This window comes from Grampus griseus (assembly GCF_964374135.1).
Source record: "Grampus griseus genome assembly, chromosome: 4".
NCBI classification, from domain to species: Eukaryota; Metazoa; Chordata; class Mammalia; order Artiodactyla; family Delphinidae; genus Grampus; species Grampus griseus.
Genome location: NC_138997.1, coordinates 27826003 through 27970181, shown reverse-complemented (window position 1 = coordinate 27970181; position 144179 = coordinate 27826003).

Genomic DNA, 144179 nt, shown 5'->3' with positions numbered 1-144179 from the left:
AAATATGAGGACTAGTCACAAAGAAATGACCATTTAAAGGTATGCTCCTTCATGCCTTCTAAAGATGAATCAACATTCTAATTACTTTAAAAACTCTTATTCATATAAAACTCGCATAACATAAATTCACCAATTTAACCTTTTTAAAATATACAATTCAGTGATTCTTAGTGTATTCACAATGTTGTATAACCATCACCACTATCCGATTCCAGAAGACTTTCATCACCCTGAAAAAACCACATATATTCCACTCGCCCACACCTACTATCCCTTGGCAGTCTCTAATCTAACTTGTGTCTCTGTGGATTTGCCTAGTCTGGACAGTTCCTATAAATGGGATCATACCATATGTGCCCCTTTGTGACTGGCTTCTTTCACTTGGCATAATGTTTTCAAGATTCATCTATATTGGGACATGTATCAGTGCTTCATTCCTTCTGTGGGTGAACCATATTCCATCTTACGGAATGGAACAAAACACATTTTGTTTACCCATTTATCATCTGATGGACATTTGGATTGTTTCCACATTTTGTTTACAATAAGTAATACTGCTGTGAATATTTGTGTACAAGTTTTTATGTGTACATGTGTTTTCAGTTCTCTTGGGTATAGATCTGGGAGTGGAATTACTGGGTCATATGGTAAACTTACACTTAACTCTTTGAGGAACTGTCAAATTGTTTTCCACACTAGTAGCACCATTTTATATTCCTACCAGCAATGTATGAGGTTTCCAATTGCTCCACATCCTCACCAACACTTGCTATTTTCCCTTAAAAAAATATGTAGATATCCTAGCATGTGTTAAGTGGTATCTCATTATGGCTTTGATTTGCATTTCCCTAATGACCAATAATGTTGAGCATATTTTCATGTACTTATTGGCCATTTGTATATCTTTTTTAGAGAAATGTCTATTCAAATACTTGGCCCATTTTAGAGTTGGGTTGTTTTCAATTGAGTTATAAGAATTCTTTATATATTCCAAATTCTAATTTCTTATCAGATGAATTATTTGCAAAGATTTTCTCCCTTTTCATGGGTTGTCTTTTCACCTTCTTGATAGTGTCCTTTGATGCACAAAGTTTTTAATTTTTATGAAGTTCAGTTAATCTATATTTACTTTTGATGCTTGTGCTTTGGTATCATGTTTAAGAAATTATTGCCTAACTCAAAGTCATGAAGATTTACACCTATGTTTCTTTCTGAAAGTTTTGTACTTTTAGCTCTTGCATTTAGGTTTATTCTAATCCATTCTGAGTTACTAATTCCTTTCTAGATAATGCTACTTACTTTTGCTAGTATTATTTTTGTTTTCTATTCTTATTCTCTCTATTAGTGCAGATAATTGAGAATTAATTCTATTTTGAAGTCCTGCTGATTAAGGAAGCTTTCAAGAATGCAGGACCGATGCCAAGAAAAGGAAATTCTAGCACAATAACTTTAAGAACATAAAGTGTTGTTTGAGTCAACTTGGGAAATAATATTGTAACATCCGGGGTCTGAGTTACATTGTTGCCCACTATAAATTTTTGACCCAATTAAAAAACACATTATAAACATTTTCTATATATGCTTACACCTTCCTACTACTTGTGTCCTCTACTTTAACCTTCTTCCTTATCTCCTTACCAAAATATCTTGTTGGAATGCTTTTGTTGTAGTTGCTTTAAAAATTATCTGAATTAAGGTCACATTAGAGCTGCTTAGAAGTATAACACTTAATCACAATAGTCCTGTAGTCAATATTGAAATGTGCTATCACTTGTGGACAGAAGGTATGAAAACATAAGATTATATACAATTGCAGAGCTTCCTGAGAAATGACATCATGAGAACTCCATGAATATTCTAGGCCAGGGATTATAACAGATTTTTCAGGGTCCATGTTCAGGGTGGCTGAAACTCTCTTCACCTGATTTTAGTCTCTGGAAAGCCCTAGGGGACTTGTCAAGTTCCCTTTACAAGGGAATTTTGTTTTAACAAATGATATTATGAAAGTCAGTTCTGTATGAGTTAGCTTTCTAATCTCAAATTCTAGTAGGGATTAATGCTGTTTTGTTGCATAACTAAAAACACTTCTATTTTTCTTTTTGAATGAATAGCCTTTGTTAAAGCAATTTTCAAAAATCCCCTATTTGTTGGTTTAACAATGAGATTCTTTCTAAAAAATGTGTCTACATATTAGGAAACATAGATATTTCTCAGGCCTTTAAAATCCTTGCCCACTTTTGTCAGACATAAAAATCCAAAGTCTTCATTTAATGTCATTTGAAATCGCAAAATAAATATTTGTTTTTCATTGATAATATATAATCATAATATTTGAAGCATTTTTTCAAACTAGAGCTACAGCCCAGAGTGTTTCCCTCCTTATTCCTATCCCAGCTACAAGATTCTAATATATAGTACCTAGAAATGATATGTTTCCCAGGGTACTGGGTTGAAAATTCATTGCTCCATACTAGATAAAATATCTTTTTTTTTTTTTTATAATTAGGAGTAGAATGGCTGAGTCATATAACTGAATGTTTAACTTTATTTATTTAGTTGTGCCGGGTCTTAATTGCGGCAGGAGGGCTTCTTTGTTGCAGCTTGCGGGCTCCTTAGTTACGGCATGCAAACTCTCATTTGCCGCATGCTGTGGGATCTAGTTCCCTGACCAGGGATCAAACCCAGACCCCCTGCACTGGGATCGTGGAGTCTTATCCACTGCACCACCAGGGAAGTCCATACATAAAATATCTTTCTTCCCATTTTTGTGAGTCCAGGAATTTCCATCTTGAGTCAGACCTAAGATTTATCCAGTCAGTGTTCTGGGAATAGAGATTTTAAGATTGTTCCACTGGAGGGCAATGACACAGTTTATTTCAATATCAGCTTAGGTATACCCAAATTTCTTATTTTTTTTAACATCTTTATTGGAGTTTAATTGCGTTATAATGGTGTGTTAGTTTCTGCTTTAAAACAAAGTGAATCAGTTATACATATACATATATCCCCATATCTCTCCCCTCTTGTGTCTCCCTCCCTCCCACCCTTCCTATCCCACCCTTCTAGGTGGTCAAAAAGCACAGAGCTGATCTCCCTGTGCTATGCGGCTGCTTCCCACTAGCTATCTATTTTACATTTGGTAGTGTATATATGTCCATGCCACTCTCCCACTTTGTCCCAGCTTACCTTCCCCCTCCCCATATATTCAAGTCCATTCTCTAGTACATCTGCGTCTTTATTGCCGTCTGGCCCCTAGGTTCTTCATAACCATTTTTTTTGTTGTTTTTAGATTCCATATATATGTGTTAGCATACGGTATTTGTTTTTCTCTTTCTGATTTACTTCATGCTGTATGACAGACTCTAGGTCCATCCACCTCACTACAAATAAATCAATTTCGTTTCTTTTTATGGCAGAGTAATATTTCATTGTATATATGTGCCACATCTTCTTTATCCATTCATCTGTTGATGGACACTTAGGTTGCTTCCATGTCCTGGCTATTGGAAATAGAGCTGCAATGAACATTTTGGTACATGACTCTTTTTGAATTATGGTTTTCTCAGGGCATATGCCCAGTAGTGGTATTACTGGGTCGTATAGTAGTTCTATTTTTGGTTTTTTAAGTAACATCCATACTGCTCTCCATAGTGGCTGTTTCAATTTACATTCCCACCAACAGTGCAAGAGGGTTCCCTTTTCACCACACCCACTCCAGCATTTATTGTTTGTAGATTTTTTGATGATGGCCATTCTGACTGGTGTGAAGTGATATCTCATTGTACTTTTGATTTGCATTTTTCTGATGATTAAAGATGTTGAGCATTCTTTCATGTGTTTGTTGGCAATCTGTATATCTTCTTTGGAGAAATGTCTATTTAGGTCTTCTGCCCATTTTTGGATTGGGTTGTTTGTTTTTTTGATATTGAGCTGCATGAGATGCTTGTAAATTTTTGAGATTTATCCTTTTGTCAGTTGCTTCATTTGCAAATATTTTCTGCCATTCTAAGGGTTGTCTTTTCGTCTTCTTTATGATATCCTTTGCTCTGAAAAAGGTTTAAGTTTCATTAGGTCCCGTTTGTTTATTTTTGTTTTTATTTACATTTCTCTAGGAGGTGGGTCAAAAGGATCTTGCTGTGATTTATGTCATAGCGTGTTCTGCCTAGGTTTTCCTCTAGGAGTTTGATAGGGTCTGGCCTTACATTTAGGTCTTTAATCTATTTTGAATTTATTTTTCTGTATGGTATTAGGAAGTGTTCTAATTTCATTCTGTTACATGTAGCTGTCCAGTTTTCCCAGCACCATTTATTGAAAAGGGTGTTTTTTCTCCACTCTATATTCTTGCCTCCTTTATCAAAGATAAGGTGACCATATGAGTGTGGGGTTATCTCTGGGTTTTCTATCCTGTTCCATTGACCTATATTTCTGTTTTTGGGCCAGTACCATACTGTCTTGATCACTGTAGCTTTGTAGTATAGTCTGAAGTCAGGGAGCCTGATTCCTCCAGCTCTGTTTTTCTCTCTCAAGATTTTCTTCGCTATTCGGGAACTTTTGTGTTTCCATACAAATTGTGACATTTTTTGTTCTAGTACTGTGAAAAATGTCAGTGGTAGTTTGATAGGGATTGCACTGAATCTGTAGATTGCTTTGGGTAGTATAGTCATTTTCACAATGTTGATTCTTCCAACCCAATAACATGGTGTATCTCTCCATCTGTTAGTGTCATCTTTAATTTCTTTCATCAGTGTCCTATAATTTTCTGCATACAGGTCTTTTGTCTCCTTAGGTAGGTTTATTTGTAGATATTTTATTCTTTTTGTTGCAGTGGTAAAGGAGTGTTTTCTTAATTTCACTTCCAGATTTTTCATCATTAGTGTATAGGAATGAAAGAGATTTCTGTGCATTAATTTTGTATCCTGCTACTTTACCAAATTCATTGATTAGCTCTAGTAGTTTCCTGGTAGCATCTTTAGGATTCTCTATGTATAGTGTCATGTCATCTGCAAACAGTGACAGCTTTACTTCTTCTTTTCCGATTTGGAATCTTTTATTTCTTTTTCTTCTCTGATTGCTGTGGCCAAAACTTCCAAAACTATGTTGAATAATAGTGGTGAGAGTGGGCAACCTTGTCTTGTTCCTGATCTTAGTGGAAATGGTTTCGGTTTTTCACTATTGAGGATGATGTTGGCTGTGGGTTTGTCATATATGGACTTTATTATGTTGAGAAAAGTTTCCTCTATGCCTACTTTCTGGAGGGTTTTTATCATAAATGTGTGTTGAATTTTGTCAAAAGCTTTCTCTGCATCTATTGAGATGATCTTACAGTTTTTCTCCTTCAATTTGTTAATATGGTGTATCACATTGAATGATTTGCATATATTGAAGAATCCTTTCATTCCTGGAATAAACCCCACTTGATCATGGTGTATGATCCCTTTAATGTGCTGTTGGATTCTGTTTGCTAGTATTTTGTTGAGGATTTTTGCATCTATGTTCATCAGTGATATTGGCCTGTAGTTTTCTTTCTTTGTGACACCTTTGGTTTTGGTATCAAGGTGATGGTGCCCTCGTAGAATGAGTTTGGGAGTGTTCTTCCCTCTGCTATATTTTGGAAGAGTTTAAGAAGGATAGGTGTTAGCTCTTCTGTAAATGTTTCATAGAATTTGCCTGTGAAGCCATCTGGTCCTGGGCTTTAGTTTGTTGGAAGATTTTTAATCACAGTTTCAATTTCAGTGCTTATGATTGGTCTGTTCATATTTTCTATTTCTTCCTGGTTCATTTTTGGAAGGTTGTGCATTTCTAAGAATTTGTCTGTTTCTTCCAGGTTGTCCATTTTATTGGCATAGAGTTGCTTGTAGTAATCTCTCATGATCCTTTGTATTTCTGCAGTGTCAGTTGTTACTTCTTTTTCATTTCTAAGTCTATTGATTTGAATCTTCTCCCTCTTTTTCTTGATGAGTCTGGTTAATGGTTTATCAATTTTGTTAATCTTCTCAAAGAACCAGCTTTAATTTTATTGATCTTTGCTATCATTCCTTCATTTTTTTCATTTATTTCTGATCTGATCTTTATGATTTCTATCCTTCTGCTACCTTTGGGGTTTTTTTTGTTCTTCTTTATCTAATTGCTTTAGGTGTAGGTTAGGTTGTTTATTTGAGTTGTTTCTTGTTTCTTAAAGTAGGATTGTATTGCTATAAACTTCCTTCTTAGAACTGCTTTTGCTGCATCCCATAGGTTTTGGTCCATCGGGTTTTCACTGTCATTTATTTCTAAGTATTTTTTGATTTCCTCTGTGATTTCTTCAGTGATCTCTTGGTTATTACATAGTGTATTGTTTAGCCTCCATGTGTTTTTATTTTTTACAGATTTTTTCCTGTAATTGATATCTAGTCTCACACCATTGTGGTTGGAAAAGATATTTGATTTGATTTCAATTTTCTTAAACTTATGAAGGCTTGATTTGTGACCCAAGATATGATCTAACTGGAGAACATTCCATGAGCACTTGAAATGAAAGTGTATTCTGTTGTTTTCGGATTGAATGTCCTATAAATATCAATTAAGTCCATCTTGTTTAATGTATCATTTAAAGCTTGTGTTTCCTTACTATTTTCATTTTGGATGATCTGTCCATTGGTGATAGTGGGGTGTTAAAGTCCCTTACTATTATTGTGTTACTATTTCCTCTATTATACCTGTTAGCAGTTGCCTTATGTATTGAGGTGCTCCTATGTTGGGTGCATAAATATTTACAATTGTTATATCTTCTTCTTGGATTGATCCCTTGATCACTATGTAGTGTCCTCCTTTTTCTCTTGTAATAGTCTTGTTTTAAAGTCTATTTTGTCTGATATGAGAATTGTTACTCCTGCTTTCTTTTGATTTCCATTTGCATGGAATATCTTTTCTCATCCCCTCACTTTCAGTCTGTATATGCCCTAGGTCTGAAGTGCGTCTCTTGTAGACAACATATATATGGGTGTTTTTTTAAATATCCATTCAGCCAGTCTATGTCTTTTGGTTGGAGCATTTAATCCATTTACATTTAAGGTAATTACCAATATGTATGTTCCTATTTCCATTTTCTTAATTGTTTTGGGTTTCTTACTGTAGGTCTTTTCCTTCTCTTGTGCTTCCTGCCTAGAGAAGTTCCTTTAGCATTTGTTGTCAAGCTGGTTTGGTGGTGCTGAATTCTCTTAGCTTTTGCTTGTCTGTATAGGTTTTAATTTCTCCACCAAATCTGAATGAGATCCTTGCTGGGTAGAGTAATCTTTGTTGTAGGTTTTTCCCCTTCATCATTTTAAATATGTCCTGCCACTCCCTTCTGGCTTGCAGAGTTTCTGCTGAAAGATCAGCTGTTAACCTTATGGGGGTTTCCTTGTGTGTTATTTGTTGTTTTTCCCTTGCTGCTTTTAATATTTCTTCTTTGTATTTATTTTTGATAGTTTGATTAATATGTGTCTTGGCGTGTTTCTCCTTGGATTTATCCTTTATGGGACTCTCTGTGCTTCCTGGACTTGATTAACTATTTATTGTCCCATATTAGGGAAGTTTTAAACTATACTCCCTTCAAATATTTTCTTGATCCCTTTCTTTTTCTCTTCTTCTTCTGGGACTGCTACCCTTTGAATACTGGTGCATTTAATGTTGTCCCAGAGGTCCTTGAGACTGTCGTCAATTCTTTTCATTCTTTTTTCTTTATTCTGCTCTGCAGTAGTTATTTCCACTATTTTATCTTCCAGTTCACTTATCTGTTCTTCTGCCTCTGTTATTCTGCTATTGATCCCTTCTAGAGAATTTTAAATTTCATTTATTGTGTTGTTCATCACTGTTTATTTGCTCTTTAGTTCTTCTACATCCTTGTTAAACGTTTCTTGTATTTTCTCCATTATATTTCCAAGATTTTGGTTCATCTTTACTATCATCATTCTGAATTCTTTTTCAGGTAGACTGCCTATTTCCTCTTCATTTGTTAGGTCTGGTGGGCTTTTACCTTGCTCCTTCATCTGCTGTGTGTTCCTCTGTCTTCTCATTTTGCTTAATGTACTGTGTTTCGGGTCTCCTTTTCGCATGCTACACGTTTTTAGTTCCCATTGTTTTTGGTGTCTGCCCCCACTGCTAAGGTTGGTTCAGTGTGTTGTGTAGGCTTCCTGGTGAGGGGACTAGTGCCTGCATTCTGGTGGATGAGGCTGTATCTTGTCTTTCTGGTGGGAAGGTCCATGTCTTGTGGTGTGTTTTGGGGTGTCTGTGCCCTTATTATGATTTTAGGCAGCCTCTCTGCTAATGGGTGTGGTTGTGTTCCTGTCTTGTTAGTTGTTTGGCATAGGGTGTCCAGCACTGTATCTTGCTGGTCATTGAGTGGAGCTGGGTCTTGGCATAGAGATGGAGATCTCTGGGAGATTTTCACCGTCTCACATTATGTGGAGCTGGGAGGTCTCTTGTGGGCCAGTGTCCTGAACTTGGCTCTCCCACCTCTGAGGCAGAGCCCTGACACCTCGCTGGAGCACCAAGAAACTGTCATCCACACGGCTCAGAATGAAAGGGAGAAAGAAAAAGTAAAGAAGGTAAAATTAAATTAAATTAAATTTAACAGTTATTAAAATAAAAAATAAAAAGTATTTTTATAAAGTTTAAAAATGTAATAAAGAAAAGAAAGAAAGATAGAAAGAAAGAAAGAAGAGAGCAACCAAACCAAAAACAAAATCCATCAATGATAACAAGCGCTAAAAACTATACTAAAAACAAAAAAACGAAATGGACAGACAGAACCCTAGGACAAAAGGTAAAGCAAAGCTGTACAGACAAAATCACACACAGAGGCATACACATACACACTCACAAAAAGAGAGAAAAGGAAAAAAAATATATATCGATGCTCCCAAAGTCCACCTCCTCAATTTGGGATGATTTGTTCATTGTCTGTTCAGGTATTCCACAGATGCAGGTACATGAAGTTGATTGTGGAGATTTAATCCGCTGCTCCTGAGGCTGCTGGGAGAAATTTCCTTTTCTTTTCTTTGTTCACACAGCTCCTGAGGTTCAGCTATGGATTTGGACCCGCCTCTGCGTGTAGGCCACCTGAGGGCATCTGTGCTTTGCTCAGACAGGACGGGGTTAAAGGAGCAGCTGATTCGGGGGCTCTGGCTCACTCAGGCCGGGGGGAAGGAGGGGTACGGATGCGGGGGGAGCCTGCGGTGGCAGAGGCCAGCGTGACGTTGCACCAGCCTGAGGTGCGCCGTGCGTTCTCCCGGGTAAGTTGTCCCTGGATCCCGGGACCCTGGCAGTGGCGGGCTGCATAGGCTCCCGAGAAGGGAGGTGTGGAGAGTAACCTGTGCTCACACACAGGCTTCTTGGTGGCAACAGCAACAGCCTTAGCGTCTCATGCCCTCTCTGGGGTCCACGCTGACAGCCGCAGCTCGCGCCCGTCTCTGGGGCTCCTTTAAGCAGTGCTCTTCATCCCCTCTCCTTACGCACCAGAAAACAAAGAGGCAAGAAAAAGTCTCTTGCGTCTTCGGCAGCTCCAGACTCTTTCTGGGACTCCCTTCTGGCTAGCTGTGGCGCACTAACCCCTTCAGGATGTGTTCACGCCGTCAGTCCTCTCCCTGCGCTCTGACCGAAGCCCAAGCATCAGCTCCCAGCCCCCACCCGCCCCAGCGGGTGAGCAGACAAGCCTCTCGGGCTGGTGAGTGCTGGTGGGCACTGATCCTCTGTGCGGGAATCTCTCCGCTTTGCCCTCTGCACCCCTGTGGCTGCACTCTCCTCCGTTACTCTGAAGCTTTTCCCCTCCGCCACCCGCAGTCTCCACCCACGAAGGGGCTCCTAGTGTGGGGAAACCTTTCCTACTTCACAGCTCCCTCCCACTGGTGTGGGTCCTGTCCCTATCCTTTTGTCTCTGTTTATTCTTTTTCTTTGCCCTACCCAGGTACGTGGGGACTTTCTTGCCTTTTGGGAGGTCTGAGGTCTTCTGCCAGCGTTCAGTAGGTGTTCTGTAGGAGTTGTTCCACATGTAGATGTATCTCTGATGTATTTGTGGGGAGGAAGGTGATCTCCATGTCTTAGTCTTCTGCCATCGTGAAGCTCCCCAAATTCTTTTTTTTTTTTTACATCTTTATTGGAGTATAATTGCTTTACAATGGTCTGTTAGTTTCTGCTTTATAACAAAGTGAATCACTTATACATATACATACGTTCCCATATCTCTTCCCTCTTGTGTCTCCCTCCCTCCCACCCTCCCTATCCCAACCCTCCAGGTGGTCACAAAGCACTGAGCTGATCTCCCTGTGCTATGCAGCTGCTTCCCACTAGCTATCTATTTTTACTTTTGGTAGTGTATATATATTCATGCCACTCTCTCACTTTGTCCCAGCTTACCCTTCCCCCTCCCCATATCCTCAAGTCCATTCTCTAGTAGGTCTGTGTCTTTATTCCCGTCTTACCCCTAGGTTCTTCATGACATTTTTTTTTTCTTAGATTCCATATATATGTGTTAGCATATGGTATTTGTCTTTCTCTTTCTGACTTACTTCACTCTGTATGACAGACTCTAGGTCTATCCACCTCATTACAAATAGCTCAATTTCATTTCTTTTTATGGCTGAGTAATATTCCATTGTATATATGTGCCACATCTTCTTTATCCATTCATCTGATGATGGACACTTAGGTTGTTTCCATCTCCGGGCTATTGTAAATAGAGCTGCAATGAACATTTTGGTACATGACTCTTTTTGAATTATGGTTTTCTCAGGGTATATGCCCAGTAGTGGGATTGCTGGGTCATATGGTAGTTCTATTTGTAGTTTTTTAAGGAACCTCCATACTGTTCTCCATAGTGGCTGTGCCAATTCACATTCCCACCAGCAGGGCAAGAGTGTTCCCTTTTCTCCACACCCTCTCCAGCATTTATTGTTTCTAGATTTTTTGATGATGGCCATTCTGACTGGTGTGAGATGATATTTCATTTTAGTTTTGATTTGCATTTCTCTAATGATTAATGATGTTGAGCATTCTTTCATCTGTTTGTTGGCAGTCTGTATATCTTCCTTCGAGAAATGTCTATTTAGATCTTTTGCCCATTTTTGGATTGGATTGTTTGTTTTTCTGTTATTGAGCTGCATGAGCTGCTTGTAAATTTTGGAGGTTAATCCTTTGTCATTTGCTTCATTTGCAAATATTTTGTCCCATTCTGAGGGTTGTCTTTTGGTCTTGTTTATGGATTCCTTTGCTGTGCAAAAGCTTTGAAGTTTCATTAGGTCCCATTTGTTTATTTTTGTTTTTATTTCCATTTCTCTAGGAGGTGGGTTAAAAATGATCTTGCTGTGATTTATGTCATAGAGTGTTCTGCCTATGTTTTCCTCTAAGAGATTGATAGTTTCTGGCCTTACATTTAGGTCTTTAATCCATTTTGAGCTTATTTTTTGTATGGTGTTAGGGAGTGATAGAATCTCATACTTTTACATGTAGCTGTCCAGTTTTCCCAGCACCACTTATTGAAGAGCCTGTCCTTTCTCCACTGTATATTCCTGCCTCCTTTATCAAAGATAAGGTGACCATATGTGTGTTGGTTTGTCTCTGGGCATTCTATCCTGTTCCATTGATCTATCTTTCTGTTTTTGTGCCAGTATCATACTGCCTTGATTACTGTAGCTTTGTAGTATAGTCTGAAGTCAGGGAGCCTGATTCCTCCAGGTCTGTTTTTCCTTCTCAAGATTGCTTTGGCTATTCGGGGTCTTTTGTGTTTCCATACAAGTTGTGAAATATTTTGTTCTAGTTCTGTGAAAAACGTCAGTGGTAGTTTTATAGGGATTGCATTGAATCTGTAGATTGCTTTGGGTAGTAGAGTCATTTTCACAATGTTGATTCTTCCAATCCACGATCATGGTATATCTCTCCATCTATTTATATCATCTTTAATTTCTTTCATCAGTGTCTTATAATTTTCTGCATACAGGTCTTTTGTCTCCTTAGGTAGGTTTATTCCTAGATATTTTATTCTTTTCATTGCAATGGTAAATGGGAGTGTTTTCTTGATTTCACTTCCAGATTTTTCATCATTAGTGCATAGGAATGCCAGAGATTTCTGTGCATTAATTTTGTATCCTGCTACTTTACCAAATTCATTGATTTGCTCTAGTAGTTTTCTTTAGCATCTTTAGGATTCTCTATGTATAGTATCCCCAAATTCTTCAAAGTAGATATTTTTAGCCTTTTCAGTTGTAAATTCTTCCCAATTTTTTCAAAATTGTTTACCTATGTTACTTTTTTAAGTACTGAGTACACAAAGACCTTTTTTTTTTTTTTTTAAAACTTATTCTGAATACTCTCCCTCTTTGTAGGTTCATGTTTGGAGGAAAGGATTCATCTAACTTTACACATGTTGACTTGGAAATACCTATGTAATATTGATGGGGGTTATTTCAAACCATCTATGGAGATAAATATCATCCCAAAGGAATAATATCTGAAATGAGGAGAGAAAAATACCAAGGAAAAGTCTTGGTCAGGGATGTTATGTACGTAACAGTGGGAGGGAGAGAAGCAAACAACAAGGCAAAGAATGAGACACTGAAATAAAGGAAGGAAACCAGGGATGTGAAATATCCCAGAATCCTGAGAAAAAAGAAGTATAAAACAAGCTCAGATTTTCAGAAAATCAAAACAAAGTGGTGGTCAATTAAACATGGATAATTTCCTCTAGACTTTGGGAAATGAGATTATTATTGGTCGTTACCCAAATTGCTTATGGTGAAATTGTAGAGGTAAATCCTCAACATGAGTGCAAAATAAGAAAGTGGAGACAGCACACATAGACTCTTCATCCTAGGAGCTTACTGAGAGAGGATGCGAGTGCTAGAATAATAACAAAAAGGAGAGGTAAGTTTGAGGGGGGCTATTTTTTAAGGTATAAGAGATTTGACCATATTTATAGAATGCAAGGGATAATTAGAAATGGGTAAGAGAAAGGGATTATTTAGAAAAACGTATTTTTGAAGGAGGAAGGCCAAGATGGGTTCACAACTAAGTGGTACTTACAGGCCTTGAAAGAAACAAGACATCCTTTTCCTCCAAGCCTTGAGGAAAAATTGTGACAGTGGTTGAATTTTCATAAAATGTGTGTTGATGATTATGGCAGGTGGGGAGTGGAGGGGGTTCCCCTGTGATAGTCTCTAAGAGGAAAGCTTATCTCTGAGAAACTTAGGAGTTATTTAGAAGTCTGGGGGAGTATTGAAGGTAAGAAATGGCAGGTGAATGAAATATATACAAGTGATTACCAGGGACAAGCTGAGAAGCTAGGTGATCTTTTTTGGGCATATCAATCAGAAGTTTATTTATCTCTTATAAAAGTAAAATACAGTGTGTGTGTGTGAAAAAAAAAAGTTTACTGATATTTTTCCCCCAGCAACTTTAAGACAACTAAAGTAATGGCAGTTGGATTTGAGGGAAAGGGACAGACTTTAGATCTCTGGTTTGAAGATGTTCAGTTCCAAATGGTCACCAGTGCCTTCGATTGATTTTTCCAATTTATTTGTATCTTAGTAAAATTAACTTTATTGTACTAAGCCTGAGAATGCTGAGTAAATTCTGGATTACTAGACCTTGGAAACTGAAAGAGCCTCAATACTTGATTTACTTCTGTCCCCACAATTTAACGACATTAAACTCTTTACAGATGGTATAATCAAGCCTCAAAGATTTGCTCAAAGCCAATAGGTAGTTAATGGCTGAATGGGAAGTTCAGGGTGTCAGGAAGGAAAATGCCACCTGGAAAACACGATGAACACATTTCCAAGAATGATGAATGGCTTGGGATTCATTTTGCAAAATGTGGTTTGGAAAGTTGGAGCTGAGCCATGGCTTATTGTGTCTAATATAATGCAAGGTGATTGGACACTGATCATCTAACACTCGTTTGCTCTTTAAAGATGTTAAATGCCTTTTTATTCCCATACTTTTGTTGTAATAATATGTTGGACTTTTTCAAATCTAAGCATTTACCTCCTCATTTGAAAAGGTGTTGTCTACCATAGGATGCACAATGAATCTAGCTATCTGAGCTAAACACCTCTGGTAATCAGCCAAAGTGAAACCGGAAGCAAAAACAAAATAAGCCCTTCATGATGATTATGGCGCCACAATAGAGCAGCTACTTGAGCTTCCATGGTTCTGTTATACAAGGTCTTTATTAGGTCATAACTAAATATATATTAAAGATTTTCAAGAAAGAGCAAAATGGAATAAACTCAATGGGCTAATTCTACACAGTGGAAGAATCCAGCTTTCAAAATTCATAAAATATTAAAATAATCTAGAAATCTCCTTGTAACAAGATGGCAATTTCAGGGTAGCTACTTCCAGGACTACATTAAATTTCATCCACTCTGCACTGTGTGTATACTGGGGTTGTATTCTGCTAAGGGGATTGGCTTTGGTTTTAAGACACATTGGTTTCTTAAAGCAACATGTGTATAAGTAAACTCCTGCTGTTTTCAAGGCTTTTGCCTTTTTTCCCCGTTGGAGATCTTTGAAGAAAGCCTAAATAATGAACACATAGAATATGCATATACCTGAATACATAGCATAGAGAAATATTATTCATTGGTTCAACATTATTAAACTTCTCCCATATGCAAAGCACATATTTGACATTTTAGGGTTATAGATTCATTCAGTTAAACAAATAACTATTCAACTCTAAAATGTTGCAGACATGGGTATAGACATGATTAATCATGGCCTTTGATCATAGGAATCTGATTGTTTCTTTTGCATGTACTAACTGAAAAGGAAGAAAGTAACACAATAATAATTGTAGATATGCATACGATAATCTCCCCAGGGTTGTTTGTTTGCATAGCATTTGCGAATGACTAATTCTCTGAGGAAGATTGTAAGCACCTCTCTGCTGGTGGTGCAAAGAGTAGTTTGGCTGCGATTATATTGGTCCAGGCAGGATATTACAAATGCCTGAACCAAAGCAATAGAAATGGAAATAGAGACATGAGGGCACATTCAGTTTATACTTACGGGTTATTACCAATAGGGATTGATATTGGATTAGATGGGGACAGTGAAGAGAAACAGTTCCTGTTTTGAATTTCACTAGCATTTGTGGGCTTTTTGATCAAAGTGGTCAAATAGTGGTCATTTGGAGGCTCATGGACTACTTTAAAATATGGTAACAACTATATATAGTCTCCCAGAAAATGTATGTGGACACAGAGAAATTTTGCATGTAACATGATGGTCTTCTTGAAATCCGTCTATGACCAGAACAGACGTGATGCCTTTGTCATAAAGACTGCAGGATGATTACTAATGTAAATTGTGCTCTGAAGAGAAACAGGGTGCTATGAAGATATTGTCAGCCTAAAGATGGAGATGGAGGTAGGAAGGTAACAATGTCAGGGAAGGCTACTCTGGGGAAGCGAATATAATATACATGAATGAAAAAACAGTAAGTGATAAATGGATAAATTGGATTTTAAGCCCCTAAGGTTTCTTTAAAAATACATATATATAAAACAAAGCTTTATTTATATATAATTTACATACCATACAATTCACCCATTTAAAGCGTGTGAGTTAATGGCTTTTAGTATATTCATAGAGTTCAACAACCATCACCACAATCAATTTTGGAACATTTTTGATATGCCCCAAAGAAGTGCATCCCTATTAGCAGTCACTCCACATTTCCCTGGAGCTTGTTTCTCCCACCCCTACAAGCCACACACAAGCACTAACTGCTTTCTGAATCTATAGGTTTACCCATTCTGGACACTTCATATAATTGGAACCATAAAATATTGATCTTTTGTGACTGACTTCTTTCTTGATATAATGTTTTCAAGATTCATCCATGCTGGGACAGGTATCAACACTTCATTCCTTTTTATAGCTGAATAGTATCCAGTTGTATGGATATATCACATTCTATGTATCCATCAATTGAAGAACATTTGAGTTATTTCCACTTTTTTGGCTATTTGAATAATGCTGCAATGAACATTTGTGTGCAAATTTTTGTGTGGATATATGTTTGTTTGTTTTCTTCTCTCTTAAGTGTATAGCTAGAAGTAGAATTGTCATATGGTAACTCTATTTTTAACTTTTTGATGAACTGCCAAATAGTTTTCCTTACTTTTTATTTTAAATTTTATTACATTTGTCTTATTACTCCATCTCTTGCTTTGTGTAATAGATGTTTCCTGGAAAAATCCCATTTAGGTTGAATTATTTGTTAATGAAATCAGGTTTTATGTGTTCAAAGGGAGCTTGATATTTAATGGCATCTGGATTTTTTTTTTTTTTTGTGGCACGCGGGCCTCTCACTGTTGTGGTCTCTCCCGTTGAAGAGCACAGGTTCCGGACGCGCAGGCTCAGCGGCCATGGCTCACAGGCTCAGCCGCTCCGCGGCATGTGGGATCTTCCCGGACTGGGGCACGAACCCGTGTCCCCTGCATCGGCAGGCGGACTCTCAACCACTGCGCCACCAGGAAAGCCCTGGCATCTGGATTTTTAACACTTATGTCAAAGCTCTGAATTAGGAAACAGAAAACCTGGATTCCAAAGCTGAGCTTTAATATTAACTCACTATGTGACCTGGACATGACTATTAACCCATGAGAAAAAAGGAACTTTCTCTAAAGAAAAATTATCTAGCAAAATATGTAATGGCTAGTGAAATATATCAGAAAGCTAAACTACATCAGGTTTAGATAAGGATGACCAGAAAAACAAACAAAATAATAAAGTTTAGATAAATTCAGATTACTTAAGGGAAAGATCTGATTCAGATATCTGTCATTTTAATTTAACTTATAATTGAAAGACACAAATAATTGCAAGTGAGAATCTCATTTTTCAACCCCTTCTTCCCTATATTATTTTTGGCTAGAGCTTTAGTTTCAGCTTTTCTGTTGCCATTTTTTAACTAAGACTTAAGCAGAATATGGAGGGAAGTAGGAACCTGAATGATCAGTTAAGTAATCGCCTCTTAACGCTGATGTTCAGAATTTTAGTGTGGAATCAAACATTCAACAGCTCTGAGATTCCTGTGAAGTTGGATTATGCTGAATTCCTGGAGCTTAAAATGTATAACAGCTAGTTTATAGCTGCCATTATCAGGAGATTTTTCTTTTCTCAGTTTTTTTCTTTTTTTTTTTTAGTTTTAGATAGGCTGAATCTCCAGACTTTTATTTTATAAAGGAGACAGACTGGCTAGAAATGGAAAAAGATACGCTGCCAAACTGTGTAATTTTTGAGCTATCCCTTCCTTAGAAAAGAGAGAAATACTATTCAGTTATTATTCACCATGCATATATTGACAGCCTATTGCATGCAAAACATTCGTATGGTTAAGATGGAAGATATAAAGATAAATAGCACCTACAACTTCCCAAAAGTTTACTGTCTAAAGTACATAGATAGCTGTTAAATATGTTGAAAATATTTAAAGATCTTTAGATCTCCAAATAAGGATGCTGAGGAAATTCAGAGGAGGGAGAAATGACTCCTATGGGAAGAATTCGAGAAAGCTTTGGAGAGAGGATTTGGTTCCATTTGCACTGAGCCTTGGAGGATGGGGGACTGTATTCCATATGGCAGAGGACGCAAACACATTCTAGACAGAGGGTCCATTAGGAACAAAGGCACGAAGTAAGAAAGTAAGCCAAGCCTGTTTGGGGAAGAATAGTTTTATCCAAAAACATTCAAGAAAAGCCTTAGATAGGATCTTCCACAAATTCCCTAGATATTTCAAATAAAATCTGAGTTGGACAGCCTTCTATGACTCTTGATACTCTTTCTCTGCATGATTATTTTGGGCTCTCTTCCTCCACACTTATCCCACTGGAGGAAAACAGAACCCCCAAAGCTCCAAAGTGTCATGTTTAGACTTGCCGTATGACTTTATGTAGAGAGAAGAATGCTTCTGTCCAAGGACAATGTCCATATAATTATCTGTGAATAAATGAATGAATAAGTGAATGGAGAGGAGACCAGCAGACCCTTGTTTATGGTGTAGGGGAAGTTTAGGGGAACATTTTTAGAAATGGGTTGTAAAATGTTCTGGACTCTGATACTGTGAAATCTCTTCAAGAACTCTACTCAATACTCTGTAATAACCCACATGGGAAAAGAATCTGAAAAAGAATCTGAAAAAGAATAGATATATGTTTATGTATAACTAAATCACTTTGATGCACACCTGAAACTAACACAACATTGTAAATCAACTATACTCCAATATAAAATAAAAATTTAAAAAAAAAGAATGCTTTTGGGTACTCATTGCTCTGTTATACAACTTCTCGCAGAGACCATGGATTCACTGGAAGCTTGAAGCATGTGGAGTCCAGGATAGAGAACAAAAATATATCCCCAATTGCTAAATAGTTGCCAATGAAATAATTTATCTCTAAAGGTGTAAGGGTCAACATGTGAGATTAAGGGTTGATAGTTTGTCTGCTTACCATTTGTTTGGCATTGCTATTTATCTATTCAGAAAATCAATGGAAGTTTGTTGAACTTTTGAAATTTTAATTTATAGTCCAAGAGACAACAAATAAATTTTTTTCAATGAATAAAATCTAGAATATAATATGTGTCAGGATGCTTTCAATAGTCTGCAAAGTACTTTGTCTATGAAAGAAGCTAAATAATATAGAGAATTAGAATTATTTGATAAATTTAATCAATAAAGTGTTTTCATCTAAATAATTTGGGCTCTCTCTAAAATCAGGATGGGCTTGAATAACTTAAATTAGACAAATATACCACTAAATATTAAACCTTTGACTAACTGTATTGTATAATCTGAAACTGTCAATTATAGTTTTCAATCTGAAAGATATGATATAAAGAGCAACAACTATAAAAAGTGATTCTCCTGACCATTTCTGATTAAACTGAGACATAGACATAGTTTATAAGAAAGAATTCACTTAAAAAAAAAACTAACCTTAAAGGACAAGGCAAGAAGGAAAACAATTTTATATTTTTCTCTATGTGAATCAAAGCCATTTATAATTTTTAATTGCATGGTATGTGCTCTAACAAGTTGTGAAAAATATTTATTATATCATACCCTGCAACTGTTTAACTGTGACTGAACACAGTTAAACACAGTTTTTCTGTTTTTTTGTTTTGTTTTGGTTTTTGGGTTTTTTTGTTTGTTTTTTTAGAGCTCAACATTTTGGCATATTTGTATCAGATCTTTTCTGAGGGTGATATTCCAGATACAGGTGATACCACTCTGTAATCCTTCACAGTTTACTCCTATCCTTCCTCTACCCAGTGGTACCCAGTAACCTGAGTTTAGTGTTTCTTATTTTCATCACTTGTTATTCATTTAATAAATATTTATCAAGTGCCCCTTATTGGCCTGGGACTCCTCTATGTGTGGGGAATACACACAGCAGTGAACAAAACAACAATTCCCATGCTCATGGACCTTTTATTCAAGTGTGGGAGGGAATGGGCAACATGCAAATAAACAAGCGAATTATGTGGACAGAACTGATCATTTTTTCTGAAAGAAGTTTAGCTCTAAACTTTATCCTGACAGGAAGTGCATGGGTCCATTATATTTGTTAGTACTCATAGGATTGTCTGTGAATACACCTAAGCACCTCTTTTCCTTTGTAGTAAAATTTGAATCCCTCTGACAATTCCTCAGCTTTCATAAGTAGTTTAATCTTGGGTATATACACCAATTATGCAGTCACATGAGGCACCAAACTCATGGTACAGTGTCCAAATGTCAGTGAATTCACTTGGCTTGTTGTCAGCAGTCGACATCGGATATCAAGCTCCTGGCAGGAGCTTGAATGAAGTCATCTCTTCCACCTTCACTTGACCTCAGCCCAGGGACTGTAGAGCTCAGCTGTAATGTTTCATAATACATCGACACATCAATTCCACACCAGTCCTGCCCTCCAGCCTTGCTGAGCTTAACTAATAAGTAAAGAAAGTTCAGTTATGAGAAACAATGTTTTCACAATGATGTTTCATCATTCAGATATTTATTAGATTTCCTATTGAATACGATTTTTATTTGAGGAAGCAACAGATAGGATCTGATCTAAAAATCTAACTCTACTTTCAGCTTCTAAAAAAGTTGTTTTATCTAAGTCAAAGGTTTTTATCTATTTTTACATACTGATCATTATCAGAAGCAATGTCAAACCTATAATGCATAAAACAAATATAAGAGATGTTTTTGTCCTATTTATGGCCTGTTAAGAAATAGAATATACTTAAAGTTTGTATATAAGAAATTTGTATATTTCAGACAGGCTTAGAAAAAAATGTACCACATCTAACAGACACATATGAAGTTTCATTCATTGAAAACTGTTATTCAATGTCATTCTAAACAAACGAGTACAATAGGACTAGATTTAGGGCTATGAATCTTAAAATCAATCTTAATCAAAGGAAATTGAGATGACTTTTAAAATAAATGAATAAAAAGCAAAACCCCAAACAAAAAAACCTAACCCTAACAATTTGAACTGGTTTTATGATGTGTCTTTTCTCTTGGAGATAATCAGGCATGAACCAATTTTATTAAGAATTTACTTTGCATGTGCAAGTCATTTTGCTAGATGGTGAGGGTCAGCTATTGTTCATACTTTAAATTCCGTCTTTGGCTGGAGGATCAAGAAGGCTGAACCAAAGATTCTGGAATCTCGGAAGCTTTTGTCTTTAAAGAGACCACTTCTGGTTCATAACGTTCTTTGGCTATTCACTGAAACAACAGGACCACGCCACAGGCTCTGGGAGGGCTGAGTTTTGGAGAACACAAGCAAGGACTTTCTTCTTTCATTTGATCTGTCTCAGCATTCTGAAGGTTGTCCAACTCTGGGACTTATCAAGTTTCATTTCTTCCATTAGGCCTGGAATAAAGAACAAACCTGCAAATTCTGTCAAAATGGGTGATGTATGGCTGCTGAGAAATTCAAATTGCTTCAAGTGTGGGAGCCAACAAAATAATGTCCCACTACAGGATGAGATCACAGCATCATGCGCTCATTCTCTGTGTGAGCTGCATTCTATATGCATGGGGGAGAGCCAAAGCATGAGTTCATTGAAGGAATGATAAAGTGCTTCTCCTTAACCCTCTGTCTTCCAAGAGTTCAACCAGATCCAACATGGCCGTGGATTCCACCTCAGATACTCCTGGGTATTGCACTGCACTCCGCACAGTAATGATAGACAGTAAAACAGACACATGGAGAACATAGTACAAATCAAACTTAGGTTACTCATTGGATTGAAATTCCTGAGTGCACTATTGGCTGAAAGAAAAATGCACATGTAAAAGTTGTGAGTTAAGTTTTATTTGGGGAACTTACCCAGGACTATAGCCTGGGAAACAGATAGCTCCGAGAAACTGCTTTGAAGAGGTAAGGAAGGAACAAGGATATATATATATATTTTTTTTGGCTAGGGAAAAACATGTAGTTGAACATCCAAAGATTGTTGCTAATTGTAAAGAATAGATATCTCAAGTTAATGAATTTAGTGCTTTTCTTTGTATAGGAAGATGCAAATCCTGCAGTCATTGAAATTTTTCCTTAGATATGCATCTTAACTACCTAGGGGCAAGTGTATCCAAAACACAGAATGCTTCCTATTTTTCTCCATCCTAAATTCCCCTCAGGGTGCACTGCAGTAGCTCATGGCTTGATTCTTGTAGAACTGGAATGGCAGGCGACTTTTTTTTTTTTCTTTACAGCACCATCATCTTATCAGCCATGATGGCTGAAGCTCTCCAGGTTGATAAACTTTGGCTGCCCTCCATGAGTTTAAGAATGTCATAGAATCACAAGATTCTGCCTTGTACATAGCATCTGCCTTGAGTGAGTTATCCCAAATATGTTTGCTATACGTGATGGTGACAAACAAGTTTTAGGTGAAAAGTTGAACTGAGGTGTTGGTTTAGGAGGAAAGTTAAAATTCCCTCGAGATTTTTTATAAAAGGATTCGGCAGATGTAAGAGCATGGATCTCAAGCTTTGGAGGCTTCCTTTCTCATTGGCCCCAATTATTTCTAGGTTTTCAGGAGACAAACTGTATATTTCCAAGAGTCAAATACAGAATTCAGACTGTGTGTGGTCTCAGGAGGAGGTTCTAACAAGGCAGAAGCTCACAAAGAAGTAGTTTGGAAAACAAATTAGTAAAATATATTTGTAGCTCTTATCTCAAAGCAGGCTTTCAAATTTCTAAGAGAGTAGAAGACAACTCATGAGGAACATTCAGCATGGGCCTCAGGTAGAGGTGGAGAGAAAGGACCCCTGAGAACTGGGATTAATGAGAGGCTGCTCTGGTATGACCTGGGCTATCCTGCATCCCCTCGTCCCTTCTTTTTCACATGCTTATCTTCTTCCATGTTTTCTTCCCAGATCTAAAGTTGCCTGATCAAATGCAGAATGGATGATTAAATTTGTATTTCGGATACACAACAAATAATTGTATTCGTTGTTTATTTACTTTTTAAAAAAATCCATTGAAAAATATATACATTGTTTATCTGTAATTCAAATTTAACTGAGAAACCCTGTGCTTTTATTTGCTAAGCCTGGCAACCCTATCTGTATGCCACCCAGTCCATCCCACTGGAGCCTAACAGCAGACAGAGAAAAGGATTGTAATTGACAGCAGCGGCTAAGGAAAACATGGCCAAATGAAATGGGTTGGCCTTGATATTTCCGGCTATTTATAGGCTCCATTTCAGGGATGAAACAGTTGTTTGCCACGGGCCATTCTACTCAGTCCTCACATCCCTAGCCAGGCCTTCTGCTCCAACACTGACTGCTTTTCCTTTAAGTTAACCATTTGAGTAAAGAACTGGATAAAGTGGGAAAACTGTTACTGGAGAACTGTCCCAGGTGAGGTTCCTTCACCATCTGTGGGAGCACTTCTCCTTGGTGGGAGAGGTTGCTAGGTTCAGTCTACAGGTTTCTGTTCTCCAGCAGAATCTTTGGTAAACACCCCTATTAAATTACCCACTTGCTTTGGCTCACAGATTTTTGCATATGAATGCTTGAGATATTAAGTAGAATCTTGAAATAAAAAGGAAAACATTACTGTGTTGCTGCTCTCACGCATTCACTGTGGAAAAAAATGTTTGCCTCAAATATGTATTGCCTTAGACTGGTTTAATGAGAGAACTATAAGAGAAAAAAAGATATTAAGCCTTATGTATTTCTGCGTAATCACTGAGAAACTGTAAAACTGAAAACTCTTGCACCAGAGAATCCTCAATTGATTGGTGAAGTCATGGAAATCTGTCAAATTTAACAGCTTTCAAGCACTATCTTACACATTGCACATATTTTCTCTCTTATGTAAAGATTTCAGTTGGCAATGTATTATATCTGTTTTAGTCTCAGTGAATTACATAAATAGCTTGCATGATATACAAAATTTCTTGCTTACCCGTCAAGTGTTACATTTTCATCTTGACTCCAAAGATCATATATGGAACATAGAACACACCTAGAATGCAAACTATAAAACAAATACTGAAACTTAGCACATCCTAGAAAAATAGGAAACATTCATTTATGTTGGAAGCAACATCTTCCAAGTGGTGAGACAAATATATTCACAAGTCTGCTAATAAATATGCCAATAAACTTTCTTTCTAAATATATTAAAAGAGAGACTAGTTACCTTATAGGGAGAAATGCATGTATATTTGGCTGTTTATAAGGACTTGGAATATAGCCTCTATGGACGTCTTTAATGTTCAAATACAATTCTACCTAATTTTAAGTAATTTTTAAATTTGCTGTGAATTTATTCTTTTCTTAATTGTCAGGCTGTCCCAAGTGTGTCAGTAACTATTTTTTTTTTTTCTGGATCTTTAACTAAAGACCAGTGTTCCTCATTAGGGTTCATCCTTACAAATTAAATGAAAACCTCTTTTACTTGTCTTGCTAACAGAAAAGAACCAAATTATTTATTTTGAAACTTCTCATTTCTAAGTATTTTACTTAGAAAAATATGTATGGTACATTGAACACACCCTATTTATTGCCTGTGTTAAACTTCTTTTCATCTTGGTTTTTATATTTTAAATTTAAAACTTAAGGCTCTGTTTAAATGTACTTTAAAATTGTAAAATACTTTAGGAAAAATGATAAATATGAAAATTTCAGAAAGCTATTTCACACCTGGAATTAGTTATGTGTCAGATATGGCTACAAAGCTGAGGTAGGAAAGAGACAATGATTTTGTCTAATTAGGAAGAGTTTTATGGTCTTGAGACAGGCTGGGACCTGGGACACTTTGCTGGGACCTGGGGCCCTTTGCTGCAGTGCTGCAGTGCTTGCACCTGGACATACCTCTCCTCAAGCAATAAAACACAAAGAAACTGTATGGGAGTAAAAATAACTACGTGCATGCGCAGCTGGGACAAATTCTGGACAAAAGATACACAGAGACCGGAAACCCAACTGCCGCTTTTGAAGAGCCTGGAGCAAAAGCAAGGGGTCAGGAGCAAAAGCAGGGTACTGTGCATGATCCCTGCACCCAACACCACCTAATGGGTGGGCAAAACACCTAAGCCATCCCTTCAGCCCAACCCCTGGACACACCCCTACCCTCACCCCATATAAGGAACAAGCTTGCCCTCCCTCAGGGAGCGAGCAAACAAGGGAACCTGTTATTTGTCCTTGCTCCCCTCTACCTGAATTTCTTGTCTGGCCTCTAGTCAATTTCTATTGATTGGGGCAGGCCAAGAACCATGATCTGTAACAGTCTCATGGTTACAAAAATGTAGCACATGTATTGAGTTTTAAATTTTAGTTTTTGTAATTCTTCTTCACCCCAGGTCTAAAGAAAAGCAAGAAACTCTAAGATCAGAAGCAAGCCCAAGACAGAACCCTTAGAGCAAAGAGAATACTAATAATTAAAAAAAAAAAATGCTTCTTCTAAAGTGGGTTTAGGTGGGTAGTTAGGAAGACCTTATTGATAGGGGTTAATGAGAAAAAAAGAACTTTAAAAACTCACTCTTCCAGAGCCAGGACACTCTGGACTCTGAGGCTAACCTCACCCCTAATTTTTCCCCTGAGGAAAAGGCCTTTGACACCTAAAAATGATTGTATTTGAGGCATTTTGTGTGGAAAAGCTAAAGTTAGATATATAATAGGTGATGACAGTTAAGGATTAATGAAAACAGCTCTATTGTACTTGGATGATTTTATTTCTTTAAATCTTTCTCTGCTTGCATACAATCTTGTATAATACAGTTGATATGATATGTTTACCTAAGCTCATCAAAGCATCCAAGAGAAATATGCAGAACTTACATCCTGAGTTCGCAAACCCAAATTTCTGTTTAAAATCCACCCGCAGAAATAACTGTTCAGATGACTGGTTAAGTCCATTACGCCTCCACCCCGCCCATACCTCCCCTTCCCTCTCCCAGAGTCCAGTTCTATTCTTCCATATACCCTTCAGACATCTCTGCCTAATTCTAAAATGTCTCAAATTGAACTCACATCTTTGGTCTGTCACCTGATTTTCCTGCAATGCTTTCTCCCTCACCCCTGATACCTCTATGCTGTGTGTTGCCTCACTGTGATGGTTCTACAGCAACCTCCCTCTTACCTTACCCTCCTTACTTTCTCATTCCCATCACCACCCCACCCACCCCCCGCGATTTCTGGTCCTTATGAGATGTCTCTTGAACTATCCCAGTGCCTTCTACTCTATCTTCCTGAGTCCGGTCAGGGATGTGAACGTTCTGGTTTGTTTGATTAAAGAATCAGGCTCATTACTATATAATTAAACTGTATGTGCCTTTTATAATCACTATCTTTTAAGCAGATATCAGCATAGATTTTTTAAAAATTAGTTTTAATTGGAGTATAGTTGCTCAGCATAGAGTCTATTTACAATTATTTCTGAACAAATAACTACTGTGCGTTAGGAATTTTCAAGGTGTTATTTGTGTGGGTTCTTAATGAGTTTTTCCACTTGGTAAATTTGTCACATCCTATTTCAGTTCACCCAATTTTATTTAAAACAAACCTAAACCAAACAAAAAAAAAATCTTTCTAATATAAGATTTTAATGAACATCATCTCTAATAAGAATAAATAATATTATTTGTAAAAAGACCCCATATTTATAAGTCTGACATGATAGGAAGGGAGAAGAGATAATATATATTTTTTTAAATATTGGTTAGTCCTATTGAAGGATGAACAGATTTAAATAATAAGCAAGAGTCTGAAAGACTTTGACATAGAAAATACAAAGATCAATAAAACAGGAGAAATTGTTATGTTGTGACTGATGAAGGGTTTCTAAGGTACAGAGAGTTGAAGAAAAGAAACATTAGTGTTAAAATGCACTAAAATACAGAGTAGATTGCCAACTTGGGATGAATATTGATTAGAGAGAAATATGTGGCTGTTGGAATCTGTGCAGTTTCTGTTCCAAGATCTGAATGAACATTGAGGAATGACTAGTTGTATTTTAAACTTTAAACTTCAAAGACTCTTCATAAAATGGAAGATGTAGACAGGTCAATAATTTACAGGACATATGTAACTAATAAGAACCTGCTATATAAATAAATAAATAAAATAAAATTCAAAAAAAATGGAGAAATGTTCTATGAAAGGAATGCCAGTGAATATTAATTAAATTTAAAATTAGAAGGAACCCAAACAACTATAGAAATTATGACTAAAATCCATAATATAATTGATTAAAAAGTCACATAACATAAAGATAATAATTCATGGATGATACAGTAATCCCAGAAAGTAGAAAAAAAAGCAGGAAGGGAGTGAAAAAAAAAGAAAAGTTTTCTGGTCTCATTTTAAAAAGTTCCAATAATCTGTCCTTCTGCATATAGGAATTTCTTATTCTCATTCATAATGGATATAAAGCCTGTTAACATTCAACTGGCACACAATTGCAAAGTACTTTGCAAATATAAAATATTATGTAAGTGCCATAGAATCCATTACTTCATACTCAACCTTCAAGCAACAATTACTGAACAATGCAGTATTGTAGAATAGCCTTACTGATGGAAATTTAACTTCCTTATAGCTTTAAAAGATTTCAGAACATTATATAATTGTTTAAAGTCAAATTGAATTTTAATCCATACATTATTTATGCTATTTGGTCACCTGGCTTTAAATAGATACATATATAATATCTTATACATAAAATTATATAAGAATTCATACAGAAAATCTTCCATTTCTTGCATGAGGTAATAATTTTTATTTTAGGATTCATATATTTATTGACTCACGACAAAGCACTTTTTCAAGCACACTCACTCTGCTGGGCATTATGTGTAATTTGCAATAGACTCAGCCTTTTAGAATCTGGTGATGTTAAATGACCCTTTATTTGAAGAATCCTAATTTTTTTAAGTCAGATTTTTGGGAAAAGAGTCAAGGAAAGCAAGCTGGTTGCATTCTATTTATAGAAAGAGTCTTGGGAAGTTTTCAAAGCTGAAGTTGGTGTGACCTGAGGCTCCAACACACAAACCAGGCAGGGGTTACTGTTACATCACATGCAGGCTGATTGTATCATTCACTGTTTTCACGTTGAATGGACAGAGGAGATTAGTCTCAACAGCTACACCTATTTTCAGTGTCTGGTGCTTTCAAGATCCTCCCTTTTTTAAGAAATAAATGAGAGAAAGTAGGCATAAAGAGATTTTATTGTTTCTCAGAACTGCCAAGTTTCATGCAGGTGGATGAAGTAAAGGTGAATTTCAACAACGAATATCTTGATGTATGCTGCCCTTGGAGTAGACTGAAAAGATTTCAAAAGGTGTGGGTCTCATCATTTCCAACAAAAAGTCATTCTCGTAAGGTCTAAGAAAAAAAGAATTTGATTATCTACTACTGATTTTGGTATTTTTTGTTGTCAAGTAGATCTTTAGATACCTCTAAAGATAGGAATTTGGTTGGAATTTAGTTGGCTTTGCTGGTAAATTGAACCTCAGTTTAGGAAAACTTTAATAGTCTCTTCAAGCTACCATTCCAGAACTCTCTAGAAGAAAGGAAGAAATAAAAGTATTTTGTTCAACAGAGCCCTGAATATTTCCGCAGCATGTGACCCAAGTGCTTGTTGTATAATTTACTCATTCATTCTGCCATTTATTCATTCAAAAGTCATTTATGAATTGCTACTATGTGCCAGCTCTTATGTAAGAAAGTGACTACGATGGTGATGTGTTAGAGAGTTCACAGTGGAGATCAGAAAATAAACAATTATCATACAATTGGATAGCTGGTGGGATAGATTTATGTACAATGAGGGGTCTCTAAGAGTCTGAAAGTTCAGGTGGGTCAAGACAAGTTACTCTGAATAAGTGAATTTATTTCCCTGAATAAGGAAGGAAAGGATATTCCTGGTAGAAGGGAGAGAAATGCCAAATTTCAGGCTGGAGACAAGATCATAGTGCATGCAAAACTTGTGATTAGAATATAGAAGATGTATGAATGAGTACCAGAAAATATAGCTACAGAGAGAGGAAGAGATAAGATCAGGAAGACACTTACTTGTAGGCAATACTAATGAGCTTGAACTTTATCAGGAAGGCATTGAAGAGACACAAAAGAATAGGTGCTGAATGGATGAGTGAATAAATATGCAAATAAGAGGAGAATACTTTTAATGCCTTCCCAAATTGGAATTGAAATCTTTAGCAGTCTATGATATATGTATATATCTGGCCATGTATATATAATACATACATAGATATATATCTTTGTCATAAGATGGATACATTGAGGACACGGGGAAGGGAAAGGGTAAGCTGGGATGAAGTGAGAGAATGGCACTGACATATACACACTAACAAATGTAAAATAGATAGCTAGTGGGAAGCAGCAGCATAGCACAGGGAGATCAGCTTGGTGCTTTGTGACCACTTAGAGGGGTGGGGTAAGGAGCGTGGGAGGGAGACGCAAGAGGGAGGGGATATGGGGATGTATGTATACATATAGCTGACTCACTTTGTTATACAGCAGAAACTAACACAACATTGTAAAACAATTATACTCCAATAAATATATTTAAAAAAAAAAAAGAAAAGGATTAAGCACAGTACCTGCAGTAGGTGGAAGAGGACTCCATGTAGTAGATGGAAGAAACCCTATATTCAATATCCTGTGATAAACCATAATGGAAAAGAATCCAGAAAATAATGTGTATATATATGTATAACTGAATCACTTTGCTATACGGAAGAAATTAACACAACATTGTAAATCAGCTATATTTCAAAAAAAAAGAAGAAGAAGAAGAAGAAGAAACACTCAAAGTGGCGGGAGGAGACCAGGAAAGTGTAGGCCCATTGGAGGTAAAGGAGAAAATAGGTGAATTTTGCTATCCATGAGAAGTGTTAAAAAATCTGTAAAATACAGAATAAAGACATGAAGAAGAATAAAGCAAAGAATTAAATATTAATTGGTACCTTCCTTTCTTTGATGATTTAAAGAGTCCTAGATTAGATAAGGCATCTAAACAGATCTTGACTTGGAAAAGTAACCCAACATGGATATTTTCTTATCTTTAATTCAAGAGTTCTTTTTAGTTCCAGGTCCCTCTAATATATGCACAAAGAGCATGATGATAAAATCTGTGAATTGTGCATAACAAGGAGACAACAACATCCCTATCCTAGGGGCTATAAGATCCAATTCTCCTCCCTAGACCACACCCCCTTCCTACCTGCACACACTTCCCTCTCAAGACAGGTTTTTTCCCTTGCTTTAAAGTCATTTATCAAGTAATAATGCCCTTATTCCTTGAGTTCTTGTCATGTTACAGGCTCTGAAAACTTTATACAAATCATGTCATTATGTCTCTTAGTCCTGAAAATATTTTTTCCCCAAATAACTACTTTATTCCCCATTTTATATGAAAGGAAGCCAAGGCACCAGTTACTTAATTGGCAAGTGAAGAATTTGGGATGTGAATGCAAGCAGTTCAACTTTAAAGGCCATACCCTTCACCATCACACTATAATTTCTCAATTTCTACAAAGTAATGATTAAACACCCTTCCAATCAGAACTAGTTATTGAAATTTGTAAAAGGTGCATCTATTTAGTACAATAGTGATCTATGTATAATTATACTCTTTCATGGACTGGAAGATTTACTTGGGAAGTGCCTTAGCTAGAGCTGTATTTGTTTTCTGCAGCCAGAAGAATAAACAGAAGGTTTGAACTGCCCACTAAAGGGTAGTATGGAACTCGTCATGCTTTCTTATTTAGTGTCCATTTACATTAATTAAATTATGGTTTGCTAAGCATGCTTTTATGTCAAATCTGGCAAAAATGATAGATTTGTATAATAAATTATATTCTCTAATTATTATTATTGCCTAACGTTATTTATAATTGAAAGCTACTGTCTGATTTGTTTTTCAAGATTGGTACAGTTCTGACAGACAGGAAGATAAAAATCATAAGCAGAAACTAAATGAATTCATTAGTACCCATATTACACTGGAAATCTTTATCAGTATAGAGTTAGAGATGTTAGAAGCTGTTGGAAATTGGTTCTAGAACTAAGGAGAAGAATATTAAAGGGACCTAACTCCTTCTTTATCCATTCATCTGTTGATGGACACTTAGGTTTCTTCCAAGTCCTGGCTATTGTAAATAGAGCTGCAATGAACATTTTGGTACATGACTCATTTTGATTTATGGTTTTTCTCAGGGTATATGCCCAGTAGTGGGATTACTGGGTCGTATGGTAGTTCTATTTTTAGTTTTTTAAGGAACCTCCATACTGTTCTCCATAGTGGCTGTATCAATTTACATTCCCACCAACAGTGCAAGAGGGTTCCCTTTTCTCCACACCCTCTCCAGCATTTATTGTTTGTAGATTTTTTGATGATGGCCATTCTGACCAGTGTGAGATGATATCTCATTGTAGTTTTGATTTGCATTTCTCTAATGATTAATGATGTTGAGCGTTCCTTCATGTGTTTGTTGGCAATCTGTATATCTTCTTTCGAGAAGTGTCCATCAACAGATGAATGGATAAAGAAGATGTGGCACATATATACAATGGAATATTACTCAACCATAAAAAGAAACGAAACTGAGTTATTTGTAATGAGGTGGATGGACCTAGAGTCTGACACATATATATGGAATCTAATAAAAGAAAAAAATGGTCATGAGGAACCTAGGGGCAGGATGGGCATAAAGATGCCAACCTACTAGAGGGTGGACTTGAGGATATGGGGTGGGGGAGGGGTAAGCTGGGGCAAAGTGAGGGGGTGGCATGGATGTATATACACTACCAAGCGTGGAATGGATAGCTGGTGGGAAGCAGCAGCAGATCAGCTCAGGGCTTTGTGACTGCCTGGAGGGGTGGGATGGGAGGGTGGGAGGAAGGGGGACACAGGAGGGAGGAGATATGGGGACGTATGTGTATGTATGGCTGATTCACTTTGTTATAGAGCAGAGGCTAACACGCCATTGTGAAGCAATTGTACTCCAATAAAGATGTTAAAAAAAAAAGTTTAAAAAAAGGGACCTAACTCCAAAAGAAGTTAAAACATCTGGAGAATAATTTCTTAGCATAACTTTAAGTAAGACGATAGGTAATACACGAAGACACAAAATGTTTAGGATTGTCCCATCTCATAGACAAATTAAGACATCTTCAATAGATCTAAACACAGATGAGAAAGAATAGGAGAGTGATTCAAGAGGAAGAACTGCCAGTATGAATTGGTAACTATTTAAACATGAATAATACGTACATCACAGGTGATGAATAATGAACTGGTGACTCTCGACATGAATAGAAATAGGAGAGGAATTTGTTCATCCCAAGGAATGAGGTGACATTCACCATCTTATAACTCCAGGTGGTACCACTTGCTTTTACATCCTGCTAATGGGGATGTGAAGCCACACATAGCTCCTTCTGTTTTCAGTGAGGTAAGAATCCTGAAGATAAAGCCGTGTGGATCCTGCTGCTGTGATTTCATCTGAGTTAGATGTTGTAACTCTGAATAGTAAAAGGCAAGCGTCCTCATGATCTGCATCTTCAAGGAGGGTGTTTCAAATCGTCAGCATATTTAAATGGAAAAGCCCACATAGTGTCACCCTCTTAACCTCTCTGCAATCACTACATGACTCACTCTCTGATTTAACTCATGACTTCTTGGAATAGATAGCCATCTGATTCTGGCTTATGACTCTTTTCTTTAGACACAGTCTTCTTTTCTCTTCTTTTCCTTTCTATTTATTTTTTAGAGAGTAGGTATCTCTTTCTTTGCCAATGCCCTTCTGCCTTGTCTCTGCCCTCTGCTCACACCTCTATGGTCGGTCAGAACTTTCAGCTTCTCTAGAGGTAGAGACAGCAGGTGATAGTGATGGAGAAGCTCTGTTCTTATTCAGAATGGGATGAATTTTGGAGCCCTTTTTTCTCTGTCTGAATATTTTGGAACTGTTTCCCATAGTTAGGAAGGAATTTTGCTTCCTGGCCTCCACTCCCTGACATTTCCCCTACCCTCCATCTGTGAGCACTGCTTTGTTTCTGTGATCACTGAACTGAAACCAGTTGAGTGTCAGCACTTAACCCATGTATTCATTAGCAGTGAATCTGTAATTAATTTCTTACGGTTTGAAGTTAATGAGACTGTTCCCTGTGTGTGTGTGTGTGCATGAGCACTGTGTTTATGGGTTTTTAAATGATTGTTTAATCATTTTTCTTAGTTTTGCCTGCATTCATAATGAAGGGACCTTGTTTTGTTTGGCTATTTACCAACATAATTTTTGCATAAATCTACTATGTACATATTACATGTGAAAAATAGTCTCACTTTTGAACTGCCTTGTTGATTTTTGAGGCAAGAATATTTTACTGGCACAACAGTAAAACTTATTAAGCTATTTCTCAGGTAGGTTTAGACCTAGTTTCACATGTTCCTCACCAGAAAACTGCAGCAAAATTAGACTACGAAAAGTTTACAGATTAGCCATACCATATTCAACATTGTTTAGAAAGTTCTTTTAGTTGGATAGTAGCTGATATGTAATCAAATGAAAAATTAAAAAATTAAAAACAGTGCACCAGCATAAGCCCGTTTTATATGTATATACATGTATATTCTATATGAAACATACCAGTATTTTCTATCTTTTCTATAATTGTTACCAAGGCTGCTGCCCCAGAATCATACTCCTGTCCCTCCCTCAAATGAAAACCAATTTCTCTTACGTAAGTTTCAGAAGGAAGCTACAAAGAGAAAAATAAGAACTAGTTAGAACCAGCTAGGCCCAAGATGGCAGAGGATTTGACTTCCAGTGGATCTTGAGCCTCATTTTACACTCAGTGTAATATATTAGCTAAATAACCCACCCACCAGTTCCATAAGAGTTGTCAATTGCCGTGACAAGAACAGGAAAAGCCCATATAAGGACTGAAAAGGAGAGTTGCATAGGGTTCTGGGTCTAAGTCACACCCCTGTTCTCAGATAAGTCATGAATATTCCTCCCACTCTTTCCAATTCCCTCCCTTTTACCTCAACCTGCCAATTATTTGGTGTCTCTGCCCAAATTGGGTTGAGAAGTTGATTTGTAAACTAGGTTCCCACTTCTCCATTCTTTGGCCATTGAATTAAGCTTGTGCTGTTCCAGTCCCATAATCAGTTTCCTTATTGGATGCTCGAATCTGATTGGAAAAAGAACCTCCTTGGTCTAGACAAGGGGTTCTGGTAGACCAATTTGGTAACATAATGATCATGCATTGTATATGTAACCAGAAAATAAAAACAAAAAAAAATGCTCTCAATACAAGTAAAACACACATCATGTTATAATTTCAAAAGATATTAATACTTGGTGTTCTTCCATATATTTTCAACCACATAGGTACTATGGAAATATGAATTCACTTATTTAACAAATATTTGTTGAAAGCATACTATTTGTAAAACAATATGAGAGATTCAAATACAAATAAACTTGGTCTCAGAGAGCTGACAACTGGGCAGTGGCTGTCTGGGGAAGGGGATGCTATTGGAGGAGATGTGCATATCCTCATGATCTCACAGCACTTATAATTTTTGAGAACATTTATGTTTAACATCTATATGGTGAAAAAAGATTAATACATATTCTATTTGCTTGTCATAAAAAGAAAAACTATAGACTCTATAATTCTAGATATTAGGGAAATTAGTAAGTGAGCATGGAATTTTTAACCTGAATATTTGTACTTTGATGAATCAAAATAAGCAGAGGATCAGTATTAATCTTTTCTTGTGATGAAGAGCATGGGATAAGGAGTTAGAAATCCATGAGTTTGAATTGGCTCACTGTTTATTAGCTGCATGACCAGAAAGAGGATGTACTCTTTCTATTGCTCAGTTTCAACAACACTTAATGGTTCCAGCTTCATACATTTGTGGTGAGGGTTAAAAAAATATTTTAAAGAATTTATCACAATGACTGGACAAAAAAAGGAATAATTAATAAAGACTCTCCATATCACCAGTATTCGTATGGCTTAGAGGCAAGTGCCTCATAAGTCAAATAATTATAATTTTCCCTTTATGCTCCTGAAATAAGTTTTCCATTCTCACAGAGAAAAAGGAATGGTGTAGAGAAAATTTAGTGGAGAAGTCAATTTTGCTGACTATATAGAAGAATTAGGGTGATGACTTCCCTCAGTGGTACTCCCTAGACCAGTCTTCTCACTTAAACAGAGAAAAGATTCAGCTACTCATAGCTTATTCCATCCATGCCAAGTGCCTCATCCTGTGGGTTCTGAGTTGTGTGAAATGTATATCATTCTGAGTTCTGGTCCTGGAGAAGTTTCTTTGACCTAGGCGACTCCAGTTTGGGGTAATAAAGCCAAATCTAAGCCAGAATGGCCAGCAAACAATCATCACTGTATCAAGAGCCCAGATCAATTAGGTCTGTGGGTCTGTGGGTGTTTAGAACTATGTCAGATAAATGAAGTTCCTGCTTGCTAGTTGATGCCAAGACCCTGGAGTTCTTGCTTCATTATTCCTAAAGAAGAAGAGAGAATGTCTACCATCTTCTTATGCTTCTAAAAAGCAACAAGTCAGAGTTATCATGGCTCAAGAATTTGGTAGGAACATTTGTTTTCCTTCTCAGACACATAAGAAGACAAAATTTCCTAAAGTCTCTTGTTGGGCTTTTGGTCCATACGACTGAGTTCATGTCCACAAGATATTGGCAGATGCAATATAAGCCATGTTTAGGTCTGGCCCTTAGAAACATCTTACATGACCTTGCAGTCTTTCTTTCTTGTTGTGGCATCCTTGGGGAGTACACATTCTAAGTCATGCAGCTACAGGATGAAGGAGAGACTCCTGATCTATATGACTTTATTTGAGGGAGAAATAAATCTTTATTGTATAAAACCACTGAAATTTCAGACTTTATAACTATTATTTCAACATAACCCAGGCCATCCTGACTTACATAGGGAGAGTGCTAACTCTCTATGAGTCATGAAGAATGGTCACAAACACTCTCTGTGGAATAATATTTTTGAAAGTGTAAATCAGATCATACATTTTCCATACTTATAATTCTCCAGTGGCTTCCTCTTATAATTACAGTAAAATCTAAACTCGTGGCATAGCCTAGAAGACCTTACAAAACCTGACACCTGTACCCCTGAGTGCTTCGTGGCCTACATGTCCCCTTTGTTCACTACATTCCCCATCAACTCACCTATTTGAAACCCCTTGAATATGCCAAGGGAATGTCATAACTCAAGGTTTTTCAATCGGCTATGATTTCACCCTCAAAAGTATTTGCCTGAAAATTCATATAATTGGTTGTTTCCAATCTTTCAAGTCTCTGCTCAAATGTCATCTCCCCAGTGCTACTGCCCCTGGTGAGTTTCTCTCCCTTCATCCTATCTTTAGTTTCTTCCAAATATGAAATGACAGTACTCAATTATTTACTCATTTATTGTCTGTATCTCTCACCCCCACATTAAAATATAAACCCCATGAGGTCAGGCACCTCACGGCTGTATCCTTCTGTCTAAAAAGGTACTAGATATATAGTTCATATTCACTAGTAAATATTTGCTTAATTAATTTTAAAAAAAGGTTTTAACAAATCTTTAGTCCTAGTGGCAATATGACATAAGTTCTATTATTCCATAGGTTTGTGTAATAAAAAAAGCTACCATTTGTTCCAGCAATCCTACCCCTGGGCATATATCTGGAGTAAACTCTAATTCAAAAAGATAATTGCAACCCAATGTTCATTGCAGCACTATTTACAATAGCCAAGACATGGAAGCAACTTAAATGTCAATCAATAGATGAATGGATAAAGAAGATGTGGTATATATATATATACAATGGAATATTACTCATCCATTAAAAAAGAATGAAATAATGCCATTCACAGCAACATGGGTGGACCTAGAGATTATCATACTAAGTGAAGAATGTCAGAGAAAGACAAATATCATATGATATCACTTGTATGTGGAATCTGAAAAAAATGATACAAATGAACATATTTATAAAACAGAAAGAGACTCACAGACATAGAAAACAAACTGATGGTTACCAAAGGGGAAAGGTGGAGGGGGAGGGATAAACTAGGACATTGGGATTAACATATACACACTACTATATGTAAAATAGATAACAAGGACCTACTGCACAGCACAGGAAACTATACTCAATACTCTGCAATAACATTTGTGGGAAAAGGATCTGAAAAAGGATAGATATATGAATTTGTATAACTAAATCACTTTGTTGTACACCTGAAACTAACACAACATTGTAAATCAACTATACTCCAATATAAAAAAATTTTTTAAATAAAAAGCATTAAATATTTCAAAAAATAAAAATAAAAGAAAAGGTTAACCTTCTTGAAATCCTTAAAAAAAAAAAAAAAGGCCAGAAGCACAGTGAGATACATTAGAATATACCTGTGTTGGGTTGAATCCTGTTCTCCAAAATGTTATGTGCATCTGGAATTTGCGAATGTGACCTTATTTGGAAATAAGGTCTTTGAAGATGGAATCAAGTTAACATGAGGTCATTAGAATGGACCCTAAATCCAATAGGACTGACATCCTTATAAAAAGAGGAAAATTGGATACAGACAGACATACACAGGGAAAATACCATGATAGGATGGAAGAGGACATTGGAGTTATGCTTTCAGAAGGGAAAGAATGCCAAGGATTGCCCACAGCCACCTCAAGTTAGGAAGGAGTGAGGAAGGATTGTGTCCTGGGGACTTCAGAGAGAATACAGCCCTACTCTTATTAATTTCAGACTTTTTGCCTCAGAACTGTGTGAGAATACGTTTCCATTGTTTTTAGTCACCATGTTTGTAGTACTTTGTTGCAGCAGCCATAGAGAACGAATACAATATTACAAAAAAAGAAAAAAAAGAAAAAAGTATTATTTAAAGCAGTGTTATACTGTTGTAAAGAAATTAGGATCACAGAAAAGAAAGGAAGAAATTAATTCTGCTCCATAAGAATTTTATAAGACAAAGTAAAATACAGAAAGAGAAAAATAAATATTGTATAATATCACTTATATGTGAAATCTAGAAATATGATACAGATGAACTTATTTGCAGAGCAGAAATAGAGTCACAGACATAGAAGATGTATGGACCCCAGGGGGTAAGGGACAGGTGGGATGAACTGGGACATTGGGATTGACATGTATACACTACTATGTATAAAATAAATAACTAATGAGAACCTACTGTATAGCACATGGAACTCTACTCAAGGCTCTGTGGTGACCTAAATGGGAAGGAAATCCAAAAAAGAGGGGATATATGTATACATATAACTGATTCACTTTGCTGTACAGCAGAAACTAACACAATATTATAAAGCAACTATATTCCAATAAAAATTAATTAAAAAAAGAAACTGATAAAAATGAACTAAAATAAGTAAATAAAGCAGAAGGGGTCTCTATTTAAAAAATTGTGTGGCTAGAGCTGCATAGCAATTTGTAAAAGAATAAATATGGCCCATGTTGCATTGTACTTAATTTATATGTATCCTTCAGGAATTGCCCTCCCCTTTAATTTAAGTAACAATAAACTGAACCTCACCCTGTCTGACTTCAGGAAAACGAATCTCTTGTCCAAGCACTTCTGAATATTTGTAGGGCTCCCTTACACAGATTTTAGGAGTCAAGTATTTTGACTGATCTAGCATTCTTAACCAACTTCACCTCCAAAGCAGAAAACTGGACATTTCTTTATTCCTCAGATTTTAGTTGCCTGGATAATACTTAAGTTAAAATAACAGATTGACACCACTGAATATCTTTTAATATTAAAACTGAGTATAAAATATTCTGGCTCCCAGCCTCCATGGGTCATATGCACCAATTCACAGAGGATTCTTACAGGCTGCCCTTCTCCATAGTGTGAAGTCAGTTGTTATATTTCTGGGACATCTTACCTCCCCCAGATGAGGATTCCATTCCCTAACTCATGACATCTTGTCCGCAAGTTAGGATCCTCCCAATCAATTCCAGCCCGAGCACCAGATGTAAAGATCCCACCTGTGAAAGCCCCAAATCATTTAATATCATGAAACATCTCAGCAACAGAAATATACATCTTCTAGAGCAAGTCCCAGAGAACATGGCTTTCCCCCCTACCCGATCAAAACTAAAATCCTCTAACTGAAACTAGCACAGAATTTTCTTTTAAAAGCTATGGGTGAAAGGGAATTTTTACAATTTGACATAATAAGATAAATCATAGAAGGAAACTGAAAAGCTATTATACGTTAAAAATGCTTATGCAATTAAAAAAATACCATAAAAAGAAAATGGGTGTAGGAAATCTTTGCAGTGAAGTTGATAAGACTTTGCTATCTGTCATATCAAAAGAACTAGTATCAAAATGCCAGTAGTAGAGCTGCAAACAAACTTGTGTAATGGCTCCTCAAATAAGCATGACACAGAAATCTGGGGGTTTATCCATAAGAATGGAGACTAGGGTACAACACCAGAAGTATTGTAGTGAGGGAGGATGAAGATTTGCAAGCAAGAGAATTCCCAAGTGAGGCACAGATGAACTCTTTTCTCTGCACAAAGCCAGAGACAGGAAGAAAGAAGTCCTGAAGGAGAAGGGAAGAGGACAACGTGCAACCCTCTTGTCTCAAAATCAATGGGGGTGGCCAAGTACATGGCCAAGGCTAGGCTACTGAACTCTATGCAGTTCACCAAATAGTATTTTGAGGATGGGAACAACAGGCGTGTGACCATCTGGGACTTACTATAGAGGCGAAAACAGTAAAACTTCCTATTTTCTCAGCCATAGCAAGCAAACTGAAACACCGAAGACATTGTGAATGGACATCACAAGGAACGAAAGGGGAAAATACTTGACTTATTATTTGGCTCACTTTTATAATTTTCCATATTTTTTTTCAGATTTTTATAACATTTTCCTGAATTATAAAATAGTTGATAGTCACTGTAAAAGTTTCAAAGAAAATGCAGGAAATAGAAAAACAAGAATGACCCAAAATCCCATTACTTAGAAATAGTCGCTGGTAACTTTTTGGTGTTTCACGTTTTTTTCTATTAGTTTCTACTTACATATCACTATCAGCAGCTATCTGCATATATCTGAATGATGTATCTGTATAATATTCCATCATAAGGATATAGCATGGTTTGGTTATTCATTTTCCATTCTTTTATTATTATTATTTATATTTTTTAAAATTTTTATTGGAGTATAATTGCTTTACAATGTTGTGCTAGTTTCTGCTGCATAACAAAGTGAATCAGCTATATGTATACATATATCCCCATATACCCTCCCTCTTGCATCTCCCTCCCACCCTCCCTATCCCACCACTCTAGTTGGTTACAAAGCACCAAGCTGATCTCCCTGTGCTATGCAGCTGCTTCTCACTAGCTATCTATTTTACATTTGGTAGTGTATATATGTCAATGCTACTCTCTCACTTCGTCCCAGCTTACTCTTCCCCCTCCCCATGTCCTTACGTCCATTCGCTACACCTGTGTCTTTTTTCCTGTCCTGCCCCTAGGTTCTTCAGACCCATTTTCTTTTTGGATTCCATATATATGTGTTAGCATATGTTATTTGTTTTCCTCTTTCTGACTTACTTCACTCTGTATGACAGACTCTAAGCCCATCCACCTCACTACAAATAACTCAGTTCGTTTCTTTTTGTGGCTGAGTAATATTCCATTGTATATATGTGTCATATCTTCTTTATCTATTCATCTGTCGATGGACACTTAGGTTGCTTCCATGTCCTGGCTATTGTAAATAACGATGCAATGAACATTGTGGTACATGACTCTTTTTGAATTATGGTTCTCTCAGAGTATATGTCCAGTAGTGGGATTGCTGGGTCATATGGTAGCTCTATTTTTAGTTTTTTAAGGAACCTCCAAATTGTTCTCCATAGGGGCTGTATCAATTTACATTCCCACCAACATTGCCAGTGCAAGAGTGTTCCCTTTCCTCCACATCTTCTCCAGCATTTATTGTTTCTGGATTTTTGATGATGACCATTCTGGCTGGTGTGACGTGATACCTCACTGTAGTTTTGATGTGCATTTATCTAAAGATTAGTGATGTTGAGCATCCTTTCATGTGTTTGTTGGCAATCTGTATATATTCTTTGGAGAAATGTCTATTTAGGTCTTCTGCCCATTTTTGGATTGGGTTGTTTGTTTTTCTGATATTGAGCTGCTTGAGCTGCTTGTATATTTTGGAGATTAATCCTTTTGTCAGTTGCTTCATTTTCAAATATTTTCTCCCATTCTGAGGGTTGTCTTTTTGTCTTGTTTATGGTTTCCTTTGCTGTGCAAAAGCTTTTAAGTTTCATTAGGTCCAATTTGTTTATTTTTGTTTTTATTTGCATTTCTCTGGGAGGTGGATCAAAAAGGATCTCCCCGTGATTTATGTCATAGAGTGTTCTGCCTAGGTTTTCCTTTAAGAGTTTGATGGTGTCTGGCCTTACATTTAGGTCTTTAATCCATTTTGAGTTTATTTTTGTGTATGGTGTTAGGGAGTGTTTTAATTTCATTCATTTACCTGTAGCTGTCAAGTTTTCCCAGCACCACTTATTGAAGAGGCTGTCTTTTCTCCACTGTATATTCTAGCCTCCTTTAACAAGGATAAGCTGACCATATGTGCTTGGGTTTATCTCTGGGCATTCTATCATGTTCCATTGATCTATATTTCTGTTTTTGTGCCAGTACCATACTGTCTTGATTACTGTAGCTTTGTAGTATAGTCTGAAATCAGGGAGCCTTATTCCTCCAGCTCCAATTTCCTTCCTCAAGATCGCTTTTGCTATTCGGGGTCTTTTGTGTTTCCATACAAATTGTGACATTTTTTGTTCTAGTTCTGTGAAAAGTGCCAGTGATATTTTGATAGAGATTGCATTGAATTGTAGATTGCTTTGAGTAGTAGAGTCATTTTCATGATGTTGATTCTCCAATCCAAGAACATGGTACATCTCTCCATCTATTTGTATCATCTTTAATTTCTTTCATCAGTGTCATAATTTTCTGCATAAAGGTCTTTTGACTCCTTAGGTAGGTTTATTCCTACATATTTTACTCTTTTGGTTGCAATGATAAATGGAGAGTTTTCCAAATTTCACTTTTGGATTTTTCATCATTAGTGTATAGACAGGCGAGAGATTTCTGTGCATTAATTTTGTATCCTGCTACTTTACCAAATTCATTGATTAGCTCTAGCAGTTTTCTGGTAGCATCTTTAGGATTCTCTAGGTATAATTTCATGTCATCTGCAAACAATGACAGATTTTCTTCTTCTTTTCCGATTTGGATTCCTTTTATTTCCTTTTTTTCTCTGATTTTTGTAGCTAAAATTTCCAAAACTATGTTGAATAATAGTGGTGAGAGTCGGCAACCTTGTCTTGGTCCTGATCTTAGTGGAAATGGTTTCAGTTTTTCACCCTTGAGGATGATGTCGGCTGTGGGTTTGTCATATATGGCCTTTATTATGTTAAGGAAAGTTCCCTCTATGCCTACTTTCTGGAGGGTTTTTATCATAAATGGGTGTTGAATTTTGTCGAAAGCTTTCTCTGCATCTATTGAGATGATCATATGGTTTTCTCCTTCAATTTGTTAATTCGGTGTTTCACGTTGATTGATTTGCATATGCTGAAGAATCTTTGTATTCCTGGGATAAACCCCACTTGATCATAGTGTATGATCCTTTTAATATGTTGTTGGATTCTGTTTGCTAGTATTTTGTTGAGGATTTTTGCATCTCTGTTCATCAGTGATATTGGCCTGTAGTTTTCTTTCTTTGTGACCTCGTAGAATGAGTTTGGGAGTGTTCCTACCTCTGCTATATTTGGAAGAGTTTGAGAAGAATAGGTGTTAGCTCTTCTCTAAATGTTTGATAGAATTCGCCTGTGAAGCCATCTGGTCCTGGGCTTTTGTTTGTTGGAAGATTTTTAATCACAGTTTCAATTTCAGTGCTTGTGATTGGTCTGTTCATATTTTCTATTTCTTCCTGGTTCAGTCTCGGAAGTTTGTGCATTTCTTAGAATTTGTCCATTTCTTCCAGGTTGTCCATTGTTTGGCATATAGTTGCCTGTAGTAATCTCTCATGATCCTTTGTATTTCTGCAGTGTCAGTTGTTACTTCTCCTTTTTGATTTCTAAGTCTATTGATTTGAATTTTCTCCCTTTTTTTCTTGATGAGTCTGGCTAATGGTTTATCAATTTTGTTTATCTTCTCAAAGAATCAGCTTTTAGTTTTATTAACCTTTGTTATTATTTCCTTCATTTCTTTTTCATTTAATTCTGATATGGTCTTTATGATTTCTATCCTTCTGCTAACTCTGGGTTTTTTTGTTCTTCTTTCTCTACTTGCTTTAGGTGTAAGTTAGGTTGTTTTTTTTGAGATGTTTCTTGTTTCTTAAGGTAGGCTTGTGTAGCTATAAACTTCCCTCTTAGATCTACTTTTGCTGCACCCTGTAGGTTTTGGGTCGCTGTGTTTTCATTGTCATTTGTTTCTAGGTATGTTTTGTTTTCCTCTATGATTTCTTCAGTGATCTCTTGGTTATTAAGTAATGTGTTGTTTAGTCTCCATGTGTTAGTATTTCTTACAGATTTTTTCCTGTAATTGATATCTAGTCTCATAGTGTTGTGCTCAGTAAAGATACTTGATAAAATTTCAATTTTCTTAAATTTACCAAGGCTTGATTTGTGACCTTGATATGATCCTTGATATGATCTATCCTGGAGAATGTTCCATGAGCACTTGAGAAGAAGGTGCACTCTGTTGTTTTTGGATGGAATGTCTTATAAATATCAATTAAGTCCATCTTGTTTAATGTATCATTTAAAGTTTGTGTTTCCTTATTTATTTTCATTTTGGATGATCTGTCCATTGGTGAAAGTGGGGTGTTAAACTCCCCTACTATGATTGTGCTACTGTTGATTTCCCGTTTTATGGCTGTTAGTATCTTTCTTATGTATTGAGGTGCTCCTATGTTGGGTGCATAAATATTTACAATTGTAATATCTTCTTCTTGGATTGATCCCTTGATCATTATGTAGTGTCCTTCTTTGTCTCTTGTAATAGTCTTTGTTTTAAAGTCTATTTTGTGTGATATGAGTATTGCTACTCCAGCTTTCTTTTGATTTCCATTTGCATGGAATATCTTTTTCCATCCCCTCACTTTCTGTCTGTATGTTTCCCTAGGTCTGAAGTGGGTGTTTTGTACACAGCATATATAGACGTCTTGTTTTTGTATCATTCAGCCAGTCTCTGTCTTTTTGTTGGAGCATTTAATCCATTTACATTTAAGGTAATTATCAATATGTATGCTCCTATTACCATTTTCTTAATTGTTTGGGGTTTATTATTGTAGGTCTTTTCCTTCTCTTTTGTTTCCTGCCTAAAGAAGTTCCTTTAGCATTTGTTGTAAACCTTGTTTGGTGGTGTTGAAATCTCTTAACTTTTGCTTGTCTGTTAAGGTTTTAATTTCTCCGTCAAATCTGAAGGATATCCCTGCTGGGTAGAGTAATCTTGGTTGTAGGTTTTTCCCCTTCATCACTTTAAATATGTCCTGCTACTCCTTTCTGGCTTGCAGAGTTTCTGTTGAAAGATCAGCTGTTAACCTTATGGGGATTCCCTTTTATGTTGTTGTTTTTCCTTTGCAGGTTTTAATTTTTTTCTTTATATTTAATTTTTGCTAGTGTGATTAATATGTTTCTTTCTGTGTTTCCCCTTGGATTTATCCTGTATGGGGCTCTCCATGCTTTGTGGACTTTATTAACTATTTCCTTTTCCATATTAGGGAAGTTTTCAACTGTAATCTCCAAATATTTTCTCAGTCCCTTTCTTTTTCTCTTCTTCTACTGGGATCCCTGTAATTCAACTATTTGTGTGTTTAATGTTGTCCTAGAGGCCTCTGAGACTGTCGTGAATTCTTTTAATTCTTTTTTCTTCATTCTGCTCTGTAGTAGTTATTCCCACTATTTTATCTTCCAAGTCACTTATCCATTCTTCTGCCTCTGTTATACTGCTATTGATTCTTTCTAGAGAATTTTTAATTTCATTTTTGGTTGTTCATCATTTTTTATTTGCTCTTTAGTTATTCTAGGTCCTTGTTAAATGTTTCTTGTATTTTCTCCATTCTATTTCCAAGATTTTGGATCATCTTTACTATCATCACTCTGAATTCTTTTCAAGTAGACTGCCTATTTCCCCTTCATTTTTTTGGTCTGGTGTGTTTTTACTTTGCTCCTTCATCTGCCGAGTATTTCTTTGTCTTCTCATTTTGCTTAACTTGCTGTGTTTGGGGTCTCCTTTTTGCAGGCTGCAGGTTAGTAATTCCTGTTGTTTTTGATGTCTGCCCCCAGTGGGTACGTTTTGTAAAGTGGGTTGTGTAGGCTTCCTGGTGGCAGGGACTGGTGCCTGTGTTCTGGTGCATGAGGCTGGATCTTGTATTTCTGGTGGTCAGGACTAAGTCAGGTGGTATATTTGGGGGTATCTGTGAACTTATTATGATTTTAGGCAGCCTCTCTGCTAATGGGTGTGGTAGTGCTTCTGTCTTGCTAGTTGTTTGGCATGGGGTGTCCAGCATTGGAGTTTGCTGGTCATTGAGTGGAGCTGGGTCTTAGCGTTGAGACAGAGATATCTGGGAGAGCTCTTGCTAACTGATATTATGTGGCACTGGGAGGTCTCTGGTGGTCCAGTGTCCTGATCTAAGCTCTCCGACCTCAGAGACTCAGACCTGACACCTGGCTGGAGTTCAAGACCCTGTCAGCCACATGGCCAGATACCTGGGGAGTTTCTTGCCTTTTGGGAAGTCTGAGGTCTTCTGCCAGAGTTCAGCAGGTGTTCTGTAAGAGTTGTCCCACATGTAGATGTAATTCTGATGTATTTGGTGGGAGGAAGGTGATCTTCACGTCTTACTCCTCTGCCATCTTGAAGTTCTTCTTTAGTCTTCCTTCTTGCTCAGAAAAAAATGGTGGAAGGAAGAGGCAGAGTTGGGCCTGAGCATTGCTTTGTCAAATCATCAAGCTCACCACCCCATTGTTGAAAAACCTTGATTGTTTCAGCTACTATTATAATTGTAATTATATACCACATATACAGAGTATATAAAAAAGTATAAAATTTCATTATAATTAAATTATATGTAATATAATAGCTCTCCATAATTGAAAAAATAATTTCCTAGAACATTGACAGATAAGTTTATGGCATAAACATTTTGAAGGGTATTGATAAACATTGGGGAATCACTCCACAGAATTTGCACAAATTTAAATAACTACCTTCAGCAAATAAGAGTATCTCTTTTACTACAAACTTTCCAACACCAGATATTAATATTTTGCTTTTAGTCTTTGCCAATTTGATAATTTAAAAGTATGCAATTTTAATTGTCATTTTTTTATTACTAGTGAGGGGGCACATGTTAAATTCTTTTTTCTGTTAATTAAATTCTCATTATAAATCAGTATTAGGAGAAATTATAATATGTAGTACATTAGGAGAAAAAGAAAGAAAACTACTTAATTTGATGTAATGGATATTCCCAAGAGTACCATATAAAAACAAAATGGGAAACTTATAAGAACTACAATCTGAACCTTTGTTTCTGCTATATTCAGCATAAAAGTTACCCACGAAAATATTGAATTCTCTAGTATCAATAATATACAAATTCATATAATAACAAGTTAATATTTATACCAAAAGGTGAATTGGCCATGGTTAAACATCCATTGTTGTGATATTTTTGAGTTTCTGCATTAGGAATTGTGTCTAAAGGGAGGGAATGGTATGAGTGATAAATTAATAGAGTATTGTTGTTGGAGAATGGCTGGTTCCAAGTGCAAATGAATTATTCAGCAGTTACAGATTTTTTCAGCCATTGAAGGGAAAGTGATTATATACTGTCAAGTTAAGACAGAGTCAGGTTTATTCATGTAGTATGCACTTACTTCCAGGATTTAGTAGGGATAAGGTTCAAGAACAAGTGTACTGTGTAGGAAGCTTTAGGTTAGGATATTTCCCCAGGCATGGCAGGGAAAATGGCTAGTTGCCATCACTGATCACAGATAATTTTGTTTTCAATATGATGCCATAGATATCCATGCCTCCATGCCTTTGCTGAAAAGGAGGAAAACTACTTGCAAGTTTGTCTGAAAGGAGGTAGCAATGTGACTGACAGAAAGAAGCCAATGGAAATAGGTAATAGTATATAATTTACTTTATTGTCCATAAGGATACATAAACTTCACTGCATTGAAATTAGCCCTACAATGCAAGGAACACAGCAGCACTCTTGCCCAAGATTCATGATTCCCTGGTATGTAAGTCTTCAGACTCATAGCCCTCTCTAATCAGGAAGGGGATCCCATTCAGTCTTTCAAGATGCTTCTTGCTTTTTTAATTTAAATATACTGCTAGGCCCTTTCACCCACGCTGGAAAATCTGGTTGTGGGCCTTTCTTTCCAGAGGATGTAAGTGACTGACAACAATGGCATGTTACTATCTACTGTGTGATGGGACTCAAAGGCCATTTCCCAAGCACACTATCCCTAGCAGCCCTACTTTTCTGGCTTTCTGGGGGTCTAATCCTCAAGTTATAAAATAACAACTGTATGCTGAAATGGATTAATTTATTCTAGCTGTTTTTTTAAAAATACAATCAGAATTTAAAAACTCACCCTTCTCTTAATATTATTATATATTTCCAGCTGTAGACATTCACTGGACGTGACCTAAAATTTAAATGTAATTGTCTTCTAGCAATGGCTGCAACTTGTATTTCCTTACAATTAGAATCATTGTGATTAAATTCAATGTAATTCATCTGTGGTAACTACATGATAATGATAATGCATACAAGCAATCTTTGCAGAGTTTTTATTAATAGTAGTTAATGGTCATAAATAAGTTTGTGACATAGATTTTTTATTTTGATACTCAAGAAGTCAATAGCGGATTCTTCAGTTCAAGAGAACCACCAATGGATAGCAGTCTGCTGTATTCAGATTTTGAAATCAAAACTTACCACTGATTTCTAGGCTTGAATTAGTCACCTGGTAAAGTAAAATCTTTTAAAAATAAGCTGACACTTCAAACTTGTCACTAATAAAATTTAGAAAATATTTCTTAGCTACTCAAGACATTTGCAATTGTTAAATTATAGACTGACACTTGCAAAAGGCTCCCTGACAAAAGCATTCATATGGTCCATGAGTTTTGATTCTCAGAAGGCAGTTAATTTCCATAACCTATCAGACAATTCAGGCAAGTATCATTAATATATAAAATGTATTTTCATTTGAAATAATAAATCAATATATATTGAAAACATTTTAAATATATGCCTAGGTTTTAAATTATAAAGGTTAATGATACAGTAAAATCTACAAAACAGTATTTATTTTCTAAAAGGAAAACTGGAGAATAGAGAGACTAAAACTATCTACAAAAATTAGTGAAGTAAAATGGAGAGATAATGTTGATTCACTAAAAGAAACCATGCATTATAAGACAGATAAAATTCTCTTGAACAAGGTGCATAAAACCTTTACTTATAGGGAAGAGGAGCAATGAACATATACTTTCCCTAAAATTTAAGACATTTTTAAATATAGTAGAGTACAGAAAAATGGACTCACAGGGTCAGCAATTATGGTGTGATGTAATGAGATATTTGAATGAGAGGAAGAAAGAGCTTGAATAACTAACATGGAAGGTAATTGAGAGTGGTAACTGGTCAGGGCTAATTAACGGACTGCTACAGGGATAAATATTATTTGTTCACTTTATATGTCAATGACTTGAAAGAGGGCATATGCATTAAGAGGATAAAATCTGCTGACACAGGGATAGTTGGGGTGTTGAAGGGGCAATCACAAAAGAGTGCTTAGACTGACTTGGACAGGCTAAAAGCATGGAGTGATAAGTGGCTTACTCAATTTAATTCCGAAGGAAAAATTCCAGGAACTTAAAGCCACAATAAAAAAAGGAATATATACTCCTAAAATCTCCAGAGGATTGAGCTCTGAAAGGAATACATTGAGGTAAATCTTTCGAGGTATGCTTAGAAGTAAAATATAGGGAGGAAATAGAAAAGTAGGCATATGGAAATTATATCTGTATCACAGAAAATTCTACTTCTGCCGTAATATTCATGTGTCCTAATTTTTCATCCCTGACATTTTTTTCTCCTTTGACCCTGTAACATGCAATCAATTCTTAATGTTGAGACTGTCCCTACTCTTTTTTCCTTCAGATATTCTGGAGAGTATTATTCAGGATAGATAGTGAACATCCATCCATCCTGACTGTATATGTGTGCATGGAACTGTTGTTAACCAAAAAAAGGCTCCACCAAGGTGGCCCAAGGGTATTTTGCTCCTATCATTTTTCACAGTTTCTGTGGACATTTTTGTAAATAAGAAATTAAAAAAGTAGAGGAGAGTGCTTAAGTAACAGGACAATATTTCCTAGCCAGCCCTCATTCCACTGAAACTCTCAGAAGACTAGCTGGCCCTACGTCCAGGGGGAAGGGATTAGACCAGATCTTCTTAAACCCTTGATGCTTGGACTGTGAACTTCAGAATGACCTGTGTTCCTCAAGTTTGAACAGCAGCATAGAAATAGAGCACTAAATAATATATATCACTAGCTACTGACGAATTCTTTAGTTAAGTAAAAAACAAAACAAAACAAAACAAAAAACAAAAAACAAATCCAAGTCTCTATTCTGCTCTATACAGAAATCAGAACCAAGATGTAGTATTGACTATGCTTCTCCCTCACCTAGAAATCTGTAGTAGCTTTGCATTGGTTGAAGGACAATATTGATACTCTTAGATAAATACTATATATTGAGCAATATTTATGAATCAAGGCACTGAGGTTAGACCTTATTTAGTCCTCATAATAATTCTTCAGGTTAGTATTAGCCTATTTTTACAGCTGAAGAAATCAAGACCCAGAGATATCAAATGATTTTTCTGAGATCTCAGAGCTACAGAGAGATGGAGCCTGGATCCACACCTGGGTCCATCTCATGCCAAATTCTTTGTTCTTTCCATCACAACCAGATGCGTTTGTCTTTACACACATATCACAATAAATAGATGGTTAATAGGAGGCTGGATGATGGAAGGATAATGCATAGAAGATAAGGTGGTGTCGCGCACACACACACACACATGCACACGCACACACCCCTTCTTTGCCTTATCTTGGCATTCAAGACATTCACCAATAGGGCCAATATCTTGAAATTCTTCATCTGCTTCATGCAACGCATACACAAGTTGAGCCATGCTATTCTTTGTTTCCCTCAAGTTTCCTGGCTTTCTTGATGCAAGTTGTCCCCCAATCTCCACACATCTAGCTCCCCACAGAGGAACAACTCTGTCCTTTTCCCAAATCACATCGCACTGTCTGTACTCGTCTGTTATGAGGCAGCCATTCATTCACCTTTCCCTGCCCTGCAGGTCTGTTAGTGGTTTGATTGCTGTAGCATGTCCGGTCCACATCACTAGCACGTAGATTTGCATATGGTGGCTGTTCGATATCTGTTGAATGAATATACTCGTGTGCTCACATTAAGTGCTAACTGGTACATAGTTCACCTATAGTACTGGACTTGTTGTACTTGATTAACTCTAGTAAAAAACATTTAAACAGAGTTACTATCATCAAATCCTAGACTTTGCTTTTTTGTTTTCAGTATTATACACATTCGCAAAATGTGTGAATATTCTTTTAAAACTTTTCCCCTTATCTTAGTGACTTTTGTAACTTAGTTTGATATCATAATATTCTGGAGGAAGCTGACTCTTGGGTTAAGAGTGCAGTTTCTGTAATTAGATTACTTGGTTCAAATCCTGGCTCTGCCACTTACTAGCATTGTGACTTGAACTTTCCATGCCTCAGTTTCCTCATCTGTCAAATGGGGTAAATAAGAGTACCTACGTATCTAGGAAATTGTCTGGACTATTAATAAGCACCTAGGGCTTCCCTGGTGGCGCAGTGGTTGAGAGTCTGCCTGCTGATGCAGGGGACACGGGTTCGTGCCCTGGTCCGGGAAGATCCCACATGCTGCAGAGCGGCTGGGCCCGTGAGCCATGGCCGCTGAGCCTGCGCATCCAGAGCCTGTGCTCCGCAACGGGAGAGGCCACAACAGTGAGAGGCCTGCGTACTGCAAAAGAAAAAAATAATAAGCACCTAGAAATTATTAGCCCAGACTGAAATAATTATAAACCTGATTATCTTATTTCCTCTCACATTATTCTTCTTTCACTCTATTTATCATCTTTCTCTCCTTCAGGGAGATGGAAAGCTAATTTAAGATTATAATGAACATTAAGATAGACTGGTTTTCCACATGGAGTTAAATTAAGCTCACAAACAATTATTAGTAACATATTTTGGGCCATGTACTGGCCTGATGCCCAGAGACACAAAGCAGACTATACATATGCAGGTTCTGGTGATCCCTACGAGCTCATGGTATAGGGGAAAAGAAACCCCTTTAAAATCACACTATGGTGCTCTAAGTATAGAACTGTTTACAGTATGTTCTCCAGACACCAAAATAGGACTTATTACTCGGACTCAGTTTGTTATTCTTGGACAATAAAGTGCTTTGTGAATCACTTTGATACTTTCCACCCAAATGACAGCAAAGAGCAGAGAAAAACCCTAAGATATTGTTGCCTTGACCTGACAGCCCCCACTAGCCTCCAACTCCAGCACAGCCCACCCCCCCAGAGGAACCAGAAACATTGCTCTGCCGAGGGCAGGCACCAACTTGGCAAAAAGTTTTTCACTCCTCAGAACTCTAGATTTTAGTTTCCCTAAGTTTTGGAGCAGCACTATGATGATTCTTTTGGAAAGATTCTGTATGAAACACATTAAACCTGTTCAAAAATTACTACTTAGTGCATGTTTTAAAAGCATTGTCAAGGATAGTGTATTTAGAGAACAATATATACATTTATTAGTAGAACCAGTTCAAATAATAAGCTGTTTAAATAAAGTATACTGAATGTATATGTATATATAATACACATATGTAATATACATTATGTAATATACCTGTATTAATATGGAACACAATTGTAATTGAATATACCAATAATTTCTTATACATTTTCTCAGATTCAAAACTAAATGTAATGAAATATGTATTGGGTGTGTACATAATCCCCGTCATATATATATATATGTATAGGTGGATTCCCATTTATTTTAAGGAGTAAATTGTTGTGTATTTTATTATGTTATTGAAATAGATATGATGTTTTGAAAATTGTGAAATGCAGGAAGTGAGACAAATTGTACATTAGGAAGTCTCTTGGTGACCTTCCAGCTTGGCTGTCCTCATCTTCCACTGACATTGTAGGGCAACAAAGAGTGACCTTCAGGTTCCAGATCCAAGGCCTCCTCTTAGGAAAAGAGGTAGCAGAAAAATCTTTTAAGGTTCCAGGAGCTTTTTCCAGAAAGGTTTCATCATGTTTAATGCCATTTAGTAAAATTTTATGTCTCTTGTATGATTACATTAAAAAAGCAGCAAATACCGAGTCAAATTGCAAAACTCTTTTATTTTTATTCTAAGCAATAAAAAGTAATCCACATTAATGTTCCCATTAAAAAAAGAGACACACATACATGAGCAAAGCAAATTATTTTAGTTGATCTCAAAACATGATGTCCAGTGACTGCATTGAATTTCTGGAAGTGAATAGCAATGGTCAGATCTATATTAGCCATGTGATCACATTGGTTGATGCTTCAGTATAGTCCAGATATCATCACCAGTGTGCATTGAACATGATTTACTTTAATGAGAATTTATTGAGCAATATATAAGGCCAGGAATATACTAAGTACAGGACAGATTAATTAAGATGAATAATTCACATACTCTGTCTCAAGAAGCTTACATTTTGGTGCTTTGGGGAGAAGGAGGCACAGATCTCAAAGCAGGAAACTGTCACAAGCAATAGTGATATAGGTGCTTTAAAGTAATATGAGCTGAGACTTTCAGATTGAGGAAGGGCAATGATCCCAGATCAATACAAAAATATTCTGGAACAGAAAAAAAGCTAGAAAGGAAAAGAAGTGGAAAATAGAAGACAAAAGGAAGAAGATAAGCTGCTTCATCAGAACGTATCTTGAAAAATAAGACAACTACCTAGAAAATGAACTCTTAATTTGTGTTCCCAATAGGCTGTACCATGAGGGGAGAGAAAATGTTTCTTTTTAGTCCCAGTTTGATCCCCAGCACCTTGGCATGTAGAAGAAATAGATGCTTATGAAACATTTGTTGAAAACTAACACAACATTGTAAATCAACTATGCTTCAATTAAAAATAAATAAGTAAATAAATAAATACAATGTTTGTTGAGTGACTTCTCCCTGTTTCCCCCTCTCTCTCACTCTGGCTCTGTCATGCTTCAGGATCATTACCATTCTAAATTAGGATTATATTAGGTTAAACCAGATGGAATCAAGCCTTTAAGTCAAAATGGTTAAAAAGCAACAATTTCATATTATTGAACCAAACAATGCAACTAGTATACAGGAGTTAATCTATTCACTCCAAGAAGTTAAGACCAAACAACTGATTACATTGAACTAACACAACATATGATAAGTTATCTCAGGAGCAATCTAACAGGAAGCCTTGGAACCGTAATCAAATGGTCCAATGACCAAGTGATGCATAGACTCCAGATATGGGGCTTTGAGTATGTAACTGGGTCCAGCACTAGAAATTGACCTCCAGCTTCTGGATGCTCAGTCTGGTTGCTCTGCTTCCCACTATTTATCTTTCCTCACTAGAAATGGCTTAAAAATGTAAAAGCTTTAGATTTGATTTAGTGGACGAATCCCACTGTGGTTCTCCTCCTTCTATTCCTACATACCACTTTTTTTTTGGTACCAATCTGATAGTCATTCTCAGTTTTACACTCTCTTTCACAAAGAGCCCTAATCTCTGGGAGTTGGATTGGGACAAGGAGTAATGAACTCAGATAATCGAAGTGATTGTGATGCCTGGTATTGGGTTAAGAATTATGGCAAAGCCCAACCTACTCTCATGACAGGGGCTCATGTCATTAACTGGTAGAGTGAACATATAATTTATCATCCAAATATAGACACTTTTTGAGAGTGAAAAGATTAACCATTAATAATTACACTAGGATAACAAACCTAAACAGAAACTATCTCAGGCAGAGACTTATAGTTACACTATAATTTGAGCATTTCCTCAGAACACATCTGTTAGATGCTCTGTGTGTAAAAAGAGTAATAAAGTCAAATAAGGAAGTCACCAGAGAGTGATATCAATATAAAGAATGAAAGGTCATTGTGTGTTATTGTCTATACTCAATCTTCAATCTTCATATTCTAGATCTTTGTTTTCTGTGAGACTTTGCAAGTAGTTTCTACACATTTTGTCTCATGACTTGTGGCAGATAATACTGACTTTTCGGATTTTCCTTGTATTTTCTAAATTCATTTGGAAGGGAAGAAATTTCCTTTCCTGAGATCATATATTATTTTGTTATTCACATAAAACATTGTTCTAGATCATGTTTCTTCAACTAGAATCCTTTCTGCCTTGAATGGAAAGTGAGAAAATTAAAGTAAAATTATGTGAGAACATTTGCTGAATTATCTTTAATTGTGAGGAGCAAGGTATGGAGTGTAAAAAATTCAAGTCAAAAGTCAAAACACTCATATTTTAATTTTATCTTTGTTATTAAATAAGCCCCATATTCTCAAAGAAACAAAGTAGAAGAAAGAGCATTCTAAGTGCCTTCTTTGTGCTGGGATTGTGTGAAGCTGTGTATAAATCTCATTCACTCCCTACAATAGTCCTGTAAAGATCACTCTACATTCTGCATTTGCAAGTTCATAACTGAGGCTCCAGGAAATTGAGTAACTTGCCCCAAACCCTCACCTAGTGGATAGTAAGATAGGATTCAAATCCACGTCCGTCTTCAAAGTCCGTGCTGCCAGCCAATCATTCATTTACTTATCTTGAAAATGGAAATCTTTTCCATGATTCAAAAGATTGTTGGGAAGATTCAAAGAATAATTGAATGCTAAATATTAAAAAATTTTTATACTATCTACATATTTGGGTATTACTGGAATCTTTCCCTTATATTTCTCTAGCCATTTCTTGATACTTTAATTCAGTATTTAAATAGAACTTTTGAAATCCTGAGATCACACTTTACAATAAGGAAATGGATTGCAAATATTTTTCAAAGTAGTGTCTCATTTCCTTAGATTCCAAGTTTGGTGCAAGACCACCATGCTGGGACAGTGTCTGTTGCCAGGGATATTTGCATCTCTTGTTATCACTACCCTCAGTCACCCTAACATTTCAAAACAATTGCTTTGCCTTGTATTTATATTGGGATCATTTTTTAAAGTAAGGTAAAATTTGTTTTTAATTATTATGTCATTCCACCTTCATCTACAAGATGACATTCCAGCTAATCGACAAGAGAAGAGGGTGAAAGGAGAACCAGGCAATTACAAGGTTAGTCTGTACTTTCAAAGCATCACCTGAGGCTTCATTCAGGTAATTTCAATTAACTTCTACGGCGGTTACTCAGCTAAAACTCCAGCAAATGCTACTGGAACTAGATTCAGTGTTCTAGAGCTACACAGCTGCTGAGGACTTCAAACCATAATCTTTTCAAATGTACCAGAAAATATTGCTCCCAAGACTGACCTCTGTGACATGTTCCCCACGGCCTAAAGCAAATTAAGATGACAGTGATATAAAGATCTCTGAAACCAGGGTATAACAGAGACATTAGCAGACCCTTCACTGCAGAAGCCCTGCAGGGCGACATTAGGATATTCTATGGAAGTGCTCTCGTCAGCCCAAAAGCAAATGGCAAAAAGCAGGAATCACAAACAACTGTAAAAAGAAAACAAAGTAAAAACTCAATGAGAGACAATGAAGACATCATTAAAAACATAAAGGTAATGAAAGTGCCTATGGCATATTTTCCATTATCTGCGACCTTGGGTTTCCATTGTGCCTCTGTGTTCATTATCTGTTTAAGAAAAATACTGCCTTATACTCCTAGGCTCACACATTCTTTGCATGATTCCTTAGAAGAGGAGAGGCAGAGCTCTAAGCTAGCTGTCAAAAAACAATTTACTGTAGATTGTAAAACATCCTGGGAGAGTTTTCCCTCTGCACTCTTCATTATTGTCTCTCAGGGAACCCACCCAGGATGACAGAAAGATAAAAATTAGATTGAGACATTTTATGCTGTTTTGACTGTTCATATCTTCTCAGTGTGTTATTCATATTAAAAAATTCTGTTTTCTACCTCAGGAAGGCAGCTGGTTAGCAAAACATCATTCAACAAAAGAGACCTCTTAGCCACAGTTAAACTGTTATCCTAGATTAGAATCAAAGAGAAAAGTAATCTAGCTGTGGAAATATGTTACTCAACATAGATTGTGATCCAAAGTTGTAAGTGATTTCCAACAAACCCTCTCTAAAAATAATAATTAATAGTTTCCTTAACCCCTAATGTATTTAGCTTTTCCTTCTGTAGATATTTTTTCTTTTTCTTTAGCATAAGACCAAAACAAATAATTTTGGTTGAAATGTAAATGAAACAAGTATTATTTACTCTGAATGAAGGAAGAAATAGGGGCTAATTCCTCAACTACTTTCCATCATAAGACATTTCATTCCAGGTATCCCAAGGTTAAATTTGATGTCAGCACAGACTACCAGGAAAATAGCCCCATTCCTTCTATTTGCTTTGCATATGTAAATACAATCTTTACATAATCTTTTTTTTTTTGTAGAACACTAAATTAAATGTGACCACAAAGTCTGTAGTTTTCCAATTTTTAGTTGATATTTGATGAAAAGTTTGGCAACTTAATTCTCATAAAAATGATTAAGTAGAATTATTCTGGTAAGCCTCAACTATCACGTAATATTTGGGAAGATAGTGAGCAGAAAAGTCTCCCTCTCTCTCTCATCAAATAACATTTCTATAAGATATTTCTGTAATAAAATTTAAGTCCTAAATTAAAGAATTAAGCATGAAACATATTGAGATTCTTTTCCTTAGAAATAGTTACTTTCCAGGTAAATTAAATTACACTAATAATTTTTTGTCATTGCCAGTACTTTATTTTTACTCCATTTTCTACAGCTACAACTTTAAGTAAAATATTTACTTTAAAAAAATCATTAGATATGAACCAGAAAATAACAATTATTTGCATGGATTATTGTATTCCTTTTCATTTTAAGAAGCTTTCAGAACTGACCCATAGCATTCTTGAGGCTTATATTTAGTTAACCTTTGAGGATTTCCTTTGTATTTGATGGGGTTCAGGACATGCTAACCCAAAATATGACACTTTAGCATATTGAAAATTTTAAGCTGAAGGAGTTTGACAAAACTGCAGAAGCAGGAAGGGCACTCTGACCTTTACCCCACCCTTCTTCCCTAAATCAGGCATAAAATCCTCACGTGAGAGGTGCCCCCCCTATATCTGAGAAAAAAGAGCATCCTTATCTCCAAAGACAAAGGGATTCCAAGAAGAATGCTTACAAACAGACCTTGCTACATTTCTACCAGTGTACTACACTAACGTAATACTCTCTTGGGAGAAAACTTTAATACTCTAATAAAAGACAAATGGAGAGACATCCCAGAGTCCTGGCTACAAGTTCCTTATATTTTACAGATGATAATACTACATATATTCTTCTACAGATTAATGTAAACTCAAGAATTATTTTGATCATTGAGGAAATCTATAAAGTTATTTAAAAAGTTATTTGGAAAATAGAGGTCCACAAACAACAACAATCTCACAAATGAAGAATAAACATGGGAACTTGCCCTACCAGATTTTTTTTTTTTTTTTTTGCGGTATGCGGGCTTCTCACTGTTGTGGCCTCTCCCGTTGCGGAGAACAGGCTCCGGACGCACAGGCTAAGCGGCCATGGCTCATGGGCCCAGCCACTCCGCGGCATGTGGGATCTTCCCGGACCGGGGCACGAACCCATGTCTCCTGCATCGGCAGGAGGACTCTCAACCACTGCACCACCAGGAAAGCCCTGCCCTACCAGATTTTAAGACATATTCCAAAAGGCAGCCCCTGGATCCTGAGCCAGGTTTATTTTCACATGGAAAAAAGACCAAGCTAAGAATTCCACTAACTTTCTTTCAGGTCCTGAAAGCAGGCAGCCCAAGGAAAGAGAAAAAATGAAATAAAGGCCCCAAACTGTGTCCCCACTTGTGAAGTAATTCCACACTACCAAAAAAGTAAGCTAATGAAGATCATCCTCTTGCCAATAAGATTAGCAACTCCTCCATCCTTGAGGAATAACAGAGATGGGGGCAGAGGTTCCCTTACAAGCCAAAGGGTGGAAATGATGGTCTTCTGTGGGAGTGAGACTGAGAGCATGGAGACTGGGGGAAATGGGTTCCTTTCTACAATAATATTCAGTCATAAGGATATAACATAAATCATTGAGCCATGTTCAGATTCTTGGAAAATCAATGTGTGCCTAATTTTTAGCATAAATAATACTGATACATATTGGTAAATTTAAAGCATTTGATATTTGTCTCTATCTATTGATCTGTCTACCTATCTATCCATCTATTTATAGATCTATGTTTGCAAAAATACAAAAAAAAAACAAAAAACAGAAACAAACCTATATGTCCTTTCACATAAGTACTTGTAAGGTGGATATTTACTTGCACAATGAGGAAGCTCACACTTGCCCTCAAGAAGATTAGTGTGGTTCATTTTGCCAAGTAGCTTTCTTTTCATTTGTTTTTCATTATTATTGACTCTGAAGTCAATAGTTGACAATCAGCAGGCACAATTTTGATTCAAACATTAACCTTTACATAGACCACTGAGATCTGCTTGGAGCCTCAAAATGTTTGCCATGAGAGGACTGGGTTCACAGGTAAGAAACTTCCTTGAGACCAATTTCCAGATAAGGATTTTGCTATTCCCCATACTTGTTCCAGAGTCTGATTTAAAGATGGCAAAACTGATTTTTTAAAAATATTAAGACTATTCTGTCTCCAACTCAGTATGGAATTTGAGCTTAATATATGAGGGCTAGATTGGAGCAATTGTAACTCCCATACTTAGGCAAACTCTCTTCCTCCCTTTTCCCAATACTTCTACCTAACGGCAAGCATTCTTAGCTTGGTTGTCTGGAAAAATAATTTTTAAATATTCTAGAGATTGCCTCTTTGCCTTCTCAAACAGTGTTTGTAGAACTAAAAAAGGTGGTTACTTAAGTTATTAATACCTTTTATTTCATTCCTTCACTCATTCATTCAATGGGTATTTATTGAGGACTTTCACTCTGCCATTAAGAATGCTTGATCCAATAGTGAATAAAATAGGAAGAGTCTGTGTCCTATGCAGCTGATATAAACAAATAAAGTAATTACCAATTGTGATGGGTGAGTTCTATGAAGAAACAAAAAAAGGAGTTAAGATAGAAAATAATGGAAAGGAATGATTTTGGATGGGGCTTTTTCATTGATAAATCTCAGTGGGAAAGACCATGTGACTTTTTTCTGATGTAAATAAATACACTCATGTAAAGTTCAGGAACAAATCATCAAAATACAAATATAGCACATGACTATTATTTAATGAAGTAGTAGAGAGAAGTTTATCACAATTCTATGAAGTCACCTTGGTGCATCAAATAAAAGTTCCAGAGTTCTAGACAAGGACTTGCCTTGAGGGTATTATCAGTAATTGACAATGGCAGATCTGGACTGTCACATTTTAGTCACCTCACCAAGTGAGGCAAATTCCCTTGGAAGCCACGCCAGCTAGCACCAGGTCAAGAAGATTGAACTGCTCTGGGAAGGAATCCCAAGAATGGCACACCCAAGGACCAGGATCCGAGATGTTCAGCAGAGAAGCTCTACTGCAGAACAGCCAAGTCACTAGCCTCTATTTCTTAATCAAGAACACAGAGGGGTGTGTGTGTGTGTGTGTGTGTTTGTGTAGATAAGCCAATGAAACTTACTCTGTAAGTGTAATATGAAGACAGTGGAAAACTTATACAATTTAGAAAAGACAATGTTTCCCAAACTATTTTAACAAAACAGTCATTTATAAATAAATGCATTATATCCTTCATGATTATTTTCTCTATCTAAATACTAAACATGAAGCACAAAAGATACCTTAGTGCTTGTTAAGGACAAAATTTTTGTAAAGCTGTATGATGTCGTTTTTGGAAGACAAACTACATTTGCTCTGGAGGTTTGTACACACGTGCAAAAACACCCCCAGCAATGCCTGCAGCCACTGGAATATATACCACCTTCCATGGCTTCTTCATAGATCAAATGCAGCTCAGGTGATTTAAAGATTATTTGTGAAGAATGCAACTAGGACTTCCCTGGTGGCATAGTGGTTTAGAATCCACCTGCCAATGCAGGGGACACAGGTTCGATCACTGGTCTGGGAAGATCCCACATGCCGTGGAGCAACTAAGCCTGTGCACCACAACTACTAACCCTGCACTCTAGAACCCACGAGCCACAACTACTGAGCCAATGTGCCACAACTACTGAAGCCCACATGCCTAGAGCCTGAGCTCCGCAACAAGAGAAGCCTCTGCATTGAGAAGCCCACGCAGCAAAACAAAGAGTAGCCCCCGCTTGCCACAACTAGAGAAAGCCCGAGCACAGCAACGAAGACCTGATGCAGCCAAAAATAAATTAATTAATTAATAAATTAAAAAAAAAGAATGCACCTAGCCCACATTTTTTAAAATATAAGTTTTAACCAATAGAGGAGCTAAATGACCCTTTATTGCCACACAGCTCTTATAAACTCTCCTAGAAATCAGCTGTGTAAATATTCCACCCTGTGTCAACTAACACAGAAACTGGTGGAGCTAGGTTGTTGGAAACTTGGCAGGATGTATAAATTCACAAGAATCCATCAAGCTCTTCTATTATTTATACTGTAAAATTTGTAGTCTGTAGTGTAACAGGTGTAGTCCCTGTGGGTCAACGATCATGTGAATTATGCATGGGGAAAGGAAAGCAAAACCATATAAACTAGTTTGGGATTGTTCATTTTTGGAAAATAACTTTTCCTATAATGACTGCCTGAAAACTCTTCCTTAGCAGTGGTCTGCATGCTGTATGGTCATGTGTGATGATTAAGGCCACTTCTTTTGTGCTTGACAGACCTTTAATCCTGGCACCACCTTTTACTATTTACTGCTTTTTTATTTTGGCCAAGACATTTTAAATGTAGTTAACCTAAGTCTCAATTTTATTATGTGAAGAATAAGGAAAACAATACCTAGGTAATTCATATTTAGTGAGAAGAGCACTAATAACTGGATTCTATTATTATTAACATGTATGAAAGTCTTCATTATTATTAGATAGAAAGGGCAAGACTAGAGAGGAAGTTATTTTTATTTAACAATTACTGAGGTCAAAACTATGTGACTCTATGATCGGTTGTATAATTGGTCATTGTCAGTATGTTTTAATTTAATGTAGAGTCTGGGTATCATCAACAGTAATAACAGAGAATGTAGTTGTGTGATGATGAAAGAAAAGGAGCAGAAACATGGCACCCAGAAGTTCCTTTTCTAATTCAGACTTCTGACCATAGAACCTCGGTTATGATGTCGTAACTCTGCCTCTCTGCACTGGTGCTGAATCGAATCTCATACACAGAATTTTGGGTGAAGGAGAAAAGAATAGCTTTATTGCTTTGCCAGGCAAAGGGGGACACAGGGGGCTCGTGCCCTCAAAAAACTGTGTCCCAACACAGGGGGATTTAGTGAAGAGTTTTATAGCAATGGTTGAAGGGCAGGGTTGTTGATAAGGATCAGGGCCTGCACTCCTTTAATCTGGCCTCAGGTGGTCTCCTGATGAGCTTCTGCTTTCTCAAGGTTATCAAACTGTGATCTTCTCTCTGGAATGAAAAATGCTTCATCAAGTAGTTAACATCTTCCATTTGTTGAGGGTTTTATTTCTGCAGAAGAGCTCAAAGATATTGTTATGTGTATCCCTTGAGAGGGAACCAGGACCCTGCCCCAAGGCTGCACTGTTGTTTCTTGACTGCTCCTCCCTTGTCTCTACATCCCCTCCCTTCCCTCTTTGAACCTGCCTGTGAAACTCAGGGAAGAGCATGGAGGCTGAATGAAGCCTGTTTCCTACAAATAAGAAATGAGGGACACAGAAAGGTTTCTGTGCCCAGGAGGCCCCCAGGGTCCTGCTCAGTTTCAGTTTATTGAATATTATCATTTGGACAAAAATTGCTGATCTAAAAATAGCTTATTGAGGGTTAAGTATTATAATCCACGATATATAAAAGAAGCCTCATATGTAAAGACATATGTGAAGGATTAGGAAGGCTAGGTCACTTGACCCAGATTTCTAGTTATTTATAGAGGAAACTATATCAATATACTGATATTCAGAAGTCACAATAAATGGAAATGCACAGTGGTCATAGCAATACCATTAATATTTACTGAACATTTACTCAGTGTCAGTTGTGCTATTAAATGTGTTTGTGTGTAATTTCATCATGTAATTCTTACAATAACCCTAAGAGGTAGCCACTAATATTATTTTTCAGATAGGGAAACTGATACATAATGAGGTTAGGTAAATTGTGTAAGGCTGCACGGGGAACAAGGCGTAAAGCCAGATCTCTTTCACTCCAAAGTTCAGAATTATGTAGCTCTTAAAAATTATCTAGTATAAACATAACAGGATTATTTGCTTCTTTGTAAACAACAAGATGAACATTTTTGTTATGGTGCCCAATGCAATCGAGACAATGACATATGAGAGAGATGAATGCCTACCTTTTTCCAATAAAAGTGTTCTTTTAAACATAATGGAATGAAATTTCCATAAATCTTGTCAGCTCTGTTTTGAAATTTTCTTACTATGACTCATAGGCATAAAAACCAAAGCTGCCATGAAAGATGGGAAATCTAAACAAGTTTGGAGGAAAAAATGTGTTTTTTGAGTCTCAACAAAACTGTCAATTCCCTTTATTTTTGTGGTCTTGATTTCCCTAAAACAGAAATATCACATTTATATCTCTGTGGGTGGTACTGCAGAAGGTGAGCCATGTTCTTTATTTAAAAAGTTCATTTTTCCCTCCAGTGACAAATTATCTCATTCTTAGAATTCTGTTGTGGGCCCAGATGATTACTCATAATCTCACTACTCTTTGAGTTTGAATACACTAAAGATTTCTTACACAGCTTATGATGATATTTAGATTTAAAGAGCTGAGTTCCAAAGCACCATTTCTGCCATGACTTTACACTTGTCTGGCCCATGGCCACTAGATGAGTCTTAAAGGTGGGGAGAAGGAAGGTGCAAGGGATTGTTGGTTTGCTTACTTCTTGTGTGTTTGTTTACTGGAGATAAATGCCAAGAAGTCGATTATTTCCCTTCCTAAAAACAGTCTTAGCTAATAAATGATAAACAGCCCCTCTCATTGTGTGGAAAGTTGGTGAAAATCCTGTAGAGATCTATAAGAAACTTGAGTCAAGGAACCCAAATACAAATGCTGGACATGATAAGGAAAGGAGAAGGAGAAGGAGAAAGAAGAAGAAGAAGGAGAAGGAGAAGGAGAAGGAGAAGGAGAAGGAGAAGGAGGAGAAGGAGAAGGAGAAGGAGAAGGAGAAGGAGAAGGAGAAGGAGAAGGAGAAGGAGAAGGAGAAGGAGAAGGAGAAGGAGAAGGAGAAGGAGAAGGAGAAGGAGAAGGAGAAGGAGAAGGAGAAGGAGAAGGAGAAGGAGAAGGAGAAGGAGAAGGAGAAGGAGAAGGAGAAGGAGAAGGAGAAGGAGAAGGAGAAGGAGAAGGAGAAGGAGAAGGAGAAGGAGAAGGAGAAGGAGAAGGAGAAGGAGAAGGAGAAGGAGAAGGAGAAGGAGAAGGAGAAGAAGAAGAAGAAGAAGAAGAAGAAGAAGAAGAAGAAGAAGAAGAAGAAGAAGAAGAAGAAGAAGAAGAAGAAGAAGAAGAAGAAGAAGAAGAAGAAGAAGAAGAAGAAGAAGAAGAAGAAGAAGAAGAAGAAGAAGAAGGAGAAGAAGAAGAAGAAGAAAGAGAAGGATGGGGGGAGGAGGAAACCCTAAGAGAAGTAGAAGTGGCACAAGTAAAATGATGAAGGAAATGAGAATATGAGGTGCTTCAGGAAGGGAAGTGGGTCTCAGTATCCTTAAAAGATTTGCCATTGTGTGGTGCCTGAACACTCGTGCCAAAAACAAAGACAGAAACATAGAGAAAATGGGCACTGCAGGAATCACAAAGATGGCATGGGACCTCTGAAGAGTTCAGGAGAAATTAGCTGAATACTAAATATAGCCAAGGAGGCTATAAACAATCATTCACTCATGAAAGCCTGAGTCAGCAGGCAAAATTTAACTCTGCCTTATAATCATTTATAGATGAAATTAGATAGCTAAGCTCTGGAAAGAAAGCAGTCAGAAACCACATTTGTTTTAACCAAAGGAAACCTGTGATAATAAGAGAAATAATGAATTCATCAATAAGCAAACAAATAAATAGATAACTATAGATAGAAGAGTTCTGACATAATGGGCAAGAATCTCCCATTCAAACCAGAAAATAACGTTTTTCTCTTAATGCCAGGGTAATCTGTAAAATCTCTACCAATAAAACTATAATATAGGGCTTCCCTGGTGGTGCAATGGTTGAGAGTCCGCCTGCCGATGCAGGGGACGTGGGTTCGTGCCCCGGTCCGGGAAGATCCCACATGCCGTGGAGTGGCTGGGCCCGTGAGCCATGGCCTCTGAGCCTGCGCGTCCAGAGCCTGTGCTCCGCAACAGGAGAGGCCACAACAGTGAGAGGCCCGCGTACCGCAAAAAAACCCCACAACTATAATATACATAATAGAGAAGACTTTTTATTTTAATTTTTGTGACTCAGTTTGCAAAAAACATTAAGAGAAGACATTCAAGTTAGGGGAGAGACACATTTCCCAAGGCTCATGTTTTTGCTTATATTACACAAGAATAGAATATTAAAAATACAACTGGAAAAGTCATAATTGAAACCAATCATTACATAATTTCAGGCAAGGAACTGAGCAATTAGCACCTTTGTTACCAGAAAGCTAGTACAAGTGGACTGAGGAGAATAAAAATAGGATCTTTTGAAAGAAAATTTTATTTCAATGTTGAATTAAAACTGATTGACATTGAATTAAAACTGATTGACAAAGCTCTATCACTGTGGCTATAGCTATATTATTCTAGCCCAGGTTTCCAGAACAACCTACCACAGACTGGTTGGCTTACACAACAGAGATTTATTTTATCACAATTCTAGAGGCTAGAAGTTCATGCTCAGGGTGCCAGAATATGGTCAAGTTTTGGTGACGGCTCTCCTCCTGGCTTATAGACAGCTACCTTCTTACTGTGTGCTGACATGGCCTTTCCTTGATGTGTGAGTACAGAGGGGGAAAGACCTTCTCTCTTCCTCTTCCTATAAGAACAGAAATTCCATTATGAAGGCTCTATGCCCATGACCTAATCTAACCCTAATTACTGAAGTCTCCTTCTCCAAACACCATCACATTGTAGGTCATGAGTTTAACATATTAATTTTGGGAGGACACAAGCATTCAGTCCATAACATATATGTATATTTATAGTCACTCAATGAAAGCTAAAAGGCCTTTCAATGGTCTCTATAGTGCCCTACATTTCTACACGATCCACTTCTCACTCCCCATACTTCTTGTCCTCCTCTTCAACACCTTGTCAGCTCTGCCTCAGCCACAGTGATGTCTTTGGGCCTCTGAACACACTAAGAGAGTTCTCATCTCACTGTGTTTACACTTGGCTCTTCCCCTGTCTTGAACAGTCCTCCCAGGTAGCTACCTGATTCACTCTGAAGATCTCTACTCAAATGTTACTGCATCAGAGAGGTTTTTCTGAGCATCCTGTATAGAATTGCAAGTTCTCCTGCCCACCCTCACCCAACTTTGGCATGGTGTCCCCCTTACCTACTTCCCTTTTTTTCTATACTGCTCAAGAATCAGAAAGAGATATATTTGCTGATTATCTTAGTGTCCCATCAGGGACCAATGTGTTTGTCCACTTCAAGATCTCCTATGTCTAGTCCTATATTGACACATAGTGACATTCAATAAATAATTGCTGAAGTACTGTTAAATGAATAAATTATGTGCTATGTATATTTCACTAACTACAGTTGACCCTTGAACAACACAGGAGTTAGGGGCACAGACCACCTGAGCAGTCGAAAACTCCCATATAAATTTACATATGGCCTTCCATATCTGCTTTTCTGCATCTATTCATTCAACCAACTTCAAAACATGTTGTACTTGTTAATTGAAAAAAGTTCATGGGTAAGTGTACGTGCACAGTTCAAACTTGTGTTCTTCAAGGGTCAACTGTATCATTACATAAAGGCTCTGGATTTTACTTATTGCAAACATACAACTCTGCTCTGGGGAAAAAGTTTCAGGCAGTAGTCTTTTTTCCCACATGCTGATCTTTATAATTATAGCATGTTACTCATCTAATCAAAAAGTAGCCCAGGCAAATCAGAATTTTGTAAAGAAATTGTTTATGGGTTGTACCCCTTTTGGGGGCAACAGGTTCTTAACCACTTTTGTTATTTAAAGTTGAACATTCCACATAGTGAACTAAAACTCTACTCATACTTCAAGGGTCTTTTAATTCAAAATTGAATAAGGACTGCCAAGAGAATTATTGAGAACACCTAAACCTACACATACTCTATTAAGGAGGTAATAAATGATAGAAAACAATAAATAATACAAAATGGAGTACTGATAAAAACTTCCAATTCCTCCTTGCAAAGGAACTGCAGAAACTCAGCTAGCTCTGGTTAGGTAAATAATACCTTTCTGGTCCTGTTCTGGTTATCTATCACTTCATGACTCCTTCCCCCACCACCCCGCCACTGCCCCTGACGCCAAAATTTAGTGGCTTAAAACAACCAACATTTATTTAGCATACAATTAGGCAGAACTCAGTGGGAAAGACTTATATCTGTTCCATGTGGCATCAGCTCAACTGGACATCGGAAGTTTCGCTCCCAGAATGACTCACTCACGTGGCTGGAGATTTGATATTTGTCATCAGCTGGAGCTCAGGAAAAGCTGAGGGCCCAGGAATTAAGTTCCTCTCTGTATGGGTCCCCTTTTGTGAACTTTCCAGAGGCTTCTTCTTGTCCTCCTCATGTCAAGGTTTCTGGGTTTACGGAGCAAGTGTGCCAAGAGAACAAGGTAGAAGAACAAGGCATTTTTATAATAGACTTGTAAGTCACCTAGTCTTACTTCTGCTGTATTCTATTGAGCAAGGTAGTCACAACTCTTGCCTGGGTCCAAGGGGAGGATACAGGGATCCTGCCCCTTGATGGAAGAGTTGTTATTGTCATTGTAAATGGAGCATGGGAGATAGACTCTTTCGTGGGGTTCATCTTTGGAAAATACAATCTACCTTAGGACCTGTCCTAATGTTTCTTTTTGCATTATCAAAATTCTCCTAACTCTCCTTGGGAGTTTAGGGTCATTCTTTTCCCACACCTATCTGCCCCGGGTTATTGTTTTCTTGTACCTCAGCCCTTATTATGAGTTACAGACAATCTTTTTCTGTTCACTAAGGCTTTATCAACAGTGTTCCTTAGAGGTTTGTTTTCTATAAATAACTGGCAAGATTTCTCCCATTAATTACTTACTACTCTGAGAATTGCTTCTTTCTTTTTGGTGACCCTAAAGTTGTACTTGAACTTTCCCTTCTTAGGCATTTTGTGTACTTTGGCTACCTGCTTCTGGGTTCTGTATTTTCTTGCCTATTATAGCAATAAAGAAATCCTTTGCCTACTTTGATGGAAAAATAAATAAAGAATATTAGGCTATTTGCTGACTGGAGCTTGAGAAGAAAATGAATGTTTCCCTTAATTGGGCAGAAATGTGGGTGACATGACATTGTCTGTGAAATTCTATTATCTCACCTTCATTCAAATACTTACAAACACCCCCACAGGACAGTTTTCCTTTAGTAGATTGGGTACCACAACTTCTCTAAATTGACCCTTAAGAGGTTGGCCCAGCAGCCATCTATCAGTGCCAAGACCCATCCTTTTCCACTACCTTCATGATCCTTTCCATGTAGCTATGGCAACCACTGGAGTTCTGGTCACATTTTGGAGGCTCATGGAAAAGCGGGATGGAGTAGGGTCACTACCATCTTCTTCCCAGTACACTAGACAATCATTCCTTTAAGGCTTGCTATGATATGTGTGTCTGTTTACAGAAAGCACAAGACCACAACCCAGGTCCACGTATATTTTCAAACTTCAGGAACACATTTATTCTTCCTCATAGTGGAGGAAGAAGACTGAAAAGGATAATGAAAAGGATATATGCTTCAGAAACCCAGACAGTCTTCTAGAATCCACTCTCTCTATGTTCGGCATTAAAGGTGGTGCAGAAGGGGAAGTTTGTACTCTGCCACCCTGCACACATCCTGCTAAGATTCGGGTTTCCAGGCTCCCCTTGCAAGCACTGTCAATCTTTATGTGATCCTCTTGGAGTTCTCCCATTGAGCTTTAGGAAAGGAAAAGCAGTGCTTTCATTTCTTACCCAAACTCTGCTCTCTCCACAAGGCTTACCTCCTCTCTCCCCACTCAACCCTCCTCTTTAATTGGGATAATGATGGGTAGTGGGGGGTGTTGGTGGCTAGACATTTTCTGAACTGGCTCTTTTTACTAATACCTGGTAGGAAGGTGGTGGGCTTTCTGAACACAGAACGTGAGGTATATTTGTTCTTGGCTTTGTATCTTAGCAAAATTTCTGGAACCTGAACATCCTATTTGACATTCCATTAGATGCACTATAAAGTTTAATACATGGATACTATTCATCTATACATTTTCTATTAAGAATTTGGGCTACAAAAAAGATACTAGAAAGTCTCAGACAACGTGGATCTTTAAATACTCAATTGCATCTCTCACAATGGTAATATGGAATTCTCCTACCTAATTCCATAAACAAATGCTTTGTCATGTAAGCTGCTTCCATGGTTTCACGTGTTCCCCCTGAGATGGACACATCCTCGTTCAAAGTGTTTCTACTTCTCATCCATAGAGATGACTCCTGCAAAAAAAAAAAAAAAAAAAATTCACTTCAGAGAGAGGAAGAAATACCTCTTTGAGATTCACCCAGGATCTACCAGCTCTCTTCTTTAAAACTGCCAACTTCATAATGTCTCTTTCTCATATTTTTTCCACACAAAAACTGAAAAATAGAGAATCCCCTTCAGCAGAAGGGTCATAAGAAGTTACAATTTTCCTAACAGACCTAGTGAATTCTTACTACTATATTTCTCTTGTATGGCATAAACATGGACATAGATATAAAGTTATGGATAAAGATATAAATGTAGATATACAAAAAATAAACCATGAAGCCAAATGTTGTATAAGCTCCATATAGTTCGTCACATAATATTGATTTGGCTTTCATTTATCCTATTGTTATTTTGTCTATTGCCACAAAAATCCCTTCAGTCTTTTTCACAGAGAACTAAATGAATGAATTGAATTCATCCAACATTGAGCTCTGAGACCAGGCAGCCTCGGATTGGAATTCTGTTTTGCCTCAGAGCCTTCTCCACCTGATGAAGAAGCAGGTAAAGAAAACAGTTACTTGCATGCAGGTGGTTGTATCAATCTCACTGTGAAGGGCTCTCTGTGAAAGTAGAAAGTGCGCTGGATTAGATGTGATTCATTTACTCAGCAAATAACGATCAAGTGCCTTCTAAATGTCAGGCACACTTCGAGGGTTGAGGCTATAGCAGTGAGCAAAAGACACAAAAACCACTTCTCTCAGGGAGAGCGCATTCTCATAGGGGGAGGCAAATCACAAATGAATGAAAGAGGTAAAATATCCAATGTGTTGCATGAAAAGGAAGCATAAGACCTTCAGCAATCAATAATGTGAAGACCTTGTGGCTATCATGTTTTTGTGTTTCCTCCTCCATGAAAGAGAGTTCCTGTGGATGATCTCTAGGTGGCCTTTGGCTTTGACGCTGACATCTGGGGAGACTCTTCCTGAACTCTTTTCTGGTTTCAGTTTGGTTTTTGGTTTCAAATCAGGATGGTCTCCACAAAGGCAACACTCCAGTTCCACTCACTAAGGGAGGGAGAAATTTAGGTCAGGAGACTGGTGTCTGGGCAACTGTATGTGATTCATAAATTTGCAGGAATTGCTTTTAATCTACTACTTTTTGTTTGGTCCTGAGACTCAGACCTGAATAATCAAGCAACTATATATTAACTTTATCCAGCAGACCTTGGAACACCTGCCTGTTTCCTGCTTTCCTCGCCAAGTATCCCTTCTGGGAAAAGCTGATTGGAAACACAGCAGGATAAAACTCATTTCTCCCCTTCTTTTGTTCCATCTGTCTGTCTTCTCATCTGGAAGAGCACTCGTTCCCTTCCCCATTACTTCTCAATGTTCAAGACTGCATTCTCCACCTGTGCTCTTGACCCCCTGCTTGCCCATCTTCTTCCAGATGTTTCTTGCACAGTAAGTCCTACTCTTTCCTATCTTTCCAGTATTTTAGATTTCTCCTACCACTGACTCTTTTTGCACAAGCAAAAAATATTGCCATGTCTTTTCCATTGAAAAACCTTTCATTCTCTCTGGCTGATGCTCTAACAGTCACTTTCCCTCCACCAGCAAACCTCCTTTGAAAAAGAAAATACCCTTCACCTACCCTCCTACTCCTATGGACTTTTTGAAGCACAGATGCAAGTTTCTAACTATAACTGCATTCGAAACTGGTTTTGTCAAGGTCTTTCATGATATACCAAGTAGTTTTACTACTCTCTGTAGCATTGGACACTATTGACTACCGTGTGTGTTCTCAAGGCTCACTCTTAGGTCATGTCTCAGACATTCCTCTCTCATCTACAACCACTTTGATATTTTCTCAGTATTCTTTTCTGGACCCTTTCTCTCTCCCCTCAGGACTCTTTCTTTCCTAACTTCCTTCTTTTCACTGTAAATCCACTTGCACAATTTCCACTGCTACCTTCATAACTCTCAGCTTTCCAGATGCAAACACCTTTTTTGAAATCTTTGTATCTGATTGCCTCCTAGAGGTTGTATCTATAATTATGGGACATCGTCCTTGTTCTTTATCTTCAATACAACCTACTCCCAACTGAACTCACAATGACTCCCTCTCCCTTGACAAACTTAGTCTGTTTTTATTCTGTTTATGTTGAAGAGCTGCCATCTACTCAAGATTAAGTTTTTAATATTTTCCACATAGATACTTGGAGATATAATTAGTTAATTTTAACTGCAACTTAAAGATTGTCTGAATTCAAATCATATCTCTGTCACTTAATAGCTTTGTAATTTTAAGTTATTTAATTTCTTCACTCCTCAGTATTTTTTTTCATCTGAAAAATTAAACTTTTATAGTGGTATATGAGGTTTCTATTTCATATATCTTTACATAATGTATATATGCAGGTACATACACACGACACATGTATCTACAACGTTGGTTATTACCAGATCTTTTAATTTTTGTCGGTCTTATGGCTATGAAACAGTATGAAATTGCTGTCTCAGTTTAAATGTCCAACCCCCATTAGGTTTTGTGATGGAAAAATGAATATATATTGGCCAAATGCTCAGAAGAGTGACCAGCACATAGTAACACCTCAATAAATGTCACCTATTACTCTTGTTAGTACTATTATATAGTGTTCTATTATAACGCTATAATATAAAAGTGCACCCATTTGTTTATCGATGAATATAATGTTTCTAACATTTTGCTACTAAAAACCTTGCTCCAATGTTTTCCATTCTCTTTTCCAATAATTGGTATGAGAATGGGCACATGACCAATGCTGACCAAAGGAGCATGAACCTCTGGAAGTGGTTTCCTCACTCCTAAAGAGAAGTCATAGAAACATAGTGGTCTTCTTTTTCTACTGGATGTTGTCTGTCTGGATGAGATCCATGGAATAGCTACAATGCTCTTGCTACCAAGAAAGAGGCCAGTCTGTGATATATTAAGAATAGCAGAAGGAGAATTTGAGAGAACTGGGTTCTTGAAGACTGTTGAGCCATTATAAGTCTGGTTTGCATGCAAACCCTGGACTCAGGTGATAGAAAATGCTCATGTTAATTAAGCCAATTTGACATAAGATTTTTGTTGCTTACAGCCTAAAGAATTCTAACTAAAGTCATCCCTCAGTATCCATAGGGGATTTGTTTGAGGAGCCCTGTGAATACCAAACCTGTGGATGCTCAAGTTCCTTACATAAAATGGTGCAGAATTTGTGTATAACCTATATACATCCTCCTGTATACCTAAAATCATCTCTAGATTCCTTATAACACCTAACATGGTGAAATGTTGTATAAATAGCTATAAATACAATGTAAGTGCTATGTAAATAGTTTCCAGTGCATGGCAAATTCAAATTTTGCTTTTTGGAATTTTCTGGAATTTTTTTCCAAATATTTTCAATCTGCATGTGGATGTGGAACTCACATCTATGAATGGTCACTGTATATACTCACCAAGATAGTTTAAAAAAATTTATACTACCACTAGCAGTGTGTGAGAATTTGTATTTTTTCAATGACTTTATCAGCATTTGGCATTATGAGACCTTTTAATTTCTGACAATTTTTTGGGTGTGAAATTGTAGCTGATGGGTGTTGCAGTATAAATCTCTGTGATTTGTATAATTCTCCAAACTTCAACTTATGTATATTTATTTATAATTGATATCTCATTTCTTTTTACTCTCTCATTACATTTGCTAGTATTTCCCAATGGAGTGTTGAGAAGAAGCAGTCATGGTAAAAATGGCTTAAACAAAACAGTTCATTTCTTTCTTAGACCTTAAGTTTACTGGAAGCTGCAGTTTGGAGATGCCCTGGTGCTCCATGTTGTGAAGGACTCAGACTTTCCAGTTTCCCACTTCAACACCCTTGATGCATAGCAGCCTTCATGGCAGTGGTGACAGGAAGGAGGAAGAGTAGAAAGAGAAAGGACAGAAGTCATGGGCCAGATATCTCTTAAGGAAGTCTCTTGGAAGCTACCACATAAAACTGAACTTATATCTCATTAGTCTAAACTTAGAGGTAAAATGTGGAGGGATAACTAAGGTAGGGAATGTTTCTAACATTTCACTGTCATTGAATTTGCCTGCTTTTTCATAGATATGAACCATCAGATTAGGAAACTTACCTCTATTATTACCCTATTCATTGTTTCTTTCATAAGTTGGTTTTGAGTTTTATTAAATGACTGCTGCATTGACTGATATAAATTTTTTCTTTACATTGTCAATGCATTCTATCAATGTATTTTCTAAATTTAAAGTATCTTAATATTCTCAAGATTTAAAACATATTTAGTCATGAGCTTGTTTTACCCATGTACACACATGCACAAACACACACAAGAGTATAAATCAGCTTACTATTTCATAATGGTTATCATAAATGATAACCATTAATAATTTTCCCGGCTTTATTTATTAGCAGAATCATTATCAAGCTCATACTAGTTTCACAAACTTAGTTGAGGAACCTTATATTTTTTCTAAACTCTGGAAGAGTTTTATAAGAAAAGGGTAATCTATTTCTTGATAACTTGGTAAAACACACCAGTGAAAACATCTGGGTTTGTTGCTTTTCTTGTATGTGTATTTTTCTGTAATGATTATATAGGTCTATTTAGATTAATTAATTAATATAGGTCTATTTAGATTTTTAAATTTACAATGAGTACATTTTTTTAACTTACATATTTCTAGATAATTAACATTTTGTGCTTTTAAATTCATTATCAATCATTATTCATTATCATTCATTATGTGCATTAAATTCATTATCAATAGCTTCTCCTATTTTTAACATTTCAAAAATCCTCAATATTATCTACAGTTACGGTCTTCTTTTCAGTATCTATTTATCTATCCATCCTTGTATTGCTTTTCCCTCTCCATTTTTTTCCTTGATCAACATTTTGTCTATGTTAATAGTATTTTTCTACAGCTGAGTGTTTTTATTGCTCTCTCTTTTTTCTAGTTTGTTCCTCTACATTCATTTTTCCTATTTGTTATATTTTTCCTACTTTCTTCAGTTTTACTCGATTATTTTTCTAAGTCCTTGGTTGTAATGCAGATCATTAATGTTTAATCTGTTAATTAATGTTTAATATGTTCAATTCCATATTAGTTAGGATATGCTGTAAGCTAATATAATGAAAGAATCCAAAGTACATTTTCAGAAATATTTTGAATAGGAGTCCAGCTCTCTGGTGATAACTTAAAAGCTTTGGGACCTGAAATCCTTCCATTTTGCTTGTCTCCCAACCTGAGGGAACTGGCCTCATGTGTAAAGTAGATCACTCAATGGCACGGCAGCATTCCGGCCCCAAATCATAACTTCACTTCCATTCACTTATATTTCATTTTCCAAACTGAGATATTTCATTTTCCAAACTGAAGACAAAAGAACAATACTGTCATCTGCTCTGTTGGCTGGCTTGCATAGGCTTCCCTTTGCCCCCCACCACATGCACACAAATGCATCTATGTAATTTACAAAATGAAACAATTTGTCATAGCATATAGATCTTCACCTTCGGCTCTAGATTCAAATCCTGGCTCTAGCACTTCAAGCCATAGCATCCAGCAAGTCATTTAAATTTTCTGAAACTTGGTGCTCTCATTTGGAAAACAAGGGTAATAAAACATACCTTCTGAGATTGCTGAAAAGTTTCAAGTAAGTGAAGCGCACAGTTCAGTGTCTGACACCAAGTAGCAGTCAGTAAAGCACATCTCTGCACACTTACAGGAAATGCCTCAGTAAACTTAGGATCATCAAATGCAGTTCCCAAGAAGTTCAGAAGAAAATGCTTTGTGATTTTCTTGTTATGTTCTTCTCTGGGGACAAAGAACATTGTTTTTTAAAGGTGACAATTCTCTAATCATAGTAAAGAGAGATAAATACTTTGTTTTCCTGCAGGGAGAAAAAGAGATGCAGTAAATGCTTAATGGGATTTTCTTCAATACCACAAAGTTGGTGGCTATAAATCTTGAACACAAGTTGAATTATCATTGACTTTATATTTCCTCAGGGTGCTTTTGACCACATCATTAAACTGTATCACCTCCATTGACCCAATTTTATCATGGAGTCCAAAGGAGTAAAGCAATACTTTACAAAGTAAAATAAGATAAAATAAAATAAAATAAAAGATTTATTCCATGAGGTCAATCAGATATCCTCGCTAATTCCTATAAACTGCTATTAATTCATTTGTGTTGCTTGGAAGAGTACACATAAAGCTAAATAAATTTTGGCTTTCTTTTATGACATATTATTTCCATAAAAGGAGGGAAGCTGTAAAGAGGTGAGCTCAGTTTTTCTTAATATTTTATTTAATATTTATCAAGAGCAATAGCTAAGAATACAATGAGAGATGTTATTCTTCACAAACTCATTTAAATGCATTTTAAACATAAAAGTTCAACAATTCCAGTTATCAGCTTTTGCCTCACGGATTGGTATACTTGAATCTTAGAATTCAAATGTCATCCCCCACCCACTACCTAAAACAAATGATTACAGCACAAAACAGAAATCAGTCAGGGTATGAATTTTTCCCCCTTGACTGAGTATGAAATGAGACTTGAGAAATGTATCTTTATACAGCCCAAAGAGCAAATAATATAATTTGTGTTATACCATAAACCTCAAAAACCTCATCTAGAAAAAAAAGTCAGTTAATTCTAAAGTTAACAATATTACTGTAGGGGAGAGATGAGGAGAGACTGTGGAGGAAAGAGAAACAGAACAGAGAGAGAGAGACAGACAGAAACAGCCATACAGAGAGGGGGTTGCGAAGCAACAGAGAGGCATTGTCCCCCTACATCTAAGTGAAGTCATCTGCTCACTGGGTTTGTGTCTCTAAGATATGAATTCCAGAATGGGAGACAGAGAAAGCATGAACAAATTAACTTCACAAAATATCCGGAAACTCATCTTAGTCAAAATTTAACTCTTCTGTCAAAACTTTTTTCTTCTTCTTAAGACTAGTGATACACAGCATTCGAAAAACCAAGGCATTTAATGTTTGCCTTCTTTTCCTTCCTTGATTTGCTTCTGGGGGAGGTGCTATTGGTCAGAGAAAGGAGCTCAAAGCCCCAAGAGGAACAAGCAGGGTGGACCCTACACAATGCCACACTCTAGATTATTAGCATCTTAAAATGAGGTTGGTTCTTTTTCCCAATCAAATGTATCTGACCTTTAAATTGGAAATACAGATTTATATAAGCAACAAAGATGCTCTATCTTTTTCCCTTACACTACTTTTCTACTCTCAGGCATCATTACTTGATTGCCCAAGCAAGCCAGTTTTTCCCAAACTAAAAGTTAACCTTTGTTGAATGCTCTCTTAACATAACATAAGTAGGGTATTATTGCAAATATAACTGATTGTTCCAGTAGTGATGGAGGTAGCATGAATTCAGAAAATAAAAGTATATTTTGTGGTAATATAGAAGAGGGAACACCCTGAAGGAAGCTGGTAACTTTCTTAATTTGCATTGCTCCTTTGTGCCGCTATTTGCAGCTGAATCAATAGTTTCTCTCTCCTAGCCATGATTTCCTTCTGTTCATCCCTGCAGCGGAGGCAGAGTCCTGTGTGCGACACTGCAATCTGTCACATGGCGGGATTGTAATCCCTCCACATTTGGAATTAGCCACACCAAGTGTACAGAAAGGAGAACAATATCCTCCAAGCTCAGTTAAAATGTCATGGGAAACTGTGAAAAACACACACACATAGTGTTCTGTGGGTCCATTTTTCAGCGTTATGTATTTTTAGTTTTCTGCAGCCTGCAAGTCTTAATTCAAACCAAAGAAAAATATCAATGGGCTGCATATGGTACACTCCTCAGCATCTTTAAACATATTTGAAATAAACAACATCATCCTTACAGAACTTCCGGGATTAAGCTATAGCTGCTCACATTTATAGCGCCTCCAAATCAGGGAATGTTAAGGTATTTGGAAGAACCATGGCAGGGTACTTCTCCTATCCTTCTGCAGGCTCTTTGTCAGTTTTTTGCAGGTCCTTCCTCATCTCCCACACCTCTAATTGATGGAGTGTCCCAAAGTCCTTACCTTGGACATCTTCTCTTTTATGGTCTTTCATATTTACATCCACTCCTTAGACTGGGGTCCCCAACCTCTGGTCCACAGACTGGTACCAGTCTGTGGCCTATAATGAACCAGTCCACACAGCAGGAGGTAAGTGGTTTCATCTGTATTTACAGCTGCTCCCCATCACTCACATTACCACTTGAGCTCCGCCTCCTGTCAGATCAGCGGCATTAGATTCTCATAGGAGCATGAACCCTACTGTGAACTGCATGTAAGGGATCTAGGTTGTGCACTCCTTGTGTGAATCTAATGCCTGATGATCTGAGGTGGAGCTGGGGGGGTGATGCTAGCACTGGGGAGCGGCCGTAAATACAGATTATCATTAGCAGAGAGGTTTGACTGCACAGAGACCATAATAAATCAGTTACTTGCAGACCCATATCAAAACGCTATCAGTGCAGTGAGTGGCAGGTGACAATTAAGGAGCAGTCTGAACATAAGCAACACACTTTGGGTATCACTGTCTCCCATCACCTCCAGATGGGACCATCTAGTTGCAGGAAAACACACCCAGGGCTCCCATTGATTCTGCATTATGGGGAGTTGTATAATTATTTCATTATATATTACAATGTAATAATGATAGAAATAAAGTGCACAATAAGTGTAATGCACTTGAATCATTCCCAAACCATCTCCCACTCCCACCCCTGGTCCCTGGAAAAATTGTCTTCCATGAAACCAGTCCCCAGTGTGAAAAAGTTTGGGGACCACTGCTCTAGACAATCTCATCCAGACCCGTGTCTTTAACTATCTTCTACTAACTGATGACTCCCAAATTCATCTCACTAGTGTGAACCTCTTCCTTGAAATTTAAATTGACGTAACCAGCCACCTACTTGACATCTCCCCTTGGATATGTAAGAAGCAGCTCAAACTTAAAATGTGAACTATGTCCAGCAACCAATTTCTAAACTTGCTTTCCCATCTGAGTTCATGGTAACTTCATTGTTCTAGATGTTCTACACCAAACCTCATTAGTTCCTTTCTTTTTCTTACAACCTATATCAAATCATCAGTGAATCTCATTGGCTTACCTAAAAATATATCAAAAATGTATCCATGTCTACTCACAACTGTGCCATTTGGTTCCACTGATCTCTCTGCTTTGCCCCCAACCTGCCCAAGTCTGTTCCCATCACAGTAATCAGTAATCATTTAAAATGTAAGTTAAAACTTGTCACTCTGATGTCCAAAACCTTCCAGTCACTCCTCTGTCAAAGTAAAAAAGTATAGTCCTAACCCCTCACGTTATTTTCTCTCACCTCATTGCCTTTCTGGCTCTTCCAGACTCACTGGCTCCCTGGTGTTCCTAAGAAATATTCCCCATGTTAAGACCTTTGCTGTTCCTTCTGCCTGGAATGCTCATACCTCAGGCATCTGGAAGCCAGTCCCCTTATTTCCTTCAAGCTTTCTCCCAAATGTCCTGTCAAAAGTCACTTTCCCAGTGAGGTATTTTCTTACCAAGCTATTTCAATTCTGCCTCAATGCCTAGAAATTTTATATTTTCATTTTCTTTGTATTTTTCTCTTCAGTCCATATCACTGTCTAACATACTTTATGTTTAAATTTATTTTAACTTATCTTGTATGCTGACTATGCTTGTCACCAGAATATACGCAACATGAAAGCAAAGATTTCTCTCTCTCTCTCTTTCCCTCTCTTTTTTTTATACCCAGCTCCTAAAATAGAACTAGAATAAAATGAAAGGGGGCAGAAAGAATGAAGAAATACAAAGAAAGGAAGAAACAGAGAGAAACAAACGAAGCATGAATTAAAATTTTTCCTTCAGTACTTGAAAAGTAGCCCACTCTGGAGAAATGACTTTTTTTTTTTAAACATCTTTATTGGAGTATAATTGCTTTAAAATCATGTGTTAGTTTCTGTTTTATGACAAAGTGAATCAGTTATACATATACATATATCCCCATATCTCTTCCCTCTTGTGTGGCCTCCCTCCCAAACTTCCTATCCCACCCCTCTAGGTGGTCACAAAGCACTGAGCTGATCTCCCTGTGCTATGTGGCTGCTTCCCACAAGCTATCTATTTTACATTGTAGTGTATATATGTCCATGCCACTCTCTCACTTTGTCACAGCTTACCCTTCCCCCTCCCCATATCCTCACGTCTATTCTCTAGCAGGTCCGCGTCTTTATTCCCATCTTGCCCCTAGGTTTTACAGGACTTTTTTTTTTTTTTTAGAGTCCATATATATGTGTTAGCATACGGTATTTGTTTTTCTCTTTCTGACTTACTTCACTCTGTATGACAGACTCTAGGTCCAGCCGCCTCACTACAAATAATTCAATTTTGTTTCTCTTAAAGGCTGAGTAATATTCCATTGTATATATGTGCCACATCTTCTTTACCCATTCATTGGTTGATGGAAATTTAGGTTGCTTCCATGTCTTGGCTATTGTAAATAGAGCTGCAATGAACATTCTGGTACATGACTCTTTTTGAATCATGGTTTTCTCAGGGTATATGCCCAGTAGTGGGATTGCTGGGTCGTATGGTAGTTCTATTTTTAGTTATTTAAGGAACCTCCATACTGTTCTCCATAGTGGCTGTATCAATTTACATTACCACCAACAGTGCAAGAGTGTTCCCTTTTCTCCCCACCCTCTCCAGCATTTATTGTTTGTAGATTTTTGATGATGGCCATTCTGACCGGTGTGAGATGATATCACATTGTAGTTATTATTATTATTTTATTTTATTTTTTTGCAGTATTTTTTTGCGGGCCTCTCCCATTGCGGAGCACAGGCTCTGGACATGCAGGCTCAGTGGCCATGGCTCACGGGCGCAGCCGCTCTGCGGCATGTGGGATTCTCCCGGACTGGGGCACGAACCTGCGTCCCCTGCATCGGCAGGTGGACTCCCAACTACTGCGCCACCAGGGAAGTCCCGCATTGCAGTTTTGATGTGCATTTCTCTAATGATTAATAATGTTGAGCATCCTTTCATGTGCTTGTTGGCCATCTGTGTATCTTCTTTGGAGAAATGTCTATTTGGGTCTTCTGCCCATTTTTGGATTGGGTTGTTTGGTTTTTGATATTGAGGTGAATGAGCGGCTTGTAAATTTCAGAGATTAATCCTTTGTCAGTTGCTTCATTTGCAAATATTTTCTCTCAATCTGAGGGTTGTCTTTTTGTCTTATTTATGGTTTCCTTTGCTGTGCAAAAGCTTTAAGTTTCATTAGGTCTGATTTGTTTATTTTTGTTTTTATTTCCATTTCTCTAGGAGGTGGATCAAAAAGGATCTTGCTGTGATTTATGTCATAGAGTATTCTGCCTATGTTTTCCTCTAGGAATTTGATAGTTTCTGGCCTTATATTTAGGTATTTAATCCATTTTGAGTTCATTTTTGTGTATGGTGTTAGGGAATATTCTAATTTCCTTCTTTTACATGTAGCTGTCCAGTTTTCCCAGCACCACTTATTGAAGAGGCTGCCTTTTCTCCACTGTATATTCTTGCTCCCTTTATCAAAGATAAGGTGGCAATATGTGAATGAGTTTATCTCTGGGCTTTCTATTCTGTTCCATTCATCTATATTTCTGTTTTTGTGCTTGTACCATACTCTCTTGATCATTGTAGCTTTGTAGTATAGTTTGAACCCAGGGAGCCTGATTCCCCCAGCTCTGTTTTTCTTTCTCAAGATTGCCTTTGCTATTCGGGGTCTTTTGTGTTTCCATGCAAATTGTGACATTTTTTGTTCTAGTTCTGTGGAAAATGCCAGTGGTAGTTTGGTAGGGATTACATTGAATCTGTAGACTGCTTTGGGTAGTAGAGTCATTTTCACAATGTTGATTCTTCCAATCCAAGAACATGGTTTATCTCTCCATCTGTTTTTTGTGTCATCTTTAATTTCTTTCATCAGTGTCCTATAGTTTTCTGCATATATGTCTTTTGTCTCCTAGGTAGGTTTATCCCTAGAAATATTATTCTTTTCATTGCAATGGTAAATGGGAGTGTTATTTTTAGTTCACTTTCAGATTTTTCATCATTAGTGTATAGGAATGTAAGAGATTTCTGTGTAATAATTTTCTGTCCTGCTACTTTACCAAATTCATTGATTAGCTCTAGTAGTTTTCTGGTAGCATCTTTAGGATTCTCTATGTATAATATCATGTCATCTGCAAACAGTGACAGCTTTATTTCTTCTTTTCTGATTTGGATTCCTTTTATTTCTTTTTCTTCTCTGATTGCTGTGGCTAAAACTTCCAAAACTATGCTGAATAATAGTAGTGAGAGTGGGCAATCTTGTCTTGTTTCTGATCTTAGTGGAAATGGTTTCAGTTTTTCAACATTGAGGACGATATTGGCTATGGGTTTTTCATATATGGCCTTTATTATGTTGAGGTAAGTTCCCTCTATGCCTACTTTCTGGAGGGTTTTTTATCATAAATCGGTGTTGAATTTTGTCGAAAGTTTTCTCTGCATCTATTGAGATGATCATATGATTTTTCTCCTTCAATTTGTTAATGTTGTGTATCATGTTGATTGATTTGTGTTTTTCCTTGGATTTGTGTTGTGTGGGACTCTCTGTGCTTCCTGGACTCGATTATCTACTTCCTTTCCCATATTCGGGAAATTTTCAACTATAATCTCTTCAAATATTTTCTCATTCCTTAGTTTTTTCTATTCTTCTTCTAGGACCCCTATCGTTTGAATGTTGGTGCATTTAATATTGTCCCGGAGGTCTCTGAGACTGTCCTCAATTCTTTTAATTCTTTTTTCTTTATTCTTCCCTGCAGTAGTTATTTCCACTATTTTTTCTTTCAGGTCACTTATCCGTTCCTCTGCCTAGTTATTCTGCCATTGATCCCTTCTAGAGAATTTTTAATTTCATTTATCGTGTTGTTCATCAATGTTTGTTTACTCTTTAGTTCTTCTCAGTCCTTTTTAAACGTTTCTTGTATTTTTTCCATTCTATTTGCAAGATTTTGGATCATCTTTACTATCATCATTCTGAATTCTTTTTCAGGAAGACTGCCTATTTCCTTTTCATTTGTTATGTCTGGTGGGTTTTTACCTTGCTCCTTCATCTGCTGTGTGTTTCTGTGTCTTCTCATTTTGCCTAACTTACTGTGTTTGGGGTCTCCTTTTCACAGACTGCAGGTTCGTAGTTCCCATTGTTTTTGGTGTCTTCCTCCAGTGGCTAAGGTTGGTTCAGTGGGTTGTGTAGGCTTCCTGGTGGAGGAGACTAGTGCCTGTGTTCTGGTGGATGAGGCTGGATCTTGTCTTTGTAGTGGGCAGGTCCACGTCTGGTGGTGTGTTTTGGGGTGTCTGTTGCCATATTATGATTTTAGGCAGCCTCTCTTTTAATGGCTGTGGTTGTGTTCCTGTCTTGCTAGTTGTTTTACATAGGGTGTCCAACACTGTATCTTGCTGGTCATTGAGTGGAGCTGGGTCTTGGCATTGAGAGGGAGATCGCTGGGATATTTTCACTGTTTTATATTACATGGTGCTGGGAAGTCTTTTGTGGACCAGTGTCCTGAACTTGGCTCTCCCACCTCAGAGGCACAGCCCTGACACCTGGCTGGAGTACCAAGAGCCAGTCATCCACCCGGCTCAGACTAAAAGGGAGAAAAAAAAGAAAGAAAGAAGGAAAGAAGAAGATAAAATAAAATAAAATATAATAGTTATTAAAATAAAAAAATAATAATTATTAAGAAAAATTTTAAAGGTATTAAAAAAAAATGGAAAGAAATAAGAGAGCAACCAAAGCAAAAAACAAATCCACCAATAATAACAAGCACTAAAAACGAATTAAAAAAAAAGAAAACCGACAGAGAGAACCCTAGGACAAATGGTAGAAGCAAAGCTACACAGACAAAATCACACTCAGAAGCATGCACATACACATTCACGAAAAGAGAAAAAGGGAAAAAATATATATATATCATCGCTCACAAAGTCCACCTCCTCAATTTGGGACGATCCATTGTGTGTGTTCAGGTATTCCACAGGTGCAGGGTACATCAAGTTGATTGTGGAGATTTAATCTGCTGCTCCTGGGGCTACTGGGAGAGATTTCCCTTTCTCTTCTTTGCACAGCTCTTGGCGTTCAGCTTTGGATTTGGTCCTGCCTCTGCGTGTAGGTTGCTTGAGTGTGTTTCTTCCCCGCCCTGACAGGACGGGGTTAAAGGAGCAGCTGATTCAGGGGCTCTTGCTCACTCAGGCCGGGGGGAGGGAGGGGTACGGAATGGGCTGGGCCCCTGCAGCAGCAGAGGCCGGCATGACATTGCATCAGCCTGAGGTGCGCCATGTATTCTCCAGGGGAAGTTGTCCCTGGATCACGGGACCCTGGCAGTGGCAGGCTGCACAGGCTCCCAGGTGGGGAGGTGTTGATAGTGACCTGTGCTTGCGCACAGGCTTCTTGTTGGCTGCAGCAGCAGCCTTAGTGTCTCGTGCCCATCTCTGGGGTCCACGCTGATAGCTGCGGCTTGCTCCCGTCTCTGGAGCTCCTTTAAGCAGTGCTCTTAATCCCTTCTCCTCGCGCACCAGGAAACAAAGAGGCAAGAAAAAGTCTCTTGCCTCTTCGGCAGTTCCAGACTTTTTCCCGGACTCTCTCCCCACTAGCTGTGGCGCACTAGCCCCTTCAGGCTGTGTTCACACCGCCAACCCCAGTCCTCTCCCTCCGATCCGACTGAAGCCCGAGCTTCAGCTCCAAGCCCCCTCCTACCCCGGCGGGTGAGCAGACAAGCCTCTTGGCCTGGTGAGTGCTGGTCGACACCGATCCTCTGTGCGGGAATCTCTCTGCTTTGCCCTCCACACCCCTGTTGCTGCATTCTCCTCCGCGGCTCTGAAGCTTCCCCCCTCTGCCACCTGCAGTCTCCACCAGAGAAGGGCCTTCCTAGTGTGTGGAAATCTTTCCTCCTTCACACCTCCCTCCCACTGGTGCAGGTCCTGTCCCTATTCTTTGTCTCTGTTTATTCTTTTTTCTTTTGCCTTACCCAGGTAAGTGAGGAGTTTCTTGCCTTTTGGGAGGTCTGAGGTCTTCTGCCAGGGTCCAGTAGGTGTTCTGTAGGAGTTGTTCCACATGTAGATGTATTTCTGATGTATTAGTGGGGAGGAGGGTGATCTCCACGTCTTATGCTTCCACCATCCTGAAGCTCTTCTCCGGGAAATGACATTTTATTTTTAATTTGGGTGTACTTTTCTTCACTTTTGCTCTTTATGAGAATATGCATGCAGTTTTTAAATTACTCTATTAAATTTCGTTTTATTTGTTTCTCTACTTCCCTCCTTTTGTCTTTCTCTCATTTGTTTTTTATCTGCCTCTCACCAGCATCTCTCAAAATATCCAGTGAAAGATTTTGGAGGATGAGGAGGGGAAAGGGAAGTACAACATGGAAAATGGAGCCAGAGGAATGAGATTAGAATGGCGTAGTAAACACACACACACACTGATTGGTTTTTTCCACTAAGGGAAGCCTCACTGGCAGTAAACCATATAATAAGTCCCAAGTGTCATGTTGTTCTATTTCTAAATCTAGTATAAAGTCACGGTTTAAAAAAGTATATTTTTAATAATCCCTAATGTTGAAAGCACTGGAGTCATTTGTTGTGTGTTGAAATGGAAACCACAAACTGATAGAATGAGCAAAGAACCAATTCTTAACACCACTGTGTCCATTCAGGGGGGCTCAAAAAATGACATGATAGATGAATAAAAAAAAGGAGTGTGGAATTTATAATTATTAATGTGAATATTTAAAGTGTAGTCACCATTTGACAACATAGAATATTGATGTAAAAGTGGAGTAATTCAACTTCTAACCCTTAATCCAGAAAATCAAGTTCTTTTTTTTAAAATTTTCTTATATAAATTTTTAAAAATAGAAATATAATTGGCTTACAATAGTAAAGGTGTTTCAGGTGTGCAACATAGTGATTCAATATTTTTATACATTACAAATGATCACCACTATGTCTAGTTACCATCTATCACTATATAGTTATTACAATGTTATGGACTGTTTTCCCCATATTGTACATTACATCCCTATAACTTATTTATTGTATTTTATTTATTTATTTAACATCTTTATTGGAGTATAATTGCTTTTCAATGGTGTGTTAGTTTCTGCTGTATAACAAAGTGAATCAGCTATACATATACATATATCCCCATATCTCTTCCCTCTTGCATCTCCCTCCCTCCCACTCTCCCTAACCCACCCCTCTAGGTGGTCACAAAGCACTGAGCTGATCTCCCTGTGCTATGCGGCTGTTTCCCACTAGCTATCAGTTTTATATTTGGTAGTGTATATATGTCCATGCCACTCTCTCACTTTGTCCCAGTTTACTTTTCCCCCACTCCATGTCCTCAAGTCCATTCTCTAGTAGGTGTGTGTCTTTCTTCCCATCCTGCCCCAAGGTTCTTCATGACCATTTTTTTTTTTTAGATTCCATGTATATATGTGTTAGCATACGGTATTTGTTTTTCTCTTTCTGACTTACTTCACTCTGTATGACAAACTCTAGGTCCATCCACCTCACTACAAATAACTCAATTTCATTTCTTTTTATGGCTGATTAATATTCCATGTCATTTCTTCCTTATCCATTCACCTGCTGATGGAAACTTAGGTTGCTTTCATGTCCTGGCTATTGTAAATAGAGCTGCAATGAACATTGTGGTACATGACTCTTTTTGAATTATGGTTTTCTCAGGGTATATGCCCAGTAGTGGGATTGCTGGGTCATATGGTAGTTCTATTTTTAGTTTCAGAAAACCAAGTTCTTTACTATTATCTCCCTTAATCCTATGTTTTGAAGACTTATCTGGGTAAATTGCTCCAAATAAATACAAGCTCTTTCAAGTTTATAGAATAGCTAGTATAAAGTTAGTGAGTAAAAAATTGTTAGAAAGAATATTCCTTTTTTTCCTTCAAAATGTGCAGTGCATATATTGCGTTAACATTTAATATTTAATTAATTAGTTAACATTAATATTTAATTTAACATTTAATATTTAATGCTTATGGTCACCCTCATTCATTCAAAATATACTTACTGAGCACCTACACCTATTGTTCATCAGTAAATTAGCTTACAAGGAACTATTATTTATCAGTGTGTGGCCATTAAACTCATACTATAGTATATAATTGCATAAAAGTTGTAGTAAATGCTCTAAAGTGTCCCTCTGTCAAGGTAAGTGTTCATCACAAATATGGACAAAATATGTTGGTGACTATTCCAAACTCTAATGGTTGGTTTATCCCAGAAATGTTTGCATTTTGCAGACTGGAAAAGTTAAAAGATACTGATTTCGAATAGTGTTTTTAATACATAAAATAATGCATAGCATTATATAGGAAATACATTATATTGAAATAGTATCAAAATTTTAAGAAAATATTTGTGATAAATAATGTTTCTTTATTTAAACATTAAGTAAAAAACAGGATCTAGCACTTGGTCTTATAAACACCATAATTTCAAAATGGTGATGATTATAAAATTTCTAGATACTTACAATACATGAAAATATGGCCTTATGAAAATACCTGTGATTTCTATTGGGGACAAAGTCATAGATATTGCTTACAATAATGTGGTTGGTTTCCTAAATTCATAAAAGAAGGAAATGCTGAAATTTGAATTACAGTTCAGTAAAAATAAAAATGTATTTTTTTCCCACTAAATTTACAACTCCCCTTGAATTCTAATACCTCTTTAGGGTGAGTGGTCCTGATGTAAGGGTGCCTGGTTTAGCACCACTCCTGTGTGGTTTTAGTGCATCAAAATAGGGTTTTTTGAGCCTGTCAAATCACACTTATATTTTTCTTTTCCTCCTTGAGAATTGATGTTTGGATTAAAAAATATATATCCCTTTTGTAAATATTAACTGTTACCTTTACCTGTGATAGATATTCGCCTATCTCAGGGTAGCACATCCATACATATACTCATGTTTCTTTCCGTATTTCCCCCCAGGTCCTCACTAAAAATGTTAGTCTCCTGTGCATCCTCCAAATTAGTTAGCAGAAAGCATTTGCTTAAATAAAATTCTCATTTGTGATGCTTAATCAAAAGTGGAATGTTTCCCCCCAGCTTTTTCCAACTTGACACAAGAAATAGCTTAAAGTATTTTCAATGAGACTCATTAGGTGGCTGCTGATTAGTTGCGGGCTGCTTGTTTGGGGTGATTGATGTTCGCTTCTGGAGTGCCAGGAGAGGGAGCTTTGCCAAATTTAGAAATCGTCCCACCCTCATAAGGATCTGTAGTTTTGAACAGAAAAAAAAAAAAAATGAGTCTTTGGGTGTTTAAATGGGTTTGCTCTTGGCAAAATATATCTCAAAAGGCTTCCTGGAGATCCTATAATTCTTAAAAATTAAACGTGATGACTTCAATATCTCAAATTGTATTAGAACTTTCAGAGTGTTTTTGCTTTCAATGAAAACTAATCTCTTGGCAAAATATGTATGGGCTTAAAGCAAACCTGGGATGTGTATTTGCTACGTTGAGATCTTCAGGACCCAACCCAGATTCTATGTCATTAATGCAGGGTTTATTTGGATCACAAAGAAATACCCCAGAATTAGAAAGCTAGTGTATCTTCTTAATTTTACCTCTGATAGTCTGCAGGGCTTGTCACTTAATTATAAGGGTTTTATATTTCTTTGATTGTAAAATGCTCCTTAAAAGGTCTGATACTAACTCAATTTTCTTTAGGCAGCTCATTGAGAAATAAAAAGGGAGAGGATTTTCAGCACATACATCAGGGAAAGATGGAAGTTGAAATCGAATGAATACTCTACAACATTTAATTTTAAGTCATTCATGTCCTGAACACCAAGAGTATACAAAGTTCTAATTGGTACTTTGGGATATAACTTAAATATGTCACAGATATCTTTCCAATTTATTTATCTAGGATTGGGTCCATTTAAAATATTTAATGCTTATGGTCACCCTCATTCATTCAAAATATACTTACTGAGCACGTACAATATCATGGCATTATGCCAGGTAAGCCAAACATAAAAATGGCTAAATCATGGGCCTTACTTGCTCTTTCTATTTTAAGGTAGTTCCCTTCCATCTCTAAATGTTATATCCTTGTCCCTTGGAATCAGATAGGAACTACTGAATAAAATTAAAGATACTCTTACTATTTCTACATTGTTTATTTCATAAGCTAATATTAAAGAAGTAAGCTTAAGAAATTATTTCTCATTTTTATAGAATATTATAGAATTTTTATAGAATAGAATCAGTATTGGTGTAAGTCAGAGACTGAAAGAAAAAATTTTTATAGAATCTTAGTATTGGTGTAAGTCAGAGACTGCAAGAAAAAATATTTTACCTACTAGAACACTTTATACTAAAAAGTTCTTTCTCAGTGTGTTAGCATTTTTCCACCGCAGTCACTGGTAACTTCTACATTCTGAAGGAGGAAACTATCAAGCAGGAAAATGAGTCAAAATTTTAATAAATTCAGTTCTTATAAGGAGTTTGCCAATGAGGGCAAAAACCTTGAGAGGAATACTGTACTATTGAGAGTTGGTATACTGCTGCTTTATTTAATCATGCTTCGCTTTGAGTTATTTCTTATCAAGAGAGTTAATTAATAATTACAGTATTTAATTCAGCCTTAAAAAGAGTCATTAGCTCACTCATCCAAGAAAGACCGACACACTGTTCTTTACTGTGTATGAATTCTTGTTTATACCACACAATGATACTCTCCCTTCTCTAACAGGCTAAAACACTGTGAAAGGAATTATGGGTGAAAATGATTTTGGAAATGCTTAGAATGGATCCCAGACATATAGACCAAAAAAGAAAAATAAAAGAGGAAAGGGAGAAGCAGAAGACTAGGTCATGGGAAAGAAATGATGGAAATAAAATAGGAATACATGGAAGGCATGATAATTGGAGAAAAGTATTGCAAAAAACAAAAACCAAAACGAAAAACAACTACTATTAAAATTTTCAAAGTGTCTGGAATTAAGTAGTAAAACAAATGATGGAGCTTGAACAAAATTAATTTGGGCTCTGTTGACTCTTACAGACTTAAAGAAGTCTTATAGGACTGGAAGAAATTAAGGCGATTAAAGTTTAGGAGAAACAACTTTTAGTACCCCTTTTGTGAAAAAGTATTTGAGGAAACCATTTTTTTAAAACTAGATAAAAAAAAAATATAGCAGTCGCAGTGCTTTTAGAATAGAAGACCATTAAGAGGGTGAGAAAGCAGTGGGGGGACAAAAGAGCCTGTGTCTCAGTAGCTTTTGAAAGTTGAATTGTTTCAGGGAAAGAGTCTAAATGAAGTTCACTTCCAACTTCATTATGAAAAAAAGAGAGAGTAGGTATGGGTTTGAGGAGGCTCTGAAAATACTGTGTGCTTTAAAATGAATTCAGTTTCAGTTAACATTGGGCCACTATAAAAAAGTGATTAATTTGTTACTTGTATAGGATCTTAATTTTTAAGTTAAAGGAATGCAAACTCCATTTATCAAATCATCGGCTGTGAAAGTATATATGTGATATGTTTTACATTGATACAACCTACATTTCACAGTTTTACTCCATTGTTTTCCTGCTCCTTGTTTACTTCTATTCCTTCCTATAATTTTTAGAACTAAAAAAAAAGTCTCCTGTAAACACACACGCACACAGGTTCTCTGTCAAAGGGTTTCTCAAGTACAAAGGGAAAGAAAATATGACAGAGAGCATATTAAACTTAACTTAGATCCATTAGAAAATTTCCATTAATTTTTCAGGGTCATTTCATCAGCTTTCCCACAAGCACTTCTGGGTGCTGGCCCTGTAGAGTGGCTATTATTTTGAGTGTATCAGTCTCCTACAATGTTTTGTTCTCCTTTTATGTATTATGTGATGAACATGAAATGGATTAAGTGCACGGAACTTTATCAGCTGGGAGGGGGAATTTTAATTACTTCTCCCAGAAAAGAAATCCAACTGAGTGCATTTTCAGGGACAGTCACTGGTGTCCTAGTCTGGGATTCTATAAAGAAGTGACACAGATGATCCACAAGCCAGCTTTCTCAGAGCTCTGTCTCCCGGGGATCTGCTTGAGCCAGCAACTTGCCTTGCCCTCTTGGACAGTCCCATTTCTAAAGGAATGGCATCTAAACTAAGTCAAGTTGGTGTCCTGTCAATCTCAAGGATTGGGGAGGTTATTAGCATAGTTGTTGCTTTGGGTAAGGTTGCCAAGAATTTCGTGTGCTTACTTTTGATCATATCACATATATTAGGCTTAAATCCATGTTTTCTATGGATTTGAACATTAAGAGCAAAGGCTTATTTAAGGGAGTGGGTTTCTGGCTAGAGAGTAATTTCTAGGCCAATTTACTCATTATCCAAGTACAGGGAGGTTAGAAGTTCATCTTGTTTGATGTGAACATTTTTACATCATCCCTGGAGTGAGTCTTTTCACTTAGGCTCAACATTGAAGCTCAAACAAGGAACAACTGACACAAATTCTAAACCAAGAATGTTCTTATGTGCAGTGGACAAGAAACATGAGAAGTTTACCCCACTCCTTGCTTGCTCAGTCTTCACTGAGGGAAACTTTCCTCTGACACAAAAAGCTGTCTGTTTCTTTTCAAAATCAATTTCCCTCAGTGTCTTTCCCACCCTCATACTTATAATTACATCTGGTTCATTAAGACATGGAAATAAATAGAGGGTGTGCTGTTTTTCTCAGGAGGAAGGCGACACCGTGAGATGTGTAAACACTGTTCTCTCTTTGTTCCCACCCTTGCCTTGCAGTGAGGCTCTGATAGTTAACACCTCTTTTGTAGTACTCAGCTTCTCCACTCATAATTTGGCCTCCATCCCTATAAATCGTAACTCCTAAGATGAAACATAAAATAAGGTCTGTGGAGTTCTGGTCTATGAAGGAAAGCATTCTATAGAGGGATACATTCTATATAGCAGGGATGCAGGGTGAGCCGATATTTGAGAAGATGTCTATGTATTTTGTTAATTTCAAACGTGGTTTTTCAGTGGAATAATGACACCCATAAGCTGTCTTGCAATCCAAGAACTGTTGGACAACAGTCACTCAACAATTCACACAAATATTAGGCCTATTATTTGATGATTGTGGGAGTGAATGGATGAATGGCCTCAGTCAAAATCTGAGCTCAGGAGGAAGTTTGAGGTGGCCTGAGGACTTTCTCTGCCAACCCATCCTGAGATAGATGATCCAGAGAGAAACAGAGACTGAAGGAGACAAAGGCAGAAGAAGATGGAGAGATCCCCTCCCCTCAACTCTGGGCAGCTAGGAATTAGGTGTCACAAAACGCACATCATTCATACAGTCCTGAGCCCTTGTACCTGTGAGGACAGATTTCAGCAATTTTCAGCTCTTAGAAACACACATCCTGGAGGACGGCAGGCCTAAGGTAACATTAGTTTTATTCCCACCTTAGCAATCCTGTGACCCAGGCTGAACACGATCTAAGAAATGCGAGTTCATCACATTTATAACACAGCTGTGCATAAAATGGGGCCAAGGCTTCACACATCCCAGTCCCAGCCTCTCTCTTTGGAGGTCTTTTCTCCTGTTCTCATATCTTCACCTTTGGTCCCACCCGCTACTCCCCTGAGCCATCTCAACAACAGCAGGACCACGTCTTCCCACATGGAAGACCTTTTGTCCAGTGGAAGAATGCTGCATATGCCATGACTTTGCTTTTTTGTTCAGAGATGTGGAGATATAAGGTGACATAGCTTTCTTGAATTGAATTGTACAAGAGGGTGGATAGTTTCAGAGACATGTTACCCAAGACAGACTCTTTTTAATAGACAAGAGAGGAGGAGAGTATTTGGACTATGCTACAAAATGTATAGCATGACCTTGCTTGTGAGTCAAGGGCAGTGGGCTCCGGGGGGGTGGGGGGCGTGTGGGGGGCAGTGGGCAGTGTTGGAAGGAGGTTACGGCTCCCTCAGCCTTTATAATACAGACCAGACTTGAATCCACACAGCATCGTGGCAGCAGTCATTGTGGTTTTGTTTTGCTCTCCAGCCATTTCTGATTTTCACAGGGAAGAAGTGTTTCTTTGATGGGTGGGGCCTTCCTCTTTTCTGAATCTTGGGCCATGTATTGCTCATCAAATAGTTGAAGAGATGGAAATGTTTAGATTTTGCTCAGTTTTCATCAAAGAGTTGAAGCTATCCAAAACCTGAAAAAGCCTCCTTGTTCTTACAAAATGGGTTTGTTTCAGGAAGAGCTGGGAATTTTCAGCAAAGGATGAGTAAAAGGTGACATATTAAGGGGCCTTCTTTTTGAGCTTTCCTCTCCCCAGATCCAAAGTTTCCATCACAAAAACCAGTCTTTTATTAAGTCAGATATTTTCAGAAATATTCTCAGCGTGATCCTAGTGTATGCCTTGGGTAACAGGTAACAAGGTACAAAGTCAAATCTCTTTGTCCTTCTCTTTTGCATCCTGATATTTAAATAGGTAAAGAGGCTATAGGGACTCTTCAGCAAAATTTATGGAGATCCTGTACAAAGATAAGAAAGGTAAAAATAGGATGTCTGGTTTGCACAGTTTCTAAAAACACTTATTTAAAGAATACTATATTCTAAATCAGGGTAATACATTCTGGGTTATTTGAAGATTGAAACACTGATGGAGCCATGATATCACATAAATTTCTATCCTGAGACTCATTCACTTCTTGACCTTTTGAATCATTTTGTCATACAATTCCTGCTACTCTCTCAGGGAATAGGAAGGAGTAGGTACAGAAAGGGAGATGGCGTAGTTGAAAAAAGCAAATTCCACAAAGTCAGCAGAAAGGAAGTGTCTACAGTGGGATTGGGAGAATGGAGAATTCAACAATGATGGATACGGGATTGTGAGCCTCTAATAAAAAAAAAAAACAGTTAAGCTGGAAATAAAATTGCAGTATAAGTGTTTTTCCAGAAATCTTTAATAGAAGACTAGAAAGTAAGAGTCATAGCGGGTAGAGGAGTTTGACAAAAAGAACTGGGAGGGCAAGAGAGCCTTCAAGGCTATCTTTGCTCACTTAGCTCTGCAAGGCCCTGGGAAGTTGGCAAGTACAGACTAATGGCTTGTTTGAACAGAAAAGGTTTTCCTGCTTCAGAGCCCTCTTCTTCCTAGCCCCAACTCAATTTCTGAACAAAAATCAAAATCACACTTAGTAGTTCTTTTAGTTATTACAAAAGCTGTGTTCATTGCACTGATTTAGACCAAAGTTATCAGACCCCGTCCGAAATTTCCTGGTGAAGAAACAAAGTCCTGTGACTTTAGGTATACAATTAAGGGAAAATGAAGATATGGTAATAAAAGTGGTTCAAAATCCAATTCAAGTCCTTTAAAGGCCCTCAAGGTTTAGCAAGATGGTGTAGCCTTACAAAATGCAAAGACTTTTTTTTTTCCTTCACACTTCAGCCAGAACTGTGGCTATTCTAAAAGGGGAAATAATTGTTTGGTAAGAAGTTATTTTCTTTGCCATGAAATCAAGTCAAGTGAAATTACAGTTCTGTATAAGGAATGGAATCCCTCTAACACACGTGATGTTGGTTTTGTATGTTGTATACCCCAAATATTTGAGTAACTTCATTCATGGACTCCTGACTAGGTATGCTGCTATTTGCTAAAGTATGGCAACATTAAGTTGGAATATTTTAACTGGAACTATGAGAACGAGAAAATGTCTGGCAGGTAAACGCACTTCTTTTTCTCTTCATTAAGAAAAGGAAGGGGGGTTTGAGAGGGGAAAGGTAACCCTGATGCTCGCCACACTAAGAAACCTGAGTAGGAGCTCAATGTCTGATTACACCTGCAATCATGATGCCTTTGTCAGTGTACCACTGAAAGGGCCATGTTTGAATGTGATGACTCTGAAGATCAGAGTCAAAAGGTATGGGCATCAGTCTACATTTTTAGCAGATAAAACACTGGAGTTCTGTTTATGTATTACAAGCACTGCCAAATTTCTTACTATCCAACAATTCTCCTCAATAACATGTAGAAGAAGAGGTGTGAAAATTAATGGTACAAAATAGCTCACCCTTGACCTCGGTAAATTAAATGGATGCAGACCTATATTCAGGAGGCCCATAATTCATTCCTGTGGGCAAGCACATTCATACCCATCTATTTTTTCATGCATCTGGTAAAGAGTATTGAATATCTGAAACCTTAGATGAAAAAATTGTGTGGGGGGTGGAGGAGGCTGCAGGATAATAATCCTAAGGGCTAATGAGGCAAATAAGATTAGTTCTTTCCCTGAAGGCTAGTAGTAGAGATTCTGTATTAGTTTCCTAGGGATGCCATAATAAAAGATCACAGGCTAGGTGGCTTAAACAATGGCTATTCATTTTCTCTTGGTTCTGGCGGCTGGAAGTCTGAGATCAAGAGTTGCAGGTTTGGTTTCTCTTGAGGCCTTTTTCCTTGGCTTACAGATGACCATCTTCTCACTGTGTCCTCACATGATCTACATGATCTTTGCTCTGTTTGTGACCACATTTCTGGTGTATCTCTGGGTGTCTAAATTTCCTCTTCTTACGAAGACACCAATAAGATTGGATTAGAGCCCACCCTAATGGTCTCACTTTAACTTAATCACCTCTTTGGGACTTTATCTCCAAATACTTCACATTCTGAAAAACTAAAGTTTAGGACTTCAACATATGAATTTACTGAGGTGACACAATTCAGCCCACTATAGATATTTAGACAGATAAATATAAAAGTGCAACATAATATTAGTGGCAAAATAATATAAAACTGAATGGGCGATTGGAAAAAATGTCAGTTCTATCAAGTGGCCTCAGAAAGGAGGTAAATTTTAGATCAACTCATGAAGACTGTCCAAGCAAGGGATGGATGGTAGGTGGGTGGTATATGGAGTTGAAGAGAAGAAAGGACATTTGGGGAAAACATTGTAAGCACAAGAGGATGTATAAATACAGGCATGGAGTTAGGAAACTGGATTTTACAGAAGAAGGTCAGTCAAAGGGGGCAAGAGACAAGTTTGAATGGTAAGCAAGTGTCAGATCACCCCAAGACTTAGACACTAATGCCTTAGAGTCATGACAGCACATTCTGGAATTAGTCAGACATAAGTCCAAACTGTGGCTCTTCCTCTTCCAAGTATTACCTTGTTCACGTTACTTAATTATTTTTCCTTCCATTTCTTTATCTATAACACACTATCTCTATGGAATAATCAATCAGTCAGTCATCCCAGTATCAGGATCCTTTGTGCTTAGCTCAGTGTTTTGCACATAGTAGCTCTTGAAGACCCATTAACTACCATTATTCTTCTGCATTTAAAGAGTTGGGACTTTATTCTGCAGGATATTTGGAGACAATGAATATTTTTAAGTGGAGAGGTAGTATGATCCGATCTTAAAAATCATTCTGGTAACTGCGGATCATGGATCAAAAAGGTGAAAGGCTGGAAGGGAGTAAAAGTATCAGTTTGGAATTTCTTGCAATATCCATGTAAGTGACCAAAGAACATAATCATAGGAAATTCAAGTGAAGAAGAAAAGGAAATAGACTTGAAAAATATGAGAACAACTTGATAGAATTTGATCGGGGGGTTAAAAACAACAGAAATTTAGGATGATTTCCAGATTCTTGGTTCAGAGAACTAGGTGATCCATCACTTAGGAAAGAATAAAACACAAGAACCAGGTTTGGAGAGCAAGCTTATGAATTCAGTTTTGGGAATGTTTATCCACCGTACCACTCATGATGACTTCCATCCTTCCTTTCCAAGCTTCAGTTCCATATGATCCATTGTAGTCTTTCACTAGAGTCTTTCTTTGAAAATTCCCTCAACAGCTTTGCCATTCTTCTGTCTATCAACTCACATAAGAAAACACCAGCCATAGTTAAAAATGCATCCTCAGAGTAGAAAGTGGCTTTAAAAATGTCCACAACTGTGATGACTGGTCTTGCTTCAAAATTACAACTACAATCTGTAGTATTGCCCAGAAATCCTACTTTATTTTCCTTGTCAATTTGCCTTCCATGACTATTTCAATCATTCCTTTTTGCTCAAACACATCTTCTCCAATCCTCACTTTCAGCTGATAAAACTTGTTTGATGTTTTACCTAGAAGTTGGAAGCAACCAGAAGCCAGTGTCCTCATCTTCCCACCACAAAATCCATTCTATCTGTATCTGTCACCATAGACTCTGCCTTTCCTCCAATCACAACGAACAAGGTGTCTCTGCTCCCTCTGAGACCAAACCCTTCACTTGTGCACTGTATTCCCATCCCCTCTTAAATATACAAAGCCTTTGCTCTTGCATTGAATCCTGCTTTCTTCTTTAATTTCTTCTATTGGATGATTTCCATCAGTGGACAGACAGGATGTAATGCCTCATCTTTAAAAAGCAGCCTCTCTCTTGACACCAGCTTTTCCTTTCAGCTTCCACCTATTTCCCTGATCCACTTTATGGCAAAACTTCTCGGAAGAAATGTGACCTTCTGTCTCCTCCTTTCTCTCCTAACTTACTGGATGCTCCTTTCCTTCAGTCGACTGCTCTTCCCTTCAGTCCACAGACCTCATCTCTTCAATTCTACACCCTCTTCCTTATGTGACTCCACCCAATCTCACTTTTTAAAGCAATATCTTTCTTCTGATAAAGCTCTACTTCCAGTCTCTTTTTTGAGTTTCTGACTTGTATACCCAGTTATTCACTCAACATCTTAAACTCAGCAGATACAAACCAGAATTCTGGACATCCTCCCACCCCACATTCAGCTCCTTCATTCACCCAGACCCTCAGGCAATTTCAGAGTCATTCTTGACTTTTTGCTTTCTCTCATAACCTATGCCCAAATCCACCAACAAGTCCAAATCCACCAACAATTCCTAATCATGTTGTCTTCAGGGTGTATCTCAAAATGCATCACTAGACATGAAGCTGATAATAGAATTATTAATGGTAGCTTACTATTGTCTAATTATTGGTGACCATCTCCTACAACAAAACAAATAAACAAACAAATTTGCATGTGTTCTGCTATACAATTGGAGTAGGTATGTAAAAGAGATAATACCTTTATCCTTATTGTTCTGTCATTATGAAGTTCGGCTTTTGCAATTCAATCTATTCTCCGTACTCAAAAAAGTCACCGCCGCTTAAAATAGATGTATTCTAACAATGGAAATGCTTTTTTAAAAAGGAAAAAAATGAAGGAGATTTAGTATGTTTATCATTATTAGTCAATGAATGCAATAATCCTAAACTTACTGTTTTTGACAATGATATTTCAGGAAAAGGGATATGTAATAATCTTGCACTCATAGAACTGAAGTCCCCCAGTTTTCACTTTTTTCCTAGATAAATGCTGATTTCATTGTGCATGTTAAACCACAGTATAGGGATAAGCAAATTCAGAAGTCCGACTCTTTATTTCTATATGAATGTTCTGTTTGAAATCTCTGAACAACATTTTGGCAAAAGATAACAACATTTTCTTTCTGGCCCTTATAAAGCAAAGGTTAATTATCATTCACATACTATAGAATCAGTGTTTTCCACACAAAATTACTTTAAAAAATATGAACAATTTCCTTTGACAACCACATCTTTTCTTAGGCTAAAGGCATACATTTTACTAACAAAAAAAAACTCCTGACACTTTTCTTTAAAACAGTAATAGCAAACAGAAAGGGTCAATTTAAATCATACTTCAGCCAGCACTGGTGATTATTGTGTTGTTTCCAATGTTGCTACAATAGCAGAAACCATGTCTTACTGGTGTGGTGTTCATATTTTCTCTTTTAGAGGCTGAAGAGTTAGTTGTTTCTCTTATCATTGAAAACTATTATTGACATGACAGCTGAAATAATTAAGAATGATTATTTGTGCATCCAAGGAGAAAAACAAATTATTTTGTCTAAAATTTGTTATATGGAAAATGTTCATATCATACCAAGATACACTGTCAGCCTGGAGATTAGCTGATCAAGATGGTGCCAGATTTAAAATTATTAGTAGTTCAGAGGCAGAACATGTGAGGTGCTTCAGCAATGGAGAAATTACAAGGAGGCACCTGAATATTGAGGTAAGAAATTAAAGAAAAAAAAAACAGTAATGATGATGTACTAGATGTATTTTCCCTGTTCTCTTCATCCTTGAGGGTATTTCAATGATTGGATATGGAAGGAAATCACAAATTGCATTTATAATTGTGAAATTGTAATTCAGTGATGAGCCCATGAATGTATTATGTTCCTTTTTCATACCAAGGCATTTCTTTAGTTTTTGTGTTATTATGGTTTAATTCAAAAGTGTAGTCTTTGTTAATATAACATGCAAACAGTTAGGTAGTAGAAGATGCACAGGGGTGACTTGGAATTTGAAAAAAAAAGAGATAATATATGAATGTTTTGGATCCTGTGGGACAAAAAAGCATTTGGACACATAGTTTCAAAGGGAGCCAGGATATCTGTCTGTTCTGGGCAACCAGGTGCAGAATAATAATCCAGAGCACCATCTAAGCAACAGTGGACATTAGAGCCCCAGGCAACCTATATACCTACTTATATACAGCAACGATGTTTTCAAGTTAGTGGGATGGCCAAAGGAGAGGGAAGAGACCTTTCCCAGCTGAGGGATTCTAGTGGGAAACTGTTTTAAGTAAAAGTGACTGTCAACTGGTGTTACTTTCTGATGAAGCAAAGAATTGGCTTTATAGCAGCACTGGCATCTCTTACAATCTCCCGTGCTTTGATAAATCTACACCACCAGGTGAAATAATCTTGTTGTTCTCTGATGACACGATCTTGTGCTCTCTTTCCCTCTTCCTTTCTCTCTCTTATCTCTTTCCCCTTCCCTTGCTCCCTTCTCTCCCTTCTTTCCTCTCTCCATTTATCTAATCATAATTATTATCTATCTAATTATCTATCTAATCATAATTTAAATTTCAAAGTGTACAGTGGACGTCAAGATAACTAACCCCAAATATTGGGGCAGTGATCTTATCGATGTTCTTCAGAAGATAGCTATCCTAGCTACTCCCAAAAGCCTTCTCTCCAAGAAAGGCCTCAATTACACTTAGCTGCCTGCTGATTTTTACACCTGCTTCTTAAAGGTTTCTGGGTGTTGAAAGGAAGGGGGAAATGGTGAGATTTTTTTTTTAAATCTAATAAATCGATGTTAAAAGAATTTATTTCAACCTGCCAAGTTTCTAAGAAAGATGGGGTAACATTTTATAGTAGGCAACAAATTATATTATTTCCCTGGTGTTGCTTGTGATAGTCACATTACTTCCCAGCAACTCTCCAGGTATTTCTGTAGCTGTGAGGTGGAATTCCATAGCAGCTTAGACACTCCATTATAATTTATAGTAATATGAATTAATATCCATTTACTGTGACATGTTAATGAGAAAATACGTGTGGCAGCTTCCTGTATTCTCTTACTTTAGGGAACAAAGAAAACCTTGCACAAAGTACCATCCACATTCCTTGATTATTCACAATGAAAATTTACTGAACTGTCATTTTACAGGCAAATAATCTGAGGTTACCAAAAGCTAAGGACACAATAACAAATGATGAAATATTGGCAACTTGGTCAAAATCCCTCAATTGATCACATCAATCAAACAGTGGAGAAGGAGCAAAGCAGACTAGATAAAATGTTTCCAGGATATATTTGATCACAATGACTTGGGTACATTTTATGTATCTTTTTCATGGCTCTAGCTTTGCATTCAGTAGCCAAGAGCTTATACATCTCCTACCTATATGCTCCTACCCTATTGACATACATCACACCGGTGACTTGATTTGGCCAATGAAATGAGAGCAGAAGTAACAATGTGGCTTTGTGTTTCCATCTGCCATAGACTGAGCAACCTAGATTGGGGCTGTTCAATCAACCCTGAATAAGTAAGAGATGGAGCAGAGAGGTCTCACATTTGGGCCAACCCACAGTGAATACGTAATAAGAACAAGCGGTAAACACTTGTTGTTTTAAATGACAGATGATTTGGGGTCATTCATTACTGCAGCTCAGCTTGGCATATGGTAACTAACACACATTATTTCAGAGATGAAAATTTTCTCCATCTGAAAAAAAGAGAAATTAGGTTGCAATCATGTTATTCTGCTTACAGTACAAAGACTATGTAAGATCCTAACAAAACTTAGCTGCCTGGGAAACCGTAATATTGACATTTCCAAGATTACAAAAATTTCCTTTTGGTAATCTGTAAATTTTCATCTTTATTTCAACCAAAGTGTAAAAGGAATACAATTAATTGATATTTGTGATGTTCTCTTGGTAGGGTATTGGGTGTAACTAAGAATTCAAAATTAGATTTTTATGTTAACAATGGAATTTGCAAAGAGATTTCATTGACTTGCGTGAACAAAGAGCTGAACACTGGGATGATTTACTTTGCTTTTTAGACAAGAAGGACAGTCATTAAAAACTAAAGGAAGGCAAAATAAAATCATGACTATTCTCAAAAGGGACAAAACTTTTTGTTATTCTGAATGCATAATGTTGGGTGTGTCTTTTCAGAGAGGTTCGTACCTTACAATGTTATAACTCTAAGAAATTCCACGTGCTTCTTCTACCTAATAACAGATTATAGTAATTTTTGAATTAGTTGGAAAAGTTATGAAAAATAGCTATTCCATTGTACTCCAACAGGAATGACTTTTCACACAAGTTACCTAAACTAACTCAATGCGATTGCCTTACTCAATTTGGCATCCTACAAGCAAATTTGCTGAGTAGTTTCTAGAAAATAAATATTTGATGCTATGTCAAGATGTATAAGCCCTGATCCTTAGGCACTTTTGCAGAGTGAAGGGAATTATACTGCTGATGATTGAGGAACCAGCGTGCAGGATACATTCTCACTGCAATCAAATCTGGACTTGCCACTGAGCTATCCTAAGATTTCTCTCTCTGTTTCTTTATTAAGCCCAAACTGTTTATCAAGGAAATCAAACAAATATGGATCGTGTTTCCAGTGAGAATATAAACTATAGAATTGTAGTCTTTCATAGAAGGAAACTTTAAGCATGAGTTATTTCCCACCCTCTTTCCCCAAACCCAACACTGTAATATCTCCCTAGCTTGGACACTCAGTCTCTGCTTATACCTCCCTAGAGATGAGGAACGTAATGTCTCCCATCTCCTCAGAGCTGTAGCTATTAGAAAGTGTTTTGTTCTACTTAGCTGTAATCTGGCTGCCTCTCCTTTCACTCATGACACTAGTTCTATCCCTAGAGTCACACTGAATAAGTGTGGCCCCTCTTCCACATGAACGGGGTAAAGTAGTTAACATCATCCAACATGCCTTGACCTTTCTCAGGGCAGAACTCCCTGCCTTCCCTTTTCTAAACAAATTGTTAACATCTCCCTACAACTTCTTATTTGTCAGAGTTCCTTATCCACTTGACATTTTGACACTCTCCCTGGAGTAGACTAAGATTTGACACTATTTCCCTTAAAATAGTTACCTAATAATGGTCTAATAGGAGGGTACTGGCTCCCAGGACTGAGCCCAATTATCTGAAAAATGTAGAGAAAAACACAAGCATCAGCCTCTCACTCTAGGGATTTCATCAATGATGAGCAATCATACCACATTATTGATCCATTAGTGCTACTTATTAAGGAAATTCTTTAAATCCAGTTTATATGTGTGGTTCCTAAACCTTCTCCATTCTAGGGTAGAGCTACGGGAATATTTGGGACCTCAGTTTCAAATCTTAATTTAATAACCTTGCTAGCATTGTTGAAGCAATCAAAAAAGATTGGATAGATAGTGATAATTCCTACCAAATAAAGGTCATTTGAAGATAAACTTTTAATATTATGTTCTTTAATAGGACAGACCTATCCCAATGGGATGGTGGAAAGCAAAACATTGAGAAGTGTTGCCACAAAAGGGTTTTGCTCCATCCTTTTCCAAACCCCTTGTACCCAGTATAAACAGCACTGTGGACTTTGTCTGTTTCAGTCCCCTTCAGTGAAACAAATATTGTAAATGACTGTTAAGTCATCTTCTAAAGCATTTGGTTAAGACAAGGAAATCCTAGCAACAGCCACAGCACCACCAGCCCCTACTCCACAGAGAGAAAGATGAGATGTTATTCTAAAAATACTCCTTAGCATCTTATTTCTTACAGAATTGTGTAGATACCGACTGTGATGTTGTAAACATGACAGTCTCCTCAATGTGAGCTGAATTAATCAATTTATCAGGAGCCAAATAGCTATGTGGGCTGGACTAAAGTGGCTTATTAAGGATTCAACTGCATTAATTGCTTGCAGAGTGGGCAGAGAACAAAGGAAGGAGGGAAGAAAGAAAGAAAGGTAAGGGTTTACCAGAGGGATTCTCACTAGTCAGCCCATAGGGTAGGAGAATGACCTACAGTTTGGTGGTGTGCATAAAGTCTTCTGCTAGGAAAGGGGAACTTGGAATACCATGTGACCCTGGATGAAATTCTAAAGAAAAATCTTATTGTGTTAGGACTCAAAACTGGCAGAACAGTCACTTGTCCCATCCTGTCTGCACACATGTTTAAGCACACTGAGATGAAATGAGGCTTTTCTTTCTCACTTACAGAAAACTAGCTTCTCTGAGATAAAAGGAATCTTGGCTCCGAGCTGAGGGAAAGCAGGAAGATCACGGGGTGGCTAGGAAATATGTGAAAGCAAGTTCAGACTTTCCCCAGGGCACTGGGGTTATGGAGAGGCCATGACAACAGCAGTTTAGTCATCATTAAAAGCATAGATTTTGGAGCCAAAGAGAGCTGGGTTCAAGTTTCTGTTCTACTCTTTCCTGTGTGTACGTTCTTCAGCAGTTTATTTAATTTTCCTGGGCCTTGGTTTCCATACATGAAGACTATAACTGCCTAGATCACAGAACTTTTCTGAGATGCAGAGGAGAGTGTATATGAAGTGTACTGACTGGCATATAATAAACATTCAATAAATGAAATCTTAAAAGAAATGCCTCCATGATTGTCAGAAGGACAACTCTATATAACCCACTTCAGAATCTCTTCCTGATCCAAAATTCTATCAGTCTCCATCTGTATAGTTAATTAAAATCACAAAATGTTAGAGTTAAAAGGGGCCGTCGAGATGATCTATTTCAACCTCCTTGTATTACAAATGGGAAAATCAAGGTCCAGACCAAAGATTAAGTGTCTTGCTCAAACTCCCTTTAAAGGAATTCTTAGTAGAAGGTGAACCTCAAATTTTAACTAATTAGAATTGTATTAAAAAAAATATTTTGCATGGACCATGGGCTGCAGCTTTCATCCGCAGAGCTCTGCAGGCATCCATCAACTAAAGTGCAAATCACCACTGCACTGTAGATAAGTATTAATTCTCATGACTTATAGTTAATAGGTATTAAGCACCCACAAGGAAAATTCAAAACAAAAAATTACCCTTGCTTCAGTGAAGTTTGCTTGTAGATCTTTCTGGTTGACTTTGCCTCCTTCCCCTACCCACCCTACTAATACTCATCTCTATATAAATGAGCCTTGATATCATCAGGGCTGGTGGCCTTTGTACTGATCATGTACTGTGTGCATTTCACTGCTGGTGCAAGACTACGGATGGGAGGGAAAACCCTCTAGCCTTGCATTTAGCTGTGAGTTTGCACTGCTCACCTGTCATAATTGGGCCTGGATGTGGTTATATAAATGGAGTCAGTAGAGTAACTTTTGCCCATACATCATCCTCTTCAGGACTTCCGTGTCCATTTAGGAAATTGCCCCTATAGCATCAGGTCCATTGTGTTAAAACAGTATTTAAAAATAACTCGAGGGGAGATTACTCAGGGGATGGTGACCAGCTGTTCTTTTTCTCTGTTGAGAGAGGAATCTTTTTTTTTTTTTTTTTTTTTGCGGTACGCGGGCCTCTAGCACAGGCTCCGGATGCACAGGCTCAGCGGCCATGGATCACGGGCCTAGCCGCTCTGCGGCATGTGGGATCTTCCCGGACTGGGGCACGAACCCGTGTCCCCTGCATCAGCAGGTGGACTCTCAACCACTACGCCACCAGGGAAGCCCGTGAGAGGAATCTTTAAAAAGCTGTTTGATGATGGCAAAAAGGATTTCAGACAAAACTAGGTAAATTTCTTGACTGGAAGAGCTGCAGAAGTTGTGGAAACTTCATTCAGAACTATAAAACCAGCTGTTTTTTGTGTCTTCTTGTGCAGTGGTTTGTAAGCAGCCTGTCGAGAGGCAGAGGATGGACCTTGTTTCCCTTGAGGTTTCCTTAAGCACAATGATCACATGACAGGTACAGTATCCCAGGAGATTCTGCATAAATCAAACTACGTCTTGAAAAGAATTTCCTTCCCCCTGCTCACACGGAAGACAAACATGTCAACTACATCCTCCCAGAATACGCTCCTTCCTTTTCTGAAGAAAAAGAACATGAGAAGAAATGATACTTTTCCCCCAAAGAGAAGGGCTTCTTGGTGCACTAAGCAGAGTAGCAAAGAAGGTACTTATTATGTAAGACCTCTCAACCGGAAGAGAGAAAATGAAGACCTGGGCTCTGATGTTTCTACTGCAGGAATCCAACTCAGACCCATGGCTGGTGACCCGGCCTCACGAACTCCTCCATTCTGGGGGATTGCAGGAAAAATTACAACAGAAAACGAAGGCTGGGTTTATTTCAGGGATTATAATGGGTTAGAAATAAGCTGGTGTTTATATTGCCTCCAAAGAGCTTAATAGCTGTAGAGCTTGAACTTTTGTGTTTGTTTAAAAAATGCCAGGGGACAACATTTTTTCATTTTCCTTCTGCAGTAACTGTTGGTTGCTTCAAATCCCTTCATGAATGTATTATGGAAAACTGGGACAGAATTTTCCCCTTGTTAGCCAAGTGCATGCCTGCTGAGGTTTTATGTTAGAAAAGAGTTTTCTTTAAATGAAATGTACAGTAGAAACCTAAGCCATCAAGTACAGAATCATGCAGCCTAGAAACGTGTGCTTTTCCTTATTTTTTTTGTCCAAACTCTCTTCTACCTTCCACTGATTTTATGCACACTATAAGCCAAACAATACCAGTTTTAGAGATATAATATTTTCATGGGTTCAACTTTAAAGTTTTTATCATTCTGTGGACCTAAAATGAATTCATTTCACCAAAAAACCTTTATTAGGTATTTATATGATTTTTATTTTCTTTTACTCTTGTTTATGATTTGATGCCCAGAGTATTTTGAAACAGAATATATTAAAATGAATATTCTGTTTGATTACCTATGTTAACAACAAAAAAAGAAAAAAATCCTCTTTTTCTATAAAGTGTATTGAAAATACATAATAAGCTTTCTAGTCTCTTATAATTTATAGACGCTCTTAGTTGGACAACCACCTTTTGGTTTTAGTACAAAAGTAGTAAGTATTAGTAAAGCAGCTCTCCCAAAAGCATGCATCAGTAAGGGAAAGTAAATTGTTTATTTTGTCATCCATTCCAGCTCTTATTGAGAGAGGTCCTGTTGCATTGTGAAAAATGCATAACGTTTGGAGTTAGATTGAGGTTCAAATCAAGTCTTGGTGCTCACATAATCTTGAGTTCCTGATCCATAAAATGTATATACTAATACCCATCTCATAAGGTTGTGGTGAGTATAATCAAGTAACTGGCACAGAGTTCCAAGCCCACTTACTGGTACTTAATAGGCTCTTAATCAATACTAGTCATTTTTAATATTTTCAAAGCTTTACTCCAAGGATCTATTCAGAATCCTATGTATATTTCTTCTGTCTGCACAAACTCAGCCCTGCAATGTGATGGCGAATGACCCATTAAAATTTTCAAGAGTTCTTGACCTTGAAAAGATTTTCAGTGATGGGTATCAAGAAAAAACATCAAATATTTAAAGACTGCTTTTCTATATTGGTTCCACTAACTGATGAATGCAAAACTTTTAAATTATAAGCCACATATCTTCTAGCCAAATATCTCAGGAGAGCAACAGTTGCAACAGATAATCTTCTGTGTTGCTATTCTGTGATGTTTTTATTTTTCTGGTCCTTGGACATGTTAATATAGTATACACCATAAATATTTGTTCATGGAATTTTCATCTATCCAGAAGAGGAGTGGACTTGTAATTGTCCTGTGCTTTGCAACCAATAAGATTAAAGAAAGTAATCCCATGATGGGCTACTTCATCAATATAAAAATATGTATAAGTTATCAGTTGTCCTCCCACCTTAAAGAATGATTGGGATTTGACAGAAATCTAACTTTAGCCAGCAGAAGATTTCATCCTTTGGGGCAAGAGGTTGCTGTCATGTTTGAAATCTTTAAAAATATTTTAACCTTAATGTTGTGTACATTTCACATAACCTCTGACATTTTTGAATCTCTTGCCTTCAGGAAAATAGGTGGATTGGTAATTGAAAAGAGAATACAACGTGATTAAAAAAAAAAAAATTCCACTTTCCACACATCCCAAAGACTTGCCCCTCTAGAAATCATGATCTTTTGTCTAGAATGTAAGTTCTCTGAGGGCAGGGATCTGTTTTATTTACTGATGTCTCTCATGTACCTATAGCAGCAGTTCCTGGCACATAATAGGTGCTCAAAAATTGCTCATTGAGTGGATGACTAAATAATCATTTAGATCATATCACAACTAAATATTGTGTGTAACTTACTAATGGTCTGTTAAGGTAGGGCTACAAGTTTCTTTATCTCTCTGTTCTTTGAAATTTTCCTGCTATTGCTCTTAAAGATTAGCCAAAAGGAGATCTGGAAAGTGCCTTCTTGGTGTGATCACACAGCTGGATCACACTCCAGCTCATTTGTGGAAATCACACTCTGCCCCCCCCCCTTTCATCAGCCTGGGATTTAACCAACTTTTTTCGTTTATTTTTTTAAATTACAAATTCTCAAATACTCTAGGTCTGTTAAAACAAAACAGAAAGTTGAAAAGCAAATTTGAGGATCTAAAACCACCAGATGCGAATTGAACTTTAAAAGGTTTATTTTTTAAGCTTCATCCTGTCTACATTCCACAAATCAATTTACCATTTGCTGAAAACCAGATATCCACCAAGTATTGTGTTAGACAGAAGTGAGCTCATAGAATCTTAGGTGGGGAATTTTCTAAACATTATAACAGGTAATTCTCAGTTCTCTTCAGTGTTGACTTGTGGTGTTTGATGGCTCCTTAAATGTGTGTATTTGTATTCAATAAGTGTATGTATATGTATAATGTAGATTTGGGGTTTTTTTCCTTCCAATTCTGTCATCTAAGAACAAAGAACAGTGGGTTGTCATGTTTCTTTTAATAAGGGTTGTAAGGTCTCCAATTTAGAAAACCTCAGATATTGAAGTGTAAAGATGTAGTGAAAAAACCTCTTGCAATAATCCAGGGGAAGTCATTTCACCAGCAACGTTCTGAAGTCTTAATCTTTAGGGTCTCTTTTTCCTTGGTCTGCAAGACATTTGTATTCTTCTCACAACCTCACATAATTCCTGGTCCTCATCCTCTGTACTACCAAGCTGAGAAATTTTGGGAATCCAGAATCATTAGGCAAACCACACAGCTGCTGCCACATCTCTTGCCTCTATAATTTCCACTGATTGATATATTTGTGCTCAGAATGGATAATCCATCCCTTTAAAAGGTTAATATGAAATGCTCACAGTGGCAATTTTCTTTGTATTTGGTTTAATTCTATCTTTTCCTACCCTCCGTTATTTTGTTCTGTTCTTTGGGATTGGGCTTATTTACCCCTTTCCAAAGAGCACCGTTGGAAATGTTTGCCTGTTGCCCGTGGTTGTAGTAGAAACAAAGGACATTCAGCCATAAGGATGACTGGGACAGACACAAAGACAAATTTCTAATGCATCTGGACTAAGAACAGAACAGAATGAGACCTTTTTCCAGATAGATTATGATTTATAGTCAAACACTCAGAATACCCCCTAGCATCTTTCTCATCCTTCAACATGAAAATCTCAATTCCTCATGTATTCATTAATAACTTCTGCAAAATTTTATGAAGCACCTCACTTGTGTCAGGACCTGTGGAATGTACTGGGGACTATATATACATATATTTCTTTCATATATATATGAAATATATATATGAAAGATAAGTGTTCTACCTTTGAGGAATAAAAATTAGTGGGAGAAATATATCCATAAATAGATAATCAAAATATAATTATATAAATGCAATGACACTATAGTCAACTATAGGGACATTGCACGAGAAAAAATGAACTCTTCCCAAGGAAGTCAGGGAAAGTACCAGAAAAGAGGTGGTGTTGAGCTTGGCTTTACAAAGAGGGCAGAATAATATTGCAGGTAGAAACAGTGCCGGTCCCAGAGTGCTGAGAAAAGGCTAGCTAGCCCATGAGTGGTGGGGGAAATGGAGAGAGGGAATGCCAGGAAGATGGAATGAAGCAGAACTGCAGTGCTAAGGCATTTTGACTTAGTTGTAAAATCAAGAGTTTTGGAGCAAGGACCAATTTTGCCTTTTCCAGAAACAGCTCTAATCCTGGAAGGAGAAGAGATGGAAGGAATAAGAAATCTCTGGGAAGTGGAAATGTTAGAAGTGATTTTTTTCTTTTTCCAGTGTTACCATTGCATTCTCAGTGTTGCTTTACCACCTCAGCTCTTAGACCTTATTGTAGAAGAAAAGCAGGATTGTCATATTTAATGCCTAAGTCTGTCATGGAAGAATGAGTTGTCTCCTTTAAAATTCAAATCCCAAGGTCATATGTGTGTCCATGAAGAACGCTTTACAGATATTAGTCCATTCTTCTTAGATAGAACCCTCTGGAAGGAGCAGCACAGATCCTGTTTCTGCTCCCTCATAACTCCCTCAGGTAGTGTCTGATGTTCTCCAGGATGATCTGCAAATTATTTTCACATAGTTTCCAGAATTTTCTCAAGGATCTCAAGAGACTCATTGCAGGTTTAAATCATTCCTCCTCTCCATCTGCTCTCTCCTCTCCTTTCCCTTCTCTTCTCTCCTGTGAGTCTTCTGTCCTTTTCTCACAGAGTTGGAGGTGCTCCAGCTTTCTGTTTTGTATTCCTTTGGGAACTCTTGATTGAGTTGAGCCTTAAGGCTTGGATAAATGCAGCATCCATTGGGTAAAAAAATGTTCTTCCCAGGTACCTTTCTCCTCTCTTCATATTTCTAGGCCAGAGAATGCAGTAGTGGTTTTGCCAGAGACTTCTGATAAATGACTATTACTTCTATGAAATGTAAAATGCTCCATATTTGCTATGTTTCTTCATATCTGCCAACGTCAGTTAGAAGATTCTTTGACCTTTCCTTGGGATTAATTGCTTTGCGCATGCTCTGAAGTAGGGTATTTCTACCTACAAAATGTGCCCAGGTGTCTGTTTCAGTATTCTGGGCTCCCAAGAAGGGCACCTCTCTCTCTGTCTCTGGACAAGGGAAGAAGGCCTTTGATCTCTTTCACCATGCTCCTGAGAGCAAATCCTGAACCCTACGAAATACTAAATGATGCAGTCATTTTGTCCATGAAATTTTCCTAAATTGATCATTTATATTATTTATTTTCCTATTTATTTACCTTTTATTTTTTTACTTTTTGGTATGTGGGTGTCCAGTTGTTTTAGCACCCCCTATCGAAGGGACTATCTTTGATCCGTTGTATTACCTTTGCTCCTCTGTCAAAGATCAGTTTATTTATACCCATGAGGGTCTATTTCTGGGCTCTCTATTCTTTTCCATTGATCTATTTGTCTATTCTTATTTTTATATTTATTAACCTTTTTTTAAAATAAATTTATTTATTTTATTTATTTCATTTTTGGCTGCACTGGGTCTTCATTGCTGCATGTGGGCTTTCTCTAGTTGTGGCAAGTGGGAGCTTCTCATTGCGTGGCTTCTCTTTGTTGCAGAGCATGGGCTCTAGGCACGTGGGCTGCAGTAGTTGTGGCACACAGGCTCAGTAGTTGTGGCTCACAGGCTCTAGAGCACAGGCTCAGTAGTTGTGGCACATGGGCTTAGTTGCTCCATGGCGTGGGGTATCTTCCCAGACCAGGGCTCAAACCCGTGTTCCCTGCATTGGCAGGCAGATTCTTAACCACTGTGCCACCAGGGAAGCCCAATTTGTCTATTCTTTTGCCAATACATCATTGTCTCTCTCTCTTTTTTTTTTTTTTTGCCCCCATGGGGCATGCAGGATATTAGTTCCCCAACCAGGTATGGAACCTGTGTCCTTTACAGTGGAAGCTTGGAGTCACCCACTGGACCACTGGGAAGTCCCTAATTTTTCTGTTTTACATTAAGGACACTTCACTATCCTATTTGCTGGAGAAACAATGTTCTAGTAGAAAGCTGTAGAATTTAATCACACTAATTCACAACTTACTTCTTTTTAAATTGTTGTTTTTATTATCATCAAAATTACACATGAAAATAATTATGAAAGTCAAATAGTTCTACCAGGCTTATAATGAGAAACAGCAGTTTCCTGCCCCCAAAGCTCCTAAAGCCTCATTGCCATTCTCTGGAGGAAGCCACATTCACTGTTTTCCTTTCCCTTCATATTTCTGAATAACATGCTTATAATCTTATTTCTTGATTATTTTCATTTTCATATATTATCTATTGATTTTCTGCTGTAGAAGATAAAGATTTAGCTCTCTGAGGTCTTTCTGCTCATCTCCCACAAACAAAATCATCTCACAATTCTTAAGTCCACTTTCAAGTTTACTTTATTATTAATGTATAAGTATTTATACTGAGCCATGTAGAATACTATTATTATATGTTGCTTTATATATAACTTTTTATCATCTCAATTTTTATGGCTTAGAATTCCATATACTTATCATTAATTCATCACTAAACTCTCTGCCAGAAGGGTAAAATCCCCTCACAACACAGTTTTAATTTCTTATTGCAAAGTCTCCTAGATCATTCAGCTCCATTTTTATAGCCAGAAATGATTATTCTCCGGGGTTTTTCTTTCATTCTCATCATGGATCTATGTTTACCCCCACCTTTTATCTGTCTTCTGGACTAAATCCCTAATTCCTGGATCATGGAATTGTTTTTTTAATTGATTGATTACCTCCTAGTTTTGATGAAGCACATCTATCAGGTGATTCCTTAGAAATGCATGTTAGATACATTTTTTCAAAACTCCCACGTCTGAAAATGCTTTATTCTCAGATATTGTTGCTATTTCATTGGAAATAGAATTATAAGTTGGAAAGCATTTCAAATCAAAATTTAAAGGCACTGCTCTTTCTTTCCAGCCTCCATTGTTGTTGTGAGAAATCCTATGTAATTTATATTTCCAACTTATTTGATGGGACCAGTTTTCTTTGAAAAAATATTAAGATTTTCCCTTCATCAACAGTTATGAAATTTCCTCTTAATCTAGAAATACATTTCCTTCAGTCTGAGAAATGCATTTCCTTCAGTTATCATACGAGTCTATATATATAAACACACATATGATAACTTTCTACTCCCTCTTTTTATTTTCCAGAGCTCCTTATATTTATGATCTAATAGTTTCTTTCCTATTTTATAGGACCTTATTTTTTATTGCATTTCTGGAGCGTTTCTTTAGCCTTACATTGTAAACATTTTACTGACCATCATCTGACTAAGTGCCAGTAATATGTGAAAATTCCTCTCTCATGCCCGTAAAGAGAAAGAAGATGGTCTTCTCTGCCCCCCACCCTGACCTTTCCTCTTGGTATATGAACATGAAAATGAGTTATCTTACATCAAGATGAACGTGATACCCTGAGGATGACAGAGCAACAAATTAGAAGAAGACTGGGCCCCTGGTAACTTGTGCAGAGTCTTTTTTTTTTTTTGCGGCCTCTCACTGTTGTGGCCTCTCCCGTTGCGGAGCACAGGCTCCGGACGCGCAGGCTCAGCGACCATGGCTCACGGGCCTAGCCCCTCCGCGGCATGTGGGATCTTCCTGGACCGGGGCACGAACCCGTGTCCCCTGCATCGGCAGGCGGACTCTCAACCACTGCACCACCAGGGAAGCCCTGTGCAGAGTCTTTTTAAAAAGAGAAATTTGTTTCTCATTTAAGGCATAGTAAGTTTTCTTAGGTTTAGTGTTTTTATGGTATATCTTTTTCTGCCCTTTTAATTTTAATTTATCTGCATCTTCAAAAAGTCCATGTCTTATAAAAAGCAAATAATTGGGTCATGCATTTATATTCAGCCTGTCAACTGGCTTTACATTGAAATTTAAAAGGTAGAAAAAATATAACTGCTGTAACTATATTAATATCAAATAAACTTGAAGAGTTTTCTCTGGCATTTATTACTAGGGACAAAAATTGATATTTCATAATGATAAAATATCAATTCACCAGAAAGATATAACAATAATGAATGCATATGTACTTAAAAACAAGGGACTTTAAAAAACATGAAGTAAAATTTGGCAGAACTAAACAAACAAATCCACAAACATAGTTGGCTCTTTTTTATTTTTTTAACATCCTTATTAGAGTATAATAGCTTTACAATGGTGTGTTAGTTTCTGATTTATAACAAAGTGAATCAGTTATACATATACATATGTACCCATATCTCTTCCCTCTTGGATCTCCCTCCCTCCCACCCTCCCTATCCCACCCCTCTAGGTGGTCACAAAGCACCAAGCTGATCTCCCTGTGCTATGCGACTGCTTCCCACTAGCTATCTATTTTACGTTTGGTAGTGTATATATGTCCATGCCACTCTCCCACTTTGTCCCAGCTTACCTTCCCCCTCCCTGTATCCTCAAGTCCATTCTCTAGTAGGTCTGCATCTTTATTCCCATCTTGCCCCTAAGTTCTTCTGACCATTTTGTTTTCTTTCTTTTTTTTTTAATATTCCATATATGTGTGTTAGAATATGGTATTTGTTTATCTCTTTCTGACTTACTTCACTCTGTATGACAGTCTCTAGGTCCATCAACATCACTACAAAAAACTCAGTTTCATTCCTTTTTATGGCTAATATTCCATTGTATATCTGTGTAATATCTTCTTTATCCATTCATCTGTTGATGGACACTTAGGTTGCTTCCATGTCCTGGCTATTGTAAATAGAGCTGCAATGAATATTTTGGTACATGACTCTTTTTGAATCATGGTTTTCTCAGGGTATATGCCCAGTAATGGGATTGCTGGGTCGTGTGGTAGTTCTATTTTTAGTTTTACAAGGAACCTGTATACTGTTCTCCATAGTGGCTGTATCAATTTACATTCCCACCAACAGTGCAAGAGGGTTCCCTTTTCTCCACACCCTCTCCAGCATTTATTGTTTGTAGAGTTTTTGATGATGGCCATTTTGACTGGTGTGAGATGATATCTCTTTGTAGTTTTGATTTGCATTTCTCTAATGATTAATAATGTTGGGCATTGGTTCATGTGTTTGTTGGCAATATGTATATCTTCTTTGGAGAAAGGTTTATTTAGGTCTTCTGCCCATTTTTGGATTGGGTTGTTTGTTTTTTTGATATTGAGCTGCATGGGTTGCTTGTATGTTTTGGAGATTAATTCTCTGTCAGTTGCTTCATTTGCAAATATTTTCTCCCATTCTGAGGGTTGTCTTTTCGTCTTCTTTATGGTTTCCTTTGCTGTGCAAAAGCTTTTAAGTATCAATAGGTCCCATTTGTTTACCTTTGTTTTTATTTCCATTTCTCTAGGAGGTGGGTCAAAAAGTATCTTGCTGTGATTTATGTCATAGAGTGTTCTGCCTATTTTTTCCTCTAAGAGTTTGACGGTGTCTGGCCTTAACTTTAGGTTTTTAATCCATTTTGAGCTTATTTTTGTGTATGGTGTTAGGGAGTGTTCTAATTTCATTCTTTTACATGTAGCTGTCCAGTTTTCCCAGCACAACTTATTGAAGGGGCTGTCTTTTCTCCATTTTATATTCTTGCCTCCTTTATCAAAGATAAGGTGACCATATGTACATGGGTTTATCTCTGGGCTTTCTATCCTGTTCAATTGATCTATATTTCTGTTTTTGTGCCAGTACCATACTGTCTTGATTACTGTAGATTTGTAGCATAGTCTGAAGTCAGGGAGCCTGATTCCTCCAGATCCGTTTTTCTTTCTCAATAGCTTTGTCTATTCGGGGTCTTTTGTGTTTCCATACAAATTGTGAATTTTTTGTTCTAGTTCTTTGAAAAATGCCAGTGGTACTATGAGAGGGATTGCATTGAATCTGTAGATTGCTTTGGGTAGTAGAGTCATTTTCACAATGTTGATTCTTCCAATTCAAAAACATGGTATATCTCTCCATCCTTTTATATCATCTTGACTTTCTGTCATCAGTGTCTTACAGTTTGCTGCATACAGGTCTTTTGTCTCCTTAGGTAGGTTTATTCCTAGGTATTTTATTCTTTTTCGGCAATGGTAAATGGCAGTGTTTCCTTAATTTCTCTCAGATTTTTCATCATTAGTATATAAGAATGTAAGAGATTTCTGTGCATTAATTTTTTATCCTTCTATTTTATACTTTGTATCCTGATAATTGATTAGCTCTAGTAGTTTTCTGGTCGCATCTTTAGGATTCTCTATGTATAGTATCATGTCATTTGTAAACAGTGACAGCTTCAGTTCTTTTCTGATTTGGATTCCTTTTATTTCTTTTTCTTCTCTGATTGCTGTGGCTAAAACTTCCAAAACTCTGTTGAATAATAGTGGTGAGAGTGGGCAAACTTGTCTTGTTCCTGAACGTACAGGAAATGTTTTCAGTTTTTCACCATTGAGAATGATGTTTCCTGTGGGTTTGTCTTATATGGCCTTTATTATCTGGAGATAGTTTCCCTCTATACCCACTTCCTCGAGGGTTTTTATCATAAATGAGTGTTAAATTTTGTCAAAAGCTTTTTATGCATCTAGTGAGATCATCATATGGTTTTTATTCTTCAATTTATTAATATGGTGTATCATACTGATTCATTTGAATATACTGAAGAATCCTTACATTCTTGGGATAAACCCCACTTGATCATGGTGTATGATCCTTTTAATGTGCTGTTGGATTCTGTTTACTAGTATTTTTTTGAGGATTTTTGCATCTATGTTCATCAGTGATATTGGCCTGTAGTTTTCTTTCTTTGTGACATCTTTGTCTGGTTTTGTTATTAGGGTGATGGTGGCCTTGAAGAATGAGTTTGGGAGTGTTCCTCCCTTTGCTATATTCTAGAAGAGCTTGAGAAGGATAGGTGTTAGCTCTTCTCTAAATGTTTGATAGAATTCACCTGTGAAGCCATCTTGTCCTGGGCTTTTGTTTGTTGGAAGATTTTTTTCTTTTTCTTTTTTTTTTTTTGTGTTACGGGGGTCTCTCACTGCTTTGGCCTCTCCCATTGTGGAGCACAGGCTCCAGATGCGCAGGCTCAGCAGCCATGGCTCACGGGCCTAGCCGCTCTGTGGCATGTGGGATCCTCCCAGAGCGGGGCGTGAACCTATGTCCCCTGCATTGGTAGGTGGACTCTCAACCACTGCACCACCAGGGAAGCCCTGTTGCAAGATTTTTAATCACAGTTTCAATTTCAGTGCTTGTGATTGGTCTGCTTATATTTTCTATTTCTTCGTAGTTCAGTCTTGGAATGTTGTGCTTTTCTAAGAATTTATCCATTTCTTCCAGGTTGTCCATTTTACTGGCATATAGTTGCTTGTAGTAATCTGTCATGATCCTCTGTATTTCTGCAGTGACAGCTGTTACTTCTTCATTTCTAATTCTATTGATTTGAGTCTCTCCTTTTTTTTTTTTTTTTTTTTTTTTGGTGAGTCTGGCTAGTGGTTTATCAATTTTGTTTATCTTCTCAAAGAATGAGCTTTTAGTTTTATTGATCTTTGTTATTGTTTCCTTCATTTCTTTTTTATTTATTTCTGATCTGATCTTTATGATTTGTTTCCTTCTGCTAACTTTGGGTTTTTTTGTTCTTCTTTCTCTAATTGCTTTAGGTGTAAGGTTAGGTTGTTTATTTGAGATGTTTCTTGTTTCTTAAGGTAGGATTGTATTGCTATAAACTTCCCTCTTAGAACTGCTTTTGCTGCATCCCACAGGTTTTGGGTTATTGTGTTTTCATTGTTATTTGTTACTAGGTATTTTTTGATTTCCTCTTTGCTTTCTTCAGTGATCTCTTGGTTATTAAGTAGTGTATTGTTTAGCTTCCACATGTTTGTATTTTTCACAGATTTTTTTCCTGTAATTGATATCTCGTCTCATAGCGTTGTTGTCGGAAAAGATAATTCATGTGATTTCAATTTTCTTAAATTTACCAAGGATTGAATTGTGAAACAAGATATGATCTATTCTGCTGAATGTTCCATGAGCCCTTGAGAAGAAAGTGTATTCTGTTGTTTTTGGATGGAATGTCATATAAATATCAATTAAGCCCATCTTCTTTAATGTATCATTTAAAGCTTGTGTTTCCTTATTTATTTTCATTTTGGATGATCTGTCCATTGGTGAAGGTGTGGTATTAAAGTCCCCTACTATGATTGTTTTACTGTTGATTTCCCCTTTTATAGCTGTTAGCATTTGCCTTATGTATTGAGGTGCTCCTATGTTGGGTACATAAATATTTACAATTGTTATACCTTCTTCTTGGATTGATCCGTTGATCATTATGTAGTGTTGTTTGTCTATTTTAATAGTCTTTATTTTAAAGTCTATTTTGTCTGTTGTGAGAATTGCTGCTCCAGCTTTCTTTTGATTTCCATTTGCATGGAATATCTTTTTCCATCCCCTCACTTTCAGTCTGTATGTTTTCCTAGGTCTTAAGTGGGTCTTTTGTAGACAGCATATATACTAGTCTTGTTTATGTATCCATTCAGTCAGTCTATGTCTTTTGGTTGGAGCATTTAATCCATTTACATTTAAGGTAATCATCTATATGTATGTTTCTATTACTGGTTTCATAATTGTTTTGGGTTTTTTATTGTAGGTCTTTTCCTTCTCTTTGTTTCCTGCCTAGAGATGTTCCTTTAGCATTTGTTGTAAAGCTGGTTTGGTGGTGCTGAATTATCTTAGCTTTAGCTTTTCTGTAAAGGTTTTAATTTCTCTGTAGAATTGAATGAGATCCTTGCTGGGTAGAGTAATCTTGGTTTTAGGATTTTCCCCTTCCTCAATTTAAATATGCCCTGCCACTCCCTTCTGCGTTGCAGAGTTTCTGCTGCAAGATCAGCTGTTAACCTTATGGGGATTCCTTTGTATGTTATTTGTTGTTTTTCCCTTGCTGCTTTTAATATGTTTTCTTTGTATTTAATTTTTGATAGTTTGATTAATATGTGTATTGATGTGTTTCTCCTTGGATTTATCCAGTATGGGACTCTCTGACCTTCCTGGACTTGATTAACTATTTCCATTCCCATATTAGGGAATTTTTCAACTCTAATCTCTTCAAATATTTTCTCAGTCCCTTTCTTTTCCTCTTTTTCTTCTGGAACCCCTATACTTCAAATGTTGGTGCATTTAATGTTGTCCCAGAGGTCTCTGAGACTGTCCTCAATTCTTTTTATTCTTTTTTCTTTATTCTGCTCTGTGGTAGTTATTTGCACTAATTTATCTTCCAGGTCACTTATCCGTTCTTCTGCCTCAGAGATTCTGCTATTGATTCCTTCTAGAGAATTTTTAATTTCATTTATTTTGTTGTTCATCATTGTTGATGTTTACAGAAGGCCATATAAGACAAACCCACAGGAAACTGTCTGTTTAGTCTGTTTTGAATTTCATAAGAATAACGTCTTATCTAGATATAAAATTTGGGGTCTTGTTATGTGGGGGTCAGTATTATGTATGTAAGAATCATCTATATTATTTTATATGCTTTAAGCTTATTTTTAATTTTATTGGTTACAGAACTGTGCCTTATTAAAAATAGCACAATTTAATTTATTTTATTGCTGATGTACATTTAGATTGTCTTCAATTTGGGGATACTACAAATAATGTTGCTTTGAAAATTCTTGTACGTATTTTTACATGGAGCTGGGAGTCTGTTGTAGACCAATGTCCTGAACTCAGTTCTCCCATCTCAGAGACACAGGCCTCACACCTGGTTAGAGCACCAAGACCCTGTCATCCACACACCTCAGAATAAAAGTGAGAAAAAAAGAAAGAAAGAAAGAAAAGTAATAAAATAAATAAAATAAAATAATGTTGTTAAAATATAAAATAATTAATTAAATAATAATTAATTAAAAATTAAAAAATTAAAAAGTAATAACAATAAATAAAGAGAGAATGAAAGAAGAGAGCAACCAAACCAAAAGAAATCCACCAATGATAAGAAGCGCTAAGCACTATACTTAAGAAATAAAAATACACTCACAAAAAAAGGACAGACAGAACCCTAGGACAAATGGTAAAAGCAAAACTATACAGACAAAATCACACACAGAAGCATACACATAAACCCTCACAAAAAGAGAAAAAGGAAAAAAATATATATCGTTGCTCCCAAAGTCCACTGCCTCAATTTTGGGATGATTCATTGTCTATTCAGGTATTCCACAGATGCAGGGTACATCAAGTTGAATGTGGATATTTAATCCGCTGCTCCTGAGGCTACTGGTAGAGATTTCCTTTTCTCTTCTTTGTTTGCACAGCTCCTGGGGTTCAGCTTTGGATTTGGATCTGCCTCTGCATGTAGGTCTCCTAAGGGTGTCTGTTCTTCACTCAGGCAGGACGGGGTTAAAGGAGCAGGCAATTAGGGGCTGTGGGTCACTCAGGCCGGGGGGGAGGGTGTGGTACGGAATGCGGGGTGAGCCTGCCGTGGCAGAGGCCGGCGTGACGTTGCAACAGCCTGAAGAACAATGTTTGTTTTCCCGGGGAAGTTGTTCCTGGATCACAGGACCCTGGCTGTGGAGGGCTGCACAGGTTCTCGGAAGCGGAGGTGTGGACAGTGACCTGTGCTTGCACACAGGATTCTTGGTGGCTACGGCAGCAACCTTAGTGTCTCATGCCCGTCTCTGGAGTCCGTGCTGATAGCCGAGGCCCGCACCCATCTCTCATTTAGGTGGTGCTCTGGATTCCCTCTCCTCGCACACCACGAAACAAAGAGAGAAGAAAAAGTCTCTTGCCTCCTCGGCAGCTCCAGACTTTTTCCCGGACACACTCTCGCCTAGCGGTGGTGAACTAGCCTCTTCAGGCTGTGTTCACGCAGCCAAACCCAGCCCTCTCCCTGGGATCTGACCTCCGAAGCCTGAGCCTCAGCTCCCAGCCCCCAACCGTGCGTCCCGGCAGGTGAGCAGACAAGCCTCCAGGCTTGGTGAGTGCTGGTCGGCACCGATCCTCTGTGCGGGAATCTCTCTGCTTTGTCCTCTACACCGCTGTTGCTGTGCTCTCCTCCCTGGGTCCGAAGTTCCCCCCTGCCACCCCCATCTCCCCAATCTCTGCCAGTGAAGGGGCTTCCTAGTGTGTGGAAATCTTTCCTCCTTCACACCTCCCTCCTAGGTCCCATCCCTCTTCTTTTTCCTCTGTTTTTTCTTTTGCCCTACCAAGGTACATGGGGAGTTTCTTGCCTTTTGGGAGGTCTGAGGTCTCCTGCCAGCGTTCAGTAGGTATTCTGTAGGAGTTGTTCCACATGTAGATGTATTTCTGATGTATTTGTGGGTAGGAAGTGATCTCCACGTCTTGCTCTTCTGCCATGTTGATGGTCTTCTCAAAATATAACTTTAGTAAAAATTTCCTATGCTACAAGTTTTTCTTTTTACTTAGGTATGATTGTAGTTGTGTTTTGAATTCCAGGAACAAAAAGTGCCTCCCAAAAAAGCATTAAATCATACTATAAAGTCTTTCTTAATATTTTTCTTTTTAACTGAGAGAAATAGTATTCACTCAGAAAAAAAGGCACAAAACATAAATATACAGTTAAACAAATAATTATAAAGTGAACACCCGTATGCTATCACATAGCTTAAAAAATAGATCATTGCCAGCACCCCTAAACCTATCCAGATCCACTCTCTGAGTTACTATTTCATTGTCTCCTGTACAGTAATAACCACCTCCTTGACTTTTGTGATATACATACATTTATCTCATGTCATCCATCAGTAAAGAATATAATTTTGTTTAGTCTGTCTTGAATTTTATAAGAATAAAGTCTTATCTAGATATATAATTTGAGGTCTTGTTATGTGGGAGTCAGTATTATGTATGTAAGAATCATCTATATTATTTTATATGCTTTAAGTTTATTTTTAATTTTATTGGTTACAGAACTTTGCCTTATTAAAAATAGCACCATTTAATTTATTTTATTGCTGATGTACATTTAGATTGTCTTCAATTTGGGGATACTACAAATAATGTTGCTTTGAAAATTCTTGTACATATTTTTAATATTTAGGTGTGCATTTCTATTAGGTATTTACCCATGGATGGAACTGTTTGGTTATAGGTCACTTGTACCTTCAACTTGGTAAATAATGTGAAACTACTGTCCATTGTGGTTCTGTGTTTACAGTGCCACCAGTAGTGTGCAAGAAATCCATTGATCCACATCCTCACCAGCACATGGTGTTGTCAGTTTTTTTTTTTTTTTTTTTTTTTCCGGTACGTGGGCCTCTCACTGTTGTGGCCTTTCCCATTGTGGAGCACAGGCTCTGGACGCGCAGGGTCAGTGGCCATGGCTCACGGGCCCAGCCGCCACAGCATGTGGGATCTTCCCGGACCGGGGCACGAACCTGTGTCCCCTGCATCGGCAGGCGGACTCTCAACCACTGTGCCACCAGGGAAGCCCTGTCAGATTTTGTTTTACCTTAGCCAATCAAATGGTCACATGGTATTCTATGACACTTTGATTCAGGAAGAGCTGGAAAGCACATACAGGTCTCTACATTGCCTGATGGTTTGACTGTTTTCTCATAAAGATCTCTTGCTAAGGTGGTGTTTATTCAGATCTTCCTTGGGTAGTTTTGTCATGCCCTCTTTTGAGTGGGTTCCACCTTTAAATATTTTCTGTTGCTTATATTCCTTTTACTGAATGCATATTTTGTACATGAATTAGTTGAAGGGGGAAGTCAAATGTTTGATGAGGGGGGGACATGTTCCTGGTTATTCCCAATTCCGCCCCTTATGCCAATCCTCTAGCTGTGCCCCCAAAGCAAGGTATAATATTGGTCCAAAGCAACATCCCAAGCACAGTATATCTTTCCCTTTGAAACTTCCTCCACCATAGCTAATGTAGGGAAGAACTTCAATTTCAAATTCTACCATTTAGGTTTTAGTCTTTAGAAAGTTTGGTTTCATACAGCCAATGTAAGATGTTAACCAAGCAGTTAATTTCCCCTGGCAGGTGTTAACTGTCTGTAAATACTTGAAAGCAAGACTTGCCTCAGATAAACTGCAAGAGGCAGACAACTTGCCCGAGTCTGAGTTGACTAAGCAAATAATACCCCAGGACAAATACAATCCCTACCACAAAGTTACCAAGGGTGAAAAAAGAAACAATACATTTTGCTAGTCTCTGAAATTTTCTATCACTGATCTCTAGAGTTCTGTTAACACTATAGTGCAGCTGTTGACACAAAAGATAATAATTGCTTAGAAAACTTTATTCCCCAAGGCACCCTGCTAGTGATAAAATTGTCTATGCATAGTTCTACCTAAGAAGGAAATTTTTTTAGTGTTTAATATTTTACAGTTTCACTTGTATGCATATTATATTCATCATATATGCTGATAATTTGGGGAATTTCAAGGAAGAAATATGTCATAGATAATCTGGCTCATAAAAAGTCATCATCACAAAAAACATAATTAAAAGGAAGCAATATGTTATTAGGAACAATAATTTAATTGTACAGTGCCTTTATTTTTTCTGCACTATCATTCAGGCTTGACTCTAAAGCTATTCATGCCTATTAATAATAGATATCTTTTCTCCGTGAAACCACAGAAATTAAGTTTACATTCTTTAAAATGTGGAACAAATTACTCCAGCAATCAAAATTTTTATTGATTGATTAATTTTCCACATCATGTCCACTTCATAACCTCTTGCTCACACCTTCAACTACTCAACTACATTTGAGATGTTCGGTCTCTTCAGGATCAGAAAGGAAAATGCAGAAATTACCTAAGTATTTCTTTTTTGGCTTTTGAGGAAAGCCTGACTTTGTGTAGCTCTATGATATGTTTATACACTACCAAACTATTCTTCAACTCAATGACAAAAACATCACTAAAATTTATATTTTTTGTTCAACTAAATATTTCAGTTAAAAACATCAAGATATTCAAGTAGTGTGCAAAAATTAGCATAGAATTGGGAAGAGGTAAAACCTCTTCCTGATGCCAAGAAATTACACAGGGAAGCAGCATCATGACACCCACCCAGCCTAATTTTTGTAGGTTACCCAGGATTGACTCAATCTTATTGCTGGTTTCACTTCTGTGAATAATTCTGTAATCCTTTAATTGTCCAGTGGTTTTGATTCATTTTCACAAAGCTTTGCAGTTCTCCTATAAAATGATTTCTATGACGTAGATGTATACAAAAATCATCGGAACACACATACATAAGATTCTGGGATACATAAAAATGATGATGACATATTTCAGCTATTTATTATTTTTTAGAAGTGAGGAGGTTTTTCTAAGCTAGAATATAAATGATGGAGTGTATACATAAAAAAGTCTAAATGTGTTTTTTAGTGAGGCGTTTCTGTATTTCCCATGGTAATTTGAGATAATCACTGTGTATAATCTTTTAAAACAATTTTCCACATTTATTTTTAATTAAACTTGAGTAGGCTGCAAAATCCCTCTATTTGCCTTTGAAAGAACATTATTGAATTCAGCTCTCCCTCCCCTCCCTCACTGCTCCCCCCCTCACTCCCAACCAAGCAATAAGGTGAACAATATTCTCATTATTTGGGGTTTTTTAAATTAATTAATTAATTTTACATTGAGGTAAAATTGGTATATAAATTTATATTAGTTTCATGTATACAACACAATAATTTGATCTTTGTGTACACAACAAAATGATCACAATAATAAGTCTAGTTACTATGTGTCATAAAATTAACCCCCTTCACCCATTTTGTTCATCCTGCAAACCTCTTCTCTGATAACCACCAATCAGTTCCCTGTATCTATGATTGTTTTGTTTTATTGGTTTGTTTTGTTTTTCAGATTCCAAATAAATTGAAATTGTATGGTATTTGTCTTCACTGTGTGACTTCTTTCCATCCATGTTGTCACAAATGGCAAGATTTCCTTTTTTTATGGCTGAGTAGGATTCCACTGTGTGTATATATATATATATATATACACATATACATATATATATATATATATGTATATACATACATACACACACACACACACACACCACATCTTCATTATCCATTCATCCATTGATGGACATTTAAGTTGTTTCCATATCTTGGCTATAGTAATTAATGCTGCAATGAACACTGAGTGCATATACCTTTTTGAATTAGTGTTTTTGTTTTCTCTGGTTAAATACCCAGAGTTGATAGAGCTGGATCATTTGGGAGTTCTATTTTAAACTTTTTTGGGGGGGAACTTTCCTACTGTTTTTCCATAGTGGGCTGCATCAACTTACACTCTCACCAGCAGTGTATGGGGGTTCGCTTTTCTCCACATCCTCTCCAACACAGGTTACTTCTTGCCTATTTGATAACAGCCGTTCTAATAGGTATGAGGTGATATCTCGTGGTTTTGATTTGCATTTCCTTAATGATTAGTGATGTTGAACATCTTTTCTTGTGCCTGTTGGCCATCTGTTTATCTTCTTTGAAAAAATGTCTATTTAGATCTTCTGCCCATTTTTTATTTGAATATATAGGTTTTTTGCTATTGAGTTGAGTTCTTTATATATATATTTGATACTAACCCCTTATTAGATATAAAATTTGCAAATATTTTGTCCCTTTCTGTAGGTTGCCTTTTCATTTTGTTGATGGTTCCTTTGCTCTGCAGAACCTCTTTACTTTGAGGTAGTTTCACTTGTTTATTCTTGCTTTCATTGCCTTTGCTTTTAGAGTCAGATCCAAAAACTCAACACCAGGACCAATGTCAAGGAGCTTACCACTTACATTTTCTTCCAAGAGTTTTACAGTTTCGGGCATTACATTTAAGTCTTTTAATCCATTTTCAGTTAATTTTTTGTGTATTATATAATGGTCTAGTTTCATTCTTTTGCTTGTGGCTGCCCAGTTTTCCCAACACCATTGTTGAAGATATTGTCCTTTTCCCATTGTATATTCTTGCCTCCTTTGTCATAGAAATCTCTTTAATCCTTTGCATTCCTGTGATATCAGTTGTAACTGTTCCTCTTTCAATTCTGATTTCATATATTTGAGCCCACCCCCACTTTTTATTTTATTTTTTGTTTTTGGTGAGTCTAGCTAAAGGTTTGTCAATTTTCTTTATCTTTATAAAGAACCAGCTTTTACTTTCGTTGATCTTTTCTGTCTTTTCAGTCTCTATTTCATTTATGTCTGCTCTGTCTTTATTATTTCCCTCCTTCTACTGACTTTGGGTTTCATTCTTCTTTTTCCAGTTCCTTTAGGTGTAAAGTTAGATTGCTTATTTGATATTTTTCCTTTTGCTTGAGGTAGGCTTTTATTACTACAAACTTCCCTCTTAAAACTGCTTTTGCTGTATCTCATACATTTTGGTATGCTGTATTTCCATTTTCATTTCTCTCAAGATGTTTTTTGAGTTCTCTTTTGATTTCTTTGTTGACCTTTTGGTTATTCAGTAGCATGTTGCTTAATCTCCACATATTTGTGGGTTTTTTTTTTTCCAGTTTTCTTCCTGTAATTGATTTCTAGTTTCATACCTTTGTGGTTGGAAAATATGCTTGATATGATTCAATCTTCTTTAATTTGTTGAGACTTGCTATGTGGCCTAACGTATGAGTTACTCTGTAGAATGTTCCAAGTGCAGTTGAGAAGAATGTTTATTCTACTGCTTTTGAATAGAATGTTCTATAAATATCTATTAGATCTCTCTGGTCTAATGTGTCTTTCATCCTGACTTTTCCTAACTGCTTTTCTGTTTGGATGATCTATCTATTGGTGTAAGTAGGGTATTGATGTCCTCTTCTATTATTGTACTGCCATTAAGTTCAGCCTGTAGGTCTGTTAGTATTTGCTTTATATATTTAGGTATTCCTATGCATAAGTACAGTATTTACAAATGTTATATTCTCTTGTTGGATTGACTCCTTTATTATTATACAACGTTTTTTTTTTTTTTTTGCCTTTAGTACAGTCTTTGTTTTGAGGTCTACTTTGTCTGATGTAAGTAAGGATGGCAGATTTCTTTCTATATCTATTAGCATAGAATAACTTTTTCTCTTCAATTTCAATTTGTATGTGTCCTTAGGTCTGAACTAAGTCTCTGGTAGGCAACATATAGATAGGTATTATTTTTTATTTATTTTTTTTGTTTTGTTTTCATTTTTTTTGTGGTACGCGGGCCTCTCACTGCTGTGGCCTCCCCCGCTGTGGAGCACAGGCCCCGGACGTGCAGGCCCAGGGGCCATGGCCCACCGGCCCAGCCGCTCCGCGGCTTGCGGGATCCTCCTGGACCGGGGCACGAACCCGTGTCCCCCGCATCGGCAGGTGGACTCCCAACCACTCTGCCACCAGGGAAGCCCAGGTCTTATTTTTTTTATCCATTTAGCTATTCTATGTTTTATTATTGGAGAGTTTAGTCCATTTAAATTTAAAGTAATTATTGATAAGTATGCACATATTGCCATTTTAATTGTTTTCTGGCTTTTTAAAAATTAATTAATTAATTTTTGGCTGCATTGGGTCTTCATTGTGGCACACGGGCTTTCTCTAGTTGCAGCGAGTGGGGGCTACTCTTCGTTGTGGTGTGCAGGCTTCTCACTGCAATGACTTCTGTTTGTTGTGGAGCACAGACTCTAGTCACGTGGGCTTCAGTAGTTGTGGCACATGGGCTCAGTAGTTGTGGCTTGTGGGCTCTAGAGTGCAGCTCAGTAGCTGTGGCACACAGGCTTAGTTGCTCCACGGCATGTGAGATCTTCCTTGCCCAGGGCTCAAACCCATGTCCCCTGCATTGCCAGGTGGATTCTTAACCACTGCACCACCAGGGAAGTCCCTCTGGCTGTTTTCATAGTTTCTCTCTGTTCCTTTCTTCTTCTCTAGTTTTCTTCTGTTGTAGCTTGGTGACATTTTTTAGTGTTATGATTATATTCTTAAAAACACTACATTTTGACCCATTCCCCACCTGTTACATTTTTGATGTTATATATATATATATATATATATATTTTTTTTTTTTTTTTTTTTTTTTTTGCGGTACATGGGCCTCTTACTGTTGTGGCCTCTCCCATTGCAGAGCACAGGCTCTGGACGTGCAGGCTCAGTGGCCATGGCTCACGGGCCTAGCCGCTCCATGGCATGTGGGATCTTCCCGGACCGGGGCACGAACCTGTGTCCCCTGCATCGGCAGTTGGACTCTCAACCACTGTGCCACCAGGGAAGCCCTGATGTAATATTTTATATAGTTTTGTGTATCCCTTAACTAATTATTATAGTTAGAGTTAATTTTACTACTTTTTCTTTTAACCTTCATCCTAGGTTTGTAATTGGTTAATCCCCTAGCATTACCATATACTTGCCTTCAACAGTGAGTTTTTACTTTTGTATGTTTTCTTGTTACTACTTAGTACTTTTTCATTTTAGCTTAAAGAAGTTCCTTTAACATTTTTTGTATTGTCTGTTTAGTGGTGATGACCTCCTTTAGCCTTTGCTTGTCTGGAAAACTGTTAATCTCTCCTTCCATCTGAATGATAACCTTATGGGGTAGCATATTGTTGGTTAGAAGTTTTTTTGTTTTTTTTCCTCTTGTCAGTACTTTGATTATATCATTTCGCACTCTTCTGGCTTGCAATGTTCTGCTCAAAATCAGCTGATAGTCTTATGGAGGTACCCTGTATGTAACAGCGTTTTTAAGATTCCTTTTCTTAAAGTTTTGACATTTTAATTATAATGTGCCTTGATGTGGATCTCTTAGGGTTTACCTATTTGGAACTCTGCTTACTGGACTTGGATGTCTGTTTCTGTCCCCAGATTAGGAAAGTTTTCAGCCATTATTTCTTCAAATAAAATTTTTGCCCCTTTCTCTCTTTCTTCTCCTTTTTGGACCCCTATAATGTGGATGTTATTCTGTTTGATTTTGTCCCACAGGTCCCTTAAGCTGTCTTCACTTACTAAAATGTCTGGGGTTTTTTTGTTTGTTTGTTTGTGTTTTGCTTTTCTGTTTGTGTTATTTCTACTGCCCTGTCTTCCAGATTGCTAATCCAAACTTTTACTTCATCTAGTATGCTGTTTAACCCTATTTGTATTTTCCAGTTCAGCTATTGTATTCTTCAACTCTGTGATCTGTTTGGCACTGTCCCATATTTTACATGTCTCTGTTGAAATTCTCACTGTTTTCATCCATTCTCCTGAGTTTGGTTAGAATTTTTATCACCATTACATTGAACTCTTTATTAGGTAGATTATCTCTGTTTCATTAAGGTCTTATTTTATTCTTTCCTTTGGAGAAGGTTTTTCTGTCTCCTCATTTTGTTTGACTCTCTGTGTTTGTTTTTATGTATTAGGTGAAAGAGCTACTTCTTCCAGTCTTGAAGTAGTGGCCTTGTATAGCAGATGAACTGTGAGGTCCAGAAATGCTATCCTCTGTAGCTGCCAGAGCCAGGCACTCAAAAGGCATTCCATGTGTGAGCTCTGTGTGTGACTTCCTGCTATGGTGGGGTCATGGCTGTGGTGCAGGGGTGTGGGGAGCCCTCACTGTCACTGGCAGGTTAGAGAGAAAGGGCCAAAGTGGTGCCTGCCAGTGCCAGCACTAGCAAGGTAGAGAGAGAACTCAAAGATGGTACCTACCAGTGCCTTTGTCCCTTTAGAGAGTCCCACCTGATTCCTGCCTTCCAACAGAAGCCCCAAGACAGCAAGTGAATCTCCTTCACACATGGTCCAGGCACCCTTCAAATTGTCTCTCTTTTTTTTTAAAATATATTTATTTATTTTTGGCTGTGTGGGTCTTTGTTTCTGCGTTTGGGCTTTCTCCAGTTGCTGCAAGTGGGGGCTACTCTTTGTCGTGGTGCACAGTCTTCTCATTGCAGTGGCTTCTCTTGTTGCAGAGTATGGGCTCTAGGCATGCGGGCTTCAGTAGTTGTGGCACGTGGGCTCAGTAGTTGTGGCTTGTGGGCTCTAGAGCACAGGCTCAGTAGTTGTGGTGCACGGGCTTAGTTGCTCCGCGGCATGAGGGATATTCCCGGACTAGGGCTCAAACTGTGTCCCCTGCATTGACAGGCAGATTCTTAACCACTGTGCCACCAGGGAAGCCCCCAACTTATCCCTCTTGTGACAGATACTGGGGCAAGTGAGTCTGCATGTAAGCCTTTTAAGTGGTGTTTTAAGTGTTGTTAATCATTCTTATGCATCACAATATTTCAGTGAAACAGAAATAAAAGCTAATTTTATAGGTGAACCAAATGGTAGAGAGCAAATTTGAAGTTGACACCTATTGTTCAGAAACAAAGTCTGAGGACATAAGATTTTACCATGATCCATCCCTGTGGTCCCTGTGGCTGCAGTTGGAATACTCTTCCTGTTTCTCCCCTAGGAATTATTGCCCCAATTAGCTTAACCCTTTGAGACTAAATTCTATGATTTTTGTAGGCTCTCTAATGGTTCAAGAGAAAACTAGAGGTAGAACACACAGCTCCAGAGTTTGCAGCCCATTGCATAGTCCAGAAAATATCACTGGCTCTCCTCTCCCCTTGTAAAACAAAAAAAAAAAACATATCAACCTTTGCCTCACAGGTAATCAATGAATAATAAAGGGCAGAGAAGGATGGATGTGACTGATCAGGAGCTGCCCTATGTGCTCTAGGACATGGATTGAGACCATTAATCTGATTTTTCTACATAACAACAAGGCTCCACTTTGCATTCAGAGAGGCTTTTTATCCAAAGCTTTCCAACTGCACCACTCCAAGGAAATGGCTCATAATTATTTCCTCATTTTCACTCCTGTCCAGAGAAGATTTGAGTCATGATCAAAGAGAAAGCAGGTTGCTGATTAATCCATATCAACCGTCATCCAACAGACTCATGGTGTAAAATATTACCTGAACTTTTAAAACAAATAACTAATTTCCATTTAATTGATTTTTGACCTTGAGCCATATTTTTCTATTGTAATTTTAACTTAAAACAAAACTGAGCTATCACGTAACTATCAACCAGCAGAGAGGGCATGGCAAGGAAGAAAGAACTCGATTTAATGCAGGGTAACTTTTATCAGCTTTAACTATTATTCTAACATGCTTCCTTCTTTTAACAAAATATCTACATAAAAATTGTCTGATGTCTAATAAATGTCTAATCAAAATTGTCGTCCAAGACTAGAACTAAAACAGACCATATAGTTGCCTGATCTAAACCTTAAATCTGACAGATGAGAAGACTGAGACCCAGAGTTTTGTGCAATGTGCTCAAAGTTATACAGTTAATAAGTGATAGAAATAATGCTGAAACTAAATCAGGCACTTACTTTTACAAATACAAAAAGTCGGACCCTAAGATTTTAAGTCATTTTTTCAAGCGTGTGCTGGTTGGTGGAAGGACCAGAAATAAAGTGTGGGTCACTTCCAGGCTGTCCCAAATATATTCTGGACTCAAGGCAAGAGTACCTATGGAAGCTACATGACATGTACACTTAGACCTTATTAATCAAGCTCAAAAATTGTTAAATAAAATATGTTGTATACTTCTACTTTGACAAACATACCTCATCATAACGTGAAATGTTTGGTTTGAATGAAGTTCTCAGTTCTTGTGCTCCTTGGAGCACTTGAAAAGACCTAACTGTTAGCATACAGCCCTTGGTCTGCAGCTCACCACCATTTTTTCATTCCCGGCTCCATCTCACACCACTACAGGCCACCCAGGCGTAACTTTGGACAGCCCAGTCTGCAAGTCCAGGCACGTCCAAGCCCCATCTACACTCCTCATACACTCTTGGCCAACTCGAAGGCCTAAGGGTGCACTTTCCAGAGATGGAGTCTGCCTTTGGGATCACAGACCAAGGCAAGAGGCCTGCTTGGGTGGAGAAGCTGGCTCATAACTGTTGCTCAGTGCATTTCAGAATCCCAGCAAAGCAGAACTTGGTCTAGTGGTGGTGGTGGAGAAGTGGGTGCTGCCTCTGGCTGGGCATGTTCTATTGGCCCTGCAGACTGCTTGTCATAGTAAAGTATAGATAGGGGAGGACCAGAGTTGGGGGCTTGTAAAATGCAGAGGCCTAAAGCAGGGGTCTCTCTTGCCCTGATCTAAGGGAAACAATTGTCTACCCCTTAGTTCTGTGTTTTTCTGACTCTACCAGGATAACCCTCGGGGATGTAATTGTTCAAAACACTTCATTGTCCTTCAAAAAGAAAATTTACAACATCTTAATTTCTCATCCCATTTTCTATTTTAATCAAAACAGATAGATCAAGTGTTGGGGTGTTAATAATTCTCTAACTCTTCTCAGACTAGAATTTATTTCAGTTGTTGACCATCTTTGTAAATCCCAATTATGTATACCATTCTCAGTGAACACATCTTCTTTCTGTTAGACTCCTATGAGAAAAGTATGTTAATTCCAGACTCCAAGGAAGTAGAGGGATTTATAAAATTTGGATGTATTTTAGGACTATTTACTAAAGAATTTCAATATAGTATATGGTGAAAGGTTAAAAAAAGTGGTACTTGCTTTATCTTAGAGATGACAGTGCTAAGAGATAAATTAACAATCATCTTCAAGTTTATGGTTGATATTAAATGAAGGAAGACGGCCAATTGTCTCTCTGGCTTCAACTGTGAGTAGTGCCAAAAATTTGAAAAGTAAAAATTGAATACACAATCTAGATTTTTCTGACAGTATAAACGTTTGTTATAGACATCACCCACGCATCCACACACACCCACACACATACACACTTTTCAGTAATTTAATCTGTTTTTCTTTTTCTGAATATTTTCTCAGACATACTTTCACTGTTGCTTTTCAGATACCATTTCTTTAAACCACCCCACTTCCTCTTCATCTAGAGGAGATGCAGGAAGACAAAAATGTAAGATTTTTTAAAGGTCTTTTCCCCATTTCTTCCTTAATTTTATGATAATGTAAGAAGTAAATATTATTATCCCTACTTCACATATGAAGAAATTGAGCATTAATGACAAAAGAAATCCCATAAGCTACAGAATAATCACGTGGGAGATATAGGGCTCAAACCCAACATATGAGTACATACCTAAGGCCCCTTTGTCTATATCAAGTATCTTCCAAACAGAAATAATCAGTTCCAGACTGAACACCAATGATTAGGTCCAGCAATAAATGGGGAAGAGAAGAAAACTCTCCCATACAGAAGAATTCCAAGTAATTTATATAGTTACACTGCTTCTAATGAAGTGACTCCCCACTCCTCAAGTGTGGGCTGTGCATAGTGACTTTTTCCAAAGAGGACAGTATGAAGAATGGGAAAAAGAGTAACTTTACAGTGGAGAAGGCTGACAAACAGGGTAATAAATTTTATTCATTCACTCACTAGACAATATTTATTGATAGCCTTTTGTTTTTGTTTTAGTTTTTGTTTTGCGGTACGCGGGCCTCTCACTGTTGTGGCCTCTCCCGTTGTGGAGCACCAGTTCCGGACGCGCAGGCTCAGCGGCCATGGCTCACGGGCCCAGCTGCTCCACGACACGTGGGATCCTCCCGGATCGGGGCACGAAGCCGTGTCCCCTGCATCGGCAGGCAGACTCTCAACCACTGCGCCACCAGGGAAGCCCCATAGGCAATATTCTGAAAGAGCAAATATGGCAACTTTTGCTTCTAGCCATGATTGAATAACTGATGCCAGACTTGCCTTCTCACCACAAACAACTATAAAGTTGGAAAAACTATATGAAAAATACTTGTTTTTAGGGATTGGATAATATGCAGCCCATAACTGTACTCCTTTAGAAAAGGAAGGAGTTGAGCCCCATATTTGTTTTGGCTTTTTGCCTGCGGGTAATTTTTAGAGGGGTAGTCCAAAGTAAGATGAGTGGGACAAAAGTCAGAGTTCAGGGCTACCAAAGTATTGGAAACGTGTCGGGAAGGGCACCAGAACGTAGAGAGCCATGTAGAAACTGTTCCAAATCCACATGAGGCTTCCCTGTGGATCTTTGGCCAAAGGCTTGGCTGTGCATATACAAGTCCAGATAATTTTAAATCTAGTAGAGAGTAGTTGCTCTGAGGCTGAGAACTGAGCAAAGACTGCTGAGGTATAAAAGATAGAACAGATAACAGAATTTATTCAAGTCTAGGAGATATTGGACACTGCAGCTCAATCAGAGTGCAGGACTACTCTGAACTCCTTGGTCATTCATCTTAGATCCCAAAAAGACCATATCTTAACAGTAAAAACCACACCCTTGAGTAAGGGACTCACCCTTGGACTAAGAACAAAACCTAAAGAATCCTATCCAAATAAATAATAAAGCAAATCCCGAGGGACTCTAAATGAGCTGGCGGTCATTTTTACAAACTTTTTTCAGTTTAATTGAGATATAATTGACTGTAACATTTGTATTTGTGTAAGGTGTACAACATAATGATTTTATATATGTATATTGCAAAACGATTACCACAACAAATTTAGTTAACATCCATCACCTCACATTGTTACACTTTTTCCTTTTGAAGAGAACTTTTAAGATCTACCCTCTTAACAACTTTCAAATACACAATACAGTATTGTTAAATTATAGTTATAGTTACATATACATATACTGTTATATTTAAATGTTTGCCAGAACAAATTCTACATTCTTTAAGAAGACAGCATAATCCAGACTTCCTCCAGTGCATGTTTCATAGTATCCAGGATAAAAATTTTAAATTACTATATATTCTCTACTTCTATGAATTTGATTATTTTAGATACCTCATTTAAGTGGAATTATGCAGTATTTGTCCTTATTTCAGTTAGTCTAATGTTTTCCAAGTTCATTTATGTTGTCATAAATGACAGGATTTCCTTCTTTTTTAAGACTGAATACTATTCCATTGTATGTATATAACATATTTTCTTTATACATTCATCTATCAATGGACATTTGGGTTGGGGTTGTGGGGAGAGGGGAAAATTGGAATTGTTATTTAATGGGTATAAAGTTTTAGTTATGCAATTTAATACATTCTAGAGATCTGCTGTATCAATAGTTAACAAAACAGTATTGTACACTTTAAAATATGTTAAGAGGATAGATATCATGTTAAATGCTATTACCATAGACACAGATACACATGCCCAAACACAAACACAAAACAGAAAAGAATGCAAGGAAATTTTTGTAGGTGATGAATATATTTAGTACCTTGATTGTGGTGATAATATCATAGGTGTATGCATATATTCAAACTCAGCAAAATGTATACATTAAATGTGTGTAACTTTTTATATATCAATTACAACACTAAATCTTAAAAAAAGAAAAAAATACTATATAGCTGAAAAAGGAGCAAAGTGAGACTCACAATCAGAAAAAGTAGTCAATGCAAACAGACTATAAGGTGGTCCAGAAATTAGCAGATAAGGACTTTAATAAATATGTGCAAGGTCTTAATGAAAAATGATGGACATAATGCATGCACAGGTATGTAATTTCAGCAGAGAAATGGAACACATTTTTTAAAAAGCCAAAAGGAAATTCTACAACTTCAAAGTACAATATCTGAAATGAAAATGTCATTGAATGGGATTAACAGATTAGAGATAGCAGAAGAAATGTTTAGTGAACTTGAAGGGAGATTAATAAAGACAATCACATTTGAAAAACAAGGAGGAAAAAGAATGAAAAAAGAAAGAAGGGAACAAAAAGAGCCTTAGAGATCTGTGAGATGTCAAATGGTCTAGGATACACTCAGTTGGAGTCTCAAAGGAGCGGAGAGAGCATCTGAGGGGAAAGTTTTTCGAAGAAGTAATGGCTGAAAATTTCCCAAATTTTATGAAAAACATAAACCTACAGATTCAAAAAGTGCACTAAACTTCAAGCAAGAAAATTCTAAGAAAACCACACTTAAGGATATCACAGTCCAACTCCTGAAAACTGACAATAAAGAGAAATATCTTGATAGGAGTTTATTAGTTTTCTACTGCTGTGTAACAAATCACTACAAGCATAGAGGTTTACAACAATACCCATTTATTATCTCTCAGTTCTTTGGGTCAGAGGTCCAGGTGGAATGAACTGGGTTCTCTACTCAGCATCTGAGAAGTTTGAAATCAAGGTGTTGGTTGGACTGGGCTCTTATCTGGAAGCTGTGGGGAAGAATCCACTCCAGATTCATTCAGGTTGTTGGCAGGAAGCAGATCTTTGTGGTTGTAGGTCTGAGATCCTTGTTTCCTTTAGAGCTGTCAGTCAGAGGCTACTGTCTGCTCCTAGAAACCACCTACATTTCTTCTCACATTGTCCCTTCTATCTCCAGTACCGGCAATGATGTATCAACTCCTGCTCACATCGAATCTCTCTTCCTCTTCCCCTCCCAGCTGGAGAAATTCTCTGTTTTTAAAGGTCTCACATATTTACATCAGGTCCACCCAGGTAATCCCCCTTTTGATTAACTTAAAGTCAACTGATCAGTAACCTTAATTACATCGGCAGAATCCCTTTTGCCTTGTAATGTGGTCAGGGCACAGTATCTCATCATATTCACAGTCCCAAGACTTAGGATAGCAAATCTTGGTGGGGAGGAGGTACTTCAGGATTCTACATACCACAAGGAGCCAGCCAGAAAAGAAACATTGCATAAACATTACATAAATTTGCCTTATTTCTTATCAGAACAATGTGTGACAGTAGACAATGAAATGACACTTAAAAGACAGAAAGAAGGAAAAGAAAAAAAGAAAGAAAGAAACCCAGATTTCCCTATCCAGCAATATATCTTTTGAAAATAAGGTAAAATAGAAAACATTTTCAGATAACTAAAAACAGGGAGAACTCATGGGACCTGTAGTACAAGAAATGTTAAAGGAAGTTATTCAGGCTGAAGGAAAATAATGTCAGCTTAAATTCACATTTACATCAACGAAGAAAGAGCATTGAAAAGGATAAATATAAAAACTTATCTTTTTTTTTTTACTTTTTTTTTTTAAAGACAACTGACTTACTAAAGGAGAAGCAGGCAAATTCCATTGTCCATGGGCCAAATCCAGCTCACAGTCTGTTTCTGTATGGTCTGATAGTTAAGAATGCAGGATAGGAGGAAAATAGAAAAAAAAAAAAAAAAAACTAGAAAAACTAGAAAACAAAGAGGAATATAGTAGAATTAAATCTAACTAAAATGATGATTTCATTAAATATAAATAGACTAAACACTCCATTTAAAAAGGAAAGATTGTTATACTGCATAAAAAGGAAAGATTGTCATACTGGATAAAAATATATCTGGTGTCCTTATAAAAAAAATGAAGAAACACCAGAGACTCTCTCCCTCTGCCACAGGTGGACAGAGCAAGAAGGTGGCATTTACAAACCAGGAAGAAAGTTATCACCAGAAACTGACCCTGCTGGGCCTTAATCTTGGACTTTCAGCTTCCAGAACATGTCTGTTGTTTAGTCCCCAGTCTATGGTGTTTTTTTTTTTTCTTATATAAGCTTGAACAGACTAAGAGAATTGGGAAAAGGTATCCAATGCAAACCATAAGAATAAGAAAGATGGTGTGTGTAGATTAAAAACAGGCATCAAGGGCTTCCCTGGTGGTGCAGTGGTTGAGAGTCTGCCTGCCGATGCAGGGGACACGGGTCCGTGCCCCGGTCCGGGAATATCCCACATGCCACGGAGCAGCTGGGCACGTGAGCCATGGCCGCTGAGCCTGCGCGTCCGGAGCCTGTGCTCCGCTACGGGAGAGGCCACAGCGGTGAGAGGCCCCAGCGGTGAGAGGCCCGCGTACCGCAAAAAAAAAACCCCAAAAAACAGGCATCAAGGCAAATTGTGTTACCAGAAATAAAGAAAGGCATTTCAAAACAATAAAAGGGTCACTTCTTTAGGAAGACATAAAATTATAAATGTGTATACACTGAATATGAGAACCTCAAAATACATGAACAAAAAACTGACAAAACTGAATGGAGAAATAGATAAATACACAATCATCATCAGGAATTTTAATACCCTCCTCTTAACAATGGATAGAACAGGTAGGCAAAAATCAGCAAGAATATAGAAGATTTGGACAACACTACGAACCACCTTGACTTAATTAACATCCATAGAACATTCCATCCAACAACAAAAGAACACATTATTTTTAAGTGAACATGAAAAATTCACCAAGATAGGCCATATGCTGGCCCATAAAACTAGTCTCAATTAATTAAAAGTAGTAAAATCATAAAGAATATGTTTTCTGACAAGAGTGGAATTAAATTACATATCAGCAACATTATTTCTAAAAAGCCCCAACTATTTGGAAATTAACTACACACTTCTAAATAATTTAAGGTTTAAAATAAAGTATAATAGAAATTAGATGTTTTGAATAGAATGATAATTAAAACACAACCTATCAAAATTTGGGAAATGCAGCTCAAGCAGTGCTTAGAAAGATATACATAACATTAAATGTCTACATTATCAAAAAAGAATGGCATAAAATGATCTAAATTTCCATCTAAAAAAGTTAACAAAGGAATAAAGAAGGAAATAGTAAACATAAGAGAAATCAATGAAAAAGAAAATGTAAAGTAAGGAAAGAGGGGCTATGAGTGCTACAGACATTAAAATGTAATAAGGAAATATGATGAGCAACATTATGCTAATAAATTATACAACTTAGATAAAATAGAAAAACGTCCTGAAAAATACAAATTACCAAAATTAACATGTGGATTTAAATATCCCTGTATCTACTAAAAAAAAAACAACCCCAAAATAAAAAGTCTTCTTTCCTCCTCCCCCTAAAATCCAGACACAAATGGTTTGATTAGTAAATTTAATAACATCTTTTAGCAAGAAATAGTACCACCCTTATACAAATTCTGTCAGGAAACAGACAAACAGGGATTATCTCCCAACTAGTTTTATGAGGCCAATGTAACTGTGATACCAAAACCTGACACAAACATTACAAGGAAAGAAAATTACAGATCAACATCTCTTAAAAGTATTGATAAATCATCAGCAAATTGATTCCAGCAGTTTATGAAAAGGATAGGATGATGATCATGTGTCATGATCAAGCAAGGTTAATTCCAGAAATGCAAGGTTGGTTTAACATTTGAAAAACAATCAGTGTAATTTGCCAAATTTATAAAATAGAAGAAAAAAAAAAGATCACCTTGGATAGGTACAAAAAATATTTAACAAAATTCTACACTTTTTTTTTTTTTTTTTTTTTTTTTTTTGCGGTACGCGGGCCTCTCACAGTTGTGGCTTCTCCCATTGCGGAGCACAGGCTCCGGACGCGCAGGCTCAGAGGCCATGGCTCACGGGCCCAGCCGCTCCGCGGCATGTGGGATCTTCCCGGACCGGGGCATGAACCCGTGTCCCCTGCATCGGCAGGTGGACTCTCAACCACTGCGCCACCAGGGAAGCCCTACACTTACTTTTCATTAAAATAGAATCCCAGTCAAAATCCCAGCAGGCCTTTTTTATTTTTTTTTATTAAAGGAAACTTACAAGCCAATTCTAAAATGTATATGGAATTGTAGGAGCTTGAATAGCCAAGACAAATTTGAAAAAGAAGTGAAAAGCTGAAAGATGTATACTACCTGACTTTAAGACTTATTGTGAAGCTATAGTAATCAATACAATGTGGTACTGACATATAAGTGGGCTAATAGATCAGTGAACTGAAAAGAAAGTTTAAAAATAGACCCACACTTACACAGTAAATTTTTTCTCTATCAAGGTATCAATCTTTTTAATAAATAGTGCTCTAAAAATGGATCAAGCATATGGAAAGCAATGAAACACAAATCCTACTTCCTATCATAACCAAAAGTTAATTCAAAAAGGATTAAAGATGTAAACATACAATCTAAATCTATAAATCTTTAGAAAATAAACATAGGCAAATATCTTCACAGTACTGAGGTAGGCAAATATTTCTTAGGGAGCAGGAAGAAACCAGTAACCATAAAAGAGAAAAATGAGAAATTAGACCATGAAAGTGTAAACCTTCTGCTCATCAAAAGACAACATGAAGACAATAAATAGACAAGCCACTGACTGGGAATATATAAAGAGCTGAGAAAGCAGTTTTATCCAGAATATACAAAGAAGTTTTACAAATGGAAAATAAAAAGGAAAATAACAGAATAAAAAAGTGAAAAAGAGACTTAGACATTTTGCAAAAGAAGACATTCAAATGGTGGAAAATGTACACAAAAATGTTCCCAGCATTATTAGGGAAATGCAAATGAATATCATACCTGCTAGAATCACATTCTGCATACCTGCTCCAAAAGGGAAGAATTAAAGAGAGATTATACCAAATGTTAGTGAGAAAGTAGAAAAATTGGACCTTTCATACACTCCTGTTAAGAATATTAAATGGTACAGTTTTTTTTGAAAACTCTTTGTCAGTTTCTTACAAAATTAAATATACACTTAGTCCATGACCTAGCAATTATACCCTTACATATTTACCCAAGAGAGTTTAAAACAAAGGTCCAAAAGAGACTTCTATATGAATGTTCATAACAACTTTATTTATAATAGCCCCAAACTGGAAACAACCCAAAAGGTCCATCAACAGGAGAAGATATAAACAAATTATGGCATATTCATACAACAGAATACTTCTCAACCATAAGAAAATAATAAACCACCAATATACCCAATAACGTTGATGAATATCAAAATTGTCAGAACTGAAAGAAGCCAGACACAGAAGAATAGATATTGTTTGATTAAATTTATATGAAGTTCAAGAATGTGGAGATGGAATTCAAAACAGTGGTTGCTTATGAGGTGTATGAATTTCTTGGATAAAAGTGGAAGAAACATTTTGGGGTGATGAAAATATTTTATATCTTGACTGGAGTGTTTAATTTGTTGGAATTCATTGAATTGTATAATAGGATGCATATATTTCTCTGTATGCAAATTTTACCTAAATTTTTAAAATTGACAACATAGAAGTTGAATTAAAACTATCCTCCAGGGCCTCAGTAACATATTTAGACACATGGGTACACGTGAGCAAATTAACAAGCAGAAAATCTAAAAAGAGTAGGCAGAAAAGTTAGACAGTGTCATGCCAATACCACCCAAGCTGTTTACAGCCTGTCTGTAATAGGTTTCTCACAAGTGGAAAAACAGACAGCCCCATATTTGCACTGTCAACTTTGATTATGGAGGACAGCATGGGGATTGGACTACTGCCGCCATTATTATCCATCACCAGCAAAACACTTCAAGGATATCCAGCAGGTAATCTTTGAATACAAAACAAATATTGCAGAGAAACTTTGACAGCTCTGGACCCATAGGAGGCTATATAAAGAACCACTCAATAGGGAAAGCTGTTGATGAATTTGAAAGACTGTTCAGGGTATCTGGTGAGAACAGAGTGGGAGTCCAGACGGAAGAAGTAAATCAAAGTACACGACCAGATTGAGATTTTTAAACTCTGAGCCATGAAGATGGCCTGAATCTTGCCTTTCTTTAGGAAAAAAATGCTGTAACCACAAAGGCCTCTGAGGGAAGTTAAAGGCACACATGAAACTCCAGAGAAAAGAATTCGCAAGAGAAAAATATTTTACAGTTATTTTCAAATAACTTTACCAGTGACATAGTCATATATTGTCGCTTCAAAACTAAATGAAGGAAATAAGGAACTTATTTGTGGATGAGCTGTATGTCAAAAGCAGGACAATTCTGAGACTGAATTTCATTAGTGCTGTGGTCAGGAGAAGAAAATGATGCAAAACATCAAGAAATGGTGGAATGATGCAATCAAAGCATTTTACTAAGCTAATAAAGAGTGGACAAAACAGAAGACAGTGACAAAACAAGTACAGTTTGCACAGATTTTAGTAACATTATCACTCATTCACTGATGACGGGAGCAGTTGTTGATATATACTGGACAAGCATGTGATCTCTGGTTCTTGGATTCTTAGTTTGATGAGCAGGCTGAACCTCTCATTGACCATGTTTGGAAACATAATTCACAGGCAGTATACTAGTTTCGCTGAAGCTGTATTTCATAAAAAGAGAAATTTCACATCTTTTTGCATTGCAAGAGAAAACAAATCAGTATATTTGCAGATGTAATCAGTACCAATCAGGTTCAAGTAACACCTCCCCTCTTCATTTAAAAAAAAAAATCAAAGAGAGTAAGCTTGACATAAAAATTGCATTTGTAGTTTAATGTAATTGTATTGCTTTGTAATGTATCAAAATCACATTCTCTCCTTTTTCTTTCTTTTTTTTTTTTTACTGTAAGCTCAAGAGCCGCTGAGGAAGGATGGCTATACCTGATTAAAATCTAAAAGCCACTAAGCCACAAATGCATTGTCAACACAGTGACACTGTAGTTTAAAAAGGGCATATGAACTTCAGACTAGGAGAGTGAGAGAAACCCAGCAGCCAGAATCCCTGCTGATGGAGAATGAAATATTTTATAGAATGAAGGTAATTTTTTTTTATTAGGGGTAGTGATTGAGAGATGACACTCAGAGTTCTTAGTAACAAGCCCCTGCCTATCCTTTCCCTGAGAATTCCTGGTCAGAAAAAGCTAGGGTGCCATGGTATGTCTGTGACAACCTGGATGTTCCCAGCCAGCCCATGGACTACCGAGGCCTCCAGGAAAAAGACCTGTAAGGCTTATCTCCCAGTTTTCTCCAGTCCCAAGAAGGATGAATGCAGCTCCGAATTGCTCAGGATTAAGAATATTTTTAAACAGAGGCTGTATCAGTGGATAGAAGCTTTCACTATGTGAAGATAATAAAGCAAAACAGCAGGGAGCTGGGAAGAAGGGCGATCTTTCTTTCCTTTTCTCTCTCTTTGAACTGCTTCTCCTATGCTTCATGAGAGGTAAGACAAGACCCCAGATCTGTTCTCTCTTGGGCTTCACTTCCATCACTGTGTTTCAGGGTAATCCGTGTTGTGATGCTTTCCAGAACCCTTGTAGGAAGAGCTCTTGGTATCTGGGTTTTCTCTCCCTCAAAGCATTCTGTTTCTCTGCCATCATCTGAGAGATGCATGCCTCCTGCACCATCCTCCAAAAACATTGATTATGATGATGATAATGATAACATAATAATAATAAATAATATTAATAAAATCCCAAGGCAAGAAATTGAGCTAGCTCTGAACTAGCCATTGAGAGGGAACTTTCTGACCTGCTCTTTCTCCAGCCTCTTTTCTAGTCTTCTGCATGTATCTAGACTAGGTCACTATCAAATTGCATTGAGACTTAGGACCCAAGCCCTTAACTACTAAAAAAAGTATTTCTTGGCCAAGGGCAATCTCTAGTCTAGACTTCTCCTCTGAACTCCACAACTCCAAGGCCTGTCTCATCCTTGGTATCTCCATTTGGCTGTCTCATGGGTGCTTCAAACTTAATATGTCCAAACTAAAACTCTCATTCTCCCCACCCAACCTATTTCTATTCCTCTCCATTTTAGTAAAGGGCATCTAGTTGTTAAAGTCAAATTTCGTTATATTTGATCTCTTTCACTTCCTTACTTACCCCATATTTAATCCCTCAACACATCTTGCCAATACCACCTACAAACTTTATCTTGAATTCTCCACTTCTAGACCCGGCCAACCATGTATTATATCTTGTCTTGATTATGAGATAATAAGTGTTGTTTCAAGCCATTACATTTTGTGGTAATTCATTATACAGCAGTAACAAATGCAGTTCCATTATATAAAATGTGTATAATGATACTTAACATGCAGAGCTATTTTGAGAATTAAAAGTAATATAACATGAGCATCTCACATATTATAGATATTCAATAGAGAGTTGAACCTAAAAATGGAATATATTACTATGGGAAATGGAAACCCACAAAATCTGGGGGTAATCAATAAATGCTTATTGATAGTATGTAAATATTTTCCATCTGGAAAGGGAAATTTAGAAAGTTTCCTGAAAATCTCAAGGAAGAATATATTTATACACCATCCATGTGTTTCCTATATTTTATATCAGAAAATATAAAAGAATAGTAATACTTTGAACATTCCAGGTTGGAAGAGACTAAAGGCAGGTCACAAGTAAATGCAACATGCGATTCTGGACTGAATCTTGGAAAAAGAGACACCGTAGAAAGATTTGGAAAAATTTTAATGTGTTTCATTGACTCAAAGTTACTATTACATCAATATTGATTTGCTGATTTGGATGGTTGTATTATGGTTATGTAGGTGTCTGTCAAGTCTCTATACCATGTTTTGGAGATTTATATACCACAGTATTTCGGGGAGAATGAGGTATTATGACTGCAACTTGCTCTCAAAGAGCTCAGGAAAAGAATAATAACAATAGATTGAGTGAGAAAGAGAGAAGAAAGAGGGAGGGAGAGAGAAAAGGTGATAAATCTGATAAAGTGTTAGCTGAGGAGTCTAATTGAAAGGGATACAGGAGTTCTTTGTACTGTCGTTATAATTTTTCAGAAAATATAAAGTTACTTCTAAATAAATTATTAAAGCATTTAACATATTATTTTAATTATTCATTCTTATATATTTGATTCATATGACAAGCTGCCATTGCAGGTTATATAGTGTTTCCTAAAAATTCATATGTTGAAGTCCTAACACTCAGTACCTCAGAATGTGGCCTTATTTGGAAGTAGGGTCAATGAAAATGCAATTGTTAAGTCAAGATGAGGTTGTACTGGAGTAAGACGGGCTCCTAATCCAACATGGCTAGAGTCGTTGTAGAAAGGAAATTTGGTAATAGTCATGCACACAGGGAGAATGCCAGGTGAAGATTAGGACAGAGATTGAGGTGATGCTTCTAGAAGCCAAGGAAGGCCAAAGATTGCCAGCAAACCACCAGAAAGGAGGACAGAGGCATGGAACAGATTCTTTCTTATAACCCTCAGAAAGGACCAACCCTGATGACACCTTGAACTCAGACTTCCAGCCTCCAGAACTGTGAGAAAATAAAGTTTGTTGTTTAAGTCACTTAGAGTATGGTTTATTGTTATAGCAGCCCCAGGAAACTAATAACACTATCTGTAAATATTTAGGGAAATAAAATGGGGAAACTAGAGTACTGCAGTGAGATGAGATGATTGGAAGGGGCATTAAAATTTTTCTCTGGATCAGAAAAAGAGGGAGAGAAGTATCTGGTATTTCCTTACTTGTTCAATGTATATTTATTTTTTATAATGTGACAGGCTCTGTTCTAGCCACAGAGACATAGTAGTCAACTGTCCAGCCAAAGCTCTTGCCCTCTTAGAGCTTATATTCTAATGGAGGGAGATAATAAACCAGTGGAAATAAGTGTTATGAAGAAATGTTGAAAAAAATAGGGTGAAGAGATAAAGAGTAATATAGCCTCTTATTTTAGAGGAGTGAATCTGAGAAGATCTCTCAAAGACAATACAATGAGGGAATGTAAAAGACCTTTCAGAGCTTTGAGGAGAGCAAGTGCATAGCAGAAAGGAATTTGGAGTGTGAAGGAAAAGCAGGAAGGCCTTTGTGGCTGGAGCAGAATAAGAAATGGGAAGAGTAATTAGAGATTGCATTGGAAAAGTAGCCAAGGATGAGATAATGTAGGAACTTTAGATCATGATAAGGATTTTAAATTTTATTCTAAGTGTCACGCAAAGCCACTTCAGTGTTTTAAGCACTGGGCTGACATGAACAGATTTATATTTTCCTTTTTTTTTTTTTTGATGTAGACTACTTTTAAAGTCTTTATTGAATTTGTTACAATATTGCTTCTGTTTTATGTTTTGTTTCTTTGGCCGCAATCCATGTGGAATTTTAGCTCCCCAACCAGGGGTTGAACCCGCACCCCCTGCATTGGAAGGCAAAGTCTTAACCATTGGAACACCAGGGAAGTCCCCAGGTTTATATTTTCAAAGAGTCCCTCTGGTTTCTCTGAACAGAAATTAGGAGGGGTTGCACAGGAGTGCGGATACCCCTTAGGGAACTGTGCTCCAGAGCTACTCTACTTCTTTCCATCCTGGGTCCCTACAGCCTGCATCAAAAATTCTGTGCTGCATCAAAAATTTCTTTGACTTCTGGCTTCCAG